This window comes from Acinonyx jubatus, chromosome E3, assembly GCF_027475565.1.
Source record: "Acinonyx jubatus isolate Ajub_Pintada_27869175 chromosome E3, VMU_Ajub_asm_v1.0, whole genome shotgun sequence".
In the NCBI taxonomy this organism is placed as follows: Eukaryota; Metazoa; Chordata; class Mammalia; order Carnivora; family Felidae; genus Acinonyx; species Acinonyx jubatus.
Genome location: NC_069398.1, coordinates 39,960,836 through 40,062,550, shown reverse-complemented (window position 1 = coordinate 40,062,550; position 101,715 = coordinate 39,960,836). Strand labels below are relative to the sequence as shown.

The window sequence follows — 101,715 nt, the reverse complement described above, 5'->3', positions numbered from 1 at the left end:
CTTCACAACAGAGGTCCTTGGTCCATGGTACCTGGATCACCTTGATTTGATAGTTGTTGGGGGCCAGTGAATAAGCAAGCGTCTTTATGTTCCCCCACCGCTAAGCTGAAAAACCCAGGAAAGGAGCTGGTTTGGGGAGAAAGATGGTGAGTCACTGTTGTTTGGACGTGTCATGTTTGAAATGTCTGTGGGACCGATTTCAGGTACTTGGTGGCTATGGAGAGATCTGAAAACTTCAGCTGTGTTAAGAACATTCTCTTTCCAGGGGTGCCTGGGTGGCTCAGTCGGTTAAGCGTCTGACTTCGGCTCAGGTCGTGATCCCACAGTTTGTGAATTTGAGCCCCGCGTTGGGCTCTGTGCTGTTAGTTCAGAGCCTGGAGCTTGCTTTGGATTCTGTGTCTCCCTCTCTCTCTGCCCCTACCCACTCATGCTCTGTCTCAAAAAATGAATAAACCTGAAAAACAATTTTTTTAAGAACATTCTCTTTTCAGTTCACAAAGAACTTTGTCATATTTTCTATTTTGATCACAATCCTTTGAGGTAAGGCAAAGACTAATATTCCCATGTTTAGATATGGACTCCTCCCTCACCCCCGCATCTCTGCACAACCCCGCCCCCCCCAGCCCTGCCCAAACAAAAACATCCACACACAACAAAACAAACTCTGAAAGATGAGGAACTCATCCAGGGTCACAGAGCCAGTGTATAGGTGAGCCAAGATCTACACTCAGGCCCTAACAAAACCCGGAGCTCTTCCCTTTAAACCATGCACCTTCTTGTCACTGTGATCAATAACTCTGGTTGAAAAGCCCTTACTACGCCTGGGTGGCTCAGTCGGTTGAGCAGCTGACTTCGGCTCAGGTCACGATCTTGCACTCTGTGAGTTCGAGCCCCACGTTGGGCTCTGTGCTGACGGCTCGGAGCCTGGAGCCTGTTTCGGATTCTGTGTCTCCCTCTCTCTCTGACCCTCCCCCGTTCATGCTCTGTCTCTCCCTGTCTCAAAAATAAGTAAACGTTAAAAAAAAATTTTTTTTTAAAGAAAAGCCCTTACTAGTTTATGATGTACTTTCTCATGCTGAATCTCCTCTGCTTCTCACAACAAAAGCGGGGCAGGGCGAGTATTACCACCCCACCTACAGAATGTTTCACTGCCTTCCAAGGACTTCAGCTGTTAAAGAACACAAAATGACCCATCCTAGGCTTGTTGCCAAAAACTAGAATGAGCCCACGGGCGGGCCACGCCTCCCCATGGCCCCCAGGCAGAGTGTGTCATGTGTCCATCACCCACCCACCCCCCTTCTCCAGTCTAAAGCCAAAGCCGTAGCTTTGAGGAGAAACAAATGCTACTTGCAAAAGGCGCACAAGACTCACTCCCCCTCTGCACTTGTCGCTACACTGTCCCACTGGGCTCTTTGCCACTCTCCTGAGGCAGTGAGATCAGTGAGAGCTAGTAGGGAGTTTGAAGTATGGTCTAGTCGGTGATTTCCTGCAGACTCTGACTATCCAAACCACAATGGGACTAGAGTCCATGGCTACCCCATGAGCTGGCTGCTCTCCTCCCCTGGTGAGTGAGGGTCCCTTCCAGGGAAGACAGAAGGGCCTGAGCCAGTCTCTTCGGAGGCAACAAGAGGCAGCTGTTTCTCTAGTTGTAGCATTTCCTTTCCTCTCCAAGAGGATACGGGACAATTCCAAGGAGGTGTGGAATGTGTAACCCAGATGTGTAACCCTGCACGAATGACATCCGTGTGGGTGCAGTTTCCTTACAGAGCAACAAAATAATCGAGGTGCAGTGTCACACTGGGATGGGGGATGGGGCGCCCTCGCCTTGATCACCTGGGTGTTCCCCAGTGGGAACTCCATGCTGATAATTTCCTAAACAACCTTTTAAATAAACCACAGGTGTCTCTGGCTCGCAGCTAAATATTATTCTGCCCAAATGAGGCTTAAACTTAATGTTTCATAAACCTGAGAAGTGAAAGGGGCCCTTTTAATGTTTGTTTATTTTTGAGAGAGAGAGAGAGTGGGAGCAGGGGAGGGGCAGAAAGAGACAGAGACACAGAATCCAAAGCAGACTCCAGGCACTTAAGCTGTCAGCACAGAGCCCGTTGTGGGGCTTGAAGACAGGAGCCACGAGATCATGATGTGAGCCGAAGTCGGTTCCTTAATGGACTGAGCCACCTCAGTGCTCCCGAAAGGGACTCTTTTAAAGGAAACAAACAAACAAAGATCACAGACACGGAGAATAAAGCTCCAGATCCTCTGGCAATCAGTGGACTCCAATGTGAAAAACATCACCTTAGCAAATGGCAGTCTTTTCTGGGAAAATGCCCTTTGGTTGTAAATTATCACCACAAAAGTCAAATTTTGTGTCTGTCAAAATATTTCACATGTCACTGTAAAAAATCAGATCACTAGGTATAGTAAAACTTCAGAGCTCCAAGAATACATGGGTGCACCTCCATTTGAGACACAACGAAATAATAATGCAGGTTGCACTGTCTCTCTGGGATGGGATATGGAGTGTTTTTCCCAATTTTTGTGATGTATTTTGCACATTGAAAACATTTCAATGCACTCACACTGTCTCCCTCTCTCTCAAAAGTAAATATTTTTTTTAATTAAAAAATAAATAAGAAAATAAAAACATTTTTTGGGAGGATGGGGGGGCACCTGGGTGGCTCAGTCAGTTAAGTGTCCGATTCAGCTCAGGTCATGATCTCACAGTTCGTGAGTTTGAGCCCCACATCAGGCTCTGCACTAATAGCTTAGAGCCTGGAACCTGCTTCAGATTCTGTCTCCCTCTTTCTCTGCTCCTCCCCCACTCGCTAGCTTTCTCTCTCTCTCTCTCTCTCTCTCTCTCTCTCCCCCCCTCCCTCTCTCTCTCCCTCTCAAAAATAAATAGACATTTAAAATTTTTTTCTTGTTTTTCTGAAGTTTTATTTATTTAAGTAATCTCTAAATCCCAGGTGGGGCTCGAACTCATGACTCCAAGATCAAGTGTCACACACTCTTTCAACTGAGCTGGTCAGGTACCCCCAACATGCATCTTAATAAACAGTCATTTCAGGGGCAGATAACTAGATCTAAGAATTTGTTGTTTGCACTGAATCTGGCTTCATCTATCCTCTTGCAAAAATTTTGATTTTTGATTCAAAATTTTGATTTTGATTCACCACCATCCATTGAAACTCTACACTCGTAAACAACAAACTCCCCCATTCCCTCCTCTCCCTAGGCCCCTGGCAACCACCATTCGACTTTCTGTCTCTATGATTGATTGATTGATTGATTTTTTCATCCAAACTAGTTAACATATAGTGCAACAATGATTTCAGGAGTAGATTCCTTAGTGCCCCTTACCCATTTAGCCCATCCCCCCCCCGTAACCCTCAGTTTGTTCTCCGTATTTATGAGTCTCTTCTGTTTTGTCCCCCTCCCTGTTTTTATATTATTTTTGTTTCCCTTCCCTTACGTTCATCTGTTTTGTCTCTTAAAGTCCTCATAGGAGTGAAGTCCTATGATTTTTGTCTTTCTCTGACTTATTTCACTTAGCATAATACCCTCCAGTTCCATCCACGTAGTTACAAATGGCAAGATTTCATTCTTTTTGATTGCCGAGTAATACTCCATCATATATATATATATATATATATATATATATATATATCACATTTTCTTAAAAAAAATTTTTTTTAATGTTTATTTATTTTTGAGAGAGACAGAGACAGAATGCTAGTGGGTTAGGGGCAGAGAGAGAGGGAGACACAGAATCCGAAGCAGGCTCCAGTCTCTGAGTTGTCAGCACAGAGCCCAACGCGGGGTTGAACTCATGAACTGTGAGATCATGACCTGAGCCGAAGTCGGACGCTCAACCGACTGAGCCACCCAGATGCCCCTATACCACATTTTCTTTATCCATTCATCCATCGATGGACATTTGGGCTCTTTCCATACTTTGGCTATTGTTGATAGTGCTGCTGTAAACATTGGGATGCATGTGTCCCTTTGAAACAGCACACCTATATCTCTTGGATAAATACCTAGTAGTGCAATTGCTGGGTCGTAGGGCAGTTCTATTTTTAGTTTTTTGAGGAACCTCCATACTGTCTCCCAGAGTGGCTGCACCAGCTTGCATTCCCATCTGTCTCTGTGATTTTGTCTAGTCTAACTACCTCATATAAGTGGAATCATACACTATTTGTCCTTTTGTAACTGGCTTATTTCACTTAGCATAATGTTCTTAAGGTTCATCCATGTTATAGCATGTGTCAGAATTTCCTTCATTTTTAAAGCTGAATAAAATTCTATTATATGTATATACCACATTTTGCTTATCCATTCATGTATCAACATACACTTGGATTGCTTCCATGTTTTAGCTTTTGTGAATAATGCTGCTATGAATGTGGTTGTACAAATGTGTTTTTTCTGACCCTGCTTTCAAGTATTTTGGGTATATACCCAGAGGTGGAATTGTTGGATCATACGATAATTCTATTTTTATTTTTTTGAGGAACCACCATACTCTTTTCCACAGTGGCTGTACCATTTTACATTCCCATCAACACACTGTGGATTCCCAACAGCACAAATGTTCTGATTACATCCTTGAAAATCCTTGTTATTTTCTAGGGTTTTTTGTTTGTTGGTAGTAGCATCATCCTATTGGGTGTGAAGTGGTATCTCATAGTGGTTTTGAGTCGTTTATTTATTTATTTATTTGAGAGAGAGAGAGTGGGGGAGAGGGGGAGAAGGACAGAGAGACAGAATGCCAAGCAGGCTCCACGCTGATCCCAGGATCATGACCTGAGCTGAAAGCAAGAATCACTCAATTGACTGAGCCACCCAGGCGCCCCCATGATAGTTTTTTTTTAACTGTTTATTTTCAGAGAGAGGGAGAGAGAGTGCACAAGCAAGGAAGGGGCAGAGAGAGGGGGACAGAGGATCTGCAGTGGGCTCTGCCATGACGGCAGACCAGGACCTGAGCCGAAATTGGATGCTCAACCGACTGAGCCACCAGGCACCCTGATAAAGAGATTTGTAAATTTTTCATGATTTTTTCTTTTTTGCCTAGATCTTTTAGTGTCATATCCAAGAAAAACAAAAATCATTGTCAAATCCAGTGTTGTGAAGCTTTTGCCTTGTGTTTTCCTCTAAGATTTTTATAGTTTTAGATCTATAGTTGATTTACATTTGAACTATAATGCATAATGTCTGAATGTCCCCTCCTGGGAGACTATAAAGCAAATTCTGCTGATGCAAAAAGAGATTACTGCATACCACAGATTTAAACAATCTACATTAGCAGATGATATTAAGCTGTTAATAATTGTAATTCTAAAAGCAATATCCGGTATGGAGGAACCTCAAAAAAATGTAAGTACTATATGATCCCACAACCTCACTTCTGGTATATATCCCAATGAATTGAAAGCAGGGCTTTAAAGAGATATTTGCACATCTATGTTCAGCGCAGCATTATTCACTACAGCCAAGAGGAGGGAGAACGCAAATGGCTGTTGCTGGATAAACAAAATGTGGTATATTAATGATATATATTCTGTGGTAAATACAGTGGTATAATAATCAGACTTAAAAAGAAAAATCCTAAAAAATAATAATGATTTGAAAAGGTGGGGGGGGGGAATTGCCTGGCTGGCTCAGTCGGTAGAGCACGTGACTCGTGTGGGTTTTTTTTTTTCTTTAAGTTTATATTCTATTTTTGTTTGTTTATTTTGAGAGAGAGGGAGAGAGTGTGTGTGCACATGCATGCACAGACAGGGTAGGGGCAGAGGGAGAGGAGAGACAGAGAATTCCAAGCAGGCTCTTCAATGTAAGCACAGAGCCCAATGTGGGGTCCGATCTCATGAACCTTGAGATCATGACCAGAGCCGAAATCAGGAGTCACTTAAGAGACACTTAAGCAACTGAACTGCCCAGGTGCCAGGAGCATGTGACTCTTGATCTCATTCATGGTTGTGAGTTCATGCCCCACACTGGGTGTAGAGATTACTTAAAAATAAAAAATAATAATAATTAAAAAAGATAAAGTCAAACTAATAGAAAGTAGAATGGTGGTTACCAGGGACTGGTGGGAAAGAAATGAAGGGCTGTTGTTTGACGGATATAGAGTCTCAGGATTGCACAATAAGGTTGTGCACAACAGTGTGAATGTCCCTAACACTACTGAACTATACAGTCAAAAATAGTAAATTTTATATGTTGTTTTTCACCACAATTTTAAGAAGCAATATTGGCAGTAATTGAACACCATAGCCATCCCAAGACTGCACTGCTGGTGCCTTTTCCAAAGCTGCTGCGAGTCTGAAGAGTAGCAGCCTTGGGAAAGCTGTACTTCAGCAGCAGCCGGACTGCTTAGAATTCCAAATTCCAGGCCTCCCTCAACTGCACTGGCATCCTATTTTTAGTATATGGAGATCAAAGTCGTGGCTCTTTAACTCCCTTGGTAGGATACAGGGAAGTAGCCTTTTAGTCCTCATAGTTTACCTGTAACACTGTAAAAAGGAACTTGCATTTGTGGGGTCCATTGGTGCCTTCCACCAGGCCAAGCCTTCAGAATCACCCTGTAGGCCTGTAACTCCAGCTAGGCGGCTAGGCCGTTCTCTAACATGGGCTTAGGAAAGGTTATTTTCGCGGCAATCATTCACATTCCTCAGATCAAAGTCCCTTTTCCAGACACACCTGAGCAGGTGTTCTGTCTGTTAGCAAGCAGAAAGCGTGTTCTGGAATCATGGACTCGATTTTCAAAGCGCAAACAAATGCTTGTGGAATGAATGGCCCCAGGTGGAATGAAGCTTGTTCTCTTTTCTTCCTGAATGACCCGGGGACTAAGCAAGCCGCCGGTGGGATGCATGTGCTATTAAAGGTATTCCCCATTTCCCTCATCTTTCTCCCTTTGGGTTTATTTGTAAATCATACATTGATTTCCTTGCAGGGGTCAATCCTGCCCCATCGCGCCCTGCAGCCAAGACGTGCCCTAACTGCCGAGACGCTGAAGGCCCCAGCCCGGCCTTCAAGCCCACCCGGCCTAGAGAGGGCCCGCGGCTGGGATATGCCTCAGACCCGGGTTCCCGTTCCTCCCCCAACTGCCACTCGTTGGCTGTGTGACCGCGGCCAGCGCCTGCTCTGTCCTGAGCACGGTCCCAGTATCCGAAGTGAAGCTGGTCCACGTCTGCCCCCTCTCCGCCCCGGCCGCGCCCCGCATACCCCGGAGCCTCCCGTGGCGAACCCCTGACTGCAAAACCTGGACGCTGCCCCCCGCCTGGGAGCACGCCCCGCAGAGCCGGGGACAACCAGACCCGCACGCGGCACGTGACCTCGCCCGCGCGGCTAGCCCGCGGGCATCGGGGCGTGGCCTCACAGGACAGCTCTGCGGCGATTGGTCGGGGGCGGGGCCAGGCGGGCCGGAGCGGGCTGTGATTGGTCGGGGGCGTTCCAGGGCGTGGCCGCGAGAGGGGTGGCCGCGGGCGGGGCCGGAGGCGGCGGGAGTCACGGCTGGCTGTCCGTGCACCTGAGAGCCGACGCCCGGGTCTTCGAAGCTGCGCCCGCCGCCTTCCCCGTCGCCATGAGCCGCTTCAAGGTGTCCAAGTTCCGGCACATGGAGGCCCGGCCGTCGCGACGCGAGGTGAGCCCTGCCCGCAGGACCCGCACCCCTCCCCCTCCCCCTCCCCCTCCCCAGACCCGCGCGGGGACCCCCGAGCCCTCCTGCCCCGGGGCGCCCCCTTCAGGCCTGGGCCCGGCGTCCGGGTTGTTCCGTCGCACCCGGAGGGCAGAGTCCGGCGCTGCCTGACCCGGTCTCTCTCTCTCTCCTCTCGAGAGACCCGCGGTTCGCTAGCTCCCCCGCCTCGCCCTGGGACCCCCAACTGGTGTAACCAGCCCGACCCGGCGGAGGCCTGAGGCCTGCGAGGCTGCCTGCCTTCTCCGCTTCCGGTCGGCCTCACTGGGGAGCCGCGGCCGGGCGCTGGTGGCACCAGCTCCTCCCTGCCGCCCCGATCGGCCCTGCCCGGGGCTGGGGTGTGGAAGGGATGCCTGTCTCTCCCCTGGCCTCCGCGAGTCAGGGTGTGTCAGCTGAAGAACAGGAGCCCCTCAGACAGAAGCGCGCCCCTCCCTCGGGCTTCCGCCGGCGCTTCCTTCTCTCGTGGCTGGCGCAAGAGCAGCTCTTCTCTTACTGGGGTGATGCTGCCAGGGGCTGGGTGGGGTCTGGGGAGGCCCAAGGAGGTGGAGCCCAGAGGAAGAGCTGAGCCAGGTGTTAGGGGGCGTCTCAGACCCCCGGAAGGGCAGCCGGCCTGATGAGAGGTATGCTTTAGAGATGATGCCAGTCCTGGTCTGCTGCTCCCAATGTTATTTGGAAGGCTTAGGAACTGACCTCTAGTAACCCGATCAGGAGCAAAAGCACAGCAGGGTAGCCTGGGGCAGAAGCCCAGTTTTCAATCTCTGGACGATATTTCCTCTGTACTTCCCCTCTGCTCCTGAAACCACCACTGTGAACACGACCGCACTTTCCTTTCTCTGTACTGCCTACACCCCTGTGAGGGAGACAGCCAGCAAGCAGACAGGCCTTCAAGGGCTCTGCAAGTTGTAGTAAGTGCCCTGAAGAACACAGGAGCTAAATGGCCACGTGGAGGTCATTCTCAGTACAGTGGTCAGGGTCAGCTGCAGGGAGGAGGTGACATTTAAGCTGAGACCAGAAGGATGAGAAGCAGTCAGATACAAGAAAATTAGGGTGGAAAAGGGCCTAGCAGAGGAATGGAAGGTGAGCCCCGGGTGGATGGGGGGCAGTGTTGGGGAAGCAGGGTGTGTCACATGAGTCCAGAGCCGTCCTGCAGAGCTCAAGGACCACAGGAAGAAGTTGGATGGTTTTCTTTAAAAAAAAAAAAAAAAAAAGCTTTTAAAAACGTTTATTCGTTTTTGAGAGAGAGAGGCAGAACACAGGTGGGGGAGGGGCAGAGAGTGGGAGACACAGAATCTAAAGCAGGCTTCAGGCTCTGAGCTGTCAGTCCCCAGCCTGACGCGGGGCTCGAACCCACGAACCGTGAGATCATGGCCTGAGCCAAAGTCAGATGCTTAACCGACTGAGCCACCCAGGCCCCCCCAGTTGGGTGTTTTCTGAGTGCGGTTGGGAGCCATTAAAAGGTCGAAAGTGGAGAGCATTGAGTAGAGATTGGCTCAGATTTGCATTAATACCGTCTTTCTGAGTGCCATCAGCGCTCCTTGAAAGGGTCTCGAGTATACTTGATGGGCCTTGGGGCTTGTCCCAGGTGGGCCTTAGTCCAGCAATGTAAACAGTCAAGCATGGGACCAGGGATTACAGAGAAAGCTTTAAACACTTTAGGTTAGGGAGAGGGGAGGACAGGTGATCTGTTCTCCTTTTCAGAGATATTCCCCATCACTCTGAACAGTAAACATGAATCAGGAGGAAAAAATAATGCAAGAAGGTAATGTTCTACGCACGGCAGGTGAACACTGAAATAGAAACTTGCACGATGGGGGTGGTTTCCGGCGTGCTGTGGGTGGGTGGGCTGGAAAACAAGGCAGCTCGGGTGTCAGGAAGCAGGCAGGAGTGTTGTACAGTGCTCTGATACCAACAGAGAAAACATGTGGGCCTTGTTGGTCTTAGTTTCAGAAAAAGTGCTCCTCTGCCCCCCTGTCTGTGGGGGTGTTAACATTATCATCTTTTCGTGGAGGTGCATTGCTCACCTTTCTATGAGACTTTGTGGAGAGGCCTTGGTTCTTCCCCTTTCTGAGCTTGAGTGTTATCTCCTGGGGCTCGTAGGAGACACCCCCGTACTTGGTGGAGGCCTTCAGCAGTGCCCTGGAGGAAGTTGAGTCTATCTTCTGTCTTAGGTGCTCACTTCTGCTTTCTCTGCTTCTCTCTCTCCCTTTTAACAGAAACAGTCCCCTGACCACACACACTGTTCAGTTGGCTTCTTGACTTCATTTAGCCTGAGGTCACTTCTGACAGCCTTCTCACCCTTATTAGAGATTTAATAGACAAAATTGTTCCCTCCATGACTTAGGTTATTATTTCAGGAACATTTTGAATATTCTAAGGGAGTGCGTGAATGGGGACAGGGTTGGATCTAAAGGAATGCATTTCTAGTGGTGCAGCTTTAAGGTCGAGTTCCCTGCATTATAACCCACCCCCTGCTTTAGTTATGATCAGAGGCCTGTCCATCACAATTCTTATTCTTTATTTTCAGGCCTGGATCAGTGACATTCGAGCAGGAACCACACCCTCGTGTGGGAACCATATCAAATCCAGCTGCCACTTGATTGCGTTTAACTCTGACCGTCCAGGTAGGAAGGTGGACATAGATTCATACATTGTCATCCTAATTAGGATGGGGCAGAAGGGCAGACTCATTTCAGGTTGGAGGCTTAGGGGATCCTCATGGGGCTCAGAGGTCAGCACCATGAAGGGCCTTAGACCCCTACAAACTGGTCAAGTGCAGTAATCAGATTGATTTTGATTAGGGCATGTGTGTATACTTTGTATAAACTACACTGGCTGTGGGTTTGTTTGTTTTTGTGTGTTTGTTTTCCCCCTGGCTGTGGTTTTTAAGAGATTGGCCAGGAAGACACCGAGGGGACTGTCCCCTTTGTTTTCAGCTGATCCCCATATGCAGCGCCCTCCTCATCTGGGGGCCTGAGAATGGCTCAGGTCAGTAAGAACACCAAGATTTGAAAAGCTCCCTATGTCACTCGGGACTTTTTTTGTTGCTAGCGTTAACTCAGACCTCAAACTGACAAAAATCGGGTACCTCTTTAGCTCATATAAGTAAAAGGTCCAGAGGCTTTAGACAGAGCCATCTCTAGAGGCTCACATATGCCATTGGCCCTGACCTGTGTCCTGTCTTTCGGCCCCGGTGCCCTTGAGTGATAGCTTCTTTCTCAGGTAAAGCTGGGAAAAGGGGCAACCGGTGGCCCTAAGCTGGCCTCGTATGACCCACAATGCTAAAAAGACCACCTTTTCCCCAGTGTCTTCTGTACATCTGATGTCACAGAAGGTTCTTGTAGGGGGTAAGAACCTAACTTTGGACTGACTGTGTCCAGAGGGTTATGATCTTATGATTGGTGGAGACTCTGGGAAGGTCCAAGGCTAAGCTTTGGGTCTCATGTCCTCTGGGAGCCCTGGGCAGCAGACAGTTCCCATCAGGCCTGATGTCGGAGCCTCCATGTGTGTTTGACAGGTGTGCTGGGTATTGTGCCTCTGGATGGCCAAGGAGAGGACAAGAGACAGGTGGCCCACCTGGGCTGCCATTCAGGTGAGTGGAAACTGGACCCAGGAGGTCTGGAACTTGCTCCTCCCTCCCTGGGTGCAGGGACTCCTACGGTCCCATGGGTTCCCAGTCCCTCTTGCTGTCTTCACTGTGCATTTGTGCAGATGGTGTCCATATTGGAAGGCTGGGTCCTGGCTGGGAATGCCACTTGGGTGGAGAGAAGGAAAGCTGAGTGCTGCAGGTGGTTAAGCTGAGAAAGGGGGTTATGCACTGGCCAGCCCAGGCTCCAGGCTGATGCTGGCTCCCAGTCACTGTAGAGGACTCAACCCTGTGGGGTTCTTAGCCCCTTGTGCTCTTCTGGAACCCAGGAGGCCACCCCTCACCACCAGCCATCCTCCCCAGCAGGGCTGCTTGGGGCCCTTCAGGGAGGGGTCTGGCTGGGCTGCAGGGCTGCAGACAGGCCCTCACAAAGAGAGCTTTTGTCTGCTGCAGCTGCTTCTGGGGGCGCCTGGCAGCCCGCCTGGCAGTCCGCCCACTCCAAGAGAACGGCTTGCTCTCCCCGGGCTGCGGCAGCCCTGGCCCAGCTGCCTCTTCTGTCCCTCTGCAGCTGCGGCGGAGGCTGTGGGCCAGTCCCTCTGGCTTGCTGGCGTTCCTGGCCACCTGGCCGGCGACCTCGGCTGACAGAATGGGGCTGACCCTGGCTCCCCCGTCTGAGTGTGCAGCTCAGCATAGGGGTCCAGACGATGATGACAGCAGCTAACAGAGTGATGGTGGCCAAGATGGGTCAGGAGCCGTCTATGCACTAAGAACCTCGTCCATGTTTTCTCATCTAATTCTTTCTTAAAACTCTTTACAACTTTACTGAGGTATCATTTATATTCCATTGATATTACTTGTTTTCAGTTAATAGTGTGATTACTTTTATTAAAGTTACAGAGGTAGGGGCGCCTGGGTGGCTTGGTCGGTTAAGCGTCCGACTTCGGCTCAGGTCATGATCTCACGGTCCGTGAGTTCAAGCCCCGCGTCGGGCTCTGTGCTGACAGCTCAGAGCCTGGAGCCTGTTTCAGATTCTGTGTCTACCTCTCTCTCTGTTCCTCCCTGTTCATGTTCTATTTCTCTGTCTCAAAAATAAATAAACATTAAAAAAATAATAATAAAAAAATAAAGTTACAGAGGTAGGTATCTGTAACCCGGTGTTAGGACGTTTCCGCAAAGGGTCCTCGTGCCCCTTTGCAGTTACTTCATTTCCACCTCTGGTGCCAGTGGATCCTCTTCCTGCCCCTGCTGCCAGGGTCTTGGAGCTCCCGCCGCTGCCCGGCCAGCTGCTGTCTTTGTAAATAGTCTTGTGAGGACGTGGTCACGCCTCTTCATTGACATTCAGCCTGTGACTGCTTTCTCCCAGCAACTACACAATTGAGTAGTTGTGACAGAGACCGTCTGGCCCTCAAACCCTGAGATAGTTACTGCCTCCCCCTTTGCAGAAGACGTTCGCCAGCTTTTGCTCTACAGCGCAGCCTTTTCTGGACACTTGACATAAATGGAATTACACCACACGTAGTCTTTAAAATCTGGCCTCTTTCACGGAGTTTCGTGATTTGAGGTTCGTCTGTGTTGTAACACGTGGAAGAAGTCTGCTTTCTCATCCACTCTTACACCTTTTTGAAGTAGATTTTTAACCATTTTTTAGCTAGGAAAACTGAGGCTTGAAGAGATCGGGAACCTGCCAACACCAGCACCGCGGTTGGCTGAGCCAGACTCGGAACCGGGTCTTGTGAGACCCCTGTGTGCTTGGTGCACTTGACCCATGGGGGAACTGCCCCGGGCTGCTGGTGTCTGTAGGTTGTAAGGCCCCGTTACTGGGAGGGCTTTGAGGAGAAGCTGGACCAAGCCTCTTCTGAGGGCTGGTAGCCTCACCACGGCCTCAACTGTTGACCTTGCCAGCACACTGCTCCCAGGATAACTTTGGCTCCTGAGAACCTGCTTTGGAGACAGTGGCACACTCTGTCCTCTTAGGTGCGGTGGTGGGGGGCAGTGCGGTGGGCTGGCCTCTGGCTGCCTCCCTGCCTTTGGGGGTGCCTTCTGCCTCCTGGCTCAAGGCCAAGCGGTCCTCCAGCCCAGCTGCCCAGGAGAGCAGATGGCTGGGAAGCGCTGAGAGAATAGTCCTGCGTTCTGGGCTGTGGGGCGGCTGGGTGCTTGCTCCGATTTGGGAGAGGCAGTGCGGTGGTATGCTGAGGATGTAGGTTCTGAAACCAAACTGCCCGCACAACCACCAGCCTGGCCCTTTCTTAGCTGTGTAACTCTGGGCTGGTTACTTAACCTTTCTGTCCCCATGCTCCGCTTGGGGATGATGCCACAGTGCCATCCCGAGGGGTGGTTGTGAGGATTTGGTGAGGTAAATGCACTTACGGAACACTGGCCTGTCAGCTCAGCTGCGCACTCAGGTCGACCCGGTCGCTGCTTCTCATCTCCTTGGGAATGCCAGGTGGCTCTCGCTAACCACTGCCCTGTCCAGTGTGGAGCCCACAAGCAGGGTGGCAGTGTTCCAGGAGTCTGGGCCAGGGCTGTCCCACGGGGTCCCTGTCTTCACTGCTCCTTGTCTTTGTCTCTTTCGGCTGGGGTGCCCAGAGTCTGGCTGTGGCCTGAGAGGAAAGCATACCTGCTTGACCCCACTGGGGCGGCAGGCAGCAGGGAAAGTCACCGTGCGCCTTGCTCTGGTGATGCAAGCCTGGCCATCATGCTCACACCCCCTGCTGGTTTCAGGAACTGTGGGTTTCCTCTCTGCGCTCTGGCTCACTCTGCGTGCCCCTATCTCCCTCTCCTGGCCTTCCGGACCTGAGCAGTTCAGGTTCTTAGATTGCAAAGAACTGAGGCCAGCTCCAACTTGCTTTAGCCAAAAAGGGATTTGGAGGAAAGCTTCCAGAACTGAAAGCCTGGGGAGCTTCCAGAGCTGAAGGAGCAGCTGGATGTACAGGCCTTAGGAGGGTCCTGGCTAGGACCTGACGGCTCCTTCCCAGCTGGCTGCCCTCCCCCCAAGGCTAGTCCCTGAGGCACCCTGTCACCAGACCTCACTTCCTGGTTTAATTGCCTTATGAGAGCAGCTGGCTGCTCAGGCTCGGGTCAGGTGCCCTCAAGCCAAGTGTCAGCCCCGGTGGGACCTGAGGAGCAGAGAGCTCCTAGCCTAGGCCCGTCATCCAGGCCCCGCCTCCCAGATGTTCTAACCTGTTCTGGTCCTTCATATTCCCCAGGGCTCCCCGTGCCTCCTCCATGAAGCTGCCCTGACCCCTGACCTTGGGGTCCCCCTGCGTGCTCAGTCCATGTTTTGCCACGTCTGCAGAGACGTGTGAGGTGGTGAGGGTCTCCTGGGGCTGGGTGGCAACTGTCTGGTTTGTGAATACCTCGTGGGCCCAGAGCAGGGCTGGTACTCGCATTCATTCACATGTTGATGTGCTGAACCCCGCATTGCATTCTGGGTTTTGAGCAAAGGCAGGTGCTCAGTAGTTTGAGGAGCTTTGTGTCTGTCATCCTGCTAGCTTCCTGACGCAGGGCTTTGCCCGTTCTGGGGCATGTATATCACAGGCAGGGGTTTCCAGAAGTGCCTTTCCTTGTGGGCTTTCAGCCCGCCACCGTGTGAGCAGAGGTGTCCCCTGTGAAACCCTAGGCTGCGGTTCTCTGCCTTGGGGAGACATCACATCGGGCTGGAAACAAAGTTCTGGTGAGTTCTCATGAGGCCCATGTCAGTCGTTGCTCTCCCACAGACCTGGTCACGGACTTGGATTTCTCTCCCTTTGATGACTTTCTTCTGGCCACGGGTTCAGCCGACAGGACGGTGAGTGGAGCTGCTGGACAAGTTGCTCAATGCGCCTCCCCCTCCCCTCAAGGGCCCTCAGCCCCTCCACAGGCCTCCAGGGCTGGGCTAGCCCAAATTCTCAGTTCCTTGATCTACACCAGCTCCCGTGAGCTTCTGTGTGCTTGCTGGGAGCTGTGGCCCTGACTTGCCATTCTGCTGCTTGGCTGCCTAAGGAGAGCAGGGCTGGGGTGATGTGGGACATTGAGGAGACAGAGCAGAGCCCCACTCCGTGGCTCCTGTCTCCCCCACCCCCGCCTCTAATTACACCCTATGATCCTGGGCTGGATTACCCTGGCTTTCCTAACACAGGATACACAGCCTCTATGTCCAGGTACAACCCCTGGGGTTGGGGGCAGCCCTGGGCAAGACCAGCTGGAGGCTCTCCCCAGCCCTGGGCTCACCGACCTGCTGTTTCCCGTAGGTGAGGCTGTGGCGACTGCCGGCCCCTGGCCAGGCGCTGCCCTCGGTGCCGGGGCTGGTGCTGGGCCCTGAGGGCGTCCAGGTGGAGGTACTGCAGTTCCACCCCACCGTGGATGGTGTCCTGGTGAGTGCGGCGGGCACCGCCGTGAAGGTCTGGGATGTAACCAAGCAGCAGGCCCTCACAGGTACGGGCCGCGCTGGCCTTGCCCACCCTGGGCGGCCCCCCGGCTGGACGGCACTCTGTTGCTTTATGTTTTTGCTAACGTGAATTTTAAAATCTGTGTTAAAGTTTCATGTGTACGTGGTTTGAAAGGTGGTAAGATTCCAGCAGACGTATTACACATGCTCCATCCGTCCCCACTTCCTTTAGGCATCTGTTTTCATTTCATGTAGCTGTTTTTCTTCCATATGTCTAAATAACTTTCTCATACTGTTATTTCTCGAACTATATGTCACTTCGATTTTGAAAACAAACGTCTGGCTGCTTCTCTGCCAGGCGGGGATTTTGCTCTCTTACAGCCCCTTCCCCCATGCTTCTCTCGATTTCACGACCTAGCCTGTCTTAGTCCATCCCGAGTCCAGCTGCTCTAACACACTACCACAGCCGGGGCTCTCATTTCTTGTGGTTCTGGAGGCTGGACGTCCAAGATCTGGATGCCGGCAGGTTCCGTGTTTGGTGAGAACCCACTTCCTGGGTCACAGATGGTCGTCCTGGTGGTGTGTCCTCACATGGTGGAAGGGACGAGGACACTCTCAGGGCCCCTTTCTTAGGGGTACTAATCCGGTTTGGGAGGCTTCACTCTTGTGACCTAATCACCTCTTTCAAGCCCTGCCTCCAAACACAGTGGGAGTTAGGCTTCAACTCGTAGGGCGATACAAACATTCAGACTACGCGTAGATGATGACAGTCTAGAGCCCGATTACTCAGTGAATGGTTACGACCCTGCACTGTGACCCCCACGGAGCCCTGGTGTTCTCTGGTGATGCCACTGAGTCGTTTCTGCCGAGGCCCTGACACGCTCGTCCCCTTTTTAGGGAAAAGATGCGAGGTTCCATGAGTTAAAGGACAGCCTTGCCTTCTAGAACTGTGCAGGGTGACCAGGGCGGGACACCAAGGTGGTGTCCCCATCTTTGGGGCTGGGACCCAGGGGCCAACCAAGGGCCCCCAGTAGCATAAACTACGCACAGAGAGCTCCTGGTATAGTCAAGGAGACCAGCTTAACCTTTGGAGCAGAGGTGAAGGTTACCAGGCAGAATGTCACTAGGGGGTCACCCAGCTGTAACTGCTGCATCTCAGGTCGTCTCGTGCTGCCACTGTGTTGAGGGCCTTGCATGTTGCAGATGAGGTTAAACAACTTGACCAAGAACAAGGAGCAAGTGGGTGGCAGGGCTGGGATTGATCTCGGGGCAATAAGCCCTGGCATAGTGGTCCTCTGCTGCTGCAGAACAAGTGATCACAAAACTTAGGGGTTTAAAACAATTAGGAGCATCTGTTTATGTCACAATTTCTGAGGGTCCAAGATCTGAGAGCTGCTTAGCCGGGTGGTTCTGGCTAAGGGTCTCTTACGAGGCTACAGTTGAGACACTGGCTTCGTCATCTGAAGATGTGACTGGGGCAGGAGGCTCAGCTTCTCAGAGGGTTCATGGACACGGTGCTGGCTATGAGCAGGATGCCTCAGTCCTTGCCATGGGGCCTGTCCCCGGGCCACCTGAGTGCCCCCACAGCATGGCGGCTGGCTGCCCCTGGTGGACAGTCTGGGTCTCTCTCCTTGCGTCCATAGCCTCAGGTGTCCCTTGGCTTGTACGTGGCGTCTTCTCCGTGTCTTCGCATCGTCTTCCCTCTGTGCACGTCCAATTCTGTGTCCACATTTCCCTTTTCATGAGGACCAGTCATATAGGACTAGGGTCCACCGTAATGATACCAGCTTAACTTGATCTGCAAAGACCCCGTTTCCAGATAAAGTTATAGCGCAGGTGTTGAGGGTTAGGATGTCAGCATCCTTGTTTGTTTTTTTTTTACGTTTATTTATTTTTAAGTAATGTCTACACCCCACAGGGGCTCGAACTCATGACTCCCAAGATCCAGAGTCACATGCTCTTTCAATATTGCCAGCCAGACGTCCCAGCATCTTTTCGTGAGGGAGACAATTCAACCTATAATAGGAGCATCAAAAAATTTGTGGATGTATTTCCAAAAAATTTTTTTAACGTTTATTTATTTTTGAGAGAGAGGGAGAGGGTGGAGGAGGGGCAGAGAGGTAGACACAGAATCTGAAGCAGGCTTCGGGTTCTGAGCTGTCAGCACAGAGCCTAATGTGGGGCTCGAACTCATGAACCGCAAGATCATGGCCTGAGCCGAAGTTGGATGCTTAACTGACTGAGCCCCTATGCCTATGTGGACATATTTCAAAACTGTCACACTGGGGAAGGAGCAGGGGTGGCCCAAGCAGAGTCCAAGGTGGGAATGTGGCTCAGCCACGGGGTGGTGTCACTTAGGTGGGGTGTGTTGGTGAGTGACTGGAAGTAACCCTGGGTGGGAAGTGAGAACCCGTCTGAGGAGCAGGGAGCCTCAGAAGGTTTTTGAGTGCAAGCGTGGCCTGCTGAGGGCAGGGCTAAAGTGAGAAGTCCCGGGTGCAGTGCAGCGTGTCTGGGAGGACATGCACCTCGTGCTCTTCCCGCAGGAGAGGGGCTCTTGCAGCTCCGGCCTGCACCCTGGGAAGTTATCCCCAGCCAGGTCCTCCTGCACCCGCTTCCCTGGTGCTCCCATTGCCCAGGGCAGGGTGGGGAGACACTAGATGCCCTCCTGACCTTGGCTGCTTCTCTACAGAGCTGGCGGCCCATGGGGACCTGGTGCAGGGTGCTGTCTGGAGCCGGGATGGAGCCCTGGTGGGCACGACCTGCAAGGTAAGCAGCTGGACAGTGAGACTTGGCTCCGTAGGGGGGGCCAGGGGGACCAAGGGCTTCTCTGAAAGAGAAAATGTGGGGTCTGCATACCTGGGAGATCCTCTTTCCAAAATTCTTTTCTCTGCCTTCTTGGAAGACCCATTTTCCATGTGGGTTTTTGTTTTTGTTTTTGTTTTTTTGGTGTCAAGTTTTATTTCCCATTTGGTTCATTAGACAGTAAGTTCCAGGTGTTGGCCTGTGCTCTGCAGTCAGCGGGGCCGCTAGCCCCCAAGCAGCCCCTGCTGGAGGGCAAGGTGGTCGTGCAGCAGGGCGTGGTTCGCTTGCTCCGTCTCCGCTGGTGCATGCCCCTTCCCAGGGACAGCGAGGTGGGGCCTCCCTCGCTGAGGAGGAGGGGACAGGCGTTCCAGACAGAAGCACCAGCTGGACAGGTTGGGGCTGTGACCTCCCCCTCCAATGAGAAGCCCTCTCTGCCCTGATTTGCATGCCCTTAGCTCTTCACAGAGTGAGGTCGAGAGGGAGGGAAGGAGGAGAGTGGCAGGAGATAGTCACCGCCACCACCGGGAGTTTTTACTTTATGGTTACCAGAGGAGCGTAGTTTGTGCCTGTTTTACAAATTTGGGACAGGAGTGGAAAAGTAAAAAAAAATCACCTGTAATCCTCCCCACCCAGGGGCGATGTCTGTCACCATCTTGACATCTTTCTCTCTGAACTTTTCTTAGGCATGTTTTCCTGTATGTGTTGAGATCGCACTCTCCACGTTACTCTACCCTGTGTTTTACGTTCTGTGTAATATGTATGTTTTCCAGTTCATCAGTAATTGAATGAACATCACAGAAAATATTCTATCATTCAGATTTACGAGTTCACTTGAGTTATGCTATTACAAGTTATAACATCTGAATATATTTGTATACAGATTTTTTGAGGGGTTTTGTTTTTTGTTTGCAATGTGACTTTCTTAAATTAAAAAAAAAAAGTTTAAGATTATTTATTCATTTTGAGACACTGTGTGCACACACATGGGGGAAGGGCAGAGAGATGGAATAAGAGAGAATCCATAGCAGGCTCTGCACTGTTAACACAGAGCCCAACGTGGGGCTCGAACCCACGATCCGTGAGATCATGACCTGAGCCGAAACCAAGAGTTGGACGCCTAGCCGACTGAGCCATCCAGGTGCCCCTCAACATAACTTTAAAAAAAAATTTTTTTAACGTCTATTTATTTTTGAGAAAGAGGAGGAAAAAGAGAGAGAGAGAGCGCGCGCATGAACCAGGAAGAGGCAGAGAGAGAGAGAGAGGGAGACACAGAATCCAAGGCAGGCTCCAGGCTCTGAGCTATGAGCACAGAGCCTGATATGGGGCTTGAACTCACAAACCGTGAGAGCCAAAGTCAGACGCTTAACCAACTGAGCCACCCAGGCGTCCCTCAATGTGACTTTCTTAGCTTACAAAGCTTAGGGGCCGGCAAACTTCTGTAAAGGACCAGATAGTACATACTTTGGGTTTTGCAGGCCACGCTGTCTCTGTCGGTGCCGTTTTGTAACAAGGAAGCAGCTACAGACAAATGTAAATGGTGGGCATGTCCACGTTCTAGTAAAACTGTAACTGCAGAATCAGATCTCGGGTTGTGGGTTGGATTTGGCTGACTTGGCCTGAGGGCCTTATCTCCCTCTCCCCCCGGGTCTAGATTTTTACCAGGGACATTGCTGGCTTGGAGGTTGTGAAGGTTTGTCAGCTGGTTGGTAGATTTTCCCGAGTTGTCTTCCAGAGGAGTAATGCCAGCCTCCTGGGGCTGTGTGTGGAGGTTGTGGTTCCAGCCTGGGCTTTGGGAGGGGACTTGGGTGTCTGTTCCGTCCTCTGAACCTGCTGCTCTGCCGCTTCTCATCCGAAACGTGGGGCAGCAGGAGCACCGGTCCCGCAGGCGGAAGCCCTGCCGCTGGGCCCCTGCCCTTCTCTGGCCTTAGAGCTCCTCCAGTGGGTGCCTGAAGGGCTCAGATCTGCAGCTGTGACAGAGGATAGTGGGAACGTGCCTTGGCCTCCGCAGTAGCAGAGCGGCCCTGAGCAGATGAGGGCAGCATCCTCACGGGAGGTGCAGGTGTGGTCTCCACCAGTATGAATGTTCTGATGTTAATGGCCCTCGCCCGGACTGGCCTGCCTGGGGTATGGCTGTGGGGCTCAGGGCAAGCCGGGGCCACCTCTCTTAGAGCTCTCTCTGGCCACAAGGCTGGATGGCTTCCTGGTGAGGGGGATCCCGCCAGTGTCCACCCATGGCCTGCAGGTGTGACTTGGATGGTCCTTCACTTAAGAGCTGCAGCCCACAAGGCCAGTCCAGGCTGCAGCCTGGAGGGAGGTGGCTTCTCTCGGTCTTGCATCCACTGCCCTGTGTCAGCTCCAGGCCCCCAGCCCAGTTGCAGGCAGGATGTCTGAGAGTCAGGTGTCTAGAGGCTTGACATGGGTCACTTCCTGTGGAGCAGTCAGAGAGACCCCTCCCCTCCACAGAGCTCACAGCCCAGCACGGTGGTTTCTGGTTTCCGTGAGGCTACAAAGAGTTGGATTAGGATGCAGCCTTGTCTCCCAGGGCTCCTGCCGTGTGAGGAGGCAGCCAGGTGAGGAGTGCCAGCAAAAGGAGCTGCGGGCGACCGCCGGCGAAGGGAGGCGGGTGGGGCGAGGGCGAGTATGAGGCCAGCTGAGAGCAGTGGGCATGGGGGAGGTGGGGAATCCAGCAAGAGGGGGTGGAGCTGGGGGGGGGGCATGGGGAGGCCATGAGGAGTGTTGCAGCCCCCAGGAGAGGGGGCCGTGCAGGTGCCAGGCCTCCGGGACTGGGGACGGGACTGGGTGACCGAGGAGGGCAGGGAGGAGGGCCTAGAGCGTGGGAAGGAGGGTGTCAGCTCTGGGGAGTTAGCAGAGGGTTTACTGAGGAAGTGTGCAGCTGTCCAGGCACTCCTCCCCAGGGGTCTGAGCCCCATTTGCCTCCCAGTTTGAATGGTGGGGTGGGGGGGTGAAAAGTGACCCGGTCGCAGAATGCCCCTCTGTGTCCTGCCACCTCCTGTTGGCGTGATGAGTCAGCTTCCTATAGGCTGTTGTCTCCTGAGGATGAGTGAGTGTGATGAGGCCACAGCTCGATCCGGTGGAACTCTCCTGCCCCTCTCGACCCAGGAGCCTGAGATTGTGGAGTAGGAACCACTGGTTCCCCACATGGGTGGCTGGAGTAGAGCCCTCCCCCACGCCCACCTCTGCTTTCCTGGACCTGGGTGTTCTACCTGTGGGGACACAGCACCTGACATTGCCGCGTCCGGGTGCAGCATCCTGGGGGGGACGCTGTCCTACAGGGTGTGATCTCCACTCCGAGCTGTCAGTGGTGGCTGGGGGCCACCGCGGTCCTGAGTTTGCTGCTGCCCTCTCCTGTCAAGGGGCACCCTCAGGATCCTGGTCGGGGGTCTGAAATGCCAAAACCTTTGGGGAATGGTCCTGGCGCCCCCCCCCCCCCGTGACTGAAGGTCAGGAGGAGGTGTCCGTGGGTTTGTCCTGAGCACGTGGGGGAGCCAGTGAGGGGCCCGCCCTCTGCAGGAGGGAGCTCTGCTCAGACGGGTTGCAGGCTGGGCTCTAGGTTTATACACAGGACTGCCTGATTTGGGTACAGCGTGAGGGACACTCTGCTTCCTCTCGGGGCTTCCCCCTCTCCACACCATCTCCTGCTGGCTGTCTGGTTCTGCCTCCCAGGACCCCTGATTTTACCGCAGAAGCCCCTTCCTGTTCTCTTCCCAGCTCCTCCAGCTGAGGGAAATGCAGCCAACCACTAGGGGGCGTGTCGGCCTCACGGATGGGCAGGCAAGCTGCGATCCCGCTCCACGTGGTCCGGTTGTGTCTGTGAGCCCAGTGAGGACATACACCTTGGCCACCCAGGGCCACCCCCTCTGCTGTGGCCCAGCAGGCCAGGCCAGCCTCCAGTGCCCAGTCTGACCCCTGGTGTGGATCCAGTGTTGAACCCCCTGCATTTGGTGGCCCAGCTGCCTTTGGGGAGCACCCATGAGGCAACAATTGGGACTCTGACCTGTGAGACGTGTTGCTATCACTTGTCCTCGTCCTACCCGGGGCTTAGGGGTTTGCCCAGGTCACAGAGCCCGTAAGTGCTGGAGTTGGCATCCAAACCCAGGCCATCTGTCTCTCCACATGGCTCCTGATGGGAGTGGCCCCTGTTGCCAGGAGACTTTTTCTCTCTCTCTCTCTCTTTTTGAAGTTTATTTACTGGGGCGCCTGGGTGGCTCAGTCTGTTGGGCATCTGACTTCAGCTCAAGTCGTGATCTCATGGTCACAAGGCTCATGCGTTCGAGCCCTGTGTCGGGCGCACTGCTGTCACCAGAGAGCCTGCCTCTGATCCTCTGTTCCCTTCTCTCTCTCTGCCCCTCCCTGGCTCACGATCTCTGTCTCTGTCTCAAAAATAAATAAACATTTAAAAGTAAATAAATAAAATTTATTTACTCATTCTCAGAGAGACAGAGAATACAAGAGGGGGAAGGGCAGAGAGAGAGAATCCCAAGCAGGCTCCTCACTGTCAGCACAGAGCCCAACGCGGGGCTCAAACCCACCATCCATGAGATCATGACCTGAGTCATGAGTCAAGAGTTGGACGCTTAAATGCCTGAGCCAGCCAGGCGCCCCAAAGAGGCATTCTCTCTTGCCCATAGTCTCTCAAGATCCTCTGTCTCTCGCTGTCTCTCCCTGTTGTCTGTCTCTCGCTGCCCTGTTTCTCCTCGATCTCTGGTTGTCCTCTGTCCCTCTGTCTCTCTGTCTCTCTCTGTTCTCTCCCTGTTCTCTGTCTCTGTCAGTCTGTGCCTCTCTCCACCTGTCTCCATCGTTCGCTCTTCTCTCGGCCTGTTTCTGTCCTGTGCACCTCTAGACAGCGTCCTCCTGAACTCAAGGCTGTGGGTGGTGCCGCACAGCACGGCTGATCCTGGGGCCGGGCCTGGTTCCCGGATGGCACATAGCAAGTGCTCTGTGAACTGCGGCTGGGAAGACTTTGACAGGAGTGACCCAAGGACCCTGGGACCCTGCCAGCGTGTCAGGAAGTCCTGGGCCTGGCCCTCTCTGTTGTTCACTTGTCCACTTGTCCAGCACTCACCCGCTGCCCCCTCCATTCCCACCGTCTGGTCTCCTGGCATGACCTTGTCTTCCCCTTCATGTCACGTGTCAGCAAGTTCCTGTTTCCATATTTTTGTTCATGCATTTCCACCTCCTTTGAATACCTTTCCCTTCCCAGTGCAAGCTCTGCCTGTCCTTCAAGGTTCATCTCAGCACCCAAGTGGGAACCAGGCAGAAACTGAGCAGCTAGTACCTGGTACCTGGGGTTCTCATGTCCCTCCTCCCTGTCTGGTCTCGCATTGGTTGGGGTGGTGCATTTGCTGTAGGTAAACCGCTGTTGCTGCATGAACTGAAGGTCACAGTTTACACGAGGGCTCACTCTGGATGATGCATTGTAGGGGTTTTGACGAACGCACGACATCACGTGCCCACCATGACAGCATTGTGCAGAATAGCTTCACCGCCCTAAAGTGCCCTGTGCTTCACCCATTCACCATCCCCCTCCAAACTGCTGGCAACCACTGATTCTTTTGCTGTCTCTCAAATGTTATTTGCCTTTTCGCGGATGTCATGTAGTTGAAATCATACAACACACAGCCTTTCCAGATTGGCTTCTTTCCCTTAGTCAGGTGCACTCGTGGGCCCTCCATGGCTTTTTGTGGACCAAGAGCTACTTCTTTATGGTGGTAAAAAACGCATCATAAAATTTGCCATCTTAACCATTAAAAAATTTGTTAACACTTACTTTTGAGAGAGAGAGCACACGTGTACATGAACACGTGTAAATTGGGGAAAGGCAGAGAGAGAGAGACAGAGGATCCGAGGCAGGCTCCATGCTGTCAAAGCAGAACCCACCGTGGGGCTCAAACCCAGGAACCGTGAGATCATAACCTAAGCTGAAATCAAGAGTTGGCCGCTTAGCCGATGAGCCACCTAGGCGCCCCTTGAGCATTTTTTAAATATACGGTAATGTTAAGTTTATTTACATTGTTGTGAAACAGGTCTCCTGAACCAAAACTCTATACCCATTAAACAACAACGTCCCTTTGCCCCCTCTCCCCGCTAGCCCTCAGTAACCGCCATTCTGTTCCCCGTGTGTGATTTGAGCTACCTTAAATACCTCGTGTAAGTGAATCATAGACGATTTGTCCTTTTGTGGCTGGCCTACTTCATTTACCCTAATGTCCTGGAGGTTCATCTGTGTTGTGCTATGTGACAGGATGTCCTTCTTCAGGCTGAATACCATCCCATCGTCTGTGGGGACCACATTGTGTTTATCCGCTCATCTGTCAGTGGGCTCTTGGGCTGCCTCCACCTCTTGGCTGTTGTGAATAATGCTGCAGTGAGTGCTGTGAATAATAATGTGAATAACGAACATGGCACCCTCTTGGTGACCCTCTTCCTGGTTCTCTCAGTATACGCTAACAAGTGGAATTGTTGGATCATAAGGTAATTCTGTTTTTACTTTTTTGAGGAGCTGCAGCTCTCTTTTCCACAGCGGCCACACTGTCTTATGTTGCCACCGACAGTGCACAAGGCTCCCAGCTTTTGCACTTCCTCCCCGGCCCTGGGTCTTTGATAGTAGCCATCCTAATGGATGTGAGGTGGTATCTCAGTGTGGTTTTAGTCCTCATTTCCCTGATGATTAGTGATGGTGAACGTCTTTTCATATATTTATTTGCCATTTGTATATCTTCGAAGAAATATCTGTTCAAATCCTTTGCCCCTTTTTTACACCATGTTTACTTTTGAGAGACGGAGAGAGAGAGAGAGAGAGCAAGTGCACATGGGGGAGGGGCAGAGAGAGGGGGACAGAAGTATCTGAAGCAGGCTCCACAGCAAGCCCGAGGCGAGGCTCCAACTCACAAACTGTGAGATCATGACCTGAGTCAAAGACAGATGCTCACCTGACTGAGCCACCCAGGTGCCTTTGCCCATTTTTTACATACAGGTATTTGATTTTGTTGTTGTTGTAGGAGTTCTTCATGTATATTTTTTTAAGTTTATTTAGTTATTTATTTTGAGAGAGAGGGAGTGCGAGTGGGGGAAGATTAGAGAAAGGGGGAGAACCTCAAGCACGCTTCGCGCTATCAGCACAGAGCCCATGTGGGGCTCGAACTCATGAAACCGTGAGGTCATGACCTGAGCGGAAACCAAGAGTCAGACAGGTACCCCTTCAATATATTCTTTTTTTTTTTTTTAATTTTTTTTAACGTTTATTTATTTTTGAAACAGAGAGAGACAGAGCATGAACAGGGGAGGGGCAGAGAGAGAGGGAGACCCTGAATCTGAAACGGGCTCCAGGCTCTGAGCTGTCAGCACAGAGCCCGACACGGGGCTCAAACTCACAGACTGTGAGATCATGACCTGAGCCAAAGTCGGACGCTCAACCGACTGAGCCACCCAGGCACCCCAATGTATTCTTGATATTAACCCCTTACCAGATCTGTGATTTGCAAACATTTTCTCCCATCCCTTAGGGCAGCCTGTCTTTTGACTCTGTTGATTGTGTCCTTTGAAGAACAGAAGTTTGATGCAGTCCTGTTTGTCTGCTGTTGGCTTTGGTTCCCTGTGCTTTTAGTGTCCTATGCAAGGAGTCATTACCAAATCCGATGTCATGAAGCTTTTCCCCTACGTTTGCTTCTGGGAGTTTTATGGTTTGGCTTCTTCCTTCTTTTCTTTATCACGGAATAGTATTCCATTGTACGAATGTGCCGCAGTTCATCTGTTCACCTGTTGAGGGACCTGTTGATTGCTTCCATTTTTTTTTGCAACTTTTAAAAGTGCCATGAACGTTTATACCAGCATACGTTCTTAACTCATTTGGATAAATTCTTAGGAGTGTAATCGCTGGATCATACAGTTAAGAGTTATCTGTAGCTTTGTAAGAAACTGCCAGACTGCCTTCTAAAGTGGCTATTACGTTTGCATTCCCATCAGCAATGAGTAAGAGTTTCTGTTGCTCCCTAATCTCTCCAGCATTTGGTGTTGTCATTTTGTAAAAAAAAATTTAGCCATTCTAATAGGTGTGTGGTGGTAACTTGTTTTAGTTTGTAATTCCCTAATGAGACATGATGTGAAACAGGTTTTCCTGTATTCATTGTTCATCGTGTGTATCTTTTCTGATGAGGTGTTTGTTTAGGTCTTTTGCCCATTTGTTCATTTGGATTATTTTCTTATTTTTAAATAGAATCTTACTTTTTTAAATTTTTCTAATGTTTTAAGTGTTGTGTATTTGGGATACAAGTCCTCTCTCAGATAGGTGCTTTGCAGGTAGTTTCAGCCTGTGGCTTGTCTTTCCTTTTTCTTAACAGTGTCTCTATATACCAGAAGTTTATGATTTTAATGAAACCCAGTTTTTTGTTTTTTTGGTCACGTTGTATAGATGCAACACCAACACTTTTGATATTGTATCTAAAACTTCATTGCCAAATCCAAAGTCACCTAGATTTTTCTCCTGTGTTCTCTTCTAGAGCTTTTGTAAGTTTGCATTTCACATGTAGGTCTATGATCCATTTTGAGTTGGTTTTTGTAAAAGATGTAAAGTCTGTGTCTAGATTCACCTTTTCACATGTGAATGTGCACTTGTCCCAGTGCTGTTTGTTGAAAAGACTGTCTTTTCTCAGTTGTGTTGCCTTCAGTCCTTTGTCAGAAATCAGTTGACTGTATTTGTGTGTGTTTGGCTTTTGGCTTTGTCCAGCAAAGCCGAGGATGACAGCAGAAAGGATTACTCAAGACTCCGAGCAAGAGGTGAGAGGGAGGCTAGGGGAAGTCTTCCTGCACCCCTCCCAACTCCCCGGCTCCCACATTTATCAGGCATAACTATAGGGAAAACATTGTGCAGTATGCCAGTGGCTGCGGGCAAAAAAAACAAAAACAAAAAACAAAAACAAGAAGAAACAAGACAACAAAAAAACAAGAAATCAGGCAAAAAAACAACAACATGGCATTCCAGAGACTACAAAAGAGCAGATGCTGAAAGCAAGGTGGAGAATAAGATAAGATACCCCGTTGATAACAGGGTCTAGGGAATTCCCGAGCCCAGGCAGGACCCACCCCCTGTATACAGATTAACTAGATACACGTCTGCTGTTTTCAGCAAGGCCAGAAAGTACTGTTCTGCTTTGCAATGCATTCCCTTTAATCTCCTTAACCAGGACATAGGTATTTGATTCCCCACATTTGTGGGGGTCTGTTTCTGGGCCTTCCTTTCTGTTCCTTTGATCTATTTGTCTATCCTTATGCCAGTACCACATTGTCTGATTAACGTAGCTTTAAAGTTGGGTACTATTGGTCCTACTTACTTGGTCTCCTTCAGTATTGCCTGGGCCATTCTGAATCTTATGCCTGTTCATATAAACTGTAGAATCACTTTGTCAATAAGCACAACATAAGTTGCTGGAATTTTTACTGGGATTTCATTGAATCTGTAGATCAAGTTGGGAAGAGCTGACGTCTTGACGGTATTGAGTCTTCCTGTCCATGAACGTGGAATATTTTTCCGTTTATTTAATTCTTTGATTCCTTTCATTAGAGTCTTGTAGTATCCTTCCCATAAATCTGGTATGTATTTTGTTAGACGTATAGCTATGTGTCTCATATTTTTTGATGCTGATGTGAATGGTATTATGTTTTTAATTACAAATTCCAGTTTATTGCTGCTTCATTGTTTTTCAAAATATGAAAATATGAATTCATGCTGATTTAAACAAAGTGAAACTGTGCTAAGATGGAAAAAAAAGTAAAAGCTACTTACCCTCTGCCTTCCCCCTCCCCAGCACCCAGCCTTAATGCACAGCCCACACTGTTTAAGACCTTTCTCCTTGCTTAGCTAGCTCGCAAAAGTTACAGGAATGTGGTCAGATATGGATTTTTGTTGATTTTTACCACAGCAGAATCACACCACGTATGTTATTCTGCACCTTCTTTGTAGTGCTTAATAGTTTGTCGTGGCCAAGGCGTTAAGTAGGCAGGGAATGCAGGTTCTACTCCTTCTCTTCTCCGGTTCTTTATGCATGGATGTTTGTGGGCTTTTAAAGGGTTTTTTAATGTTTAGTTATTTATTTTGAGAGAGAGAGCGCACACGTGCACACGTGGTACACAGAGGGAGGAGCAGAGAGAGAGGGAAACAGAATTCCAAGCAGGCTCTAAAGTCAGTGCAGGGCCTGATGTGGGGCTTGATCTCATGACTGTGAGGTCATGACCCGAGCCGAAATCAAGAGTTGGACACTTAACTGACTGAGCCACCCAGGTGCCCCGCTATGCACGTACAGATCAATTATTCTACAGGAATAAAGTCCTTATTATAAGGGTATGGTACTTTATTACAATACACATACATATCTTTTGATCTACTCCCATCTCCACCCTTAGGTAACCTGAGTCAGTAACTGTATGCTGAGTGATGGTTAGGATGTGTCAGCTCACTGTCCTGGTTAGACACCAAGTTCTTTGAGTGTAGAAATGATATCATCTTTTACACCTCTCTGGGCTGGGCTGGGTACAGGGCAAAACATTTGCCAGCTGGTAGCCTAGAATTTGGTTTAGTTTCTTTATCTATGAGGGGGTTGTGGTGATAGGACTGTTTCATAAGATGTTTGGAAGCACGGAGAGAGATCATGTGTGTTAGCGGGCCTGGTACATAGTAGGTGCTCAGGAAATGTGAATTCTCACTGAGTTCTCTATTGTGGGTGACTGGGGCAGGAAAGGGGACCTGTCCCCTGCAGTGAGAAGAAGGAACCAGGCTGGGGAGGTCCCCCCTGGTGCGTGATGCCAGCTCTGTGTACTAGGGTGTGGGACCATGACAGCCTGTGGGTGGAGGGGACATCTGGCCCCTGAGGACGCTGCCTGTCCTAAGTGTGCTCTATTTTCTCCTCTCTGCTTTCCCAGGACAAGCAGCTGAGGATCTTCGACCCCAGAGCGAAGCCCGGGTCCTCCCAGGTGAGTTGTGTGGGCAGGGGGCTGGGTTGAGGCCCTAGTGGCTCCAACAGGTGCCGCCGGGACAGGCTCTGCCTCTTGGCAGAGATTCTGCCACACCCCACGCCCCTGGCCAAGGCCTTGTGAGTGTGAAGGGGTCACCTGGGAGGTGGGCTCCTGCTGCTGGCAGCTCTTTCCGGAAGGCATATTCTGAGTCCTGGGAGTACCTGGCTTTGATCACAGGGTGCAGTGCAGCCAGGCTGTCCACAGGCATTCATTCAGTGGAGGCATCCTGTGGCTTTAGGAAGCTAATTTCAGAATCCAGCTTCCTCTCCTCCTTTGAGACCCCCATCCCCCCTACCTTTCCTGGCACAGTTGGCAGAAGCCAGCCTCAGAGGAGCCAGAAAGACACAGCTGCCCACCTCATACCTGTCCAGTCTCACAGCCAGTGGACTCTCACTCTGCTCCTTTGGGTCTGTGGGATCTAGGCACTGAGCATGTTTGGTTTGTGTTTGTGATGGTGCTTGGGGTGCATGTGGCCCTTTGAGTGCTGAGCGGGGCTCTGGGTTCTGGGTTCATGCTATAGCCAGTGAGCCACTGGGGAATCATTCATTCATTCATACATTCATTCATTTGACATTGGCTCAGTGTCGGGCACGTGATGAAGGGGGCCTGTCACCTGGGCTATGGGAAGCCATTCAAGTTTTAAGCCGAAAGTGAGGTGAGAAGATTTACATTTTAAAAAAATATTTACTTATTTTTGAGACAGAGCATGCGCACACACAGGGGAGGGACAGAGAGGGGGAGACGGAGGATCTGAAGCAGGCTCCACGCTGACAGCAGAGAGCCCTATGTGGGGTTCAAGCCTACGAACTGTGAGATCATGACCTGAGCCAAAGTCAGATGCTCAACTGACTGAGTGCACCCAGGTGCCCTGCTCAGATTTACATTAAAAAAATTTTTTTCTAGGGGCTCCTGGGTGGCTCAGTCGGTTGAGCGTCTGACCTTGGCTCAGGTCATGATTTCACGGTTCGTGGGTTAGAGCCCCACATCAGGCTCACTGCTGTCAGCCTGCCAGCTCAGAGCCCGCTTCGGATCCTCTGTCCCTCTCTCTCTGGCCCTCCCCCGCCTTACACTCTCCCCCAAATAAATAAATATTAAAAAAGAAAAAGTATTTTTTAGAAGTTGAAGAGGCTTCTTTCCTGAGGAAGGTAAAGATCAGGGCCCTGCTGACAGCTCAGGGGAAGAGCTCCGCAGCAAAGCCCCAGGCCCATCACAGATACCCTTTCCCCATCCCTAGGACTTGTTCCCTACCAGGGGTAGAGGGCACTTTGTCAGCCTACACCTGACCAGCAGTAGCCAGGGATGACAGGGCTTTCCTCCCCCACCCCCACCCTGCATCCGTAGCACGTGTGTGTGCACACGCACACACGGAATCCCCTTCAGGTAGGCCGTAGCAGCTTTTGGCCCCAGACGGCCCAGTCTGTTCCATTTCTGACTGGCTGAAGACCGGACGGAGGTCCCGTCCTGACAGGTGAGCCAAGCCAGGCAGGAGTGGTTTTAGCCCACTCCCCACTCCACTCACCAGCGGCCCTGCTTCCCAGGGAAGTTGGCTTATGGTTTGTGGCCCTGTGGCTGGCAGGGCAGCAGAGTCTCAGAGCAGTGCAGGTATGATCAGGGGGCTTCGCTGGAGCTTTCTGTGCTCAGAAAGGGGGGTCCCAGGGCACTGTGCGTAGTACCCCCGTTCCTGCCCTGACTGGGCATTGAAGGGCCAGCTTCCCCAGCCTGAACATTTTCTTCCTTCCCTGCCTCCTCCGCCAGCAAAGGGGGGTGGGGGACCATGATGGTGCCGAGGTGGAGACAGAGTGGCTGCCGTCCAAAGGGCTCCAAGTTCCTAGAAGAGGGGGGAGAGGATCTCGTTCTGGAGGAAGCCCCCCTGAATGGGGCTTCTGGGCCAGGGAGACCTGGGAAGAGCGTGGGTGGCTCCTGCCCCCTCGCAGCTGCTGGGCTGGTGCCTGTGCTCTGCTGCTGGTGCGCTGGTGCGGGGGCAGTAGGGCCTGGAACGCTGCCCTCCTCATGGCCCTGCCCCCCACTTCCGCCCAGGGCATCTGGCCCACACCTGGCTTCTATTAGGAAAACCGCTGCTGGCGGCCAGGGTCGGTGTGAGCTGAGGGGCCAGCTCAGGGGAGAGGCCTTTGGGGAGCTCCTTCTTTGGAGATCCTCCTTCCCCACTAGAAGGGGGGCTTTGTTGGGGGAGTCACGGGAGGATGCGCTGCCCTCCCTGCCCCGTTGGCTGTCACCGTAGCATGGAGGCTGGTGGGGAGCCCTGGGGGGGTCCACCTCCTGCTGCCTCTTTGGGCCCTGTGTGACCTGAGTTTGAGTCAGGGGATGCTTGGGCAGCTGTCTCCTGTTCACATCCCCTACTTCATTTCTAGATTCCATTTATGACCATTTATCATACTCTGGGCCCTTGGCACACACAGTCTTTTTTCACCCTCATGATTGCCCTGTAAAGTTGGCCCATTGGTCATTTCTGTCCCAGGGTCACAGCTGGGTGGCCCAGGCAGGCTCCGTCTGACACCAAAGCCTGTTCACGGTGCCAGAGCCCATTGGGGGGGGGGGGGGGTGTGGAGGGGTGGGAGGGCAGGCCCTGAAGCCATGGGCATGCCAGGGAAGTAGCTTGCAGCAAAGCGAGTGTCCAGGGAGTTGTGAGGCTTCAGCACCCTCACCAGGGTTAGGACTGGCCTGGAGTGAGCCCTCTGACCTCTGGCGTGGCCTGGTGGCCCTGTGCCTTTTGTGTGCATCAGGCAGGTCCTGGGGCCAGCATCTGGAACCCAGGACTGAGCCTGGCCGGGAAGGAGAATAGGTGGGTGGTGGGGGTCTTACACCAGAGAAGGTCCCCTGGCCCTGAGGAAGGACCCCAGGAGCCCAGGGCTGCTCCTCCAGCTGCCCTGCCCCACACAGGAAGTGTTGCCATAGTGACAGAGAGGTGGGATTTGGCCGTATGGCGGCTGGAATGCTGCTATGTGCCTGCTCCTGGTGCCCCTGTGCTGGCCACTCAGCCCCTCCTGTTCTCTCCTTGGGGCCAGGTGTGGGGGAAACACGAGGGGACTGTGGGGCTTCTCCCTAAGCAGGATGCCCTGCTGCCTCATCCCCTGTGGCTTGCAGGCTGCCTCATCCCCTGTGGCTTGAATTACCTCCTGCGGTTCCCCTCAGAGCCTCCTGGGACAGTGCTGGGGCTGCAGGCTCGCAGGCTGCCTGGGGTCCAGCTACAGCCTCCCCCCTGCCCCAGAGAATGACAGTCTGGGGATCTGAGTGAGGGCTCCTCCTCCCTGGTCCCGCTGAGGTCAGGGAAGAAGAACTTGCCATTTCTGAAAATAAAAATTACTGTAGTAATCTGGAGATAGGGATGGAGGGGTGGGTGGCCACCCTTCTCCCGCCCATGGGGCTTCCTGTGGCCCCTGGGCACACAGAGCCAGGTGTGCCCACGGTGGGCACACTGGGCTCTGTCTAAGCTCTTACCTGGTCTCAGCTTCCTTGGTGCCTTCAGTGTTCCCAGAGACCAGTGCCCTGCTCAGAGACCGTCACCACCCTGTGGACATCCTGAGTCCCTTCTGGTCCCCCCTCTGCCTTCCAGCTGCTCAACTCTTCTCACCGCAGGTCCCTCTCACGCAGACCTAGAATAGTAACCTGGCCCACGGGGGGGCAGGAGGCTCAGGTAGCTGACAGCTGTCTTGCTGGGTGACTGGATGCAGGTGGCTGCTTCTCCCTGAGCCTCTGGTTTCTCCATGTGTGAAATAGGAAGGTGGGAGACGGGCCAAGTTATGTTCCATCCCCAGCCTGTGCCTCTGACGCGCACGCCCTGCAGGCTCAAGGGCGCCCCTCTCTCCCTCGCCCCGAACCCCCTGCATCTTCACTGGCCTCTGCTCTCCCTGGCTCAGACTCTACACAGGTGCCAGTTCCCCTGCCTGGTTCACGCCTTCTGATCCTTCCCGTCTTATCTCCTATGTTACTTTAAAATCTTTTTTTTTTTTTTTAAGTTTATTTATTTTGAGAGAGTGCGAGAGTATGTGCGCGAGCAGGGGAGGGGCAGAGAGAGAGGGAGAGAAAGAATCCCAAGCAGGCTCCGCACCACCAGTGCGGAGCCTGACGCAGGGCTCAAACCCATGAACTATGAGATCACGATCTGAGCCAAGATCAAGAGTCGGATGCTCAACCAACTCAGCCACCCAGGCGCCCCATCTGTTACCATGTTTTTAAAAAAATGCCTATTGGATGTGTATCAGACACAGCCCTGAGTGTTCGCCAGTGTTGACACTTCCCACAACAGCCCTCCAAAGGAGGACCCAATACAGTGCTCAGTACTCTTTCTACAGTTGAGGAAACAGGCACAGAGACGTTGGGTAATTCATGCTGGGAAGACATGCTTAGTGTGGCCAGGCAGGTTTTCACCCAGGCAGTGACTCCAAAGCTTGTGCCCACAGCCTTCCCTTTGCTCCTTCCTGGCACTTAACAACAACGTGTAGTGACATAGGTATTTCTGTTCGGTTCGCCTCTATCTCCCGACTTGTATATTCTGTGAGTTTGGGGACCCTTTCTGTTTTGACCATGTCCCCAGCGCCCAGTGGAGTATGCAGTTTGAACACTCCACTCGTATTATGAACGAACAAATGAATGAGCAGCCTGGTCTCCCCCATGTGACCATCCACCTGAGAACCAGCCAGCTCCTTGCATGGTACCTGGCCTGGGGAAGCCTCGAATGTCTGTCGAATGAATGAATGATGCATGATGCTTTGCTGGCCATCTGTTTTGCTGCTTACACGGGATATTTGCACACTAATGAGAGGGAGGGCCCATGTGACACTTCTCACCGACTCTGGGGTGTGAGGGCAAGGCTGATCTTGCCCTGGCCCCACAGCCCCCTCGTGTGGAGAGGGGTGTGGGGCCCTGGTTCTCAGGCACCAGCCCCGACTTCCTGTGCTGGCTGCTGGGTGGGAAGGGAGCAGTGAGAAAAGCCCCTTAAACAACACGGGCGTTCCAGGGTCTCCCACGCTGGGGTCCGCCTCCGCAGGCTGGGGAGGGGGCGCTGGGCCAGCTCCTCCCAGGCCACCTCCCTTCTCTCATTCATTCCCAAGGAGATCGTGGGAAGCTTGGAGGAAGCTGGCCACAGTTTGGGGTGAGCTATTTTTGGTAACAGGGTCTTTGGTCTCAGGCTCCAGGGGCCGAGGTGACTGGGAGGGAGCTGTTTGCATTTCCTCTGGCCCCTTCTGCTCCTCCCTGCCTGGGCCCAGGAGACAGGGCTGCCTGGGGTGTGAACTTGCCTCTCCTCCCTGGGCCCAGGAAGCCTTCCTGCTGGCAGCTCCAGCACCGCGGGAGGGCGAGGAGGAGCACTTCTGTGCGTTCTCCGCTCTCCAGGGACCATTCCCTAGAGCCTGGCATCAGGCCCTCTCCCCAGCCCCTGGCACTCAGGAGGCAGCTGGGATGCTTGCTATCCCTTGATCTGTAGTAGGCCGGCTCTTGCATGTAGTGTCATTTGGTGCTCAGACAGCCCTGGGAAGTAGGCAGCCCAGGCAACACGCCCCATTCACAAGTGAGAAAAATGAGGTTCTGAGCGAGCACAGGGGTCCCCAGAGGCTGGGGTTGGTGACCGGCAACTGAGTGCCTCCCAGTCTAGGAACCTGCAAGGACAAGGATGTGCTGCTGGCCTGGCACCGTCACTGTGGCAGGACAGCCCAACAGTCCCCTTTGGAGGAGGGAGACTGAGCCCAAGCTTGGTGACCGGGTGGCCCTCTGGGTGCAGAGCTTTCCTCAGCCAAGGTGAGGCTGGGGTCCATCCTGTAGTGATACAGTCTTCCCTGTCCCCAGCTAGCCTCTTGGGGTCATCATCCTGGCCCTTCCTGCCCTCTGTAGGGCTCTCCGGCAGGTGTCCCCCCTGCAGGAGGACCTGGTGGCTCAGCACCATCTTTTGTGTCCTCCAGAGCACAGAGGCCCACAAGAACAGCAAGGATGGCTGGCTGGTGTGGACGGGCACCCGGGAGCACCTTGTGTCCAGTGGATTCAACCAGGTAGGGCTCCTCCCAGATGGGCGGGGTACCCACACCAAGAGGGTAGGAGTGAAGCCCAGGGGGAGGTGGGGGACGGCTAGCCAGCTCTAGGCTTGTCCATATACGGCCCTGTGTGCAGCTGGGTCTCAGAGCCCCAGGGGACCTCTAGCTGCTGAAAACTGGCAGATTCCATTTGCAATAGCTAAGCCTGACCCTGGGAACCGTGGCAGCCCCCCCCCCAAGGGACCAGAGTCCATGGAGGGAACCGCCCCTTGTCCCTTGTCACCTAAGGGTTCTTAAAGGGGCCGGACATGCAAACCCAAACCCTCCCTCCCTGCCATGACTCACCCCCCACCGCCACCCTCCAAGCTCTGCTCTGGGGCAGGTGCCCCTGTGTCAAGGCTGTTTCCTCAGGCATTGGGTTCCCGGGGATGGGCCCCTCTGAGCCCCTCTTGGCTCCCTCCCTGCAGATGCGTGAGCGTGAAGTGAAGCTCTGGGACACCCGGCACTTCTCCAGCGCCCTCACCTCCATCACCCTGGACACCTCACCCGGGTAGGAGCAGCTGGCATGTTGGGATGGATCGGTGGGGAGGGTCAAGGGCTAGATGGTGTCCTAAGTCCAGGTCTGTAATGGACACCATTGGGGAGGGTTCCAAATGTGCCCTGGCAAGGCCCCCTGCGGAGTGGAGGGGCCCAGTCCAGCTGGAACAGGCCTCACCTGGTTCAGGTCTTGTCAGTGAGGGGCTGAGCATCAAAGCGGTCACGGTGCCTGAGCTGGGCTGTGGGGTCGCCTGTTGACCCCATCTCACGTGGACCCTAGCCACAGAGTGGGCCCTTGGCCGTGCAGGCCTCAGCCTGAGGGCTCATGTCGGCGTGTTTTGGCATTTGGGGTAAGGACTGTGACCCGGCAGACACATGGGTGGGAGACATGGACATGCCCTTGATTTTGCTGTGGCTGTTTTGGTGATGCCGAGGGTCGAAGAGACCAAAGCTTTGATAGGGTGGACGTGGTGGGGAGGTGGGGGGGACATTCGGGCTGGCAGGCTTGCAGGCTTTATGGAAGCTCCTTAGCCCGGGCCACACGCCTGTCTCTGGTGGTTTTGGGGGGTGAGTGAGGGGGTGGGTGCGCCTGGGTGGCTTGGGACTGCAAGTGCGCCTCATCTTTCCATCCTCGTGGCAGTGTGTGCAGGAGGTTTGTGGGGTGCCGTGGGTCCAGGCCAAGCCAGTTCCATGCACGGGGGCCTAGGCTCACTGTGGCTTAGGCACAGGAGGCTCTCAGAGATGATTGCCTGTTACAGTGAGGAAACAAGGCGTAGGAGAGTGGGGGACCAGTCTGGCTGGGGTAGGAGGAGGCAGGGGCCCGGTTCCCTTTCAGAAGCCTCAGCCCTACTCTCCCATGACTCTTGGAGGGGCTTGCTGCTCCCCAGGCAGAGATCTGTGAAGGTCAGAGCCAGGAGAAGGTCTTGGTCCCTTGGCTATCTATCCAGCCCCTTCCTCTTCCACTCATGACTGGGGAGACTGAGTCACAGAAGGGGGTGGTGACCTGTCGAAGCTCCAGGTGTGGCATGGACGTGTTTGGGAGCGGGGAAGTCTGATGCCATAAGAACTCTTGCCAAGTCACCCCCACCTGAGAGCTCCCAGGGAAGGGGTAACAGCGGCAGTGACCCTCCACTCCCACCCCCCTCTTAAAACCCAGGAAGAGGCTGGGGAGCTGGTGAGGCCCATTTTGCAGATGGGGAAGGCAAGGCTGAGTGAGATCCAGTGCCTTGGAACCACACAGTGCAAGGCCTCTTCCTACTCTGGGCCCTGGGGTCCTGGTGACTGCCCCCCTGCGCTGGAAGAATAAGAGCACCCAGGCCCTGAGGCTGCATTGGTATCTTAGCCCCCATGCCTCCCCGGGCCAGATATCTCCTTCCCTACAGGGCTCCCCAGCAGGAGGGAGCTAGACCAGCCAGGAAAAGGGACCCAGCACTAGCCATCAAGTCCTCCTCCACCCACCACTTCCTGCCTTCTAGGCTCCACCCCTGGCTCCTGATGGGTTCCCCTCCCCCGCAGAGCAGCCCCCACCCCTCCCCAGCATTGCCCCTGGAGGAGTTAACGATGCCCAGACCCCACGGTGCCACTGGCCAAGGCTGACCCTGTAATTACAGCGGTTAAGAATAGCTTCGCAGGGCCAGCAAGGCCTGGAATTTCTCAAATCACTCCCAGATGGGTGGCCAGGCCAGTGTCCCGCCCCCTCCTTCCCCCCACTCCTGGCCCCTGCCCTGCCAGGCCACACCCTTGGCAGAGGAGTGGGGACTCTCCGGCCCTCTGTGAAGCTGGTGGACCAGGGTAGTGGTGGCATATGTCCTGCCCCCTCAGGCTCCCTGGAGGGTTAGGCCTGCTGAGTGACTGGGACTGAAGATGTCCAGGGTGTCAAATGTGGGGATAGCCGTGGATTTCCAGTATACCCGCCCTCCTCTCTCCCACTCTCAGTTTCTTTTACAGCTTTTCCATCTCAATCTGAGCAAAGCAGTGTGTGTTCTTATAGGAGCTAGAGGGGGCCAGGGCTCAGGCACTCACCTCTCCCGGTCATCTCCTAGGAAGAGCCCAGGGTCCCCCCGCCTCCCAGGGGCCCCTGTCACAGCCCCTACCATCACGTGTGGAGCATACCTCATCAAGAGTAGGGGAAGAGCAGGACATCAGGGGCCTATGTGTGAAGCCAAGCTCAAGCAGCAGGTCCCTCAGATGTGCCAGGGGCTGTGTTCAGTGCAGGGTGAAGGTGGGAAGGTAGGCAGCAGGGCCTGGCACTGAAGGAGCAGCTCACATTGTAGACTGGGAGATGTAAAAATGCCGCCTGCCTCAGTCCAGTGCTTCTGGATGGTGGAGTGGTCAGCTGTACCCATCGTCAGCCACAGGCAGGTGGGGATGTCTCTCCTCCGGTTACTTCAGAGGCAGCGGAGGCCAGAGAAGTCGATCCTCTGTTGAGAACACCCTAGCAGCCAGGTTGTGCAGGGTGGAGGCTGGGGTTCAGTTTCTGCTACTTCCCACTGCGGAGCTTCTGCTGTTCACAGTGGCCCTGCCCCTCTCCTGGACGCCCACGTGGCTGGCCACCCCATCCTGGGCCAGGGAGCCCGTGTTGGGATCCTATCCCCGCCTGCGGTGAGCAAGCTGCCAGCTCACCTCTCCCAGGCTGTGATTCTCTTCTGGAGAGGATTTGCTGGGCATTAGTGGGAGCGTGTGTAGCCCGTATGGCACAGGGCCTGTGGCAGCAAAAACTCAGCAGTCAGAATTGGCGTTTCCCTACATCTGTCCCTGGACCCTGCCCCAGAGCCGTGGGCATTGTCCTGGGTAAGGGTTGTATCTTGGCTTGGTCTCCCACTCTGCCCCTGCCCCCGCCCCACCCCTTCATCCCCTAGCTCCTGATCTGCTGGGATACCCCAAATCCCTTTTTTGGGAGGGCTGGAGTAAGCGTTTAGCCCCTTTCTTTAGGTCCCGCCTCTCCCCCCCCACCACCATCCCACTAGGCCAGGTTTGGCTTTGCAGTGAAAACATTTATTCAGCAGCCACGCTGTGTTCAGCAGCGGCCCGTGGGCCCACAATGGCCCCTTTGACAGGGCTGCCGAGGGGGAGGGCAGGCCTGGCCATACTGCTCCCCTAATGGGACCCAGGCTCACAGGAAATCCACCTGGGCTGCCGCCGCTGCCTCAGGAAGAAGGGGCCCCACCCAGGCTCACTGCCACCATCCTCTGCTGCCCGACACGACCCACCGCCCACCTCCTCCCTTCCCATGCCAGAACCCTCAGCAGCCACTAATTGAATCCAGAGCCTCGCGTGGCTGGGCCTGACTCGGCGCTGACATCAACGCCCTGAGCCACAGGGCCTGCTCCCCAGACCTGACTGGGCTGCGTCCTTCCAGCCAGGGTGAGGCTGGTGAGGCCCAGGGGCCATGACCCACAGAGGAGACACAGGCACGGGGCTTCGGGGAGGCTCGCTCAGCAGTCACAGCACCTCTCTGAGGCCTCAGGGCCCACTTTGCCTCCTGTCCCACGGTCATGGGAGAAGGTGCTGTGTATCCGTCCCTGTTCCCAAGCTTCCAGCACCCAGTCTGGGCCAGAACTGCACTCTACATCCTTGGCCCTGCCCCCACACAGCCTGCGGCTTTCCTGGAAAACACTCCCACTTCCGGGGTTTCTGGAAAGCCTGGGCACATCCCAAATGCAGAGAGTAAAGGGGCATCACAGGGCTACCAGGTCTTCACAAGCCAGACTCAGACCTTTTGTCCTGTCCCTGGGCCACCTGCCCCAAATAGCCCTGGCTGGGTCCCTTCACAATCACCAGAGGATTCCTGCCTTTCAGGATCCATGCTGCCCCTCCAAGGTGCCTTTCTGCAGCTGGAACAGGAGGCCGGGAGCAAGCTTTCCCAGCCCGAGCCCATGCAGAAGGGCATCAGGACTGCAGGCAGGGCTGGGCTGTGTGTTGTGCCAGGCCCCGGACACAGGCTCCTGCTGCAGTAGGCGCACTCCCTCCACAGAGGAAGGTAGGCGGTGAACTGCCTGTCAGGTCCCTTCAGACCCTCTCGGTCTTTCGGTCTTTATCTGCTACGAGCCCTCCCCAGCTTCACAGGGGCAGTACAGTTCCTGCTGGCTGACCACTGGGCCTAGGCAAGGTAAGGCTGCCCTCATGTTCCTCTTCTTCAAGGTTAGGAGCTGCCCAGCTCCCGTCTGGCTCCGGCCTGCATCCCAGTCTCAACAAGAGACTGAATCAGGCACCCCAGCTGAGGCTGGGCAGACACAGCCCAGGGCAGGATCCCGGGAGGGCAGGCCACCCTGGCATAGTCCTCAGCGGCAGCCCTCCCACCCTGGGGGTTCTGGCCTCCCGCTTACCTCCACACCCACCCAGGTACCCTGGGCCATGCCAGAGAAACACACTCATTTCATCTTTTATTTTTCTTACAAAAGGCCTTCATATCATTGTTTGTCTTACAATAACCAAAGTCCTTGTCTCTGAGTTTGAAAAACATTTTCCCAGAATAAGTGGGAAAGAATCTCTTATAAATATATTTTTAAAAACCAAAGCAAAACATGTTCCTAAGCGTCTGTCTTTCCAGTTTCTTTTGTTCCTTTGCTCCTTGGGGCCGAGGCTGGGCCACATGCCCCATCCCCAGCCTTTCTCTCCCTCTGCTGTCTTTCTGGGGGCTTCCTTCACTGGCCCCCAGGATCTCCTGGGAGGGGGGCCTGGCAGCCCTGGGCCTGTGTTACCAGCACACGGCAGGGCCCGCCCCACCCTTCCCCAGGGAAGGTGCATGTTGCAGAGAACCGGGCAGATGCCGTCCTCGTAGGCACTCAGGCACAGCGCCACCTTAGAGGTGGTCACCTGCGTCCCAGGATCTCACAGATGAGGAGACTGAGGGGCAGGATCTTGCTGTGGTCACACAGCCCTCACCTTGATGTGTCCTCTTTGTAGGGATCTGAGAACTTCCTTGGTCTGGCAGCAGGAGGGTGCTGGCGGGTCCAGCAGGGCTGAGAGCCTGGCCTGGCAGCCTTTCACTTCCGGGCTTAGATGTAGGGCTTAGTGGGGAGGGGCCCCTGGGGGCTGGCCCCCGGGTAGCCCATGAGAGGCACCTCACACTCCGGCCCACTGGGTGGAGCTTCCCCACCGCCCTCAGTCGCCTTGGGGCCTGGCTCCAAGGGGGCCTTCACCCCCTCCAGCTCCAGGGGCCCAGTCCCTGGCCCCACCTGTCCTTTGCCATGAGTGGCAGCCGCTGCCGTCCGTCCCCGCCGCACACAGTAGGCTGCCCCCACGGCAGCCAGTGCGGCCAGGAGCACTGCAGCCAGGGCGGGAGCGATGAGGAGCGGCAGGTTGCCCTCCCGGGCCTGGGTGACAGGGGCATGGTTGGAGCGGACGGCTGGGGGTGTGCGGGCCTCCCCACAGGCCTCTTCGCCCTCGGGCACCCGCCCGGCCCCCAGAAGCCTGACGCAGATGGAGTAGGTGGCGTTGGGCCGCAGCTGGGTGACTGTGTACTCAGCAAGCGAAGCAGGCAGCCGCAGCGTCACCGGCCGCTTGTCGGGGCCTGACAGGTTACGGTAAGTGAGGCGGAGGCTCCTGAGCTGCGCGGTGCTGCCCTGCAGGTAGCGCTGCAGCCCCACGCGCAGGGAGGTGGGGCTCGCTGGCTCGATGCCAAGGGGAAGGGGCTGTGGCGGCTCCGGCGTGGCCGGGGCGGGGCTGGGCTGGGGCCCCTGCCTCACCCGGCTCTCGCAGTAGAGGCCCGTGAAGAGCTCAGGGCACAGGCACTCCAGGTGGCCGTGCACTCCCAGGTGACAGGTGCCCCCGTTGAGGCAGATGGACGCTGGGCAGTCCTGGGGCCTCGGGGGAGCTCCCAGAGTGGGTGGGGCGGCAGGCGGCAGGCTGGGGGCCTCCGTGGCAGGCTGCGTGGGGCTGAGCCAGGTGGGAGCTGGACTGGAAGGTGAGAGAGTTGGCCCCCAAGCCATGGGCTTTGTGGTGGGTGCCGTGGCCGTGGTGGTGGTGGCTGGGCAGCCAAAGTCAGCATATTCAAGGTCTAGGAGCAGCCGGCCAGCGTTCTTGGGTGGGAAGTGGCAGCGTGTCTCCTCCGGGCTGGCCAGTGCCACGCGGCTCTCCCGCACCCAAGGGCCAAACCAGCTCAGGGGACACACGCAGTTGAAGGGGTTGCGGGCAGCCGCCAGGAGCCGCAGGCGGGGGAAGAGGGTAGAGAGCTCGTGTGGGAGCGCCTGCAGGCTCAGGTTGCTCAGGTCCAGCTCTTGCAGGGCCACCAGGCCGGCCAGGCTCTCGGGCCGCAGCTGGGCAATGCGGGTGTTACCGGCCAGCCGCAGGCGCGTCAGCCCCCGGAGGCCCCGGATGGCCGGCGGGACTCGCTCCAGCTGGTTGTCGGACACATCCAGGTCGTGGAGGTTGCGTAAGCGGCCAAAGAGCCCCTCGTCCAGCCGCCGCAGTCCCAGGCCGGCCAGCCTCAGTGCCTCCACGTTGGCAGTGTCCAAGGTGCCAGGCTCCAGGGCCGGGAGGCTGTTGTGACTGAGGTCGAGCAGCAGCAGGCGCGGCAGGTGCAACGGGGGCAGGGCCCGCAGCTCGTTGTCCTGCAGCTTGAGCTCCAGGAGGCTGTCTAGTGTGTCAAAGGCTCCGGGCTGGATGTGGCGGATGCGGTTCTTGCCCAGGTAGAGGCGCTCTAGGCGCCGCAGGCCGCGGAAGGTCTCGTTGGTGATCTCACGCAGCCTGTTGGCAGTCAGGTCCAGGTTGCTGAGGTTGGCGAGTGGTTGGAAGACCCTGCCGGGCAGGCTGGCGAGCTGGTTCTGTGACAGGTCTAGGAGCTGCAGCCCTGGCAGGCTGGCAAAGCTGCCTGCATCGAGTGTGGTGATGCCGTTCTCGAAGACGTAAAGGCTTGCCGTGTCAGGGGGCACGTCCCGGGGCACTGTGGTTCCCTGGCGGGCGGCACAGAAGACTGTCTGCGGCTGGTTGCACTGGCAGCCTGTTGGGCAGCACTGCACTCCGGGGACTGGGGCCAGCAGCAGCAGCAGCAGTGGCGGCAGCATTGGGGGCAGAGGGATTCTGGGGTACATCTTCTGGGTCCTGGGAGCAGAGAAGTGGTAGAGACAGGAGACCATGAGTCAGGGACCCAGGGGACAGCCACGCCAGGAAGGACCAAGAAGGGAATTCCCAGCCCCCTTCGTCACTCCCTGCCCCCAAATCTGACAGCACACAGTAGTTATGAGTCAGGTCCCCAGTGCCCCGGCCTCGTTCCTGCCCCGGCCCCATCAGTCTCTCACTGAGTGACTTTGAGCAGTCACATGACTTCGTTAGGCTATCAGTTGCTACTTCCTGCGCTGTCACCAGGGTTTAGTGGGCTGATGTGTGCACAGGGAGGCTGGCCCCCAAACACTCAGTGATCATGAAAATCCCCTTCTCCTTAACCCCAGCCCTCTTGCCTCTGCGGCTCAGGGAGAACACGTGGTCAGAAAGCATCAGGCTCTGTGCCCTCCCTGCAGTTCCAGCCCCACCCCTCCTCCCCCCCTCGCCTCTGCTGAGGTGGACAGGCCAGGAGGGAGCGTGGTGGGTCCTAGAGCGGCAGCCCCTCCCCACAGCGTCTGGGAGAGAAGGGGCGGGCAGCCAGCGCGTAAGCAGAGAAGCTGACTGCCCCGTGCCGCTGGCCCCTGCCGCCACGCTCTGTGTCCTCCAAGTGAGAGAGACTGCGGCGGGAAGACTTCACACGGAAACTATGGGATCGGTGTTTTTCCACTTATGAAGTCAGACCTGCCCCATATGGGAGCTGAGGGCCCGCTAGGACTTGGCCAGGGTGGGGGACGCTCCTAGGGGAGGGGGCAGAGGAGGGCCTAAGCCCTTGGCAGGTGTCCCCTGGTCTTCAGATCTCTCATCTCTGAGGTGTGATGACAGATCTAGAGGTGGGGGTCCTGGCCTCCCCAGACTGACCCGGGGCAGGTGGAGGGACACTGGTTGCGGGGTGGCCCCAGAAGCAGGGCTGGGCCTAGAAACATTCTGCAGGTTGGTTTGTCTGCTGTTTCTTGGGGTGTGCTCTGGCCAGAGCACTGAGAATGAGGAGCGGCAGGCAGCTCTTCCCCTTGTTGGCACACTGAGCATTTATGGTCCCCTCGCGTGGCACCCCCAGCAGCCACAGCAGGTGGAAACTATTCTCATTGCTCCCAGATGGCAGGAGAGAGGGGGGCTCCAGGAGGTGCAGTGATTTGCCGTCCCACTGCCGGGAAATCTGAGCCGGAGCCCAGGTCCTTAACCACGTCCAGGTGCAGCTAGGCCTGCAGTCCATGATGGTCCTGCCCTCCTGATGTGGGGCCCAGTCCAGCCCGGGGCAGGGTGGGGGGGGTGCTCCCTCTGCTGTTCTGGGCCCCAGCTCGTAGTTGGAACTGCTCAAGACAGAATGGGGCCACAGCACGGGCCCCCCTTCACTCGGGCTCCTGTGAGGAGCCCAGGGGCCACCCTAGCAGCAGTCCCCACTCTCTGGGCCCCTAGAGTCCCTGAGAGGCCAGCACTCCTCCCCTCCAGGCGCCTTCTGCTCACACAAGGGCCTTTTGTGCTGGGCCTCAGCCTCCCCTTCCCCCATGCCTGCCAGCCATCAGGCCATGGCAGGTAACGTGCCCCCCACCCCAATCCAGCCTGTGTTCTGCCCTGCTGCCCTCCGTCGGGCTCCTCCCCCAGGAACATGGGCTCCAGCAATGTGAGGCAGAAGAGGGGGGGGCAGGTGGTCCCAGGACAGACTAGACAAGTCACTGGGGAGACCAGCTCTAGGTAAAGGCCTGCTATCCAGGTTGGGCCCGCCCAGGCCCGGCCTGCCTGCAGGGTCCCCTGTGCCAGGGAAGAGGGGCCATCGGCCTCTGCCCCCCTAGTTAACACTGATGACCACCTTTCACAGGCCAGCCAGGGAGGCCTTCCTCAACCTCCAGCTGGTGCCCCTTCCCTGGCTGTCTAAGGTCCTGGCTCTACCATCCCCACCCCAAGGGGAGACCCTGCCTGCTCCCGTGTGTCCCAGAGCATGCCTAGCTCACCTTTGCCAAGTGAGTGCTGGGGCAGGGCCTCGTGCTGAACCTCAGATGACGCTTGGACCAGAACCTGGAAGGCTTTGTGCCCCTGCTGGCCCTGCCGGCACCGTCCCGAGGGGGCTGCGTGCACCGCACCCAGCCTCCTCCCCGGAGTGGACCCGTTCCACCCTCACTGACTCAGAAGGCAGTGGGTGTGGCCTGGCCTCCAGATGTGGGCTGTGTGCGACCCCCACCCCCCACATTCACGTGTGGGGTGAGCCGCTTCCCCCTGAATCAGCCCTCCCCGTGGGGCCGGCAGGGTCAGGAAGGGAGCAGCCAGGCTCCAGGATGGGAGGGGACCCTACACGTGGCCACCCCTGTGGCTTCAGCTCCCTCTGGGTTTTGTATAAGGTCGTAGTTAAGAGCTCATGCTCCAGTCAGGCAACCTGGGCCAGGGGCATCCCAGCCATGAGGCCATAGACTGCGTTTTTCTCTCAGAGCCTCTGTTTCTCCGCTGTCTGCCCAGGCGTTTCAGGCAGCACCTCCTACGACTGGAAGCGCTTAAACACAGAGCAGCCGGGCGTGGCCCCTGGGGGCCTGGGGTGCATGCTGGAGGGTGTTCCCCAGTCTACACGGAGGAGGCATCAGCCTGGGCTCTGGGCTTCACTCCAGAGTCGGTTGGCCCTTTAATCAATAAAGTCATCACGGGGGAGGGAGGCAGAGATGCTCGCTGTAGGTCCGTCTAGCCATAGAGTGGCAATCTGGCCGAGTTGGTGGGGAGCAGGGGCTGGGTCACAAGAGCAATCGGCATCTTGGGCTGGGAAGACCCCAGCAGGCAGCAGCTAGGATGTAGAGCCCTGCTCCACCTGCCCAGTGAGGAGTCAGCATGGGGGCTTTGGGAAATGGGAAGGTGGGTGCTGGCGGCTCTGGGGGCTCCGCCGTGGGCTGTCCTGGCACCAAGAGGAGACCACAGAGTCCCCAGAAGGGACCCAGAAGGTGAAGACTGACCATGGAGGGGGTGGGCACTAGAGCTACAGGAGATAGAGACCTGAGTGTAGGCCCAAGTTCAGCCCCTAAGTAGCTTCCCAAGTCCCTGTTCACTTCTGGGCCTCATTTTCACCCCAGCCCTGCCTCACTCCCTGGAGTTGTTCTGAGCACCCAGAGTTGTAGTTGTGTGTTGTTCTGTTTGTTTTTAAATGGGGAAGTTCTTTTAACAAGTTCTGGGAGTGATTCTGCCTGTCTGGGCTCGTTCTGGTGTGTGTGTGCTTTGGGGGTGGGGTCTCTCATGGGAGGTCACGGCTTTCCTGGCCATTACAATTCCAGCAGCTCTGAAGGACCAGGGGCCTGGGCTTTGATATCTGATCTGCTGACCCAAGGCAGGGAGGTAGGACCTTTCCCTCTGCAGAGGGTGAGGGGAGACTTTTGGAGGCAGCCCTGAGGCTTTGGGGGGTGGGGTGGGAGGAGGGCAAAGGGTCCAGGTCTCTTCTCTTAAACCTGGACTCTGCAGACTTGCCTTGACCTGGCCCCACCGTGGTGTGATGGAAAGAGGCAGGAAACAGAGGCCCAGGCTCTTGCTGCTGGCCTTGCTGCCCTCCAGGGGACAGTTGCTGGGATGGGGCTTTAAGGTCCCACTGTCCGCATTCCCAGCCTGGCTGTATGAGAGCCTGGCCATGGCCCTTTACTTCCCTTCCCATCTGTGAAGGCGGGGAGTTGGGAGGGGTCCTGGTTATAGCGCCTCACTGTCAGGGCTGTTTAGTTTGTTCTTGGAGCGCATGCTAAGTGCTCAGTAAACATTTGTTACTGAAGGTGTTACCCATAAAACCTGAGCCTTGCCTCCTGCACATACAGGGTGAGGATGCCATGGTGTGAGGGGGGTTTTGTGCCACTTTCAGCACAGACAGGAGGTCCCTTGGGTCCAGGGGAGGCTTCCATGCAGAGACTGCCCTCTGTCCTCCACCCTTGGGTGTGGGAGAGTAGGAATTGGAGAAAGCCGACTGATGAGGGGTGTATTTAGTTCTGGCAGTGGGTGGGGGAATGAGGTGACCTTTGGCCAGCCCCCCTTCAGCCTATGACCTGGAGGTGGGGAAAGGGAGCAGAGGGAGGAGCTCTCAAGGGGATCCTGGTGCCCCCACCCACCTGTGAGTGTAGGGGACACCTGGAGGCACCCACTCACACACAGGCACTGGGTCAGGCAGGGACTGGTGAGTGGGTGGAACCCAGGCATTTGTGTGACCCCATCAGACCTTAGGCTGCTCATCTCACTGCTCCTGGGGAAGGCCACAAGGGTGGTGAGGGAATAGGGTTGGACAGATGAACAGATGAGGCCAGCACAGCCCCTTCCTGTGCCAGACACTGCAGAGTGGGCGCAGGGGTCAGGTGCTGCAGGTCTGACCCTGAGACTCTGAGACTCTGGGCCTCTGGCTCCCAGTGCTTCCCGCACCCCCCCCCCCCCAGGCTAAGTACTGCTGGCCAGGCCTGGCAGCAGCCCAGCCCAGGAGTCTGCCAACCCCCCAGGCAGGCGGGGACCATGCCGGCGGCCAGGACGGCTGGCTCCGGTTTCGCTGACGTGTCTGAGGAGGCTCAGAGCCTGGGCTGGGTCCGCCTATCTCCCCATCCCTGGGGCACAGCAAAGCCGAGAGGTCAGAATCTCTGTCCTAGGCCCTCAGGGGAAGGGGCTGAGGTGGGGCTGGGGGCCTTAGTCAGACCCTGTGATGAAGCTGGGAGTCCGTACTAGTCTCCGCCTCTCTGCCTTACTCTGTGTACCTCCCCAGCCAGCTCTGCTCATTCTACAGATGAGGCCCAGACACCACTTCATGACCCCATCCAGTTTCCTTCCCTTTCTGGGTTTCTGATTCCCACCTATAACCCAGAGGTTTCTCAATCCCAGCTGCACATGAGAATCATCTGCGAAGCTTTGGAAAGTTCCTGATGCCCTCTGCCACCACCACTACCACCCCTACCCCTAACCTGGGGCAATTAAATGAGAACTTCTGGGATAAGGCCCCAGCAGAGTTGTGTAGGAGAGGCTCCTTGGGTGAGTCGCCCCTACAGACATTGGGGCAGAAGGTTGCAAAGGGGGACAGTCTGGATGTCAGTCTTCTCTCCCTGTCTGGGGAGGGGTGTGGATCCCCAGCAAATGTGGCAGGTGTGGCTGGCTGGCAGCGCTAGAAGAGCAGGAGCTGGGCCCTCCTCCCCACTGCCCCCACTCCTCCAAGGCAGGAGCTGCCTGGCCCCAAGTGGCTGCCTTCTTTGGCACCATGGATGACTTGGCAGCTACCAGACCTGTCAGCCCAGGGCTGGGAGACCAGTGACTAAAGCCATTCTGCTCAAGTGGGCCCTCAGGGCGGCGAGATATGTCATTTCAGTCAGGAGAGGTGCCACTCTGTTGGGAGACGACACCTGCTGCCCCAGAAGCTATTTGGTGGCTGCAGCCCAACTAGAAATGGGCCATTCCAGATGCTACCATCCGCACACGCAGGTGTGATGCCACGGGGGCTGGGCCCAGTCAGATGCAGGGCTGCCTTGCTGCCCTGTCCCCACCCAGGGCCAAGCATTCATCAAGGAAGGCCCTAACCCTGCAATTAACCCTGAATTTGCCAGAGGAAGACCTTAGTCACCAAGGGAGGTCACCAGCCCAAGCCAGCTGGGCCCAGGTTGTCTGGAGCCTAGGCAGGGACTGAGAAGTAAGTGGCCCTAGAGGGGTCTTGCCCTTCTCATTTGCCGTGCCCAGGGTACTCAGTTTCCCTGTGGCAGAAATGGCCTTTTCTGGGGTCCACGAGTGGCTCAGGGGAGCCACAACCCGGTCTCCTGTGCCTGGGTCTCTCAATTCTTACTGCTGCCCGTCCAGGCCCAGGGCCAGTAGGGGCCCCAGTGACTGCCCCAGCCCCAGCCCCTTCTCAATGCAAGCCAGTTCTCTCCTCCCTCTTTAATTAAATCTCTCAGGCAGCCGCGGAGGAATGTCAGAGCCTTATTGCATTCCCCTGGAGGAGACTGGTTGGGGGACCATCCCCAACCTGGAGAACTGGCCCCTTGCCTGCCTCTACTCTCCAAAACCAAGGTGGCTCAAGGAAGCCTGCTTCAGCCTCCTCATACCCAGAGAGGCTGGAATGAGGAAAAGTGGGGGAGGCTCGAGGGCCTGGCCGGCCAGGCGGACCAGCCAGCTGAGGGAAAGCAATCCGGCTGACTCTGGAATGTGGAAACCGATAAAAGGAAGAAGGCTGAGCCCCTGTCCGCCTGTGGTGCACTCAGACTCCCGCAGCACCCTTGCCCGCCCCCAAACACAGCCCTGTTCAGTCACGCGCGCGTAGACACATGCCCACGCCAGACACACGCCCATTGGGCTGTGCTCTGACACACACACACACACACACACACACACACCCTCCCCCTTCTCCAAGAAATCTTGCAAATTCCACAGCAGTGAGGGGAGCTGGTTTTCTTGGCAGTGCAGAGCCTTGGGCTCCCTGGCTCAGGGAGGGACTCTTAAGGGGAGCTGAGGGGGGCTTATAGGAGGGGTCACTAACCGGGTTAGGTGGCACTGTTGCCCTTTCCAAGAGCTCAGGGCCTGCCAATGGTCAGGGATGCTTCTGTGGGACAGACTCACCCTAGCCTTCTCTCTTGTCCCCAAGGGGGCTGGCTGGCTGGCCTGCTGAGGTGGGAGCTGCCTCCTGGGCCCACCTGAGACACCATTTTCCTTTTCCCAGGAGCTACCCAGCTCAGGGATGGGGTTCACTTATAAGACCCCATGGGGACTCAACTATCTTTACGTGGGACTTGTTCCAGCCCCCCCCCCCAAAGCATTAGTAGGGGTGTCAGGAATGGGAGTCAAGAGACTGTGGACCCGTCTCCTGCCCAGGGCATCTCCATGCCTGCCGGAGGAGGCTTCCTAAGGAGAGCACGGGTCTGGCTTTTTGTGTTCAATCCCTCCTCCCCCATTTTCAGAGTGTGGAGAAAGCAAATGCCCTGGGACAGCAACCCCCCACTGACCCCATCTGACCCTCTGGACCCACAGGTCCCAGGGTAGCTGTTTCAGTCTGCAACTGGGGGAGGTGGGGACAGGCAGTGCCCAGGCCCCCAGCCTGGCACGTGTGTGCTCATCCCCCCTCCCTGGGCCAGATAATGGTCTGGAGGGAATCCAGCTGGGCTGCTCATTACCAGAGCCCTCTTCCTGCCTCTGACACTCTGTTTACAGAAGCTCTGGGGGCTGAGTCCCCTGGGAGAAGACAGCCAGCCCAGGGGACTGCTCTCCCATCCCCCCACCCGCCTGCTTTATCCCTTTTGGGCCTTGCCAACAGCTGGGCCCATGCTGGACTTCGCTACCCTCTGAGTCAGTTCAAATGGACCGCACTTGGAGGGCACCCACCTAGCTACCCTTCTATGCTCCCAACACTCAAAGTCCAGCTGACTGGGAAGGAACCTTTAAATTTTAGTACAGTTACCCAGCCCCAGAAGCTTTAGGCCTGGAGAAGAGGGCTCTGCATCCTGGTGCCTCTTCCAGAACCTCACCTGCCCTTGCCAAAAGGCAAGCGGGGGGGGGGGGGGGGGGGGACACTGGGACCCTCAGGGCCATTTCCTCCTTCCCACCTTTCAGACTCCACCCCTGGGCCCCAGCAGGAGAGGCAGTCAGTGACCCTGGTGTGGTAATCTTTAACGAATGGGGGCAAGGCAGAATGGTTGGCACCAATTGCCTGGCCTGCCAGTGACCACAGGGGACCTCAGCAGCCCTCAGGCCCCAGAGCTGCCAGCCCAGGGACACAAAGGACTAAGCTGGCTCCAGGCCATTGGGTTCATAGCCCAAGCAGAGCCCTGTCCATGGCAGAGGCAGAGACAGAACACCCTAATATCTGGAAAATGAAGGGCCCGAGCCAGCCAAGGTCTGTCCCTCGTGCCCCATGGGGCGTCAAATACCTCGTAGCCACCCCCGACTCCTCCTCAGGGTTGCATGCCTATTGGCCCCCTGCTCTGCCCTGGGTGACAAGGGTCCTCAATACCCAGGCGGCCGATCTGCCCAGATCTGCACAGGGGCACGGAGGGCTCCAGGCCCAGAACCAGAGTGTCCCACTCCAGGAGGTAAAAGTAACCCAAGACTATGGCTTGGCTATCCCCTCAAAGGGGTTTGATTCATAAAACTGGTCATGCCGGAGGGCCCAGCCGTGGGAGGAGGAAGCGAGGGAGGGGGTGTTTATTTTGTCTGCTCGCAGCCCTGCCGGCTACTGGCCCGTGAGCCTTGTGCGCGCGCGCGGGTGCGCGCGCGGCCGTGGGGTTGTCCGGGACTACAGGAGGAGGGGTCGACTCGGGCGCGGGCAGGGGGTGCACGGGGCCCGCCCGCCCTGCGCCCGGGTGATCGTGCGGGGCTGGGGTCCAGGTGTCGGTCCTGAGTGCGTGTGCGCGCGATAGGGGGGGTTCGCGCGCGTGATCGGCGCGTTGCACAGTCCGCCCCCTAGCGCCCCCCCGTCTCCGCCCGCAGCGCCCCAGCCCGGCAGACACTCACCGGGCGGCGGCGGCAGCGGGAGCCGGGCGGGGTGGGCCGGCCGGCCTGGAAGCGTCCTTGGTTCCAGGGTCTCGAGGCAGCAGCGTCGGTGTCTCCCCGCCCGGGGTTTGGGCTGCGGAGTCGGCTGGCTAGGAGGCGGGTCGCTCTTTAAGGGCCGGGGGCGGGGCCGCTCCCCATGGGGCGGGGCGGGGCCGACAGAGACCCGCCTCCTCTCTCCGCTGAAGGGGTCGTTCCGCCGGGCGACCTAATACTCCACCTCCTGACCGAGGGAATCAGGAGTCCCGCGCTCCAGTCTGGTCTGCCACTAGTTCGCCATACAACCCTGGGCGGGCCCCTGTTTTTCGTGTGAAAAAGAAGAGAATATCGAGGCCAAGAGTCCCAAACCCGGATGCCTGTGACACAACAGGCAGGTGATATAAGGGTAATACAAACTTGAGGAGCTGACCCCAGAGTTTGTGGGGACCTGGAGAGGCCGGAGTGGGTGGGTGAGGGTTGGTGTAAGGGCCCTCTGACCCCTATGACCTGCCCCAGTCTGTGAGAGTTGCAGGTTTTTCAAGAGAAACTGGGAATCTGTTTTTTTGGTTTTTTTCTTGTTGGTTTTTGTGTGGGTTTTTTTTTGTTTTTTTTTTTTTTTAGGTGTTAAATACAATCTCTAATGCCAAATCTGAGTTCGGGGGTGCTTTTAGCCATGAGGGCTTTCAGGGAGGTGAGCATCCCTGGACCACATTCTCCACATTTTAGATGAAGGGACTGAGACACAGGAAGGGAAGTGACCGTCTGCCCAAGGCCCCACTTTTACCATTGTGCTGGACGGGGTGGGATGAACTGGGAGGTTGGGCCTCACACTCAGTGAGTGGGGCCTGGGTGCAGCTGATGGTGGCCCTTGACAGGCAGGAGGGGTGGGTGCCAGGGACTGGACTAGTCCAGAAAAACTCCCTGCCTTGGAGTATTCCAGGAAAATTCTCTGCCCTCTTGCTCCATGTTTGTGGTCAGAATCATGCCTCAGAGCCTTTGGGGACCAGCTCAGCTGCCAGCTTCCAGAAGGCCTTGGGGTACCCGCCATCCCCTCCAGCCTGGCCTGTATTGCATGCTTGTCTTGGTATGGAGATGTGGGGCATGACTTGTGAACCTCTGCTCCTGGGCCAGTGCTGGATCTCTGGTGTGTTTCATTTGGCTCGTTTGGGACTTTTTAAAACTTTGAAGCCATTGCCAACATTGAAAAATCCGGTGGTTTCACATCAAAACGGGACTTCCCAGCTTGCCCTTCAGTAGGAACTCTGGGCCAGGGCCGAGGAGTAGCTGCCCCCTCTGATGGAAGCCGAGGCTCACTGGCCACCCCCGTCCCCACAACTCCCAGGTGTCTTCCACCAGGAGCACTCCACCCGCTCACATTCCTGAAGCATTTGAGTTTGCAGTGGGTACTGTGTGGCTTCAGTGAGATGGCCCTGTGTTCCCTAGAGCCCTCAGGAGGGTCCACAGATGCCCCTGGGGGGTGGTGCTGCAACCTAACCCTCCCTAAGGAACAGGACTTTGTGACAGGCCCCCAAGCTTCTCACCTCCCTGTCCGGTTGTTGCTGATGGAGAGAGCCCACACACCTGCCTAAAGGGTGCATCCCTTACCCCAGTGCTGGGCCTGGGCTTACACATGCCATGCTACTACTCACGCAGAGGTTCACAGGCAGCTTCCAGGGGACCCCCTCCCCAGTTTTTCCATTCTCCCCTCATATGGCATCAAGGTACCCCTCCCCTTGCCCCGCTTAGAACCTGGTTCTAAGGGAGTGTGGGGCTAGGCTTGGTCCAAGGGGGTCTCGGCTGCCCAGCCTGGGTGACACGGGCAGATCCAGGAGATCTGGACCACTTTGGACCAGTGGTGATGCCAGGATATCTAGGTTGGTGGGTCTGAAGGGGAGAGATGCGCTGCCAGGGAGAGCCGGAGAACTCTTAAAGCAGCTTTTCCTGGCAGGCAGTACTTCCTGTGCTAATTGCAGGAATATTAGGAAAGCTGATGAGATTATCAGGCACCAACCTCTCCCTCATGTGACCTGGTATCTGCATCTTCTGGGACTTGGGCCTGGAAGTAGGGGCCCGCTCTAGGCTGTAGACCTTCTATGACTTTGGGTCTGGGGCAGACCCCTGGACCTGGGCCAGAGCCCTTTCCAGTGGCCAGCCCAGATGCCAGCCCTGCCCCATACCGTGACAGCGGGAGAGGTGCCAGCTCTTACCACCTTTGGTGGCCCTCTGCCAGGCCGGAACTATGTTCTGCATTCCAGACCCAGACCTGGCTTAGATCTCTTCACAAGGCCAGGGGTCAGGCCCGTGCCAGCTGTTGGCCAACCCTTGGGGCTGGGTGCCATGACCCTATTTCCTGCCCTGTGCCCGTGGACGGCTCTGCCTGAGGCAAGGAAGACTGGCCTGACCTGTTGGGGGAGCCAGCCCTGCCCTCCTTGACTTCCTGCCCCCACGCCCCCCAGCACCTGAGTCAGTGGGCCGGCCCGTTGGGGCTGACAGGGTGAGGGTGCAGGGAGGCCAGGTGGAGCATCTCGAGGAGGTCGGTGTGGAGCACGGATGAGCCGTCTGTGCCACTCACAGGCCCGTTCCCCAGTTCCTGCTAAGGTGACAGGGGCGGGGTGCCTCAGGAGTCCCTCCGTCCCAATTGCTCTCTGACGGTGCCTGGAGCCCATCATTCTCATTTCTGCCCTCTCCTGTCCATCTCCACGTGGTGGTCTCTGTCCTGTCCCCCTTCGCTTGAGACATGCCATCAGCTTCTTGTTGCTTGTCCATTGGAGGGAGGCAAGATTCCCCTCCTCAGGTACCAGGCCGCGTTCTGTCTGGCCCCAACCCACCCCATCCTGAGGCTCAGCCCCTCACCATCACTGCCCAAGCCATCAGCCACATCGTCCTTTGCCCTGTTCCTCACACCGTGAAGACCGTGCATCTGCCTACCACACCTGCAGGGCCTTTGCACATGTTGCTCTTTCTACTTGGAACCCTCCCCGCTTGGTTGATTCCTCCTTACCCTTTGGGGCATAAGGAACACCCCCCTCCCCTGTGGCCAGGGTCTGGTATCCCGGCTCCCTGCTGGCTGTCCTCAGGGAACTTTGCCTTCACGTGTTTTGTGTGTTGGGGGGAGAGGGAGCTGCATCTGCCTCTCAGGCCAAGCTGTGAGCAACTTGAGGACAGAGGTGGGGTCTTTTGCACTCACTTCTGGTCACACCTGCAGGCTGAGCCAAGGGCTGGGCATGGATAATTTGACAAGGGAATGAATGGGAATGGATGAGTGAGTGAATGAATGAAAGTCTTGTTGGGGCTGCTGAAGGGACTTGCTTCCATCCCCACTGGAGCCAGCATCAGCATGGAGGGCCATCCTAGGTCACACACCCACCTTGTCCCCCTCCCCACCTGCTCCCCCACAGAGAAGGCAATAGACCAGGTCAAGAAAGACAGTTCTGAGCCCGGCTCACCCTACCGGCTCAAGGTAATTAGAGCCCTTGTTACTCACAGGTGGCCAGCCCAGAGCACTCCAGGAAGCCGTGGAGACACCCACGGCCCCACCCAGTTTCCCAGCCCACTCTGGGGCTCCCAGCAGGGTGGGGAGGGGGGGTGGGCAGCTGGCCAGAAGGGGACAGACGGGTGGGGTGGGGGAGCTTTGTTGCCTGGGTGAGGGTTGGATGCAGCTGCCACAGCTGGTGACCTCTGACCACTGGAACCATGATGAGGAAGGGGCTCTGTCTGAGGGTGAGTGGCAGCATTGGAGTGAGAGTCCAGGCCCTTCGGGTCCAGGGACATGAAACTAAAACCAAGAGAAGAAACAAATGGATGAAGGCACCTGTCAGAGTTCTCTTGGACAGTGACAGCCCATTGGCCACAAAGTGGCAGGGACGCTGGGGTGTATATTCCCAGCCACTGCCCCCCCACGCAGAGCCCCACCTCAGGAACAGAGTGGGGACAGCAGGGATGCACTGTGGTGAAGGAGGCCCTGCTCCCAGCCCCTGGCTTAGGCTTGGGCACAGGGGCTCGAAGTCATGCCAAGGGAGGTTCTGAGTCTCTAAGATGTCATCAGGAGCCTGGGATAACTGAGGAGGTGGCCCCCAAACCTTTGTGCAGGCCTGGTGCGCCCAGGCCAACTGCACTGGGCAGGGTGTAGGTAGTCCCCGGTTCTAGCACGCCTACTCCTCTTCCCTGGGAACTCTGGCCTGATGCCCAGGTTGGCCAAGGTGGGACCAGAGACAGAACCTATGTGGTGAGCCAGGGATGGAGCTTGGGACTGAGGTGTGGAAAGAGGGGCCTGCTCCCTTATGCCCAGGGTCCATACAAGTCCTGGGATGAAAAGGGTGGGCAGATGGAGGGTGGGCAGGGCAGGAAGGTCTCGGACATGGGGATGTGCTTGGCATGTAGTCAGCACAAGGAGAGAAGAGTAGCCGGGACAGGCTAGATGCAGCTAGAGGGACCGTCTCAATCCTAGCCAGTGGGGTGTGTGGCCTGAGCCCCTGTCTGGGGTCATGAGCCCCCCCCCCCCCCAGCCGCCCCTCAGGCACAGTGGCTGGCCGCATCCTGCCTACCAGCCCTCTCTCTTAGGTCTCTGATGCCCCTCCTGGACCCAGACACCGGGCTCCTGGTCCTGGCAGGAAAGGTAAGTGAGAAGCTGGAGTGCCCACCCACATCAGCCCCCCAGGGCGGCCAGGCCAGGCCCCAACCTTCGACCTAGCTGGCCTGCTGGGAGATAGCAGGATGCCCTCCACCTCTGCCAGGCTGAGTAGCCTTCAGGTTGGCGTGACCGTAATTCCCAAGAATGTCAGCTTTGTGGACAAGGCCAACAATCAAGCACTGTTAGCTCACAGCGGGCGTTCTATAAGCCCCGAAGCCGCCCTGTTCTTACTCCGTGTGCAGTGAAGTCTACCGAGGAACTCAGCCCAGAGCGCGGGGGTGGGAGCCGGTGTCTGATCTGGAGCACGTGCGAGGCCACCAGGGCGCGGGTGGCGAGTGGCGCTCAGTCTGGGCTCCTTTCAGGGTGATAGTCAGTTGTATTGCTACGAGGTGACCCCGCAGCAGCCAGCGCTGAGCCCAGGTAAGCCCTGTTCCCTCCTCCCCGTCCCCCTGCCTTCCCTCCCCCACCTCCCTGACTCTCTTCCCATGCTCCCCACCCCCACATCTCCCCACCTGTCTTCCCATGCTGTCCCCCACAGTGACGCAGTGCCTCCTTGAGAGTGTGCTGAGGGGCGCGGCTCTTGTGCCCCGGCGGGCGCTGGCTGTCATGGGCTGTGAGGTGCTCCGTGTCCTGCAGCTGAGTGACACGGCCATCGTGCCTATCAGCTACCACGTGCCTCGCAAGGTGAGGGGGACCTGGGTGAGGGGCTGGGAAGGTCTAGGGGGCCTAGACCTGACTGGCCACGTACGTCCCCATCTGCCAACAGGCTGTGGAGTTCCATGAGGACCTGTTCCCGGACACCACAGGCTGCATCCCTGCCTCCGACCCCCATGCCTGGTGGGTGGGGAGCAACCAGCAGGTAGGGGCCCTCACCCTTGCCCTCCAGCTTGGCTGGCCACTCCCAGCCTCCACCTGCCCCACGCACAACCCCACAGTCCAGCTGTATGAACTCAGCTGCCCTGTGTCTCCCTCCTTGTCCCTATCCCCTGCCTGGGACACCACGTTCTTCTCTCAGGTGCAGAAGGTTAGCCTCCACCCAGCTCGGCGGCCCCACCTCAGCTTCACTTCCTGCCTGGTGCCCCCTGCGGAGCCCTCCCCGGACCAGGCCCAGCCTGCAGACACTCCTGCGGGTGATGCGGATCCCAGCGTGAGTGCCAGGGCGGTCTTCCTTTCCTCTCCATCCTGCCACCATCCTGGTACCTAAGTCAAAGCTGCCAAGTGTGTTCGCCTGCCTGAGGGTCTCTGAGCCTTTTGTAGTCATCATCAAGCATAACAGAGACAGAAACATGTGAAGCACAAACAAAGAACTTCATGCTGTTCTCCAAATTGAGCAAACCCTTAAAAAGCCAGACTTTCACAGAAAAATCTAGGTTTCTGGTTTCTCTTGAAGTACTGGCAGATGTTAACCATACGGGGCCTGCCTGTTCTCCTACCAAGCCAGGAGTTGGCAGCTGCCACCCACTGTCCCTACCGTCTGAAGTTTAGCTTGCCCTGCATGTCCCATAGCCTGGGAGGTGGGGCCCAGAGTGATGACCCCAGTGCCCCTTTCTCTCTGGCCAAGAAACTGGGGGCCTGCTGGCTGACCCAGGGTGTTTCTCCCCCAGGAGGGCTTCTCTTCCCCTCTCAGCTCGCTGACCTCCCCCTCCACACCCTCCAGCCTGGGGCCCTCGCTCTCTAGCACCAGTGGTATCGGCACCAGCCCCAGCCAGAGATCCCTACAGAGCCTGCTGGGTAAGTGCATCAGGGCCGGAGCTAACCCAGTCTACATCTGCTCCCCTCCTGGTGGGGTCACCTGTCCTTGTGGGATGGAGTAAGTCTGCAGTAAGAGGGCAGCCTCGATGTTCTCTGGAGGCCTGGGCACAGGTCATGCACCATCCTGCTGTGATGTGAACAGGCAGGCCGGTGGGCAGGGCATTCTCATGTGGCTCCATCCCTGCCGCCTGCCAGGCCCCAGTTCCAAGTTCCGCCATGCTCAGGGCACCGTCCTGCACCGAGACAGCCACATCACCAACCTCAAGGGGCTCAACCTCACCACGCCTGGCGAGAGCGATGGGTTCTGTGCCAACCGGCTTCGTGTGGCTGTGCCCTTGCTCAGCAGTGGCGGGCAGGTGGCTGTGCTCGAGGTGAGAGACCCCACTCACATGGTGCCCTCCCAGGGCCCTGCAGGAAGTTAAGGGCATTGGGTACCCACACCAGCTCATACTCTCTGAGCACAAACTATGTGCCAAGCACCTGCCAGCATCCCCTTTGATCTTCCCAGCTGTCCTGCGGGGATACCACTCTTATCCCCATTTTACAGATGGATGAAAGCAGTGAGGCACAGAGAGGCTTAGTGACCTGTCAGGTCACACAGCTGTGTAAGTGGTGGAGCTGGGATTCGAGCCCAGGCTGCCTGAGCCCCAAGCCTGAGCTCTTTCCACCACTCCATGCTGTCCCCCTCGCTTTCTGGGACACAAAGTTGGCGCTTGGGGCTCAGAGCACAAGGCGGCTGAGGCAGAGAGCTTGGGCCACCCGGCAGTGGGGCATCAGCTGCAGGAGGTGGGGGGCCCAGGCGTGCTGCTTGCCCTGCAGACCCTGGGGACCGAGCTCTCCTGCCTGTTACTGATGGGCCTGCGGGTGGGGTTACCTCCCACAGCTGCGGAAGCCTGGCCGCCTGCCCGACACAGCACTGCCCACAATGCAGAATGGCGCAGCTGTGACTGATCTGGCCTGGGACCCCTTTGACCCCTACCGCCTCGCTGTGGGTAAGGAGGCCCAGCGCTAGGCTCAAGGGAGGGCCCAGGGGTGTGAATGAGGGTAGGGGGAGCCCAGAGGTCTTGGGCACAGCAGTGATGAGCCAGCACTCTCTTCAGGTGGGGAGGATGCCAGGATCCGACTGTGGCGGGTGCCCCCAGAGGGCCTGGAGGAGGTGCTCACGACACCTGAGGCCGTGCTCACAGGTCAGGTGGGCCAGGGTGGGGGCTGGGAGACAGGCAGTGGCTCCTGAGGAACTCAGCATTACTCCCTGCCTCACCCCCAGGCCACACAGAGAAGATCTACTCTCTGCGCTTCCACCCGCTGGCAGCCGATGTGCTGGCCTCCTCTTCCTATGACCTGACCATTCGGATCTGGGACCTTAAGGCCAGAGCTGAGCGGCTGAGGCTGCAGGGCCATCGGGACCAGGTAGGACATCTGTGGGAGCAGGCGCCCAGCCACCGGCTGAGAGGCCGCCTCTCACATCCATCCACATCTGCCTCCAGATCTTCGGCCTGGCCTGGAGTCCTGACGGACAGCATCTGGCCACTGTCTGCAAGGATGGGCACCTGCGGGTCTATGAGCCCCGGGGTGGCCCTGAGCCCCTGCAGGTGAGCAAGAGGCAATGAGGGCAGCCTTCAGACCTGACTGAGGGTCCGCTGCTGGCCCTCATGTGCTGTATCCCAACAGGAAGGCCCAGGGCCTGAGGGGGCCCGTGGAGCCCGCGTTGTCTGGGTGTGTGATGGTCACTGTCTGCTGGTGTCCGGCTTTGACAGGTGAGGACTCAGGACTACCATCCCCACACCCAGACTTAAGCAGCTAATTGTGTCCTTTTTCCCCAGACACGCATACACATGTTAGGCATCAGAAGCTGTTCCTGCTGCTCACTTATTGGGTGCATGGATGGATGGATGGGTTGGTGGGTAGGTTAGTGGATGGATGGGAGGGAGGGAGACCCAGAGGGATGAGAGCCATACCTACTGCCTGGAGCCCATGCCTCGCATGGACCGGGTGAAAAGCATGAAACAACCAAGCCTAGTGGAGAGGCCCGAGGGAGAGTATTTGGCACATTGGAAGAGGGATCAGGGAGGGCCTCCTAAGGTAGATGTCATCTGAACTGAGTCACAAAGGAGCTAGTAGCCAGAAATCCAGAGGAGAGGGCATTCAAGTGTGGGTGGAAAGGCTAGGAGGCTGACCAGCCTGGCTGGAGCAGAGAATGACAAGCAGAATATGGGGAGAGAAGTACAGACAGCAGGCCACAGTGGCCACGAGATCCATGCTGGTGGAGGATCGGAGAACAGCAGAGGGAGCATTAGTAGGGGATGAGGCCAGCAGGTTAGGCCACTGTTGCAGGAGACCGGAGACAGTAGTTCTGAGAACTGGATCAGGAAAGAGAAGGGGCAGAGGCACTCCTCAGGTGTCCAAGCCTGACAGGATCAGGGTCCTTGCTAGAGTCCTTTCCCTGACTCAGGTCCCTGCAGCTCTAAGGACCTGCTTCTGCTCCTGGGGTCTCCCTTGCAGCCGAAGTGAGCGCCAGCTACTCCTGTACCCCGCCAAGGCTGTGGCCGGTGGCCCTTTGGCAGTGCTGGGGCTGGATGTGGCTCCCTCAACCCTGCTTCCCAGCTATGACCCGGACACCAGCCTGGTGCTACTCACGGGCAAGGTGGGCTGGAGCGTGCAGGCGGGGGTGGTGGGCAGGTGAAAGGTGGGGAGAAAGGCAGCTTTAGCTGGCTGCCTCACTCTTGCCACCCACCCAGGGCGACACCCGTGTGTTCCTATACGAGCTGCTCCCAGAGGCTCCTTTCTTCCTGGAGTGCAATAGCTTCACATCGCCTGACCCCCACAAGGTGAGCCTGTGCGCCCTCCCTGGTCCTCCTGGTGGGTGCGACACAGGGCTCCCCTGCCCTCTCCTGGCCAGATGGGGAAGTGCAGGGGCCTGTCGGGTCAGCAGGTCACTGGGCCAGGGTGTGCCCAGCAGCTGTCAGGAGCTGGTTGTTAAACTCCACCATTATTAGAAATTAAACTATAAAACCTTAAGTTATATGAACCTACAAGTAAATTACATTGAAAACCTAGGCAGTAAACATTCAATGTATCACTTCTTAATTATTTTACCTGATTTTATGGTTTTTTTGTGCCGTCGAGGCTACTTACACCTGTGGGCTCTGCCAGTGGATAGACTAGATGCTGCTACCACACATGTGTTCCCCATTCTGCATTCAACAAGTCATGTTGGTGGTGAGAAATCACCATGGTGGGTTTTTACAACATGGAAATAGGCTAGTCAGAGCTACAAAACGGCATTTTTCCTCCAGAGAGCTACTTGTTAAAGATTTTTTTTAAATGTTTTTTATTTATTTTGAAAGAGAGAGAGTGTGTGTGCGTGTGTGTGTGAGTGGGAGAGGGGCAGAGAGAGAATCCTAAGCAGGCTCCGCACTGTGTGCTCAGAGCCCGATGCCAGGGCTCGAACCAATGAACTGTGAGATTGTGACCTGAGCCGAGATCAAGAGTTGGAAGCTTACTGACTGAGCCCCCCAGGCGCCCCTCCAGAGAGCTAATTGTTAAGCATCTGCTAGCACGCTCCCATTCAGGGATGGGCCTTGGTTCTGGTGGTCCTAAGTAGGGGTGTTGGCAGTCTGTGGGGGTGCAGGTGTCCACTCAGATCCCCCTGCTCTCCAGGGTTTCATCCTCTTGCCCAAGACAGAGTGCGACGTCCAGGAAGTAGAGTTTGCCCGATGTCTGCGGCTTCGCCAGACCTCCCTGGAGCCCGTTGCCTTCCGTCTACCCCGAGTCAGGGTGAGGTTGGGGGCCTGACACCCCAACACCTAGTCCTCCTTCCCAGTACCTGTAATTTTTCTTTTAATCTTTATATACATATATTTATTTTTGGAGAGAGAGAGAATACGTGAGCAGGGGAGGGACAGAGAGAGAGAGAGTCACAGAATTCAAAGCAGGCTCCAGGCTCTAAGCTGTCAGCACAGAGTCCAACGCAGGGCTTGAACTCACGAACCGTGAGATCATGACCTGAGCTGAAGTCGGACGCTTAACTGACTGAGCCACCCAGGCGCCTCCCCACCCCCACCAGTCCCCATAAAAGGGGCTTTGGGGCCCGACTGGCCCTGTCACCAAACTATCCCACTCACTGCTCTTTGGGGTGCCTGTTCCCTTATTCTGCTGAGATTCTGAAACTAGCAGAAACCCCAGAGTGGTCCCCGGATCTTACCTTACCCCCTTCCGAAGGGATGCTGATGGACCTTGGGCCTCTGGTAGGTGCCCCAGGGTAGCCCCTTTGTTCTTCCCTACAGAAAGAGTTCTTCCAGGATGATGTGTTCCCAGACACGGCCATGAGCTGGGAGCCGGTGCTCAGTGCGAAGGCCTGGCTGGGAGGTGCTAATGGGCAGCCCCGGCTGATCAGCCTACAGCCCCCCGGCATGACCCCAGGTAGGCTGAGGAGCTGGGGGGGGGGGGGTGGCAAGTAGGAAGCAGGGAAGTGAGTGGTGGGGGGGGAGGGCTGGAGAAGGGGTCGAAAGGTCAAGTCCAAGATTCCCCCCCCCCCCATCTCCCTGTCACACAGAAACCTCTGATGTTTCCAAGGATGGGGTGTTTGCATTTCCAGGCTCATACTCTGAGCCTTTCGAGGGCAGGGCCCAGGGTTTGTGTTTCCATCACAGTTCCCACTCCTGATGTGTACACATACGCTACATGGTGCCCACGGCAGCCTTGTGAGCAGAGGGTGGGGCAGCTGTTATTACCCTCTCTGGGGTCTCCGCCACAGGATTCCCTAGGGAATGGTACCAAAGGGTTGGGCAAGGAGTCCTCACCGAGGGGATTCTCTGATGTCTGATGCCTGTCCCTGCCCTACCCCAGTGAGCCAGGCACCCCGTGAAGCCCCTGCCCGTCGGGCCCCGTCCTCAGCACTGTACCTGGAAGAGAAGTCAGATGAGCAAAAGAAGGAAGAGGTAGGTAGGCATGGGAGGGGGTTGACCAGTATGGCGCACACGGAGTCCTGGCCGTACCTAATGACTGCCCTTCGGTTGTCTGTCCGACCCAGGCTGGGACAGGAGCCAGGGTCACACACCTCTCTCGATTGGGCAGCTTACTGGGGGAGACCTTCCAGAGCCCTGAAGTGGACCCATGGGGCACAGGACTCAGGAATCCAGGGCAGGGCAGAAGGAGGCCCCCCTCTGGCCTGGCCCATCCCAAACAGAGCCAAGGGTTTGGGACCCAAGTGCATTTGGGGCCCTGGTGCACATCTGAGCATCTGAGGCAGTGTGCAGACTCCAGTGCTGCGTGGCACAGAGTCTGTCTCTGGCTCCCTAATATTGGTCGAAGTGTATTTTTTTGTGAAAACCATCCCCTTTGTCAGGGCTCTGATGAAAATGGCTCTTTCACACCCTTGACCGGGTTCAAACTGTGAAGGCCTGTGTTCCTGGGGTTAGCGGTCCTATTCTATTCCCTTGCCACCTCTTCTTCTGTCCACTCTTCTAGCTGCTCAGTGCCATGGTGGCAAAGCTGGGGAACCGCGAGGACCCGCTCCCTCAGGACTCCTTTGAAGGTGTGGACGAGGACGAGTGGGTGAGTAGATGAGGGCCCTGGCATCCCCTCCGTCCCTCCCTCACCCTGCAGCCTGCGACACCCCCCTTCTCAGACCGCTCAACTCCCTCCGACTTGGTTTATCTCCCCAGGACTAGACTGCCCACCAGCCACCTCTGGCCTCACCTGCTGCCGCCACCTCCCAGAACCACCTGATGTGCCCGCTGCGCACCTCCGGTCTCCCCCTCAAACTGGAAGATGCCTCGTGGCCCTGGCACACCTCCTCCCCAAAGCCCTGACTTCCTTTGGGCCTTGGGCACTTCCAAGGCCTCTAGGTCCCGCTGCAACTCCCATGGATTGTCTGCACCTCTGCTTCCCCTGGGACTGGCTGCTTCTCCTCAGCTGCCTGCTAGCATGTGGAGCCAGGGGCATGGGAGCGCGGTGGGCTGGGAGTGCTGAGGGGTTAGTAGACGTCCCTGGGCTGGTCCCAGCCTGGGCTGGCTTTGCCCAGCACCTTAACTTAGCACGGGCAACATCCCATCTTGCCTGCTGCCCCCACTTCCAGGTAAGAGCCTTGGGGGCTGGCCCCCTGCCAGGCCGTTTGGCACAGCACCAGCCTCACGGGCCAGGGACCAGTTGCCCTCCTCCCCAGGTTTGAAACCAGGAGAAGGGGGACATCACAGAGCTGATGGCCCAGTTAAGGGCGGGGTGTGAGCCCCTCAGGGACTGGCCTGAATATACCCTGGATGTTTTCAGCAATTAAACTTTTCTGAGCTGGCTACCTCTTGTGCTGCTGTGGTCTCTTGCTGACTGCGAGAGTTCGGGGACAGGAGTATGGGTGAAGGCGGTTTGGCCCTGGGTTCCCCCTTGTTCCAGGCCTCACTTTGCTCCTCAGGCCTTTTCAGCTGCTATGAGTTGGTTCATTCATCCAACACCTAGATATCCAACAGTGGTCTGGATGGTAGATACGGTAAGGGACAGGAGAGACCAGGCCTCTCAAGGCACTTGTCATTGTCCTCCTGTGCGGGGGAGCCAGACTGTGTGCAAGTAAGCAAACTGTGAAGAGAGACATAAAGAAGACAAATTAGGGGCACCTGGCTGGTGTAGTTGGTAAAGTGTGCGACTCTTAACCTCGGGGTTGCGTGTTTGAGCCCCATGTTGCGCATAGAGATTACTTAACCGCAAATATATACATAAGGAAGACAAATTATGTGAAACAGAGCAGCAGAGATACAGACGAAGCAGGGTGTTCAGTATGAGAGGTGACCTTTATGCTGAGAGCTGAGACCTGAAGGTCAGTGAGCCACAGAGCCATGAGAATGTTTCAGACGAAAGTCAGGTGGCCACAGCACTGAGGGAAGAAAGAATTTGAAGAGTTGGAGGAAAGGAAAGGGCAGTGGTCCGGGACATAGGACAAGGCAGTCTGACTTAACATTCATTGAACAACCATGTGTTGGATACCTTCCATGTGCCAGCCACCCTTCTGGGTGCTGAAGTTCAAGAGTGGGGAAAAAAGAAAAGTCCTGCCCACCAGGGATCCACATTCTAGTTGCGGGAACAAGTTATAAACAATAAACATAAAGTACATGAATTATGCCTGGGTGGCTCAATCGGTTAACCGGCTGACTTCAGCTCAGGTTGTGATCTCACAGTTGCTGAGTTCAAGCCTCAAGGCCAGCTCTGTGCTGCCAGCTCAGAGCCTGAAGCCTGCTTGGGATTCTGTGTCTCCCTCTCTGCCCCTCTCCCACTCCTGTTCTGTCTCTCTCTCTCTCTCTCTCTCTCTCTCTCTCTCTCTCTCTCTCAAAAATTAAAAAAAAAAAAAATTTTTTTTTTTAAAGATGATTAAGAACTTCCGGGAAAAAAAAATAGAGGGGACCAAGAATGGTAGTTTAAGTCAGACACAAAAAGCCACATATAGTTGGATTCTCTTTCCAGGAGATGTTCAGAACAGACAAATCCATAGGGACGGAACAAAGATTAGCGGTGGCCAGGCGCAGGGGGATGGGGCAGGGGCATTGGTTGCTAATGCGCAGGAATTTTTTTGAGGGGTTGATGAAAATGTCGTGGTGTCCTTGTGGTGATGGTTGCACAACTCTGTGACTATACTAAAAAGCACGGAATTGTGCACTTTAAAATGGTGAATTGGATGGTGTGTGGATTTTATTTCAATAAAGCTGTTACTATAAAACAATGCAGGACAAGGTTCAGCGTTGGTAGGGGATCGGGGTGGGCCTTGTTGAGAAGATGACACTTGAGCAAGAACTTGAAGGAGGGGGCAGTGAGAGGTCCTTCCCAGAGTAGAGAGACCCTAGCATGAAACTTATTTTGAAGTTTCCTGTTTTCTTATATATTTGTGAGACTTTGGCATCCTACTCCTTATGTTCGTGGGGTGTCGTATGTTTATTGCATATCTTTTAGTACCAAATATTTTGGCAAAATCAAGGGAAGAAATTGCTCCGCATTTGACAGATGTATTTATTCTGTGGCATCTGGCACAGCGGGTAAGGGCGAAGGGCCGGGTCGAGGGCCAGGGTGAGTCCTGGGACCGCCCATCGCCCGCCCATCGTCCGTCCCTGGTAGTCTTGCGAACCGGAGCCCGGGGCCGACTCCGCCTCTGGTTCCGCCTACGGATTACGTCAAGGCACACCCCGCCTTCCGGAGGGAACAGTACGCATGCTTTGTGCGGCGTCACGCACGCGCTCTCTCCCTTGACCTCTGACCCGCCGGCCGCCCTTGAGCTGGGGGCCGCGGGGCCAGGAAGCAGCAGCTCACGACCCCGAGGCAGAGCGGCCACCATGGTGAGGCCCGAGATGGGCGCTGCCCGGGGGCGGGGGGGCCGTTTCGGAGCCGGGTCAGGGGCGGCGAGCTGCGGCCGGGCTGCGGGAGCCGCGCGCCGCCTCGTGCCGGACGGGAAGCGGGGTCCGGGGGCGTCGTACCGGGAGGACCGCTACGGGCGCTGGCGGCCTCGGGGCGACGGAGAATCGTTTGGCCGGAAAGCAGGGAGGGCCTGGCCGGCCGCAGAATGCCCAGCAAGTGCGGTCGTGGGCTCCAGCCCTTGAGCGCACAGCCACAGCGGGAGGCTAGGGCCGACCCGCGAGCCCCTGCTTGGCCCCGCAGGTAGTTGGTGGTGTCGCCCTATTATTGTTCCCCTTTCGCAGCTGACCAAACGCTCTCCGAGACTTTGCCAAGGAAGTGGCAGAGCTAGGGCTTGAACCAGGCCCCTCGACACCGAAAACTGAGCGTTTCTGCGGTACCATTGGCGCTTGGAGACATTCCACAGACCTGGGCCACACTGGCTGCGACGGGTGCACCTGAAGACCCTATAAAAATGCATGGTCCTGAGCTCTGCCCTCGGAGGTTCTGTCAGTTCCCCAAGGGATTGAGGCAGTTTGGGGAACCATTTCTTACTATTAAGGATAAGGAAGCGGCTTGCAAGTGCCAGGCCCTGAGCTGAGGCCTTACGTGGGTTCTCTCGTGTAATGCTTATGAAGTTCGTACTGTCATTGTCCGCATTTCACAGCTAAGGAACCTGAATTTCAGAGTTTGATTTGTCTAGGGTCATTCATGCAGCAGTGTCTGGTTTTGAGCCCGGTTACTGCCATTTTTTAAGGACCCACAACGAACGGTTGAACTGGGTCCTTCTCATTTGTGCGTGTGACTTTGAGCCACCCTCAAGAGCAAAGTAAAAGGTTGCTCTGGGGGAGTTTGTATTCTAAAGGAGGAATCAGGCAGGTCTGTGAACTAGAACAGCATATTAGTAGGAAAAGATGGTGCTGTGGGAGGATAGACATGGTAGGAGCCTGGGAAGGTTTCACTTGGGGGGATGGGGGTAACGTGTTTAGTGTTTTATTTATTTTGAGAGAGAGGAGACAGAGCATATGAGTGGGGCGGGGGGGGGGGTGCAGAGAATCTCAAGCAGGCTCCACACTGCCAACACAAAGCCCCACATGGGGCTCGAACCCACGAACCATGAGATCATGACCTGAGCCAGAGTCAAGAGCCAGACGCTTAACCAGCTGAGCCACCCAGCGCCCCAGGCTGTGTTAAGTTTTGCAGGATGTTGGGTTTTGACTATCACGGTAATAGGATATTCAAAGTTAATGGCTCTCTTTTTTGGGGAGGGGTGGTGAAAATGCTCTGGAACTAGTAGTAGTCGTCCATGCATTTTAGTGTATTTACAGAGCTACACGAATACTCTAAAAAGCACTGAACACTTGACAAGAGTGATTTGTATGGTGTGTGAATTGCGAGCTGCAGACATTGGGGTAAAGAAGTCAGAGAGCTTGATCTCGAAGTAGGTGCGGAGAGAGGTGAGGGGAGAGAAGACCAGAGAAGTTGTCTGTAGGCAAAGCTGAGAACGCCTGACTGAAAAGTGGACTGAATTTGCCGGCAGTGGCAATGGCAGAATTGTGTGTGTCTTGGGGGATAGCTGAAGCCCTCCAGCAGAGGGAGTGGTAGGCGTTTGGAAACCCCGTCTGGGGGCATGGCATTGTTGCCAACGGTGACCTGTTTAAGTGTCACGTTGATTCACATACCAGTGGGCTGCTGTGCCGGCCATAGGCGGGGACCCCAGGCGATGTTCCTGACTGCCCTCCTGCTTAGTTGTGATGCCAGCAGCTGTTTGCAGGGGCTCTGGGTGAACAGAGCCCCCCTCCTATCTCAGTGGATCCTTGAGAAGGGAGTGAGTCTCAGTGATAGTCTCTGCCCGCCAGCCCAAGAACCTGGAACTGGGCTTTGAAGGGAACATTGCACATCGGTCTGTCTGAAAGCCAGGTCCCTTCTTGATGCACTTAACATGAGATAAGCCACATTCCCGAGTGTCCCCAGATGCTTTCCTGTGGCCTTCTGCCCCACCTGCAGAGCTTTGGTCCTTCACTGGGCTGTGTTCCTCAGATGAGAAAATGTATGTGTCCTCCACGGTGGGTTCCAGGCTTGGCGACCTGTGGCTCTGATCTCTGCTGCTTACCCTGAAGTTTGGCCTCAGTCGGATGCCATGGCAGCTGGTTGTTCTGGCCCAGGGTCTTCAGGCCCAAGTGTCAGTGAGTGGACTCTGGGATGTTTTAGGACTTTCTAGAAGAAACCTCACCCAGTGGCAGTCTTCCCCACCTCTTGTAGCTGGCAGAACTGTGAGCACATCTGACCCACAGCTGGCACTGGGTACTGAATAGGTGGATGAGAAACTTGGCTGTACTGCCTGGTCTCTAGACCACTGAGCACCAAGCAGGGTCTGGTCCAGAAGCAAGGTAGCTGCTGGGCTGCTGTGAACCTGCCACTGACTGTCCGCTTGGTTTTATGTGGATTGCCTCCTGAGGACCTTGCAGCCCCCCTATAAGGAAGGTATTGTTCTCCCCATTTTGCAGATAAGAGAATTGAGGTTCGGAGAGGTTGAGTAATTGGCCCAGGACCACAACAGCTAGCAAGAAGACAAGCTGGGAGCCAGACTAGAGCTGCAAAGCAGCCCTCTCCCTCTTCTTCCATGCTGCTTTCCAGCTCCTTAGGAGTGTAGGCTGGCTTTTTGCAGCCTTTTCCTGTGAGGAATTAGTGGATCTATCAAATGAGTTGCCTTTTTGGGAAAAGCTTTGTTACTCCATAATGTCTGACCATTGTCAGGTTTTGTGAAACAGTGTATAGTAGATGAAAACCAACATTTATTGAGTACTTATTGTATCAACAGGCTCCGTGCCAGGCAATTTACAAGCATTATCTCATTAAATCCCTGTGACAGCCCTATTGTGTCCCCATTTTACAGGTGAGAAAACGGAGGCTAAGGGGACCTGAGAACACGTTAGGAGCACACAGCTGGGATTTGTACACGGGTGATCCCAAAGCTTGCCTGTATGAGCGCACATCATCCCCTGGAGATGCCCCCCACACGAACCTTGGTAGCCTCAGTGGACCAACCAGGCAGCTCCCTTGGTCAGTCAGGGTACCCTCTGAAATTAGAGGCTATCCCCACCTTTTCTGCAGCCATGGAGCTCTGGCAGCAGGAACGACAGGGACACCATGCCACTGTGGTTTGAAGCCTGCAGGGGTGGTTAGGGGGGCTGCCCAGTTACACTCTGAGTTTCTAAGATTCGTTATTGAGCAACAGCCACCATCCCAGGCAGAGAAGTAAGTTGAAGGGCAGTGATGGGTGGAGCAGTGGCCTTGCCCCTAGGCGTGTGGCAGCAGGTGAAGGTGTGGTCTGAGGCCGAAGGGTGTGTAAGCCGTCACCTACTGGCCTGTCAGCCTCACTGTACCTCAGACAGGGCCAGCTGTCTATCTGGGAACCTCCAGTGCACACAGTACTGGTCTTGACTCCTCCTTGCACGCAGCCCCGCCCCTCCCTTTGATCCCTGGACAGAGCCTTCACTGAGCTTTGCTTTCTGGTGTGAAATAACAGGGCTTATGAAATTTCCATTTACGTGTGAAATCCAAACCCACTTCCATTTTTTAATTCCTGCTAATGTCCCAGAACCAACATCCCGCCCTGCCCATAAGGGCAAGTCCACTGGAAGCCACACAAAGCCAATTCTGGAATCCAGATTCCCCTGGCATCTCACAAGCCCCTCTTTGGCCTCTGGGTTGAGTCCTTGATCCTTGTCAGGTTGCTGAGTTGCCCTCTCTGCAGGATCCTCTGTGAGGTGGGCAGCCTGAGGATGCCATGGCTGAGAGTACCAATGTCAGGGTTTCCTGCCCACGTTCCCCTTGAGTACTAGCCGTGTCCTTGGGCTCGTCATTAAACCCTGTTGTGCCTTGGTGGCTTGAGGTCTTGGGTTAAATGGCACAGTGCCTGGCACCCAGGCTCAGTTGATACTTGCTGACTGATAGAACATCTAACTACCGACAAGTGCAAGAAAGAGTAAGGGAAACCACGGGCATGTGCCCCCTGAGCAGTGTCGGCCTGCAGTGAGCCCTGTCTGGGCCCTCTGCCCGCCCTCATTTGTACCATCGCACACACCGGTCATTTCCGGTGTGCTGTCTGTATCGTCTTTTCTCCATAAGGGCTGTACGTTTTCCCATCCCGGCCACCTTCTTAGTCTTCTCTCCAACGACCTTACAAGTCCCCTATGCTCTTGGCTGCTCCCGGGACGGCCTTTACCCTTTTCTCCTGGTGGGCTCGCCCTGGTTCCTCTGCCTAGAAAGCCCCGGTATTCCCATTGTGATCCTCCCTGCCCTCGAAATCCAGCGCAGTAGAAATCTCATCTTTTTCCAATGTCTCCGTCTCATTCCTGAGGTTTCCTTCCATTGCCTTTCTATACTTCTGGTCATGCTTAATGAGGCTCTGTGTGCCCCTGTGGTGTGTTGAATCACGCGGTCTGGGAGTAGAAAACCACCATGCTGTGCCCTGTAGAGGCTCCCCCTGCCAGGCCAGGCCAGGCCAGGCGGTGTACGGGAGCTCTGAGGGCACCGCAGGGTTCCGTGTGTCCTTGTGCTAAGCAGAGCTTAGCCGACTGTGCTGGTGTTTGAACCAGTGGAGGAACCGGTGACCAGTCCTGTTTTCTCTCACCAGTTAGTTGTCTTAAATGCTTCCCTAGTGGGCTTTTTGCTGCTGAAGGTGGAGCCTCTTTTTCTCTTTTGTTGTGTTGATTGCAACCTTCGTGAATAGTCTTGGGAGAATTGGGGTGGCTCCAGGCTCCCTGAGTTTCCTGCTGGTAGAACAAAGGTTGGGACCTCCAGTCTCAGAAGCACTGGGTGAGTTAGTGGCAGTGGCTGGTCTGGGACCAGCCCCTGGTTCTGGCTCCAGGCCATAGTGTTGCTTTGGAAGCTTCTGTGCCCTGCAGCCCCTTTGTTTTAGCTGCTCTGTCCTCGGGTCTGAAGGCCAAGGGAGGGTCCCACTTGCCTCTGGGAACACCGTCAGGTCCACCCCAGCCAGCTCTCCAAAGAGCATCTGAAGCCACCCAAAGCAGAAGCCTTTTATCAAGGTAATTTGGATTAAGTTGCCTGAGGCTGCTGCCCTGGACTTCATTACCTCAGATCTCCAGAAGCCTTGCCACTCAGCAGCCATTTGCAGGGTCCCATCTCTGGAAAATGCAACCTGCTAACCAGGTACCTGCTTTGCCCACAGGCCAAATACCTGGCCCAGATCATTGTGATGGGGGTGCAGGTGGTGGGCAGGGCCTTTGCCCGAGCCCTGCGGCAGGAGTTTGCAGGTAAGTTTGAGCCCCAGTCTTCCCCCTGGGCTGGGAGCTCCTGCCCAGGTGAGATTTTCCTCTTGTGTATGGCCCCTCACCATGGGTCCATTGTGATGCAAGGACCCTCTTCTGGCTGAGGTTCTGGCAGTCTGGGGCATTTCTAGGGGGTGGGGGTGGGGGTATTCTTGGACTTCCCGACATTCTCGTGAAAGGGAAAGCTGGTTGACATGAACATTAAGGCAGGAATGGGCAAACTGGTTCACCTGACCACCTGTTTTTATAAGTAAAGTTTTATTGGAACACAGCCATACCCTCTGGCTACTTTCAAGATTCGAGCAGTTGCAAACCCAGATTTTAATTGGTGCGCAGAGCCTAAAATATTTATTCTTTGATCCTTTAAGAAAAAGTTTAGTGGACCCTGATTCTAGGGTCATTGAAAGGGAAGAGGTCACCTGAGCCACCTGCTTTGCTGGCCTAGGTAACTGATGGGCAGCCAAGTCTCAACTGAGCTATTCCTGCCTCTTCATACCTGTGCGGCTTCACTCTGCTTCCCACTGTAGCCTAAAGCTCCCTAACTTGCTGTGTACTGGGGATGACAGGGCAGGGGAGAGGAGAGGAATAGAACCATCTTGTGGTCTAGGTTGGGGACCAGACCCTGCCCCTGTCCTTCAGTGGAGTAAATCTGTCCTCACTTCACCGTCCCCCACCGCCCACCCCCCAAAAAAAGCCACTCCTGGAGAAGAGATGTACCCTGTCCCTTGTGTGTGTCTTCTCCCGTACCACCTGGCAGGCTGAGCTGCCCACTCGGAAGGCCCAAGGGGAACCTCTGGGCTGCTGAGGGCTGAGCACTCACCCATGTGTCTACATAGCCAGTCGGGCAGCAGCTGACGCTCGGGGACGTGCTGGACACCAGTCTGCAGCTGCCTCCAACCTGTCCGGCCTCAGCCTCCAGGAGGCACAGCAGATTCTCAATGTCTCCAAGCTGAGCCCCGAGGAGATCCAGAAGGTGAGGCCACTAGGCTGGCTCTGAGACAGGTCTTGCCTCAGAAGACCAGAAAGGGGGGGATCGGGCGGGAGGAGTCAGGCTACAAGGGTCTTCCAGAGTGAATGTGGCCTGGTAGAAAGGAGCAGGTGCTTGGACCCCTGAGTTACGGCAGCCGCTGTCACTCATGTGTTTTTAGGCCCAAAGCAGGCAGTGGCAGGGACAGAGCAGTTGTTGGTGGTAGACAAGCCCCTTCCCTCTGTGGGCACCTGTCCACCTCTCTGTCCCCCAGCAGTCACATGGGCATGTGGGGCGGCAGGGTTGAACCCTTTGGCTTTCCTTCTTTGTCATTTCCTAGCTCCCCCTGCCTCTGTAACCCAGAGCCTGCACACCCTCTCACCGTCTCCCCTCCCCTGCAGAACTACGAACACCTATTCAAGGTGAACGACAAATCCGTGGGTGGCTCCTTCTACCTGCAGTCCAAGGTGAGTGCTCTTTGATGCTGGGAGGGGACCAGTCCAGGGCCCTTCTCACTGGGCGGGCGGGGGGGGGGGGGTCCCTCATTCCCAGGCCCTTCAGAGCTTGGCAGGCAGGCAGGTGTGCCGGGCAGTCCCTGGTGTCCCAGCCTCAGGGAGGCCCCCCCTAGGCTGCCACTCCCTCTGGCTGCCTCAGCTCCCTGGGGCCCAGCCAGTTGGGCTGAAATGTCTGGGCCCTGTGTCACTCTGACAGTGGCCCTCCCAGCAGCCATGGCTGTGAGAGAACAGGACCACTGGCTGGTGAAGAGCAGGGTGTGCCCAGGCCCTGTCCCCCTGGGAATGCTGGGCACCCGTAAAGGAGGCACTTGTGTTTCCCAGGCTGTTGGCTCAGACATGCCCAGGGCTCTGCAGGGACTCGAAGCTGGAAGGACTGCGAAGGGCAGAGGCCCATCCCACTCACTGCCCTGCCTGATTCTAACTCCCTTCCAGGTGGTCCGAGCCAGGGAGCGCCTGCAGGAGGAGCTCAGAATCCAGGCCCAGGAGGACAGAGAGAAGGAGCGGATGCCCAAAACGTGACCACTTAGCCCCTCCTGCACCCTGCCCACCACCTCTAATTTATAGCTCGGTAATAAATGTCTTTTCCGCATTTCTCAGTGCACACATCCACATTCCAGAAGGCAGACTGCTCTTCCTGCCAGCAGGGAGGGGGGAAGCCAGTAGTACCGCATCCCTGTTAACATGACTTTGACACCCCACAGGGCTGGGGTGGGTGAGGTTGGCAAGAAGCCAGCCCAGCCCTGCCCTGCCTGCTGAGCTGTCACGAACTGGACAGGGCCACTCCTGCCCTCACAGCTCCAGTGCCAGGCCCCTCCTGCGATGAGCATCCCCGCCCTCAGGCCTGCCCTTGCCCTTCCCACCGGGTCCAGAGCCCCAGGCCCACGGCTCAGTCACAGGCAACCTCTCCCTGAGCTGGGTTTGACTCTAGCATCTCTGGAATCTGGGTGGAATGCTCCAGTACAGGGAGAGAGAGAAGCCTTTGCCAGACTCTCAATGGACGAGTTGTGTCTTCCCAGAACTAAGGCTCTTATCAGGGTCACAGCAGGTGGTGGTAGGACCAGGTCCTGCGTCATCTAGAATCTTCCATCTCTGCTCCCTCAGCACCTGTCCCCTCTGGCCGCTCCCTCCCTGAGGCACCCACAGGGTGGAAAGGAAGTCCCAGAACAGGGCTTCTGGGTGCTGCGTTCTGGGGGTGGGTGACCCAAACCAGGCACAGGATGGTTCCCAAGCAGGGTGGCTCAGCTCGTGGCACGGCCAAAACAGAAACTGTCTTTGCAGCTCAATTTTATTGTTTCTTTATAAACTTCCTCTCACATGGAGGAATATATTGTTATAGTCATTAGCTTATCTCTTTTTTTTTTTTAAACTCTATGCTAACAGCAATGGAGCCAAGAGGAGGAAAAACATAAGCTACGATAGAAAGGCACTTAGAACCTGTTAAAATACTGATATCCTGGAATGTGCAACAACAAACCCACAACAACAACACGTACACCAGCCCTTTCGAGCCTGGTCTATCACCGAGTCACATGCTGAGCTAATGTCACCTTCCAGTGCCCTGTTCCTCTGCTCCCTGGGCTTGAGTCTCAAACCCCTCACCCCCAACTGGGGATTTAAGGCCTGGGTCCTGGGTGGGGCCCGAAGAAAGGAGACCAGCTCCCTCCTGCTTTGCTCACAGCCCCTTCAAGGGGCAGAGCCAGCACTGCGAGGCCCTGTCAGGGCAGGCTGGGTCAGGGTGACCCCTCTAGGACAGAAGGGCAGTCCAGGAAAGGGTGGGGTCTGCAGGCTTGCTAACCACCCCGCTGCTGGCCTGCAGCTCCCAGTCCTATAGCAGGGGAATGGAGTGCTTGGTCATGTGGCCAAGGACCGGGCAGGCCTTGGAGCCAGAAGTCCTGACTGCCAGGCCAGCACCTCCCAGGTGGCACCAGGCCACCTCCAGGGAGGAACAGCAGGGGCTCAGGGTGGGGAAAGCATATGTGCTGCGGCCCCAAGGCCTGCTAGGGTCAGGCTGTGGGCTGTAGGGCATATGGAGCACCAGCATCCTTAGCTTATTCTGGCCCATGCCAGTGAAAGTGGGGGGCAGGGGGGTACCTCTAGGACAGAGGCTCAGTTGGGAGGAGCCAAAGCCAAAGGAAACAATCATGTTTTAAATCCAGGCACCTTCCTCCAGCTTCCCCTCCCCAGGCACAGAGTTGGGGCCCTCCCATGGCCATCCCGGTTCGCTTTACCACCCCCAAGCCCGGGGCTTTCTGTCCATGGCCTCTGGAAAGGTCCCATGCCCAGCACTGGCCTGGAGCCCTACCCCTCCTGTGTGCTGGCTGTGACTTGGCACCCCCAGAATTGGGGCTGTGTCCTAGCCTGGGGTTGTCCCCAGCCAGCCTCCCATCTCCTGACACCCTGCAAGCTTCCATGGTCCCTTGTGTGGAGTGGCACTGCCCTGGGCCAATCCTGGTCCCACTTGCCCCCTGAGCCAAGCAAGGGCCCAAGGTCCTGGCATCTCTCTTCCTCGCTTAGGGCTTTGCTCCCCACATCCCCAGGACTCCCTGAAAGGAGAGGGAGAAGGCCCAGTAGTGAAGGGGCAGGTGAGTGGTCAATGGGCCCCTCACTTTGGAGAGTGTCCAGCCTGGACAAGGGGCTGACCCTCCATGCTGGCTCTTTCCGGACAGGCTAGTGGTGAGGGGCAGCTGGCAGAGCGGGCCTCCCTCTCGGAGTTTGGAGGCGCCTTGTCATAGGGATAAGGTGGCTTTTTCCTGTGGCTTTGCCTGCGTCTGTCTTGCTCTCCCTCTGGAGGGTGGGCCAGAGGGAAAGGGGTCCAAGAAGCCCCCAGAGCAGGGGCCCAGAGAGGCTAGGCAGGACGGGAACATGGCTGGCAGGTGGTCATGGCAGGGAGGGGGCAGGTGACCTACCCAGGCTGGTGACTGGATGAGGGAGGTCCTGGATGAGGGAGGATGGTGGAGGGCCAGGGCATCTGAGGACTAGGTGAAGGAGAGGGCAGGGGGTAGGCTGGAGGTGAGCGAGGCCTCAGCACCCAGGAGCACAGCTCTGCCTGGCTAGCAGGACCAGCTTCCCCTCCGGAGCCTGGGACACCACCAGTGACCTTCTAGCACCATCCTTGCTGCCCAGCTTGTCTGGGGCTGGGTCTGCCTGGGGGACACAGCCAACCAGGCCCCAGGGGCAGGAGGACATTATTGCTATTTCGCAGAAGAGTTTCCGTTCGTCGGGGGCAGGGGGCCGGGAGCTCCTAGCTGGGCCGCAGGTAGCTGTCCACCAGGCGGGTTCAGTTCACCACAGCCGGCTTGAGCAGCACGGAGCCTGGAGGGATGACCACCCAGCCCGGAGCGAGTGCCTCTGGGCTGCTGGCCGCCGAGCTGACGCCCGTGGACAGGTCCAGCACGGTGCCCGGCAGCAGGGGGAGTCCGTCAGGGCTCGGCCGGGAGCGGCTGTTCTCAGTCCTCTCGAGGGGTGTCTTGCGGCCCTCCACGCCCAGAGACCTGGCTGGCACTGCCACGCGCCCCTTCTCCCCCTCGGCCTTGCCGCCAGCGGAGCCAGCGAGGAGGGAGACCACAGGCAGGCCCAGTCCACCAGCCCCAAAGGGTGAGGGCAGCAGCGGGTTCTTGGCCAGATTGAGGGGCAAGACGGGGCCCGGCAGCCCGGGGCCCATGCCCCCTGCACCCCCACCGCCCCCGCTATTGCCACACGCCAGGGCGCTGAGGTCAAGGGGGCCGGGGGCCAGGGGCAGGGGCAGGCCAGGCAGGCCGGGGCCTCCAAAAAGGGCAGCAGGGTTGGGGATGATGATCTGGGCTCCGCTGACATAGGGGCTGCCATCGGGGGTGGGCAGCGGTGGCTTGGGGGGCGGGCGCAGTTGCAGGAGCTCTTGCTGCTCATGAGACACGAAGTGGCCGTGGGCCTTGATGTGCTTGCGCAGCGAGCTGGGGTCCGTGTAGCGCTTGTGGCAGCCGGGCATCTTGCAGTAGTAGGGCTTGTCCACGTAGTGGGTGCGCGTATGCTTGAAGCGGTCGCTCGAGTTGGAGTAGCGCTTGTTGCAGCCCTCGTAGGGACACACGTAGGGCTTCTCACCTGCAGGGCAGTGCCGGCGTGAGGGGCCTCTCCCCAGCCCAGCCTCCGCGCTCCCCCCGCTCCCCCCGGCCCCAGAGAGCTCCTGGAGAGTGGGGACTCTCTGACGTGGGCGGTGGCGTCCCTGGCACCTGGCACGAGATCTCTCCCCAGCTGGGGGCAGCAGGGCACAGGCGCTGAGCAGCCGGCCTGGTCCCTGGTCACACCCCAGCCCTGCCTGTGGCCTGGTGGTGTGCCCTCGGCCTCGGTCCCGTGCTTCAAATTGTGGGTGACAGCGACCACCTCCACCGGCAGGACCACACATTTGCTTCCACACTTCCAGGAAGACCCTGCTGGGACGTGGCCCACCGTGAGCGCTGCAGGAAAGCTCGCCGGGCTGTGTTCCGGCTCTGGCTCCGGAAAACACCTCCACATTTACTAAACGTTGGTCGGGGAGCCACTTCTAGGCTCTGAGCCTTTGCAGTGTGGCCGGCCCCAACCAAGCTGTGCTGTGAGCGTAAAACACACGGGGTTTGGGGGGGGGGGGGATACACACCAGATTGTGATTCCACAGACTTCGTGCAAAATCTAATGTCTCATTGACAGTCTTTTAATATATCAGGTTTGAGAAAATACATCATTGCAATTCATTTCTTTTCTTTGTACTTTGTGTAATGCGGCAATGAGGATGGGTTTTTTTGGTGGTTGGGAAATTTAAAGTCAGGTATGTGGGCGTGTCACCAGGCTGGCCCCACCGTGTGCTTGGGCAGAGCCAGGAGGAGGCACACGCCGCCTCACAAAGCCTCACAAACAACAGTGCTGAGTGCCTCTGAGTGCGGCGCCTGGAGATGTGTCTGTGCCCCAAGGGCGGATGCAGAGGGGACCCGCGGGAGAGGCTTCGCCCAGAAGTGGCACTCGCAAAGCGACAACTGCACAGTGAGATGCGTCCCTCACCCCTTGACTGCCCCGGGGCCAGCCCTCCAGCCCAGCCACTCACCGGTGTGCGACCGGTTGTGGATCTTCAGGTTCTCCAGGCGCGAGAAGCTCTTGCTGCAGGTGGGGCAGCGGTGTGGCTTCTCATTGGTGTGCGTGCGGATGTGGATGAGCATCTTGTACCTGCTCCAGGGAGGGCACGGTGCGAGGGGGGGGGGAGGGGGGGGAACCTCGACTCAGTTCGCGGGACTCCGGAGCCCCTCTCCCCCGGCCCCCCTCTCGCCCTCCCTCACCTGGCGTTGAAGCCGCGGCCGTGGCGGGCACAGCCCTCCCAGTGACAGCAGTACCCTGCGTCCTTCTCGGGCTTGACGTGGTAGTCGTTGACGTGATCCACCAGGTCCTGCAGGAGCTCGAAGAGCTGGTTACACTGCGGGGCCGGGGAAGGTTCTGAGTCTATCTACGCGGGGCTGTGCACACTGACCCCGGTCTTCCTGGCCACCCCCCCACTCACCTTGGCCCAGCGACACACCAGCTGCTTGGGCAGGGGTAGCTCTGGTGAGAGGCACTTGTCCTTGGGGGCGGTGAGGAAGGAGGAAGCAGGCAGGTGCAGGGCCCCCCCGGAGCCCAGAGGCAGGAAGAACTGGAACGAACTGGGGACGCCATCCAGATAGCGCAGCGGCTGGAAGTCCTAGGGGGAGAGGGGAGGGACAGAGCTGGTCAGTGCACCCTGCTGGGCCAGCAGGTCCCCACCACCCCTGTCTCCTGTGGCGGGTTGTGTCCCCCATGAGGACATGTCCCAGTCCCAACCCCCTGTACCTTGGGTGTGACCTTAGTTGGAAATAGGGTCTTTGCAGATGCAGTCAAGGTCATACTGGATTGGGGGGCACTAAATCCAGTGACTGATGTCTTCATAAGAGAAAGGGGGATTTGAACACAGAGACACAACAGAGGGAAGAAGGCAAGGTGACACCAGAGGCAGAGATTGGAGTGACACAGCTACAAGGCAGGGAACGCCGGGAGCCAAGAGAAGCTGGAAAGAAGCGAGGAAGGATTCTTGCCAGAGCCTTGGGAGAGAGCACAGCCCTGTCGAGATCTCGATTTCAGGCTTTAGTTTCCACAACTGTGACAGAATAATACATTTACGTTGTTCTAAACCACCCAGTTTGTGGTCCCTTCCAGGAAACCAATACACCCCTTTCCAGAGCCCTTATGCCCTCCTCACCGGGGCGGTGGGCACTGCAGGCAGGTCCCCATTGCCCTGGCGCTCAGGGGACAGCGAGCTGCTGCCATTGGGGGAATCCAGCCCAGATGGCGGTGACAAGCTGAGGTCCACCAGAGGGGCAGCCGAAAAGCGTCCCTCTACCTTCTCGGGGAACTTGGGGTTCAGCAGGAAGCCTAAGAGAGAAACACTGTTCAGAGGTGCTGGGGCTGAGGGTCCTGTGAGTCTCCCGCCACGACCCTGGAAGCAGATGCCACCCTCACACCCCTGGACCACCCTGGGACCCCACGCATCTAGCAGCAGGTTGCGCACCTGACCAATGTGGCCCGCATCACCATGAGAGTTCAGACATCGGTCAAGATAAAGAGTGGAAAGTACCCATTGAACAGGAACTTGAGGCCAGACCCCTGGCTTCCTGTCATACTGGTAGGGACCTTTCGGACTTTTCCTGGGCCCCTTCCTGATTCACTGCTCCCTTCTGGAACACCAGGCGTTGGGGCCAGGATGCCTCCAGAGCCTTACAGCTCACATGTGTAGGTCGGGTTTTCAGGGTTCAGTGGAGGCAGAGTGGGAGTCCTGAGCCCCAAGCACCCCCTAAGATCTTGCTGGGTTCGGTCCCCAATCTCTACTGACCTGACCTCAGAGCCCAGGAGTTGGGTCACAGGGCCTTGTCACTACTTGTGAATCCCCTGCCCCCCCCCCCCCCTTACCGGCCCCTCTGTGTCCTCCCGGAGGCCTAGTTTGAATCCTGGCTCTGCTGTGCTAGCTTCATGAACTGGGCAGGTCATTTGCCTCCCCCTGGGGGCAATGTCACTTCCAGAGACAAACTGCTAAGGATAAATGGACAGAGCTCTAGGCTGAAAGCTGCTAGGGGCTGTGGACATCCTGGTGGACACACCCTAGATATTCTTCCCACTGCCACGGCTTCACTGGGACCCGAGACCTCCCTGCCTACCGGGGGTGCTGTACCTGAGGGCGGGGAGCCTGGAGAGCCTGGGGTGGGGCTGTCGTCCACCAGGCCGAGCTCCCTGTGCAGAGCTCGGTGCCGGACTGCACTCAGCGCCCTCTCACGCTTTTCTCTCGCCGCCCGGAGCTTGGTGATGCTCAGCTTCAGGTCGAGCGGCTCGTCCAAGGAGTGCATGGTGATGGGGGGCTGGGTAGGAGGTGGCTGCAGGCAGCGGGGGGATCCCAAGCTGGTTTTCAGGCAGGAACCTGGGAGAGGACAGGAGCTGTGTTGTGAGACTGTGACCTCAGGCTTCTCCTCAGGCTGCACCCATTGAAGCCCACAGGGGACGGAGCATGGATGTCCCGCAGGGCCATCTCCCTGGGAAGGGAGGCCCTCTGAGTGGCTCTGGTCCAGGGGGCAGGAGGAGAGCCAACCACCTACGGACAGCTTCCATGTCCGCTGCCCTCAGGTCTTTTCTGGAGGCAAAGCTCAGAGAGTCCATTCAGCCATGAAACTGAGTTTTAGAGACACTGCCTCAGGTCACAGAGCTAGAAAGTGGCAGAACTACCAGGTTCCAGGCCAGATCTCCCTGGAAATGGCCAGCCATGTCCCAAAGGTTATTTCTGACCGAGGGAAAAGTGCTCGGGATCACATGCCCGGTTTGAGCCTGAAGACCCAGAACCAGACCAGAAGAGCAACAAGTATCTTCCAAGGCAGCCGGGAGTGGTCCCTTAGCTACCAGTTGCCAAGGGCTCACTGTGCTGGGCCCAGGCAGCTGTGACCACCTGCAAGGGAAGAGGGCTGAGAGTGTGTCTCGGGCAAGCTGCAAAACCTGGCCCAAAGGATGGGGGTGCAGACAGGTGGCCTTGCCTCCCAGGTGAGGTCCAGAGAGGTGCCCATGGGCCTGGGACCCAGAGAGCTCTGGACCGCCACCAGGGGGCAGCTGGGGACTGTGATCCAGGCAGGCTAGCCAGGGACAGGGTTTGGAGGGAAGTGGACCAGCGCTGGTGATTAATAATAACCATATATATATATACACATACACACACACATATACACACACACACTTTTTCAGTGGCGATGATATTCTTTTATTGTAAGTTCTCATGCTGTTATTTTCACTACTTCCTTACAAATTCTCAATGGTGTCATTTTCTTCACGTACAAATGACAGGAGAGCAAGATCAACTCTCTATTCCAAACTCAACCTTTTTCCAGGGGCAACCTTTCGCATGTGGTCAAAAGTGTTTCCTTGCATTTGTTCATTGAGAGGATCACACCCTGAAAATCTATCTGCTGAACAAGCTAACACTGTGAGACACTCTACATCATTCACCAAATCCACGTTTGCATAATTCAACACAGGACATCCCTGTAACCACCACATGGTAAATGACCGTATATTTCAGTGTCTGTCAGTCTCTGCCTGGGAATCGGAGTGGCCCACACATGTGCAGACCTGCTTGATGCAGCAGGAAGGAGGAGGGCAGCCCCCATGTCCCCACTCATCCTTTTTCCAGGCCAGGCACCTCAGCAACTTAAAACAGTTTTCTCTGTTTTCATGTGTCTGCACTGACATGCTCCACGTCTGCCAAGACCCTCCAAACACACAGGGAACAAGGCAGCCCCCTCCCTCGATTAGGACCCTCTGCTTCTAGGACATCCCAAGACCCCACCAGCACATGGCTGATAGCAGAGCTCACGGAAGGGCAGCTGCACTTGGTGGTGGGGCCCCATCTGTGACTTGACTTGTCCCAGTTAAACTGCATCAGGTGGGAGCAGTCAGATCTGTCTGGATTTGCCCCCCAGGCCATGTAGGGCCAGGGACTCCCAGTGATGCAAGCAGGGCTGGCATCAGGCTGCCACCCTGTCCTTTAGGAGTCCCAGACCCAAAGTGGGCAGGTGGGTGAGTGACAGTGATGGATGGATCTGGGCCCCTTCCACTCTCCCTCTGGCTGGACAGGGAGCTGCCCTCTGCCTGACCCCCCTCCCCCAGTTATGTCTGTCTGTGTGTCTGCCTGTTCCTCCACCTGTTTATTTTTAGACACAGGCCCAGTCCAACCTCCCTGAAGCTCCTCTGTGCTGGGAGCCTGGAAGGGGAGGAAGGAAGTAAATATTTATGCTGATTAAGAATTCAGGAGCCAGGAAGGGCTGGTGGCCTGGTCCTTCAGCTGGCCTAGGGCCACAGGCCTCCCCACAGCCTCTGTCTCCATCCCCCACCACCAACTGGACCTTCTGGAGAAGGGGACCATGAGGGCAGGATGGTTTGGAAACTGGGAACTCAAACTGACACTTCCATTGGTAACCCTGCCCAGGTAACATCCTTTGGCATCTGCCCTACTGGCTTCTGCCCCAGGCCAGAAGGGGTCCAGGGAGGGGCCCTAACCTGTGGGTCACCTTGTTCTGAAGACCTGCGGGAGTCACTGCCTCAACCTAGAACTGGGGAGGGCCCTTAGAGGAGCCTGTTTCCCACAGCCGGGCAAGCACAGCACCCAAGGTGGGAGTGGGGACTCCAGCAGCCCCCTTAATCAGCAGGCTCAGTCCCCAGAGAACCACCTCCTGCGTGCGCGCGCGCGCGCGCGCGCACACACACACACACACACACACCTTCCTGCCACTGGGTTCTGCCCCCGGAGGCAGGGGTTCATCTGGATGGAAGGCAGAACCCAGCCCAGAAGCCCAGCCCCCCACTCCTGGGGAAGGAGCGAAAAGCCACCCCACAAGCCCACACTTCCCAGCACACCCAGCCTCAGGCTGGCCCCACCCAGAATTTTCCTCCGAAAGGTGGTCCCACACCAAGGGGAAGACCCCCATGACCGGTCTTCCGTCCTGACCTTAATCAGCCTCAAGGTGTCCCCTGCCACTTCCCACCCCCAGCTTGCAGGGGCCATTTCTGAACTGGGGCTCTGCTCTTTGTTCCGGGGCTGCGTGGAGTGGGGAAGGTGAGAGCCAGGGTGGCACGCTCCCGGGATTCTGAGGCGGTCGGCATGGCCTGGAACCCTGGGGGCTGGCGCCGTGATCACTTCCGGAGGCCAGCCACGCCAGCACCCGATTCGACGCTCTGGACAACCAGGTGGGCTGGGGAAGCGGGCCCCCGACCCGTTTCCCAGAGGCGGCCAGGGACGCTCCGAGGGGTGACGTGCCCGGCTCGGAGGGAGCAGGCGAATTTCGGAACCAGTGGCGGAGCCCGGAGCCCGCAACAGCGGGGCAGCGACGCGGCGTCCGGGCTGCCGGGAGCGGGCGGGCGGGCAGAGAGGCGGCGCCGAGGTGGTCGCGCCGCCGGGCGCCGCGCCGCTGCTCCAGCTGCGCAAGGAACTAATTAGAGCCCAGGGAGCTGGAGGAAGCGGGGCGGCGCGGGGACCACCGGGGCGGCGGGGCGGGCGCGGGACCCCGGCCGGCCTCCCCGCGGGGCGCGGGACCCCCCGGGGCCCGGCCCCCGCCCGCCGCGCCCGCCCCGCCGGCCCGGCCCAGACAATGGCCGCTATTGTGCGCCAGCCGGCCGCCGCGCGCAGACGGCCCCCAGCTGCAGCGCCAGGCGAGCGCCCCCGCCCGGCCCGGCCTACCTGGCGGCCGAGCCCACCCGCGGCGGGCGGGGCGAGCGCGGGGGACGGGGTGGGGGCGGGGGAACGGACTCCACCAGGGAGCTGTGGCCTGGGGTGGGACGCACGCTGGTTGGAGGTGGGGGGCGGTCAACATCCGTCCAACACCTACCATGTGTCAGGCACCAGCTGTCCATGGATTCTTGGAACCCTCTAAAACCCCTACTGGGAGTAGATGCCCACGACGACCATGGGGAAACTGAGGCTCGAGCTCACCAGGCTCGGGAGTGGGCTGGACTCTGCTGTGGATAAAGGCCCTCCTTCCCACCTTGGAGGAGGGCGGCTGGTTGGCCAGGGAGCTTGGAGGGGTGCCTGTGTGGGTGGAGGGGATAGCTAGGCATACCCACCCTGAGAAGCTCTCAGGGGCTCCTTGCAGAAGCGAGAGAGAGAGAGAGAGAGAGAGAGAGAGAGAGAGAGAGAGAGGTCAGAACTCTCTGTATGATGGGGGCTCTCCCTGCACACGCCACAGCAGCCTGGGGCCATGTAAGAGTTACCCCTTATTCCCAAGGCAGTCCTGAAACTGCCCTTTGGTCAACCATGCCCATCTAGCTAGAGTTTAGGGACAAGGGCCCAAGATGCACCTCTCAAAAGTCCAGTGGCTTTCTTGATATCTCATGTAAAGGGGAAGTAAGTCCCTCCCCCCCACCACCACCACTTGCTCCATGGGTTCCCTGGTGTTCGGTGACTGGGTCATCACTATCAACATGCTGTTCTCATAAATGGGGAAACTGAGGGCTGGAGGGGGAAGCAAGCCCATTGCAAGCCATGAGCGAATATTACATTACAACAGGACCAACAGCCAGCTGTTGGTGGTGAGGCAAAAAGCCAGCACCTGTTAAAGCAGGTGGTGGTCATCTCTATTTTACGGATGCAAAACCTGAAACTCAGATTAAGTGACCTGTCCAAGGTCACACAGCTTGTCGGTGGAAGGACTGGCTTTCTAGCCCAGGTGAGTCCAGAAGCCCATGTTCACTATTGGCCCCTCCTGTGCTCACTGGGGGAGGGGAGGCGGGGGAAGGCAAAGGTGCTCCAGCCGGGCACACCCTCCCTGCCCAGGGGTTTGTGGGAGCTAGGTACAGAGCCTAGGAGGGGCAGCAGCAGTGGGTGGGTGTTGGAGGGGCCAACTCTGGTGGGGGGGTGGTGCACAGGGAGGCTTGGAGAGCTGAGGGCAGATATGCTGCCAAAGCAAACGGCCCCACATTCCTGGGAACTGCTCCGGCTCCCTCCCTGCTCTGGCCAAGAGCTCCACCCTCCTGGCAGCCCAGCAGCAGGGGCTGGGGGCAGGGGCAGAGCCCATGTCTCAGCACCCCCCCCTTCCTGACCAGGCAGCAGAGCACGCTCCAAGTACGGGTCAGACCACCTGGGTCTCCAACTTGGCTCTGCTACTTCCTGCCCATGTGTCTTAGGGCAAGTCACTTCCCCATCTGAGCTTCATTGTCCCCACCTCTGAAATGGGATGACAGTAATAGTAATAAGACACCCCTCACTGGGTTTTGGGTAATGATGCACACATCCTATAATTTCTTAATGTCTCCCATTATTATGTAATAATCATCAGTTAAAACAGTGCTGGGCACATAGTAGGTACTTGATCAGACTTGTTGAATGAACTGTCACCATCGCTGAAACCTCCAAGCTTTGGCTGGTCTGGAGCTGTGAGGACAGCTGAGTGGGGATCATGATCATCCCTGCTGTACCCAGAGACACCAGAGTCTCACTCTCACCTGGGCCCACATGGCCTTCATTTTACGGTGCAACTAAACAAGCTTGTGCCTCTCAGAAAGCTTCAGGCCTCTGCTGTCCTGTGGAGTGGCCACAGCTGACCCTAGCCACCTTCCAGAGCCTGACTGCATCAGAGACAGAGGGAGGCCCTGGAGAGGCGGTGTGCGGTCCAGGAAGAAGCAGGCCTCCTCCCGGGACCCAGGGGAGGGGCTTATCCTGAGGCCTCTAGCAGCAGGCCCCGGGAGAGGGGCCAGGGCAGGCAGTACTTCCTGGAAGAGCAAGGGGGTTGCCCTCCCTGGGAACCTCACTCAGCAGGCAGGCCCCTCCCCCACCCAAGGTGGGCCCTCAGCCAGCCCCCTCCATCACCCCCCCCCAGACTCCCCTGGGAGGGCAGACCCCACCCAGGTGGGAGTGCAAGTGCCCCAAGTGACCCCGCCAGGGATGAGGTCTCTGCCCTCAGCTCTGGGGGCCTCAAGAAAGCCCTCAGCTGGGCAGCACCTGAACAGGAGTGTGTGCCAGGATCCTCACTCTGGCATGTTTAGATAGTGCTACCCAGAGCCAGGCTAGCTGGTCCCAGTCCCCTGAGCTCCCACCCCTGCTGTGGGGCCTCAGATGGGTCCCTGCTGCCCCCTCTGAGCCTTGGGTGGAAACATAGGTACAATATAAGGTGCCCAGCTCACTAGGGAAGGTGGGGACTCGGGATGCCCCGCAGGGAGAGCCTGGCCCAGCACTTGGTACACGGGAGGTGCCAGCGACCAGTAGCCCTGAAGATTCTTGTTCCTGGCTCTGGGCTGGGGGTGCCCCATGCAATCATTTGGCCTGCCAAGCTCACCCAGATAGTTCAGGCAGTGCTGAAGCTGGAAGGCTCACAGCTGGCTCCCCCACCCGCAACACCCCTCACCAGTCCTGGCTTCCCAGGAGATGCACTTCCTTCCCTAGTGCCACCAGGCTGGGGGGTTAGGGAGGAGCAACTCCCACACGGGCCCGGCCCACATGTGCACACTCACACAGATGTGCTGGCCTGCCCAGCTGCGAGAGCCAGCCTGGCACACAGGCCCCCCAGGCCTAGTGGCTTCTAGGCCCCCATCTCACAGCCTCCACCCCCTACTGCCCGCCCGCCTGCAGCCACCTTTGCACAACTATGTCTGGTATTTTCCTGTCTGCCCAGCTTGCGGGGTAAGGGGGGGGGCTATGAGCACTGCCTGCACCTGGGCCTCAGCCAGGGGCGAGCCCGCCAAGCAGCCCCCACACCCGCCCCCGGGGTTGGGAAGGGAAGGGCTGGGCCCAGGCTGCCCAAATCCCTGGGAGGGGCTGGCATGGGGCTGGGGGAGCCAGACAGGGACACACACCCTTTGAGGCCTAGGCAGGAGGAGGCCAGGCCCTGCTAGGCAGCACTGCCACTCATGGTGGACAGGCAGGGCTGGGCACCCTGCCAGAACCCTCTGGGGCCAGGAAAGGCAACGGCCAGTGTCCCATAGGACATGGACGGGCACCCAGTGCACCCGGACATACAGGCATATGCATGCATGTCACACCTGTGCTCTAACACCGTACACACAGGACATAGCACGGGACCGGCATCAGGGGCTGGGACCCAGGAGTGGGGAGGAGCAGCGGGGATGAGGCCCAGTCCCCAAAGGGAAGGAAACCCTGCACTTCCCCAACTGAGTCTGGCTGCAAGACAACCCAGTGAGTACCTCCCGAGTCTGGGGGGCGGGGGGGGGGGGGGCTCCTGCCCACGGCCCATCCCTCCCGCTACCCTGGGATGAGCACCAGGTCCACTGAACAGCACCTGCCAGCTGCGGGCAGAGGCGGGCAAGGCGAGCTGGACTTTGGCCCTTCCCTCCCTCCGCCTCATTTACCCCATCGCTCAGTTACGCATTCCAACACCAGGCCCTCCACCCAACTCAGTTCTGGGGCCCACAGGTGAGCGAGGATGAAGGGCGCCCCGACCTCAGTGGGGGCAGGCTTGGGGTGGGCTGCTCCCGAGAAGAGGGGATGTGGGGAAAAGTGCTGGGGCAGACTGAGTGTCACATCCTAACTTGTTTTGTTTTTAAGTTTATTCATTTCTTTCTGAGAGAGAGAGCGCGAGTGAACACAAGCAGGGTAGCGACAGAGAGAGAGAGAGAAAGAAAGAGAGCGCCACAGAATCCAAAGCAGGCTCCAGGCTCTGAGCTGTCAGCAGAGCCCGACACAGGGCTCAATCTCATGAACCAGGAGATCACGCCCTGGGCCAAAGTTGGGCGCCCAACAAACGGAGCCACCCAGGGGCCCTCTAACTTGTTCTGAGAGCCAGACAGGCCAGTCTGCCGCCCGCTCACCATCTCCATACACCCTCCCGGCCCTGCAATTCGGCTGTTACCCTTCCCATTTCCCAGAGAGGGAGGTGGAGGCTTTGAGAGCTTCAGTCATCTGCTGAAGTCACAGAGCTTATAAGGAGCACATCTTGGGGTTCACTTCCAGGCCCCAAAGCCCACACGCTTTCTGGGCCCAATGCTGCAGAGGCCTGGGGGGTGGCACCGGCTGACCTTCAGCAAACCTGCCTCACCCAGAAGAGGGGGCCCAAGAGGGAGGCTGGGCCAGGACCTGGAGGGCACCGGGGAGCCACAGAGTGTTCCACACAGAAAGTGCCCTCTTTCTTTCCAGCCCAGAGGCTCCTGTCCCCAGGCTCTTCCCTGCAGCACCTCCTTTTTCAGGATTCCCTTTCTCCCACGAGCTCAATGCTTGCTCACCTCTTGGGTGCCAGGTTCTGGTGATAACCTTCCACATTCGCATATTCTCCTCCAGCTCCCAGCCCCCTCCTGCCCCTTCCTGCAGCAAGTCTTTCCTGATTCACCCTGGCCAACCTCAGACTCTTGCAGCTGTACATGGGCTGTTCTTCCAGGTGCCTGACAGCTGAGCAGAGGACCTACTTCTGTCCCCAGGCTGCTGAGGGAAACGTTCCAGCCCTGTAGCGGCCCTGTGCTGCCTGCCACATTCATCTGGGGTCCAAGTCCTCACTAATGCCACAATGTCACCAGCTTTTTTTTTTTTTAAGTTTATTTATTTTGAGAGAGAGAGAAAGGGAGTGTGAGTTGGGGAAGGGGCAGAGAAAGAGGGAGAGAGAGAATCCCAAGCAGGCTCCTCACTGATAGAGGGGGCTTGAACTTACGAACCATGAGAACATGACCTGTGCTGAAGTCGGATGCTCAACTGACTGAGCCACTCAGACGCCCCAGTGTGAACGGTGCTTGAGCACACCTTGGGTGCCTGGCCCACACACAGAGTGTCATATGCGCTGCCCCCGACCTTTGGCCCCAGGCACTTACCCCTGCACCTGTCATTCAGAGCCTCATTCCAAGAAGGGAGTCCTAGAGCAGGTGACGGCCTCATGGAACAGACAGACCACTGTACTTCTTCCCACGGCCCCCACACTGAGCTCACTCCTTCCACCATCGGGAACGGGGCAGGGATACAAAGTGCTGGGGGTGCAGAGCCAGAAAACAGGCCTGCCCCACTCTGATGTGGGCAAGGCTCTGAGCCTCAGTTTCCCCACCCAGGAAGGGAGAGGGCTGGCCTAAAGTGAACTGGAGCCCCAGCACCCTAAGCACTCCCTGAACAGCACCAACACACCTGCCCTCTGCTTTTCCTGAACACCTGGCACTCAGTGACCATCTCCTGAGTGAATGACTCCATTTGTGGTACCCACCAGCCAGGTGAGGTGGGTACGTATGGAGGGGCTGAGGCTCAAAGCAGGAAGTGGCTGGCCCAAGGTCAAGGTGAGGGGCAGGGCCTGGGCCTTGACACAGAGGGTTCTTTCTCCCTGTCCAGGGCAAAGGACCCGGGAGCAGACCTGGACAAGGACAGGGTACCAGCAGTGCCCTGGTTCAGCTGGGATGACTGGAAGGGCCTAGCTCCCCCAGCTTCTCTGCTGCCACTTCCACCTGGTGCCCGCATAGAACCCACCCCAGAGTTGCCTTCGAGCAGGCCCAGCAGGGGCCCTGCGCTGAACTCTGGACTCCTCCCCCCTCCTTCCTCCCTGCCACCGCTGCCCCCGCCCCTCCCCACTTGTTCACTCTGGGCAGCCGAGCAAGTCCAGAAGCTGGGGGAGGTCTTCAAACCCAAAGGGAAACATCCACTGAGTAGAGGCCTGCCGGGCCTGGCCTCCTTTGAGCCCATGTCCGCTCCTAGGACCATGCCGCGTGACCACTAGGTATCCTGAGGTGGTGCTGGGGGCCTGTCCTGAAAGAGGGTGGGGCTGGCAGGCAGACAGAACTAGGGGTGGGGGGGACTTTAGAACAGACAGGACAATGGAGGGCCCCACAGCCTAGGGGGAGGAGGACATCACAGCTCAGGGGCAGTCAGCCCGCAAGTGTGGGGATGGGGGTTGGGGGTTCTGGATGCAGGAGGTAGTAGCTCAGGGGAGAAATGGCTCAGGCAGGCTGGGACTTGCCAGCCAGACCCAGATGGACGATGGGGAGAAGGGAGGGAGAGAGGCTTCCTCCGGACGCAGCTGCCCCCACGTCATGCCCTCATGCCCCTGCAGGGGATGGGGGTGGGGGTGGACAGGAGTGGAGCTGAGGGGATTCCCTGGTTGAACCGGCATGTCAGGGGCCAGGGCCTGACGGTCTTAGGCTCTAGTCCCCCTCTGTCCCTCCCTGACCCCAAGTGACCCCAGGCCAAGCCCTCAAATCTCTGAGTTTCAGTCCCCACACACACACCCAGCCCCCACCGGCAGCCTCCTCACTCCCAGGGTCCCAGCGGGGCACTAGCCTGTGAGTGCATTTGTGCAAAGGAGACAAGACCCTCCTGTCAGCTGGGCAGGATTGTTTTCCCAGGGCTGACTCAGGCAGCTCAGCAGTCTCCTGGGGCCTCTGTAGCCTCCCACCCACCCTTGGCCATGACTGGAGGAGGGGGCCAGGGGCAGGTCAGTCCCCTCCCCAGACAGCCATCTGCCAAGGCGGGAGTACGTGTGCACACACATGTCACATGCTCCATAGTGGGGCCCTCCCTGTGGCGAGTACTACCTGGCTTCCCAGGCATTGAAGACAAAGGGCCTGAGGAAGCCCCTGCCTCTCCCCTCACCCCCACTGGAAGATTCTCAGGCCATCAGCCCATCCCCCACCAGGGGCATCTGGAGCAGATGGGAAGTCCTCCCCCCACCCCAACACTGGAATCACTTCACATCCCTGTGCCCCCCAGGCTCCTCCCGGCCTGACCACCAGTTAACCAGAACCTTCCATCCCATCTGGGAGGGGGAGAAGGAGCAGAAGGCCAGAGCTCCCGCCCCTCAAGATGCCCAGAGCCAAAGCTTCCGCCCTGCCTAGCCTGAGGGAGCTTAGAGAGAAGCATCCTAGCCAGGATGGGAGGTCAGGCCTCCGAGGCTCCCCGGGACCAGCTGTTTGGAGGACCCCACCCTGGGAGGGTCCCATAGCACCAGAGCTGGAATGGGAAGAAGGGCCGGGGACCCCTATGGACCTGGGCCAGACCTCACCTCCCCCGTAGAGCGGTCTGCAGCTAAGGCCAGAAGGGTGCCCGGGAAAGGGTGGAGTCTTGGGGCCCATTGTCCACAGCTGCTGGGGCCAGCTTCGGCTCCCCTCAAGAGCAGGGTCCCCTCTCATCTCAGGCTGGGAAACCGGCCACAAGATAGCCCTCCCCCAGCCATGGCAGACCTGGGAACTCGGGCCCAGAGGCCCACTGGCCCTGGTCCATCCTAAGCTCAGTCCCTTCATTTGTGAAATAGTGAGCACAGGATCCTCCTCACAAGATTAATGCAATTTCAGGTGACAGACGTCAACACCTGCAAAGTTCGCTGGGCCACTGGAGGCACTGTGCTGATTTTTTCAGGGAGTTGTTCCCCCTGTGAAGTTCTATTCCCCATCCACTTCACCAATCCCACCCCCACCTCCCCAGGGACCGAAGCTGGCATATTTTTATTAGTTGCAGCGACAGCAGGGGTTTCGAGGGCAGAGTTGGAAGCCAGAGAGAAACCTGGGACTTTTCTAGGCTGAGGCCTTACATAGGAACCCCTAGCAGCACATCCTTTCCTGCTCTGGCATCAAAGCTTCAACCCCAGCCAGTCAACAGAGCACTAGAGATCCTAGGAGACGTTGAAAATGCTGAGTCCCTGCCCCTAGCTCCACCTGAATCAGAATTCACCAGGGTGATGCTGGAGCCACTGGGGCAGATGTGTCCCAAGGGCCTTGCAAAAGCTGTGGTCCCCCACACCCAGGCTAGGTGGCAGGCTGGGGAAAGGCTATGTGTCCCATCTCAGAGAGGTGAAATCCCAGACATATGTCCGGGCCGCCCATTTCTATGACCCTTTCACAAGGGAAGCAACCAGGCACGTAGGATCTGCATCTTTCTGGCTGGCCCTTAGGTGCCCCCTCAGCCGCCAGGAACACTCCCCACCTCTGGGTTAAGGTGGGGGGACCACCTGGCACCTTCCACGGGTCACCCTCTGGCCTCAGTCATCTGTGTGAAATATAAAATGACAATAATAACCCTGAATGGAGGAAGGGGTTGAACAATAATCCTGAATAGAGGGAGGCTTCTCGGCAGCCTCGGAAAAAGCAGGGCCCCTATTCCACCCGGCCCAGGGCCTCTCCACTGCAAGCCCAGTTCCCCACTCGGGTGAGGGGCCTCCACAGTCTCCCCCTGGAACACAACCCGGAGAGGCATCCGGTGCGGCAGAGGAGAGGCGAGGGCAGCCATCTTGTCCCCTCAAACCCCAATGTGCCTCCCAGCACCAGGGCCCCACCCCAAATGCCTCCCAAAGAGCTTAACTGCAGGCCCCAGCCCCAACATCTGGTCCCCCAGCCACAGCTGTCGCCACCCTCCCTCATCCTGGGATTGCCCCAAACTCTGCCCGGCACCCCGTCCCCACCCCCTCGCCCAAGTGGGAAATTCGGATTCCAGGCAAGTCAGGGTAGCTGAAAATGCACATGGGAAAATGTCGTCAGGAAAACACATTTTTCCTTCTATACCGCGGTTCAGACCCTGGGAGGATTAGGTGGCAGAAGACACTCCCACCGCCTGGGGCCAAGGCCAGGCCAGGGAAGGAGGGGAGAGGAGAGTGGGGGCCGCAAGGTGTGGCTGAGAGGGGTCTAGGCTCCCCAACAGGCCCCGAGGAGGGGCCCTGGCAGAGCTCTGTCTTCCTGCAGGCCAGTGTGCCCTCCAAGGGCACTCCCAGCAAGGGGAGCCCAGGCTGAAAGCATTGCTGTGGCTACCCGTTTGCAGCTGGCTTTTGAGAAACAACAAAAGCTTTGGGGGGACGCGGTTCACACGATTGTTTGAAATGAGGTTTTTGGATGTCTGTGGCATCCAGTTATTCATACTGGCTCCACCCACAGATAATTGAGAGTTGGCTTTTGTTGGCCTGACCCCCCTTCTCAGTCCCCGCCCCCCCCCCCCCCAAGTCTTCTCAGGGACTCCAGCTCGGGAAGCTCACCTTGTCTGACCTCTTTCTTGGTTTTGCAGATGAGGAAACTGAGACCCAGAAAGGGGAGGAGCCGGCCCAAGGACCCCAGGGAGTTGGTGGCCTGGCCAAAACTCAAATCCAGGACATCAGATTCCCAGGCCAGGGGCTTTTCCCACTCATCCTCCAGGCTGTGGCCTGGCTCCAGCGAATCCCCCAAAGCCACTGACTCCAAAAGCAGTGGTGCCTGGAAGTGGGGTGACTCACTGTCTGGCTTTCTGGGGCACCCCCTCCCCATCAGTGAGGGAAGGACTGGCAGGTGTCCCTGTTTAGAGAGCCAGAAGCAGGGAGAGGCCCCCCAGGGGACCTGGGCCAGGGTCACCCAGGGGCCGAAGAGCCCCAGCTGGAGGGATTTAACACCAAAGGTCAAAGGTCACAGACAGGGAAGGGCGGGCAGGCACTAGGGGTCAGAGGGTCAGCACTAATGGCAGCTCCGGAAAGGAGGGGGAGGGTAAGGAGCTAAGGAAAACAGGGCTGCTTCCAAGGGGTCCCCAACCCCCATAAACTGTGCCCCAATCCCCTGGCATCTGCCTCTGCTTGGCTGGTTGCAGAGAGGGCCAAATAGAGCTCTGGTGTGGGGTTGTAAAATGGGCTGGGCTGGAGCTTGGAGAGGGGTGTCTTGGGAAGGGCTCCCCAGGTGCAGCCCCTCCCCCAGAGTGGGCCAGGGCCAGCTGGGAGGCCCAGCCCAGACCCAGAGGGGAGAAGGAGGAGCAGAGGGGGAAGGCTCCGAGGTCACGGGGAGGGATGGAGGGATGTGTGGGTTGGGCTGGAACAGCTGTGGCACTGTGGCACAAGGAGTAGGGCTTGGAGAGGGCTGGGTGGGTGGGCAGACTTGAGGGGCCAGTCTCCCCTTCCCTGCGTTTGGGAGCTGAGGAAGGCTGGGGGGAGTGGGGGGGGCGCAGAATGTCTCCTAGCTGCTTTTTAGCTTCAGCGAAGCCCCACCTTTCCTCCAGGATGCCAGGACCAGGCGTGTGAGACCCTCAGGATGGCTGCCTCTAAAGACCACAGCTCGGCCCCTGTCCCTGGCCTAAACCAAGAGCCACGATGAGAGCCCAGGCCTTGGCCAGGTCCTGGGCTTCCCTGGCTGCCCCCTTGGTGTCAAGCGTTCCCTTCAGAGCCAAGATCCCAGGCTGTGATGGCCGGGGGCCCAGGGCTCCTCCCAGGATCTCTTCCCGCTTCCCAAGCCCCAGGGCAGGGCCAGGATCCCTGCAACCATCACCGCCTGGGGGTGGCCAGGCCAGGCGGGCCCTCCTGGACCCGGGGACAGGCGGCATGCTGCCCTGCTGTGGCCTGAGTACCCGACTGGCCAGGGCAGAGTGCCAGGGGCTCCAGGTGCCAGCTTGGATTCCAGCCCCACTCCAGGGGGCCTGCGGGGAAGCAGGGTGCCGGCATCTCCCTCCCTCGGGATGCACCTGCCTCACCCCTCCCCCACTCCCTTCAGACCCTCCTTCAGGCCGGCTGGATACCCCTGCCCTCATCACTTTGCCAGGCTCTTCTGCTTCCCCCTGGGCGGCGATGGATGAAAAAGTGCCATACAGGACTGCAGTGTCCCAGTCCTGACGCGGCAGTACCCCCTGTCCTGACCCCCAGGGACGCCTTCCTTCCCCTGCCCCCCCAGGAAGGGCCGGGGCTGGCCAGGGGCAGCAGCGGGGAGACTTTCCGGGACAAGGGAGGAGACACCTTTCAAACCCCGTCCTAGAAACAGCCCCAGCGCAGCCGTGGGAAGGGGCGGCTGCCCGGCTGCCCCAGACAACTTCGTGCCCAGGCTCCGGGGGACCCCTCTCACCCCGCAGCGCGCCCCCACCGCGGCCGCCCAACTTCCCCGCCGAAGTTTGCTCCCGCCCCGGGCCCGGCCGAGGCTCGGCCCGGCCTCCGGACGGAGGGAGGGAGGGAGGGAGGAGAAAGACGGAAAGACGGAGAGACGGAGGGACGGGGCCGGGGAGCCGGCGAGGGAGGGAGCGCGCGAGCGAGGGAGCGAGCGCAGGGGCCCCGGCGAGGGCTCACAATGGCCCGGGGCGAGGCGCCGACGCGGGAGGAGGAGGCGACCCTCGGGTCCCGCAGCCCCCGCGCGACAGCCCAGCCCCCCCGCCCAGTCCCATCTCCACCGCGCGACGCCGCGGGGCTTCCTACCTCGGCGGCGGGGGCGGTCGGGCTCCCGGCTGCGGGCTCCGGCGGTCTGGGGGCGGCGGGGGAGCGAGCGGGGGAGGGGCCGGGGCGGGCGGGGGCCGGGGCGCGAGGCTCACGCGGCGCGGGCTCCCCTGGCACGGCCGCCCGGCGCCCGGCCGCTCCGCCACATCTGCAGCTCGGGCAGGGAAGGTGGCCGCGGCGGCCGGGCCGTGCGGGGATGTCTTAGAGAGGGAGGGAGGAGGGAGGAGGGAGGCGGCGGGGAGGAGGGCCCGGCGAGCCGCGGAGGAGGGGGGAGGAGGAGGGGCGCGGGGGGCGGCCTCGCTCCCTCCTCCCTCCCCCGCTGGTTCCCTCGCGCCCGCCCTCCCAGCAAACCCCTTTCGCCGCCGCGGCCCCAGGCCCGGGGCGCCAGCTGCCAGGCGGGGCGTGCGCGCCGGGGGGAGGGGGCGGACGGGAGCCGGCGCTGGGCCGGGGGAGGGGAGGTAGGGCGGCGGGGCCGCGGGGAGCGGGCACCGGGAGGGAGGGGGCGGCGGGCCGCGGCCGAGCGACGCGCGTCCTCCTCGGCTCCATCCCCGAGTCACCACCCCCCCCCCCCGCAGCCCCGCCCCCGGCCCGAGGGCAGCGCTGGGACACGGCCCGGAGGTGGCCTGGGGGTGGCGCGGGGCGGGGGGGTGGGGGTGGGAGGGATGTCCCGCCCTCGGGGAAGCCCGGGGAGGGGGCGGGCGCGCTGATGACCGGAGGGAGGGCGTGCGGGCCCAGAGGAAAAGCCCCGAAGACCGGGAAGATGGAGGAGGTCGCTGCGGCCGAGGGGGCGGGGGCCCCTAGCCTCCCTCCCGCGGGGTCACCTTGGCCAGGCCCCCCGCGGCCACGGGCGGCGGGGAGGGCGGCAGGAATGCCTCTCCGCAGGCCCTGATTTCTCCGCCCAGCCCAGTTCCAGGAACGCGCGGGCAGCGCCCGGCAGGCAGAGGCCCCGGCTTCGGATTCGGGGAGGCGCAAGCCAGGGTTCGAGGCCGGGATGAGCCCCTCCCTCCCGTCCCTCGCCGGGCTGGTCCCCGCCTTGCCCTCGGCCTCAGTTTCCCACCCGGTAGAATTAGGACGAGGTCGGGCCGGGAACAGTCCTGGCTTCCGCTCGGCCCCAGTCTTGGTCCCAGCATTTGGGACAACCTGCATCCCCAGCCTGAGCGCCGCGGGGGTCCTTGCTCGCTCTGGGACCTTCCGCGTCCAGCGCGGCGCCCGCGGTTAGGACGCGCGGTGGGAGTGGATGCCGGCGAGTGCCGAAAGCCCGGCACCCGCACCCGCTTAAGCTGTTTCTCCCTCCTGATGTTGAACCCAGGCTCTGAGTTCCTGAATGTGTCTTGTTTGGGCCAATCTGGAGCCCCTGCCCAGTTATCTTCCTGCTGCTCTGCTGTCAGGTGGCAAATCTTGGTTCAAAAACAGTCCTCCTGCTATTGGCCAGCCTTGCCGCTTCACAGTTGGCCTTGAGGAGCCCAAGAGACGAAAAGCATCCTCTATAGGTGAGGCATCTAACTCCAGGTGTTATTACGCCTTCGTTCGTGTATTTGATGCTGCTGTCTCCCGCCACAGCCCGAGGCCGGTGGGTCTTGATCACGCAACATCCTCAGCTCTTGGTACAGAGCTTGGCACCTAGTAGGTGCTCAAGACGTGTTGCACGGATGGTCATAGGGTAGGTGCTCATTATATATTAAGCGAATGTACATATAGTAGGTGCTCATGACTGTTGCGTAAAGGGACACAGCTGGTGCTCTTAAACTTTTGCATGGACACATGGTAGAAGCTTATTATATTTTAGGCAAATGGATACACAGTTGATGCTTATGACGGTTGCATAAATGGACACATAATAGGTACTCACGATTTATGTGAATAGACACAGAGTAGGTGCTCATGAACTGTTGGGTAATACATGAAAGGCCTGTAGGCCGAAGAGTGGCGATTTAGAGGTGACCTCCTCTGCCCCCACCCCACCCCACCCCACCCCGATTTCCCTCGTGTGGATAATGTGGAGTGAGACCGGGTTAAACATTAGCTGGCAGATGGGCCTGGGGGCAGGCCAGCTTTGGGACCTAGCACCTTTCAGGAGGGGGCTGTTAAGGGCCGACTCTCGCGGTCCGCGGATCAGCGGGTGCGTGGGGAGGGGTGGAGGCTGAGGGCCGCAGAGCGCCCCCTCCCGGCGCGCCGGGGATCGCGACTATGCTGCCCGCAGGGCGGCCTTGCATCCCGGGGCAAAGTGTTGTTCGACCTCGAAGGGAGGGGGAGGATGCGGGGGTGGGGGTGGGGGGGCGAGAGTGAAGACAAGAGTGACCACCTCAGCTGTCCTTGCCCTCAGGGGTCTTACAATCCAGTAGGACCTGAATCCAATGACCAGGTAAGTCCAATGACCTCTGCACCTTGAGGGGCGCTTGACCATAAGAAACCTTCACCCTGGGAGGGCCTTTCTCAATGTTTTTCTACACACACTAGTTTTCATGGACAAGCAGGTTGCTCGCAGTTGGAACTCTGAGCTGGGATTTCCCACCTTGCTCCTTTCTAAGGTTATTTTGGAGATTAAATGAGGTACATTCTTAACACATATTAGCCATCACTACCTAGTGTCCACAATTGCAGGACCCAGATGGAGTCCCTTTAGCTGCCAATAACCCCCTAAATTTGGCTTTTGCAAATCCCACAAGAGTGAAGAACTATATAATATGGGTGGGGCTGACCCGACCCAGAAACCCCCAGTTCTCAGCCAGACGAGTTTTTTTCTCTGTACTGGATGGCTCACTTTTATTATATTCACTGTAACCCTGAGGGTGTGTCCTATTATTATTCCCATTTTATAGAGAAGGAAACTGAGGCACAGAGAAGTAACTGGGCCAAGGTCTTAGAAGCTAGTGAGAGACATGGTCCAGATTGCAGTCTCAGCTGAGCTGATTCCAAAGCTTGTGTTATAACACACTATCTCCCTGGGGCATCAGAAAAGTTATGGGGTGGGGGTGCAGGACATCTGAGAGGGCCAGGCTCTGAAAGGATTTTTTGTGGGGGGTTGTGCTTTTCTAGGAGGCAGCGCCTGCTATAGCAGTCACACCAAGCTTGGCTTCCTCCTTCTTAGTGAAAGGTGGGTAAGAGAGGATGTCCTCCCCCCCTCCTATCACCTGGGCTTCCTCCCTCTAAGAGTCCTTGTTCTGAGCAACCCTCCTTTGCTACCTGTTCCCCTCTCCTGTGTTATGGACCCTCACCCCTGCTAGTACTAAACCAGAAGTTCCCCAACTTACAGCAAGAAGGCAGCCATCTGCAAGCCAGGAAGAGTGTCCTCACCAGGAATTGAATCTGCCAGCACTTTGATCTTGGACTTCAGCCTCCAGAACTGTTGGAAATAATGTGTGTTGTTTAAGCTACTCCATCTATGTTATTTTGTTATAGTAGTCTGAGCTAGGATAATTGCTGAAAGATATATTTGGGGGCCTGAATCTGGTCCCTTAAACTTTCAACAATAAACATTTATTGAACATCTCCGAGGTTCCTATTCATTCAACAGATGCTTATTAAGCTCCTATTATGTGTTTATTCGTCAACATTTACTGAGGGCCTACATTGTGCATTGGGCTAGGTATGCCTATCCATTCCTTCAGGGAAATCTCTCAGTCTGGTGGGGACCCCTTACCTATCAGTATCCAGAGGGGACACAGCTCACTCATTCACACACATGCGCACTGCAAGAAGGGTGTCCTGCACAACATAGGTGCTTAAATGACTTCAATGAATACACATGCTAGATTCAGCGTTTTACACCACTGTGCTTATGCACAGTTCCTGTCTTTCCAGAGCCTGTAATTTATTCAAGGAGCTGAAAGTAAATGATACAAGACAACAACATAAAGAAGTAAGCCCTATGACCTACGCTGTAGCTGGAGGAGAGACCACAGGAACCAGGATGGATGAATGGCAGCAAACCCCAAACTCCGGCCCTTGACCTTAGGTTAGCCAAGCTGGATCTCTCTGAACCTTAGTTTCCCTATCTGTGAAATTGGTGATCCTCATGCCTATTACGGGACAGCGTGAGCCTCAGTGCAGAGGGCACTGCTTGGTGGGATGAAAGAGTGCAACAAATAGTAGCTACCATTGTTATCAATGAAGCCTGCAACCACTGTGACTGGGGGCCCAGGCAGAAGGATAGAGTGATGGAGGGGGTGAGATCAGGATGACTTATTAACCTTGAGCTGGGGCCTGGTGAGCTCTCTCCCGTTGGCACTGGCTTGCTGTGCCTGCAGGGCTGGGGCTGACTGTGGGTGGGGTGTTTATTCTGGGAAGCAGCCCGGGCTGCTCCTCACACCCTGCTCCAGCAAGAAAAGAGGGCTTCGAGTCAGAACTGAGTCCTGTGCTGGGCCTGGCATGTATGAGCCAGCCCACCTGTCCAGATGGCCCAGGGCTGAGAATGTCCAGGAGGCCCAGCCTCAAGGGCCAGCTGGGTGTTTCAGGTTTAGGACACACTGTCCCCACAGGACTCACCAGACCCCCACGAATCCAGTTCTAGATGGCCTGAAATGCTCAGCTTTTGGCGTTCTGGAGGCTGAGCCCTGGATGCCAGTGTGGAAGTGAGGGTCCTGGGCTGGGGTGTAGGGGTGAGTGAGGTGGCATTGGAGGTGGGCGGTGGGGGTATCCCTGCTGGCTTCTCAGCCCCTAGAAGAGCTGCTGAGCTACTTCATCACGCAGGTTCATGGACATTCACCTGTGCAGTCCTGGTACTCAGCAGGGTCCATGTTTGGCTGAATATTCTGCCATCACCCTCTTGAAGTTCTTAATCATTTTGGAGTACAGGGCCTGGAATTTTCATTTTGCACTGGGTCTGGCAAATTGTGTAGCCTGTCCTGGCTTCATGCTTTGCTTTCCTCCAGTAGTAGCTTCTCCCTCAAATGGGGCATTCAGGTGCACCCCTCAGCCACCCCCAGCCAGCCATGAGTGCTTTAGGTAAGCCCAGTTCCTAAAAAGTGGTGGGGGACAAGCTTCTGCCCCTCGAACCCAACAGTACGAACCTTTCCGAAAAAGCTCAAGGCCAGCAGTGTGATAGTGGGTAAGTCACTCTTTTCCGAGCTTTTGGGCATGATAATATAAAAAGCACAGTGCCTGCAACAAAACGAGCACTCAATATATTAAGTATAACTATTATTTTGTTTTAAAAATGAGGATTATTACAAGAGCTAAATTGGAGGAAGGGAGAAAGGGAAGGGTCAGCCCATCCCTATGGACCTGCCCCAGGAAGGAGGAGCCGCCCCTCCCCTGGCCCCGCCCACCTTGCTTTCCGAGGGTGGAGACCCCCCGCCCAGGGCAAAGACGAGGGGGCGGAGGAGCGGGAGCGACACATTTTTGAGTTGTGACCAAGTGGAAACTCCCTCCCGGAGGCGGAAGCCGGGGGCGCCCCACTGGGGCCGGAGCCTCCGCCGGGGAGGGATCGGCGGCCCGGGGGCGGGGCGCCGCGGGGACACGGGACACGCCCCTCGCCTGTCTTTATGAATATGAATGAGCCGGCTCGGGCGAGCGGAAGTGCGAGGCGGCTCCGGTCCAGTGACCCCGCCCCCGCCGTGGCCCCGCGCCCTGGGGGCGTGGTCTGCCCAATGACGCCCCGCCCTCCGCCCCGCGCGGGGCCTCCTTCCGGCCGGCGCGCCCGGGATGTGACCTCGCGGGCGCGCGCCGGAGCCACCTTGGGGGAGGTGCCCGCGCGCCCCCCGCAAAGGTAGGGCTGCCCTTTGTCCTCCGCGCCGCCCCCGGGACCCCGCGTTCCGCAGCCTGCTGAGGCCGGCGGCCCCCCCGGGCGCTGCTCCTCTGGCCTGGGCTGGGCTTGACTGCCCCCCAGGGCGGGGTCGGCCCCAGGGCTAGGCTCCCTGGGTAGGACTCCTTCATTCACTCCGGGCGCTCGCCCCCTGTGTGGGCCGTACTGCGAAAGCCCTGCCCTCAGAGGGCTTACGTTCCAGGGCGAGAGAGGCCAGCGGGGTGACTCAGTAGGATGTCCAGTATGTCCGAGAGAGTGTTAAGGCGAGGATGAACAACGAACAACGTGGGGGGGACCGCGTCAACCAGAGGACTAGGCAGGAGAAGCTAGGGAATAAACCTATGCCAGGGGTTTTGAGGAGCCCCAGGGCACTGAAGCCTGTGTGGCTGGAGTGGAGAGAAGGGAGAACAAAAAGGGTGGAAGAATGATAAAATAGCTCAGGTGTGGAACGGGTAGCGGGCAAAGCGCTAGGTGCTTTATGCATATAATTTCCTTCATTCCTCGGGACAACCGGGACCTGGACAGTACTATTATGTGAGAGGAAATGAGGTTCAGGAAGGTTAAATAACTTGCCCAAGGTCACACAGCATTGGAGCCCAAGGAAATTTAGGTCATTGCCTGAAACACACCCAGGAGACCCAGGGTGGGGTGACCTTGCCCAACACAGGTCCTCTATGCCGGACCTCAGTTTCCTCCCCGAGTCCTAAACGGAAATGGGGATGACTGACCTGGAATGAAGGATGGACAGGCAGGGCCGGCTTTGCCAGCAGTCGGCCCTAAAAGCCAGCCTGCTGTAATGTATACCCAGCAATTGGGGCTCTGAAACCCAGCCTCAAATCAGTGCACAGGACAAGGGTGTAGTGGGCGCCTCCGAGCACGTCTGGGAAGCACTTGTCACCCCTCCAGGCTTTGGAGC

At 57.2% G+C, this 101,715-nt stretch overlaps 4 protein-coding genes and 1 long non-coding RNA gene across 13 annotated transcripts; 3 read left to right on the top strand and 2 right to left on the bottom strand.

The window, feature by feature from the left end:
• Positions 1-7,461: 7,461 nt before the first annotated feature.
• CORO7 (coronin 7) lies at positions 7,462-64,130 on the top strand. 2 transcript variants are annotated; one of them, XM_027043336.2, is made up of 28 exons: positions 7,462-7,645; positions 10,221-10,317; positions 11,211-11,285; positions 14,996-15,066; positions 15,509-15,692; positions 18,335-18,411; positions 29,380-29,430; positions 35,385-35,471; positions 35,921-36,003; positions 56,016-56,070; positions 56,448-56,505; positions 56,624-56,769; positions 56,852-56,944; positions 57,101-57,232; positions 57,690-57,816; positions 58,033-58,208; positions 58,721-58,829; positions 58,938-59,024; positions 59,105-59,247; positions 59,325-59,429; positions 59,509-59,594; positions 60,340-60,481; positions 60,576-60,665; positions 61,498-61,614; positions 62,124-62,259; positions 62,686-62,777; positions 63,307-63,393; positions 63,504-64,130. In XM_027043336.2, the coding sequence occupies exons 1-28, from the start codon at positions 7,586-7,588 to the stop codon at positions 63,507-63,509; spliced, it is 2,772 nt and encodes a 923-aa protein (XP_026899137.1). In that variant the 5' UTR covers positions 7,462-7,585; the 3' UTR covers positions 63,510-64,130. The 2 variants fall into 2 exon arrangements, with proteins under 2 accessions (XP_026899137.1, XP_026899139.1); XM_027043338.2 differs by lacking the exons at positions 7,462-7,645; positions 10,221-10,317; positions 11,211-11,285; positions 14,996-15,066; positions 15,509-15,692 and adding an exon at positions 15,722-16,183.
• Positions 40,360-51,598, bottom strand: VASN (vasorin). Its single transcript, XM_027043339.2, has 2 exons — positions 51,441-51,598; positions 40,360-43,031 (listed from the first exon to the last, which is right to left on the bottom strand). The coding sequence occupies exon 2, from the start codon at positions 43,019-43,021 to the stop codon at positions 40,988-40,990; it is 2,034 nt and encodes a 677-aa protein (XP_026899140.1). The 5' UTR covers positions 43,022-43,031; positions 51,441-51,598; the 3' UTR covers positions 40,360-40,987.
• A 1,861-nt stretch (positions 64,131-65,991) lies between the features above and the next one.
• Positions 65,992-73,569, top strand: PAM16 (presequence translocase associated motor 16). 2 transcript variants are annotated; one of them, XM_015076543.3, is made up of 5 exons: positions 65,992-66,149; positions 71,399-71,483; positions 72,335-72,471; positions 72,867-72,932; positions 73,413-73,569. In XM_015076543.3, exons 1-5 carry the CDS (start codon positions 66,147-66,149, stop codon positions 73,497-73,499), a joined length of 378 nt encoding a protein of 125 aa, XP_014932029.1. In that variant the 5' UTR covers positions 65,992-66,146; the 3' UTR covers positions 73,500-73,569. The 2 variants fall into 2 exon arrangements, with proteins under 2 accessions (XP_014932029.1, XP_026899158.1); XM_027043357.2 differs by lacking the exon at positions 65,992-66,149 and adding an exon at positions 68,325-68,390.
• Positions 73,570-74,247: 678 nt separating this feature from the next.
• Positions 74,248-95,163, bottom strand: GLIS2 (GLIS family zinc finger 2). Of its 7 annotated transcripts, none has more exons than XM_027043344.2 (8): positions 95,039-95,163; positions 80,155-80,397; positions 79,189-79,361; positions 78,478-78,654; positions 78,260-78,393; positions 78,031-78,152; positions 77,186-77,386; positions 74,248-77,057 (listed from the first exon to the last, which is right to left on the bottom strand). In XM_027043344.2, the coding sequence occupies exons 2-8, from the start codon at positions 80,324-80,326 to the stop codon at positions 76,258-76,260; spliced, it is 1,779 nt and encodes a 592-aa protein (XP_026899145.1). In that variant the 5' UTR covers positions 80,327-80,397; positions 95,039-95,163; the 3' UTR covers positions 74,248-76,257. The 7 variants fall into 7 exon arrangements, with proteins under 7 accessions (XP_026899145.1, XP_026899142.1, XP_026899144.1 ...); XM_027043341.2 differs by lacking the exon at positions 95,039-95,163 and adding an exon at positions 83,843-84,351; XM_027043343.2 differs by lacking the exon at positions 95,039-95,163 and adding an exon at positions 83,843-84,122 and having other exon boundaries at positions 77,186-77,383.
• A 2,184-nt stretch (positions 95,164-97,347) lies between these two features.
• On the top strand, positions 97,348-100,097 carry LOC106978808 (uncharacterized). Its single transcript, XR_008294683.1, has 3 exons — positions 97,348-97,418; positions 98,093-98,150; positions 98,281-100,097. It is a non-coding gene; the product is annotated as an uncharacterized LOC106978808 (long non-coding RNA).
• The last annotated feature ends 1,618 nt before the right edge of the window (positions 100,098-101,715 follow it).

What these genes read in the sequence shown, in the direction of transcription:
- CORO7 (XM_027043336.2), top strand. Translation starts at nt 7,586, where the DNA reads ATGAGCCGCTTCAAGGTGTCCAAGTTCCGGCACATGGAGGCCCGGCCG. An exon ending in GCAGCCAGCGCTGAGCCCAG is followed by an intron (nt 56,506 to 56,623) that starts GTAAGCCCTGTT and finishes TGTCCCCCACAG; the next exon opens with TGACGCAGTGCCTCCTTGAG. An exon ending in GTGGCCCTGAGCCCCTGCAG is followed by an intron (nt 59,430 to 59,508) that starts GTGAGCAAGAGG and finishes GTATCCCAACAG; the next exon opens with GAAGGCCCAGGGCCTGAGGG.
- VASN (XM_027043339.2), bottom strand. Translation starts at nt 43,021, where the DNA reads ATGTACCCCAGAATCCCTCTGCCCCCAATGCTGCCGCCACTGCTGCTG.
- PAM16 (XM_027043357.2), top strand. Translation starts at nt 68,340, where the DNA reads ATGCCATGGCAGCTGGTTGTTCTGGCCCAGGGTCTTCAGGCCCAAGTG. An exon ending in GTCTTCAGGCCCAAGTGTCA is followed by an intron (nt 68,391 to 71,398) that starts GTGAGTGGACTC and finishes CTTTGCCCACAG; the next exon opens with GCCAAATACCTGGCCCAGAT. An exon ending in CCTTCTACCTGCAGTCCAAG is followed by an intron (nt 72,933 to 73,412) that starts GTGAGTGCTCTT and finishes ACTCCCTTCCAG; the next exon opens with GTGGTCCGAGCCAGGGAGCG.
- GLIS2 (XM_027043341.2), bottom strand. Translation starts at nt 83,867, where the DNA reads ATGGACAGCTGGTGCCTGACACATG. An exon ending in TGGTGTGTCGCTGGGCCAAG is followed by an intron (nt 78,394 to 78,477) that starts GTGAGTGGGGGG and finishes CCGGCCCCGCAG; the next exon opens with TGTAACCAGCTCTTCGAGCT. An exon ending in CCACAACCGGTCGCACACCG is followed by an intron (nt 77,387 to 78,030) that starts GTGAGTGGCTGG and finishes GCCACGTCCCAG; the next exon opens with CAGGGTCTTCCTGGAAGTGT.